Raw genomic sequence first — 144179 nt, forward strand, 5'->3', positions numbered from 1 at the left:
TTAATTCTGTTTTTTTTCTCTGAGACTTTCTCAAAACTTCCTGGTTCACTGAAGGTATCCAAGACTGTGACATCACAAATATCAGAACCCTCATTGCAATCTATACCTGATGTCATATTCTGGGAAGCCTTCAGTGACCCAAGAAGTGCCAAGAGGATTTCAGAAAAGAAGAAAACAAAATTAATAGGGCTGTCAAGCGATTAAAAAAATTAATCATGATTAATTGTGTGATTAAAAAAATCACGAGTAATCACATTGTTAAACAATAATAGAATACCATTTATTTACATAATTTTGGCTGTTTTCTACATTTTAAAATATATTGATTTCAATTACAACACAGAATACAAAGTGTGCATTGCATCCAGCATAGGCTCATGGACCTTCTAAGTGTCTTTCATTGACCCATGTATAAGGTATATCCGTGCCACCCACAGGGCTCTTCTAGATCTAGCTATTGGAATGGAGGCATGTTCCTCCACCACTACCCCTTCAGTGTTCCTCCTTTTTATTACATTACACGACCCACCTCTCTTGGATGCTCTGTAACTTGAAGTCTTTAAATCATGATTTTTGAGGACTCCAGTAACTCAGCCAGAGGTTAAGGGTCTGTTACAGGAGTGGGTGGGTGAGGTTCTGTGGACAGCAATGTGCAGGAGGTCAGACTAGATCAGTGATTCCCAACCTATTTACCATTGTGGGCTGCAGGTTGAGAACCACTGCGCCAGACACATTGGCCCGCCCAGCCCTGCGCTGCCAGCCTGTCCCTTCCCCTCGGGGGCAGATCCGTACCATGCACCGTACTGACCCCCCTGCCCAGAGACCGCCCCTGCTAACCCCACCCCCACAACCCCTATATCCAGCACAAACACCCCACCACTGTGGGGCAGGCAACCAGGACCCCATGGCTACAGGGCCAAGAGCAGAGCCCCAAGTAAAACAGCCCCCCTCCACACCCCTAGTTCCTGGGCCTATGCTGCCCTTCTCCCTCTACCCCCTCACTGCCCAGAGACCCACTCTCCCGCACACTGCCCCCCTGCTGCACTCACCTCCCCAGCTGCTGCCAAGAGCGCTCCAGCAGGGCTACCAACACCTCTCCCCCTCAGCCAGTCCCACCCCCTGCCAGGCCCAACCAGCACATTTTTTATTTTTTTTTAAGCACACAGCTGGGTCACAGCTGTGTGCTAATTGGGCCACATGCGGCCCGCGGGCTGAGAACCACTGGACTAGCTGATCATGATGGTCCCTTCTGACTTTAAAGTCTATGAGATTTGCAAGAATGACTGACCTAAGATTCCCTCCTCAGGACCAAAGGGAAGCGTGAGCTCCATAAACACACTAAGGGAGGCTGGGAAGACTTCATAGACTAGAGAAGTGAGAATTCTAATGGGCATATTTTCTCCTTAATGCTAGTAACACAACTTTCATTAACCCTTCATGGGAGTTACTCATATACACGGAGAGGTGAATATATCATTATGTTTGCTCACAAACCAGCTGTTTATCATGGCATTGTACTATAGACTCTTTACTACCATTCTAACTTAATTTGCCGCAATATACAAGAGATGCATTTAAAAAGAACTGCCATTAGTGACTACCTTAAATATATCATTACAATACTAATCGTTGACAACTCATTTTTTATTCAGGCAGCTTTAAGTGCCTTGAAACAGTTTTCGGAACAGGGACTGGATCCAGTGGAAGGGGCTATGAAGGTTGAAAATGGAACACTTGAAAAGTAAGTGTCATTTAGTCTTTTATATTTTAATGCCTGTGTGCTGTGCCACATAAAAAATGTTAATTAAAAGCTTAATTGCCCTTCTAGAACTTAGCAAAAACTGTAGTTCATTTCCTCTAGAATTCACATATAATTTGACAATTTGCTCACATAAAAAGCATTTCACTTTTAGTGCTAGTTGTAGTGTTTACTAACTAGTAATGATGCAGCCAGCCTTCTCATGCAAAGTTTTTCTTTTTAATTGTATGGCTATTATGTAATTAGCCTAACATGAGTAACTGGAAATTTTATTTTAGCGATCCATCTTGCTTTTAGTCAAACAGGTTGCAGTGCATGATGTTGCATGTAAGTAGCTTTCTGCCAATCAGTGTTTATGTATGTAATGTCAATTTTATCCTAAAGAATTTGAAAGTAAAGCAGAATTTCTTTCAGTCCTTAAGAACACTGATCTGGAATTTTAGCTCTGAGGAATATACAATAGATGTAAGTTTCATAGTGGATTTTTAAAAACCAGTACATTTTCCCAACTTTTAATGTAGCATAAGGAACAAAGTAGTCTTAAGTTACCAAATAGCAGCGTAAGAGATACACTATAAATATAAGTGGCATTTGGAATTTTCAATAGATATACTGTGCCTATTTATAAAACTGATTTAATCAGAAACATTTTCCACATGATCTCATCAGGATAGTATCTGAGCATAAATATTGTTGTTTCACTTTAAAATGTCACCTTTCATGGTGACCTTTGAATCTCATGTGCCATCTGCTAATAAACATGTCTTAAAGATGTGCAACCCTGGACCTTACCGCTCTTGTTAATGTATTAATCTTTCAGACAAGTCAAGCATCTGGGAGAGAAAGCAGACAATAAACAGACTAACTCAGGCACCATTGCTCAGGACTGCAAGGATTCAAAGGCTGTCGTCTAGGAGCTTCCCAGCACCCACGGCCGCCACTGCATCCTTATAAACCTGTCAACACGCAATAGGGTGTATGTGTACGAGGAAATGAATGACTAATACCATTATTTGAGTCTTATGTGAAGACAACACTATTCTAACACAAGAGATAGTATACATGGTACTGTTTATTCAACTGGGGGAAAATAAAATTGAGTATTTCCCTCAGAACTTGAGATCAGATCATAACTCAATTGCCCAGAGGCAGCAGAAATCTGATCATGTTACTGGAACTTAAAATAACAATTAATTAACAAAGTGTTATGAAAAAAGGTAAAGTTTTAAACTGATTAATATGAGTCAGCATTGATTCAGTCACACAATTTTTTCATAGTGTAGTTTAAGTTCAGCTTTACTCTTTTTTAAAATAAATGCTTGAATATTTTAAAATTAACCAATGACAGTGCTGTGAGAATTGTAGTTGTTGTCTTCATATATAGTCATACAGCTTATCTTTTTATGCAGCCATTATGCATTCTTCATTCTATATCTATATGTATGACTTTAAGATGCACTACTCAGAGTTGTATGCAAACAGAAGTTTAAATCATGAAAAGTCTTTGCTTAAACATGAACTGATGTTAGTAATGATCAGTCGCAACATACTCCAGGAAAAGCAGTTACCGTATTTGATTTCCCTCCCCGTTATCAATTGGAGAGGCGTCTTGCCTCCAAGGAACATTTCCCCCTTAATTCTGCTCTCTGTTGTGTGAAGCACATCTACACCCCATTCTGTGTGTTGTATCAACCCACCGTTTGCATCAACTGAGTGTTTTTAATAACTGCATTCTGATCAGGAACAGCAGATAGGATTGAAATGTTATCTAGAAAAGGGAAGAAAACAGTTGAAACAGATGTAAAGATTTTCCTTATAGAAGGAATGGTATTAGAGATTAAACTGGCAGCTGCACTCGGTACCAGAATGTTCAGATATGTGGGCAAATGCAGTAAAACCACATCAGTTCATGTGTACAATGGTGGTGTCATCTCTTCTTTATTCTTTAAAAATATTCACCTAGCAGGACTACTTGAAAAGTCACAAAAACTTACATTGAACAACTAGTACCTATGACAAGAACTGGATTAGACCATATCTTCCACCACGGGGCTGCCTCCTATGAAACTATGGTTCTACTTATATGTAACCCCAAGCTCATTTTAGACTCAAGTATATAATTTTTTTAAGAGCTTTCCATTTTTAAATCTTATGCAACAAAAACATGACGCAGCTGTCAACTGCACAACAATAGAATTACAATTACATAAGATTTCACAAGCACATAACCCACAAATCACAACCTGTCTGACTCACCTGACCTGAAAACACACAAATAGCAATATAGGGAAACAGTGCAAATTGCATATGTAACTGGGCCCCATCTCTGAAAGTCCTTTGATGCTCTATGCTCTGCAAGGTAATAAGTATCATAATACACACAAAGCTAGTTGCTGTGAAAAATTATATCCACAAAGTAGTGGCTTTATATCTGATCCTCTGCAGAATGCTCAGTCCTACTCTCATGAAGGTACTAAGGACCTTCATGCTCAGAGTTCTCAACTTCTGGGGGCTCTGCCTTCCCACCTCCCCCCAACTCCAGGTACGAGCAGTGCCTGTCTGGCTCCCAGAGCTGGGGAGGCTGAGTGCCCAGGCTCTCTGGTATCTGGGCCGTCTTTTGTCATTTTCACACAGAACCTTCTCTGAGGACAGTCAACAAACCAAAAGTTTCACATTTGACATTTCATCCTGCTTAGGGTAAAAAAAAAAATTCCCCCCCAAAACAATGTTTTCTCAGAAATGGATTCCCTTTTTTCAGCCACCTCTAATGCTGAGCACCTTAGCTCCTGTGAAAGTGTGTAACTTCCAGGAGGCATTTGGCAGGATCAGAGTCTTAAAATGGTAGAGAAATATTGAACTGTGACCAATGTCTTTTTCAAGGAGCGCATTGTCTCCATTGGCTATGGAAGTGGGCGGTTCTTCTGCACCCTTCAGCCTAGCAGCCTGCTAACCTAGGACAGGCTTAGACCAGTGGTTCTCAACCAGGGGTACACGTACCCCTGGGGGTATACACAGGTCTTCCAGGGGATACATCAACTTATCTAGATATTTACCTAGTTTTAAAACAGGCTACATAAAAAGCACTAGCGAAGTCCGTACACACTAAAATTTCATACAATGACTTGTTTATACTGCTCTATATACTATACACTGAAATGTAAGTATAATATTTATATTCCAGTTGATTTATTTTATAATTATATGGTAAAATGAGAAAGTCAGCAATTTTTCAGTACCAGTGCGCTGTGACACTTCTGTATTTTTATTTTTATGTCTAATTTTGTAAGCAAGTAGTTTTTAACTAAAGTGAAACCTGGGGGTAAGCAAGGCAAGTCAGACTCCTGAAAGGGGTACAGTAGTGGAAAGGTTGAGTGCCATTGGCTTAGATTACTGTTGACAGCGTTTCCAAATATGCTGTACATATTACAGGCCCTATTAACACCTACCTTAGAGAAACCCACAAGAGGGAGAGAGAAACCTATTTTTAAAACACTTTGCATGGTGAACTGCATGTATTTAGGGCAATATTCCTCCTGCTGAGACTGGGGAGGGACTAGCAGCAGCCATTTGGAGGGGTGGAGTGGCACAGCCTTGGATTGTGCAGGTGTTCAGAGGTCTCCAGGGAAATCGACAGATCTGGGCACATCCAAGAGCAGAGCTAGCCCCTCGACCGCAGTGCTCACTCACTTCCATGGGTTGGCTTCCTGAGGAGGAGAAGCTGATGTTGCTCAGAACAACGTCATCTCCTGATGAGAAGTGTGCCGGAATAGGAGATCTGTCCCAGGTGATAATATTGCCAACATCAGTCACTTCCCAGCTCTGCCCTCTCTAGTCCAACATAGTCTCCAAAGGGTTTCTCAATGTATTTCGCGCTGTTCGCTTGGAGGCTCAGGTGGATGAAGGAACCAATGCCAGAATTGCTTTGCTCCTCTATCTCTACTAACTTTGGAAACTATCAGGCTGAAATTTTGCTTTTTTTCATGCTCTCCATGTTATACAGCAGCATGAATAGCACAAGTGTAGATTAGAGCAGTAGATTCAAAGGTAAGTCATTCATATGCAAACAACACCATTGACTTTTGTGGCATTGCCTGGGTGTAATCAAGGAGATTGCTTGGGCATAATCCACTTCTTCTTCTTCAACGCTTAGCCAGACTGTCGGCCGTAGCAATCATTTGCCATTTGGTCCGTTCCTGCGCAACTGCGAAGGCGTGACGGCCTGAGAGTCCAACTACTCTTCACTTTACCAGTTGTATTATAAACATGTATTATATAAATGGCAGATAGCCCCTCCACTAAAACTCAGTAACAAACCAAAATCTTGCCCCTGGAGTTACACTCAGAAACAATCACAATGACACAGTCCACATCTGAAGCATCGGTGTCCTCCAAGCTCATGTTGCCCTCTTCTCTGTGTTGAATTCCAGGTGTCTCCCCCAAACTCTTTATGCAGGGTATCCAGCCTTTGCCCCAGACAAAAGGGAGCTGATAATTTCATTTCTCTGGCAGACTCCAGAAAATGCCTTCCGTTTCACAAATAAAACCCCTGAGTAGTCCAGCTAGAACATTCCGGTTGATTCTCATGAAACTCTCAATGTAAGTGCCAGTTCCTGGGCACTGTATCCTTTGGAAATTTTACTGCACTAACTTACAATGCAATCTTCCAAGTGCAATGTAATTTTAGTCTTTGTGAAACCTGTATTAACAAGAGGCCTGCTTCTACCTAGCTTCGTGCCTTGTGTGGTCATTTATACCTGTACAAAGGGAGTGTAAAATGCCACCTGGCTCAGTGGCTAGTGTTTTGTGTTTACTTTGTGCAGGTGTAAGTGACCACGCAAAGTGGAAGGCAGTTGGAGAAGCAGAACCAATGTTTCCTTAGGCTCAACATTAAACATTAAAGGATTTTTGAAGATTAATTAAACCTGATGCTGTGCTTCTTGAAAGAGCACAAGGTTGACTATTAACAACTCAGTTCCAGACTACATATGCTCAGAAAACTATCCAAGCAAAAATGGTACCTTCCTAGGCCTGCTCCCAGTGTCTAGTCAGTGTCATGACTTTATTTTTCTGACAAAAAAAGTAAGATTTCTACTATTTTTAACTCTGTTTAGTTAAAAATAGTAGAAATAGTAGGCGGAGCCAGGACAGCGCTGGGCGAGTGAGCTGGATTTGTTTCGGGGTCATGAATTGGTAACAGAATTTGTAACGATTTTACAACTGCCGAATTGTCCATTCCTGGTGATGCCCAAACCAGGAAGAACACAAACTGACGTTCACATCTCAGGTGGTGTGCACAGCTGGCAGTTACCAGTTAATCCCTCCCAGCCTGAAGGCCTGGATCCTCTTTGATGAGGCTTCTCTGGGGTGGGAGGGTCTGGGAATGGATTTCCCTGGCCATAGATCAGGGGGTAGGGAGGCTGTGGTCCCTCCTACTCACAGGCATGGAGAGCAGCATGGGGGCCTCGACATGTAAGACATTACACATGAATCCCATGGGACCAATTTACAGGACCACTTTTGAGGCATGCTAAGGCTGGTGACACAGTGCAGGTGTTCTAGTCTGTGTAGCACTGCTACATGCAACATGTTTATCAACAGCGCAGCCGTCGTTCAATAGTCCAGTATAGCAGTGCACTTTGGACGGAGTTTGACCCTTGCTACACAATTTGCCAAAGATCCTGAGACCAGTTCATCCCCACTGGGAGTTACCCCAGTCATGAATGTGACCCTAGTCTTTAAATGTGACCATTCCTGTTAGTGCACAGCTGTTCCTACTGGATCCCCAGACAGCAGCATCAAAATGCTATTCGGAAATGCTTCTCTGCAGTGATCTTAAAGAGATTTTCCTCCAACAGCCCTGATTATTCCCTCTACAAAACTGATAAATAAAAAATATTTCAGTGTTTAACGGTTTTAAAAAATGCACGATGAACATCTGAAATGCTCTGACATGTCCAGATATGTCTACTGTGCCTGAAACACTTAGGCTAAGTGGCACCACAGCAAATAATCATTTGTATTTAGCGTTTTAGATCGTACGTTCTGTGAGGCAGAGTCTGATTCAACTTTTGTTTGCAAAGTGCCTAGAACAATGCAGGTGCTAGTGCAAGCGAAATAACCACCACCACTTAACCTGCACTCAGCATGTTTCACCCATGAAGCATTTCACAAAGGGGAGCAAGCAGCCTCTTGCTATTTTACAGTTGGGGAACTTGTGGTACATTGTGAGGTAAGTGATTTGAACACGCCAAACAGTGACAGCGTTTGCCATAGACTGCTTCTTCCATGCTACCTCCTTTGGCAGAGGCACTATCATTAAGGTCATGTCAATTTTCCCATTACACGGGCTAAGGGACTAAAATTTTTATGCAGTTATGGGCCTACAAGACCTTTTAGTAATTGGGAATTGTACACAGGTTAAAATGTGCCCTAATTTTATTTTCAAGCTATTTTAAGCACCTTCTGTGGGCAGTGAACCACAATATCTCACACACACATGAGAAGTCTTTTCACGGGGAAGTTTTATGGTCGATTTTAGACCACTTATTGCCTCCAATTGCACGTATAGCCTAGCAACCAACAATCAGCAAATTCTGAGGGAAGTTTTTATGTTCACAAATGCACATTGCTCACTAGGCTCCCAAACAGACAGAGGCATTGCCTGCACTAGTGCAGAACACAGCAGTATGATGCTTGTGGGAATGGGGTAAGTGAAGAAGATTTCTGCCTAAAGGCCCTTAATGGACTGAATCCTGGAAAATGTTCTGAGCTTCCTACTTTCTCTAGATCATCCCATTCCTCTGAAGCATGAGGAAATGGGGATGAGCCACATGGGACTGATAGAGCCAACAGGGGAAATGTTTACATTTGTGTGTCTGTGGTTCCAGCATTATGGAATCCCTTTGACCTGAGGGTGACCATGAAATTAGGCCCTCTTTAAAATAGGTGTAAAAGCCCTGGCTAGCTCCGACCACCCTTGAACTCACCAGTCTTATTGAGGAGTCGCTGCTGAGTTTTATTCATGTTTGTGCTCCAACTCCCAAATGAAACCAAAAGAAAGACTAACATTCACTGCAACAAGAGTTGGATCAAGTCCTTAATCAGTATTTTTGTCTTGTAAAAAAACCTCTATTGTTTCTGATCCTAAATGCTAGGCAAATAATGTGTATTGTTGGGAATATTTGTGTGCCTTTCTCCACAAACATGCAGGGTCCCTGCCTCTTTCTGCTTTCATTTGCATTATGTAAGCAGCTTTTCATGTCTCATTTTCCCTCTACATTCACACAAAAACGTCCTTTGTAATGAAGAGGAAAATCAGTAGCTTGAATAACATATTCTGTAGTTTGTAGTTCTCTGGGGGCAGCATTTCATGATAAGTGGGAAAGGGTTGTTGTCCTTCATCAAGTCTCTTATTAAAACATAGCTAGTTTTCTCCATGGAACTGCACCTATAGTATTAGTGATCAGTTTGTATGTCTGGCAAGACTTGCACAGGAGATCTCCCTGGGAACTAGAAGAAGAGAAGGATGTCGTGTTCATCAGCTAACCTCCTACTCTGCCCCCACCAAAAACAAAGAACCCTAAACTAATGGAAGGAAGGTGTCAGTTGGAGGGGGGAAATGATGCCATCTGTATATGTCTTCCCCTCATACCATCTACTCATGGCCCATACTTGCATGGGTTCCTTCCCCTTCCTGCTTTGCAATGATTTGAGCCTGAAGTGTGCAGTTTGTGGATCAGACATGCACAATGTTTCTGTGAGATGATTTCTATTAAAACACATGCCCTGTACTGTTTTAATTTTAAAGCACACTGCTCGATGTTTTCTTTATGCAGTTAGTCATGGGTGGGTATGCGCTTTTGTACTTGGTGTTTTAACTTGGTAACAGTTTAGTACAAAGGAAATTTCAGGCATAACAATGAAAACATGTTTCTAATGTGTTCCCAATTAACTAGCCCTCAGTAATTGATTTGTAGGAAACAGAGAGTAAAGCAGTTACAAAGAGTGATTTCCAACCTAAAGCCTCCACTCTCCACTCAGTGACACTCACCGGGCCACAATCAACCATGGCATAACCAGGCACAATTCCAGTGGAGTTACAGCCATTTATTCCAGGGCCAACTTTGGCCCTTTGAGTTCAGTAGGGTTGCACTGGAATAAATTAGGGAAAAATTAGTCTGGAGAATGCAATTCATGCCCTTCCCTCCAGTGTGTTGAAGATAAACTTGTGCACTGAAAACAGATGGCCTAAGCCTGCCTGCTTAGTTTTTGCCTATTGTTTAGGTGCACCGTAATATTTTTATCATGGTGTCACCTGTTGAAATTGCTCACATGCAGCAATAATAATAAATCAATATTAAAACATAATTGGGCCTGATTCTCAGTTCTACTGAGACCCCATTACACCACCCAGCAGTGGTGTAACAGAGGATCAGGCTCGAGCATTTCGACCAGGTGGACATGCAGTCGCATTTCTCACCCACGCCTCAGGCACAGCATCTATGGCATGGCCATCGTTAGAACATGGGCACAAAGATTCACTGTGGGCTGCAGTTGGCAAACAAGGCTGTAGGCTAGGACCATTTTTATTATTATTTTAACAACTTGGCCTTAATGAGAGCTTCACAGACAGCCCCAAAACAAAACATGACTAAAGGCCAAATAAGATCCAAACGACACAGCTTTAAGTGGCGAATGAGTGAAATTCTGGCTCCACAGAACGCAATGGGAGTTTTACCATTGACCTCAATGGGGTCAGGATTTCACCCAAAGAGGCTATTGCACACCAAGCTAGAAAGGCAGCTCAGACTGAATAAGGTAAAAACTATTTGGCCTGAAGCTTTCTGATCTTATTTCATCAGGTAAGAGCATGTGTCTGATGCAATAATCTTCTTATAACAGAAAATTACCACCCCCAGGATGCAGCACAACAAACTGGTTAAAAAGGTCAAAGGCTTGGATAGAGTCACATCCTGGAGAAGTAGTTGAAACGACTTTCCCAAACACAGATGAAAAATTGTGCTTTTGAACTCAGGCCACATGGAAATCCAGGAGAAATCCAAAAGCAGCCCTGACTTCCAAACCACTTGAACACCAGCAGCCAGGGCCGGCTCTAGGTTTTTTGCCGCACCAAGCAAAGAAAATTTTGGCTGCCCCCTGTCCCAGCCCTGGGCTCCTCGCCGCACCCCCCTGCTGCCCCAGCCCTGGGCTCTCCCCACCCACCCACCCACACCCCCTGCCGCCCCAGCTCTGGGCTCCCTCATTCCCCCCCACCATTGCCCCCCCAAACACACCTCCTGCCGCCCCAGCCCTGGGCTCTCTCCCACCCTCCCCCACCTGCACCCTCCTTCTGCCGCAGCCCTGGGTCACTGGTAACTCGCTCCCACGGCAGGTCATTCAGCATGAATTTTAGATGTGCACAGAACACAGACAGGATTGGTTCCCATATGGTTACAGAACTGCAGTAAAGTGGAACAATTTTCAGCTTGTGTGACTGGAGGATATCTGGATGCATATTATAAGACTGTCCTACATAAATGAGGAAAAGTTGAGGTGCCTTTATTATTCTTTTCTTCCACTCTTTCTTTCTATGGGGAATTTGCCAATACAATATCACTGTCTTCCTTTTAAACAAACAAACAAACAAAAAGGCAATGGCTGTTGAAAATAGCAATTCCAGTCCTAATAACCACTGGGAAGCATTTCTTGCTCAATTTTATCCTACTTTTTCTACAGCAAGTTACAGTGGATCAGTATATTTGATTTGGGAGAAATGAAGTAACAGCTGCCCAAACTGAGCTTGAGCACTCCTGAATTTTGAGGTGTTCAAATCTGAAAGGCAGGTGCTGGGGGGGGGGGGGAAGGGGGCTGTGGCTCTGCGGGGGAGCACGGCAGCATATATGCAGCAGTGTGTCTGGCGCTGCGCGGAGCCAGACATGCTGGTCTGAGTGGCACGGTAAGGGGGCTGGGGGGTTGGAGAAGGGGTAGGGGGTTCCGGGGGGGGCAATCAAGGGACAGGGAGCAGGGGGGGTTGGATGGGGCGGAGGTTCGGGGGGGTAGTCAGGGGCAGGGAGAAGGGGGGGTTAGATGGGTCAGGGGCTTGGGGGGGGGGCCTTCAGGGGACAGGCAGCAGTTGGATAGGCATGGGAGTCCCGGGGATTTGTCAGGGGACAGGTAGGGGGTGGGGTCCTAGGGGGGAAGTTGGGGCGGTCTCAGGAGGGGGCAGTTGGGGACAAGGAGAAGGGAGGCTTAGATAGGGGGTGGGGTCCTGGGGGGCAGTTGGGGCAGGGGTCCCGGGAGGGGGTGATCAGGGGACAGGGTGCAGGGGGAGGTTGGATGGGTTGGGGTTTCTGTGGGGGGCAGTGAGAGGGAGTGGATGGTGGCAGGGTGGGGCTACCCTCCCTCCCTGTGGAGTGTCCTATTTTTTGAATGTTAAAATATGGTATCCCTGCCCTTCCCAGTGCAGCTCTCCATTCATAGCAGGCTGCAGCATGAGGTCTCAGCTACCTCACTCCCTCCCCCTCTTTCCTGTTGATAGTGGCCAAGGGAATGCTGGGAAATGTAGTTCTTTCCCTGCTCCAGGGCTGGCTCTATAGGCAGGAAGCTAACCAAGGAACTACAGCTCCCAGGGCCCCCTGTTGGTTCTCAGCTCCCATGCTGGATCCCTGCCGCCCCTACAAATGGGCTGCCCCAAGCATGTGCTTGCTTTGCTGGTGCCTAGAGCCGCCCCTGCCAGCAGCAGGCAGCACTATGCTGCCTCTTCCCCCAAACTAGCACCATCATTTCTGTCTTCTCTGGATTGATTTTATTTGAGCTAAGGACGCTTGCAGATCATATTTCCTTACAATAAGTGGTGTGGTTGCAGTGCCATCATTGCCATATATTATCAATGCCTCCTTTTGGAAGAGAAGGGTGCTAACCATCTTTAGACATGCAGAGGTCCATCTCCTGCCACTGCAGTGCTCTCCTTTATGGGCAAGGAGAAACAGAAAGTCATAGTTTTTAATTTCAGGTGCACCTGCACCCCAGTGATACCTTGGGAAGGTTCCAGATTTGTTCAGTGTTTCTTTGCCGTTGACATGGTGCTTGTCAAGGTCAGGACTTATCTCCCGCCAGCTTTAGAGCAGAGTAAGTCTTGGCAACTAGTCTTTCAATAACTAAGGGACACTAACTGGTCTTCAGCATTTCAAGAAGAATTCCTAGAAGATAGAAATCATTCACTGATGGACAGTGATTTATTGTCACCAATGGATTTCATATGCATCATCTTTCCAAGACCGATTTGTCATGTTGTTCAAGGTATGAGAGATTTCTTGGCAAAGTACTCTTTATACACAACTTAAGAGTATCATCAGTATGCTGAAAATTCATAGCGGTCTCTCTTTTTTTGCCCCATGGACCTGCAAGTTTGGTCTCCATCCTGTAGTAATGCTTGGAAAGTATAGCCAGCTGGGTGTGAGATACATACATCATCCTCTGCTCTAGGAAAACAGAAGCCTTGCTGCTGGATAGATAGCAGCACTTACCTTCATGACTACTAGGCTCAATTATTGTAATTCCATTTTAGCAGCAAGTAATGCAATCCACTTCAACCCATTGTCCTTAGATGCCTTCTAGATGGTTTGAAACAACTTTTATTGGAACTAGAATAGAACTGATTGCAATTATTAAGACAGGTAACGGATTTTCAGTGAGTCTTGGAGACAGCATTTTAAATGAACCATAGCTATTAGAGATGGAAAGATGCATTAGGTCTTTTACTGTACTCCCTTTGCTCTGCCCAAGATTCCTGTCTCACCACTATTTGTACTTTCATCTTTGTGCCTACTTCCAAGCTGCTCCTTCATGCCTAGAACTCCCGCTTGTTCAGGATTGTCTAAGAATTCACTTATTGTTTTGAGTGTCCATGTTCACATCTCACACCGTGTGTGCTCTACATCAGCTGCCTAGGAACTGACCGTTTGACTTTGAGTTGGCCCTGTTGATTTTTAAAACCTTGAACAGTGTAGGTCCAGGCTATACTTGATAGCTCCTTGTTATGCCTCATCCTGACAGATCGGTGGGCTCCCAGGCACCAATCTTTTAGGGAATCGTGCTGTCACATTTTAGGTCAGATGGGATTATGTCCCCACCTAACAACTACCTCAGTTCATCAATCTCTCACACACACACACACACACACACACACACACACACACACACACACACATTCACCCTGCTACAAACACTTTTTCCCATGCAAAAGATACATTTTCAGACCACTGTTAGTCCCAGGCTCATTCATACACACTTACACTTATTTGGCCCCATTTAGTCATTTATTTTGACATGACAGTTTGGATTGGTTCTGTTAGTTTGGCTGTTAGGAGCGTGAGCTTTTAGGCCGAGGGTTTCTTGTATTTGAGATTTAAGTTTCCATTTCCTTGCACAGCTCCCACAGTTCTTCATCAGAAGGGGGAATGCTTTAGAAATAAAATTAGCATCACTATTCATTACCTTATGGCCTGCACCAAGGAATAATGGATGCAACACGCACAACAATTCATAGCTGAAAGCCAAACAAATGCTAATACCAAGAACTGTCAATAACTTGGTGCCACGTGGGTCTCCCAGGTTGTGCAATTAAAGGGTAGCCTGGGTGACCAAAGCTTTAGTTTAGTGAAACTGTTAAATGAAATTAATCAGAATTTGGGTTAACTTAAAATGTGCTTTCTGTGCGTTCCTTAGCCTTTCCTTTGGTGCAATAAAAAGCTTTTTCAAGAGTAGGGTAAAGGTTGCTCCCAAAGGCTATTAACCTAGACTGTGTGTTTAGGAGGATTTCTCTGACTTCCATAATTCTGTGATATCCCTTTTAGCAGCCAAGCGAGTCAATCCCATAAATTCCTGTGGGTGGTTATTGGATGTGAGCTCTGGTATTAATTATTTATACAGCACCACGAGTGTACATGATGCTTTATAGACAAACGACGATACCCCCAAAGGGCTTGCAACCAAATGGCCCCAGTCTTACAAACACGTCCTACCCAGCATAGAATATACTATGCGCAATAGTCCCATTGAAGCCAATGGGGCTACTGACAGTCATAAGTATTCTGCTGGGTAGGAAGTGTTTGTTGGACTAGACTGTGATTTAAAGCATGACGTGATCAGGGAAAGAAACATTTGATGGTAGGGGAGGGAGGGCAAGGGTTAGAGCAATAAGATCATGGCAGCTGCTTTGGTTATAATGAAGGTGTCTAGAGGAGTTTGTGTATTTTTAGCATTTTATGTTATTTATGGTACTGTTACTAAGAGAGGAAAGTGAAACTTTACGGGCCACACGGAGGAAGTGCAGTTGAAGGAGAGACTCGAAAGAAAGAGGGCAGGGCAGGGCAGGGCTGACTACGTTGGGAAGGGGACTCCAAGCGTAAGGAAGGATGTACAAAGCGGGGCTGGCTAGTTGTGGGCATCTCTGTCCCCTGCTGTGGGACATAGGCACCGGGTTCTTCAGGGTTTTACTGAGAGTGTTTTAAACAATTTCCCTGTACATTTCCCTGCTTTTGGCAAGCCCAGAGCAAACACATGTGTGACATTTAGCTGATAGGCTCCTTAGTAAAGGAAAGGTTGCCAGTGGACTCTTGTGCAACAATTTCTGCTACAAACCAATATGTACAACTGCCAGTTTCACTCTTGCAAAACAGACAGATTCCCTTCTCCCTCCCCCACACCAGCTGAAAGTGTGGAATACAACAGAGCCTTTAAATACAGAGAAAACAATCAGCTGAGTCTAGGAGTATGAAAGGTATCAAGCATGACAGACAACGGGCTCTCTGCCCAGTAAAACAGACAGTCACAGCCATGGCACATACGGTTTGAAAAGGCAGTCTACCTGTTACAACAATATGCTTTCATGCCAGGATCTCAAAGCATTTTGAGAAACTAAACCTCAAAACACGCCTCCCCCGCTCACCCGTGAGGGAGGGAACCCATCCTACAGATGAGTAAACCGAGGCACAAATTGGATACAGGATTTATCCAAAGTCTGTCAGTGACAGCAGTCCCAGGATTCAAACCCAATAGTCCCGATGCCCCGATCCCTTCTCTAATAATCAGATCCCATTTCACTGGAAATTTACCGTTCATTCAATCAAGGATTTTGTAGAAAAATACAGCAACAGTGTAGTAGGTTGCTTACTGGGACCAAGCCAATGACTGAACGTGAATACCAAGCAAACCAGAGCGTTGTCTGTCCTGTCTGAAGAGCAGCATCTGCAAGCAGGAAGGTCTAGTGAAAATGAACTAGATGGTTGAAGGAAATCCCACCCAGGATGGCCAATTTAGGCAACTGGCAAAAGAAGTAGGCCAGCATCAGGGGAGCTTAGCAGATGCCCCTGAGCTCAGAGACCGCATGACCCAAGGTTCCGTAAGATACCAGATACCTAAATTCATTGCCGCAGCTCAGCCTTGCTGCACAGCTCTCCCCTTAGTGGGCTGGTCGGTGACCCTGACCAGCTTCCCGATTCATCATGCCCTTGAGACACCAGCTTGCCAGGTTTTAGAACAGGGTGAAGTGTAGCCCTTCTGCCAAGTGGAGTTGGTCACAACACGGGCCAGATCCAATATCCAAGGGCCCCTCTGAACAAGACAACACAGAACCAGCTCGAGCCCCCCCCCCCTCCACAGTAATCTGAGAAAATGACATAACACCTGTGGGCGCCTCTAAGAGGCAATACTTCCCCACTCACAAGCACTGAGTCTGTGTATAGCAGAGACAAACTTAATAAAAAGGGGAAAGGAACCTGATGTTAATTTGGGAAAACACCATAACCATGATTTGAACACATCTAACCATGACCAAAACTCTAGCCCCAGAGTACATTGGTCAGTGTCCTTTGCCTCCGTTTCTCACTTTGCGGTGTGACAGTCCAACAAACATACATCCCTTTAGCATGCCACTCCCCTCTCCTTCCACCACACCCCACTCACAGCTGCTGTCTTTGGTCAGACCTAGAGTTCAGAGGTGCGTTCATGTGAATTCACCTCCCATTGGGTCGGGGGGAAGAAACATCGAGCAATGCCTCAGCTGCTGCCACCACCACAACTGCCTCCCAGTTGCCACCATTCGTTCTGCATCGCTGCCTGCTGCCATTGCTGCACCATCATTCACTCTGCTGCTGTCGGCCATCGTGCCACCGTGCTGTCATCTGCTCCGTCGCCCATGGCCCTGCACCATCTCCTTCTGCTGCCACCGGCCTCTCCACTGTGACCTCTTCAAGTTGGCGTCTTGAGGTTCCACCCAGCTCTCAGTGAGTTCAGCAGCTAGAGGGGGAACCTCATTGCTAGTGCAGGCTGGGTAGTCTCTTCCACAGAAATGTTGTTCCACAGCAGGTCTAAGGCTGAGCTCTTAGACCTATTATCGGGGATTTCAGCTCTAGTGGTCACTTAACCAAACAGAAGACTCTCAATTGAGCCTAATCAGCTCCTCCTTTAAACAGTGGAGAGGAGCAGGTCAAATAGTGCCTATGACTCTTAGGCAGAGCCCACACCACCAGGTAGAAACACCACCATCTCCCCCCTGGGTTCTGGCATCCAACCCCCTGCTTAACAAGTTCAGTTCAGTTACAGGTGAGCCCCTCAATCAGGACAGGCTAAGCACAGTTCTGCTGCCCTTGACTCATACAAGCAGGATAACAACATTTCATTACCCCTGCATTCAGTACTAAAGTGATTTGTACAACACCAGCCAAAATTGAGCACTTGGGTAACACAGATCTATCTCACATCTATCACAGATCTATCTACACAGAATAGATGTGTTCATATAAATACAGTCTAATCCTGAACCCTTTTCCCCTCAGCTCATCACTAGCCATCGGGGAGAGCTCATTCAGACCTTGCTTACGTGAGGCAAGGGGTACTAGCCCTGGGGTCAGGGAGGGTTTTCAGGCAGAGGTATATATAACAAGGCAGCACTTCTCCACAGCTTGCAAATGATCCACTGCCACACCCACAGTCTCTTTGAGGCAGTTTTAGTGTCCAAACTTAAGCAAAACCAACAAAAACAGTTCCTCAGCTCACTCTAGGCTACAATCCTCAAGGGAATTTCCCCCTTTATCTCTCAGGCACACACTGGCTCCCCTTCTAGGGGACCCTGACAGGCCTGCTGCTTCTGCATCCTGGTCCCTGAACACCACTACACATGGCTTTCCCCCCCCCCTGCAGCCCCATTTCAGAACAGTTCCTCGCAGATTCTCACTGCCATGCTCTCCCAGGGGACTCTGGAAGTCCTGCTCCTTGCAGCCTCCTACCTCTCACTCACTGGGTCTCCTCCTCCTTCCCCAGCCCCAGGTGCCCTCTTTTAAAGCCTAAGCTGGGTCAGCTGATGCAGGACAGATGCACTGGTCATGTTCCCCCTTAAAAGACCAGTGTCGCTGTGTGACAGTGCAGATGGGAATGTTTATGTGCAGTAAGTCCCTTACCTCTGCAGCCCTCTTGACATGAGTCCCCCATGAATCCTGCCTCCCCTGCCATCACCAGAAAGGTGGGAAACGGGAGTTGCATGTTAAGGAGAGACACAAATCAGTGAAGGTAAGGCACAGCTGACTAGGTCAGGGAGAGGATTCTAGGTGCGGGGAAGAATGCAGAGGTCAGGGAAGCAGATGTTGGAGGTACCAAGAAGAGGGAGAGGAGCTGAGAGTGAACGTCAGGGCACAGGAAGGGAGCCAGCAACTGAGAAGCTGGGCTGGAATATTTCCAGCGCATTACATGAGGCCAGGCATATGGAAGGGTGTTGTGTCAGTTCTAGGGGAGAAGAAGGGATCAGCAGTCAGGGGCAATCAGAATACTCCCCAGGATGGGGGACGGAAGGAATCAAACAGTGAGGAAGAATATTCTTCTCTTCAGTTCCCCACAGCAACTTACTTGGCCTCAGTGCTCCAAGAGTTAAAATCCAGAGTTTTAGTTATGAAAGAAAGTAACATGGAAATCAAACTGGATGTTATTCCTCCTGCTTTCTGTTGGGCTATACTCTGCTCTCCATGACTCTGGCATACATTTGGAGTAACTCCATTGAAGTCAATGAGAAAAGAATTTGTGCTATAATGAGTAGCTGATAAATCCCAATGTGACATTCCCCTCTGGTGTTATCTGGACTGGTGATCTGCTAGGTCACTCCAATCCTTGACTCTGGGAGCCAGCCTTACCCTCCTCTGCTGTGAGAACCCCCACTCCTGGGCTGTTCACGCACAGCCTCTGGCATGTGAGCTGCTCCTTGGATTGTGCAACCGAATGACACTAGCCAATATCTCCGGTCCCAGATGCAACCCTAGGAACCTCCATCTTGCAGTGTCCAGTTATGCCCGCTGGATGCTGCAAGTTTATATGAGTTCATCAATTTAACAAAGAAATTGATATGTACCAGGCTTGTTATCCCAAGGGGAGTCTCCAACATGCTTTAAACCAAATGCACTGTTTCAGGTAGAATAAACGAACGAATTTATTAACTATGAAAGATAGATTTTAAGTCATTATAAGTCAAAACATAAGTCAGAGTCAGTCAAATGAAATAAAAGTAAAACGCATTCTAAGCTGATCTTAACATTTTCAGTGCCCTTACAAACTTAGATGCTTCTCACCACAGGCTGGCTGGTTGCTCTTCAGCTAGACTCTCCCCTTTGATCAGCGCTTCAGTCGCTTGGTGGTGGTGTCTGTAGATGTAGGTGGAAGAGAGAGAGCATGGCAAGCGTCTCTCTCTTTTATCATGTTCTTTCTTCCCTCTTGGCTTTGCCCCCTGCCTTCAGAGTCAGGTGAGCATTACCTGATCGCAGTCCCAAACTGACCAGAGAAAGGAGGGTGACTCACTCGAGAGTCTAACAGATTCTTTTATTGCTGCCTAGGCCAGTGTCCTTTGTTCCTGTGAGGCTGGGCTGGGTTTGTCCCCTACGTGCCCTGATGAGGTGTGAACTGCCTCTCTGCTCTTGGAAAGTTTTTGCCTGGTCTTATTTTAAGCCATGAGGATACATTTTCAGACTCATAACTATATGCATGAAATTATAACCTCTAACATTACTATAACATTGTTGTAACAATGCTCAGTGCATCATGAGCCTTCTGAAGACACCCGACATGACAAACTTTGCATTGGATACCACACAATCATTTTACAAGGATGAACATGGGGGTCCTGGGTGTTCCCCCAAGGTACAGAGCGTCACACCCTGTTACACCTGAAGAGTGGACTCAACGTTTACCAAAGAACCTATAACCCACCCAAGACACACCAGAATTCCCTTTTTCTAATCCATATACAATTTGTTATTTTCTTCTCTCCTAACACTGCAAAAAAAATCCTTTCAGCAATTTTCATATCATATCACATACACAGTATAAAACACACGCACACAAAGAGGTTAAAGTTGCTGAGTTACATAAATACCAAAAAGAGCACAGAAAATTAAATTAGTAAATCCTCTAGAGCCCATTTTTGCTTTTGTTGCTTTCGCTTACAAGTTTCACATTTTTAAACCTAAATTCCTGTGTGTTTTATTAAGAACATGATTTGAATTCCACATGAAAAGAACCGGTCATGTAAATAGCCAAAGCTTCCTCTCCAATAAATCATTTACATATGACAATTTAAAAATTAACAAAATTATCGGTCTGTTCTGAACTTGTTTCCCTTACTGGATGCATAGCTGTTGACATTGTAATCCTGTCTATATTGACCCCATGCATTTGACACATGAGCTTGAGTTTCTGTTGATACAGGATTCCCCCTGAATGTCAGTTACACCAACCAGCCAGGCCGTTTTCCTCCTGGATAATAACAATATGTCTCCCTTCGTAGAAAGCAGGTTTTCGGAACCAGCGTCTGATCTCATGAATGATATCATGCATTCTTGAGTTGTAACGTATTTAAACTAAAACCAAAAGTGCCAACAAAAAAGCACTCTCTCTCTGAGGCAGAGGGTTGGGAGGTGGTGCGGGGTGTGGGCTCCAGGAGGGAGTTTGGGTGTGGGACAGAGTTCCAACCTGATGCATGGAGTTGAGGTGTGGGAGGGGGTGAGGGATGCAAGCTCCTGGTGGCACTTACCTCAGGCAGCTCCCAGAAGTGGCCAGCATGTCCCTGCAGCCCCTAAGAGCATGGGCGGCCAGGAAGGCTCCGCGCACTGTCCTTGCCCACAGGCACCGCCCCCACAGGTCCCATTGTCCGCCGTTCCTGGCCAGAGCCGGATTAACGCTCCTGTGGTCCTGGGGCTATTAGATTTTGTGGGGCCCCTGTATACCACAGGCGGCTCCCGGCTGGCAGCGAAGCAGGGCTCAGGCAGGAAACGGTCAATGGGAGCTTCAGGGATGGTTCTGGGGATGGTGCCAGCGATCGGAGATGCCTACCCCCCTCGCCAGGGGCCCCAGAGACATGTCAGCAGCTGGATGCTTCTGGGAGCGGCGTGGGGCCAGGGCATGCAGGCAGCCTGCCTGAGCCCTGCTGTGCTGCTGGAATTTTTTGCGGTCGGGAGATCCCGATCGACTGGCAGAGGCTCCAGGATCGACCAGTCGATTGCTATCGACAGGTTGGTGACCACTGATTATGGATTAATTTTTGTGTGGCTTCCCTTAGCCCGAGGCCCTGGCCTGCAGTCCCTAAACCCCTCCGTTAATCCAACCCTGTTCCTGGCCAATGGGAGCTGCGGAGCTGGCGCTCGGGGCGGGGGTGGCGTGCGGCGCTTCCCTGGCTGCCCTTGTACCTAGGAGCTGCAGGGACATGTCGCTGCTTCTGGGAGCCGCGTGGAGCCAGGGCAGGCAGGGAGCTTGGCTTAGTCCCACTGCTCCATTGACTGGACTTTTAGCAGCCCAGTCAGTGGTGCTGACGGAGCCGCCAGGGTCCCTTTTTGACCGGGTGTTCCAGTCGAAAACCGGACGCCTGGCAACTCTAATACAAGCCCACCCCATTATTCCTCTTTTTACTAACTCCCATTCTGGATTCTCTTTGGCTGCATGGTTCTCGGTTGCAGAGGAAGCATGTCTTCCCACCCTCTTACTCCTGGACTTAAGAGTATTCCAACATGGCCTGTCACTGCAGTCCTCACAGCAGCATGATAAGGTCTATCACAGAGCCAAAGCCATCTTAACTTCTCTTAACATCGCCGCCAGACTGACTGTGGCTACTGAATGTCATGACATCAATCTAAAAACTATGCAGGGGAAGTACAGTTATTTAGAGCCCTGCAATGCATTTTGGTGAGGTAACCACAGGCACTGGCTTCCAACTTTACCTGGGGGGTGCTCAACTGCCTCTGCCCTCACTCCACCCCAACCCTGCCTCTTCCACCCCCACTCCGCCCCCCACTCTACCCCTCCCCCCAAGTCCCCACCCCACCCTGCCTTTTTCGCCCCTTCCCTGACTCTTCCGGCCCAATTCCTCCCCCTCCTCTGAGCACCCCCCATCCCTGCTCCTCCCCCTCCCTCCCAGCGCCTCCTGCATGTTGTGGAACAGCTGATCCGTGGAGGGCGGGAGGCACTGGGAGGGAGGGGGAGGAGTTGATCAGCAGGGCCACCAGCAGGCAGGAGGCACTGGTGGGGAGGGAGGGAGCTTGGCTGCTAGTGAGTGCTAAGCCATCGGTGCCTATGGTGGTAATGATCAGAAACAACCCCCCCCAAAATCCCCCTTTTTGTCATCATTGCACAGTGTAATCATAGCGTCATAGACTTCAATTTCTCAAAGAAACATGATACGGGTCAAATGTTGCTTTCAAACACACATATGAAGAATTCCCATTGGCTTCAAATGGGAATTATGTGAGAGTATGGGAAGGCAGAAATTGGCAATGGTAATGTCCCCATATGTTAGTGACATTAGAGACTGTAGCTATTATTTAGTATTTGTATAGCATCAGCTATATGTTAGGTGCCTCCGAGACAGGTTTGAAAACAAGGCCTGGTCCTGAAGGCCTTACAAATGAAGAGCCGGCTCTGATAGCCTAACTCCCATTGAATGAGATTTTACTCCGCAAGTAGTCCTATTGGTTTTAATGGGGCTACTTGGAGAGTAAGGCCCTACACAATGTAAGGGCAGTAGAATCTGATCTGAAATAACAATATACAAAAACAAAAACAAAAAGGCAGGGGGAGGGAAGCCATGAGATGTGGCAGGAGTGAATGGTGAAGCTCAGCCCATATCTTGTTAGTTCAATGACATGTGTGTAGACTTTTCTAAGCTCACATTTTTAAATGTGCCAAGCGAGTATTTAAGATTTGCAATCATCCATTTGTTAATACTGCCTGCGGTGAGGGGGGCAGGAGGAGCTGGCATTCAGCAGCTTTTTGGAAAAGGTGCATTTTAAGGAAGGATTTGAAGACAGAGAGGTTGAAGACACAAGGGTCTGGATCTGACAGGAGGTTCCAGGCACCTAGGGCCATGTGGGAGAATGCCCCATGAGGAGAGTAGGGGAAGGCAGGGAACCTCTTTGAGTTGACGTCTCACTCACATCCACAAGGATTAGACAAACGAACAACAAAAGACAAGAAGTCAGTGCCTTAGTGATGGCAAAGGGGTACACACCTTTTCTGATTTCCCCCCAATCCTAGGGCTGCTCCGCACAGCATCAGACCCCCCCCCCCCAACTCCAAGTTAGAGCAGCCTCTGGACTGCTCCAGTTTATGCCAGCTGGGAGGAAAAAACCCAAGGGTCTGAAAGCACAACCTGGGACTGGTCCAGCATATGGTTCCTCTGGCCACACCCCCTTCGCTGGCAGTGGGTGTTGGTGGCAGAGGAGACTCTACCCCCGGAAGGATCATTCTGCACTGGAGAAATATCCCTGTGGCTGGATAAACTGACTTTAAACCAGATTACGCCCACAGTGTAACACAAGGTGGCCACACCGCCTAGAAGTGGCCGGATGTTCTTAAAGCTTAAAAAAAACCCTAATAAATTCCCCTTCCCCCCAATCCATCTGTTTTTCGTTAGAAATGCTTTAACTTCGGCCAAATATAACTTATTTACACCTGAAGAAGTTAAATGGTCTCGTTCCCATGGATTCTCCTACAAATGCTGTCCTGGCCTGTGATTTATATAAAAGTAGCTGGTCCCTTAATTTTATCCACAATAGCTTCATTCTTACCGTATGAACCTGCTTTGTCAGTATTTGCTTTGATTTATGAAAGATTTCAAACTACCAAAATAACTATCCTTTTTCTTTTCATTAAAGCTAATCCCCACAAAGACACTTTCATCTGCTGATTAGTCATGCTCCAGCGAGCCTTGCTAACCAGAGGCTAAGTTATTGATGTGTTAAAGATGTAATCGCAGAGGTGCAAGCCTGCTGAAGAAAATGCAGTGTGGTGTTTGACAGTGTTAGGCAGTGCCTCGTTTATCCAGGCTGGGTGGCAGCGTGTTCCCATCTCCTCAGCCAGGCAAGATGCAAGAGTAGAATTCGTGTCCGATGGTGTTTCTGATAGACAGGTACACTGCATTATAGTGATGCTAGGACTGGTGGGTGGATTTTCTAAAGCACATGAAGAAGTTAAGCATAGGAGATGAGGGTTTAACCCAATGAAGTGCTTTTGAAAAATCCCACCTGACTGCCATACTTAAGGGTGCAACACAGTTTCCGTTTTAACCCACACACTTAATAACGCTCTGAAAACATTCACCTTCAGGGCTGAAGTTTTCCCAGCTTGTTATCTGACTGAAGGTGAATAGTTGTTTGGAACCCCTTGCAGCAAAACCCCTTCCACTATTTCAGTGGAACAATTCTGATCACTGTGGGACAAATCCTTCCTCACCATGATCACTGCCTCGGAATGCTTTGTAGGACACTTTACTATTAAACTCTGGTGAGCAACATGCAAACCAGCAGCAATATAGCTGAGTTGGTCATCCCATGCTTAGCCCAGAGGGCATCCAAAGTAAGGCCCCTCGAGTTCTACAATGTAGCCTCTAACTAATGGCCATCTTTGTTGATATTATGGAGGTGAGGCCTGCAGCGATTAAAAGCCCCAGCCAGGCAATTAGTGTCAAAATGGAATAGTGCATGGTTGGACCTATGCTGTCTAAAGGCAGCACCTTTGTGGTAAATATACGGTCAGCTGCAATGTAACGGGGGCCATATAAATACTTTGGATATGTCAGTAAGTATGTGGGTGAGGAAAGGATCCAGTGCACATATCCTCTCACTGTGCATGGAATGTCTCCTGGCATATAATTCTAGGGGCCAGGAGACATTCCATGCACAGCCTGCTATCTTTGCGCTGTTTAGGTGGCACAAAGGAGTGGAAACTGACCCCAAGCCCCTAGCAAGCACTACCCTTGGCATGGGAAGTCCCCAGCAGGTGTGGAGCTGGCATATCAGTATTATTTGTATTATCATAGCACTTAGGAACCCCAGTCACGGGCCAGGACCCCATTGTGCTAGGTGCTGTACAAACACAGAACAAAGAGACAGTTGCTGTCCCAAAGAGACAACAGATGGATACAGACAGATGGGCATAGCCAACTGCTACTCATCCTTCCCTGTGGCCGCCAGGGGTTAAGCCACTGTCAGTAAGGGCTGGCAGGAGGGGTGACTGGAGTGCAAGGTCCTCAGGGACCAAAGCCCCAACACTGATCAATGTACGCACCAAGCTTCTAGCTGTCCAAATTAAGAGGCGAGGATGCGTTTTAGAGATGTTGTAAAGTGGGGGGAAAGTGTAATTAATTTCGCTTAACCCTTACAGGTGCTGGTAAAGCCAGGCGTGACCCCCTTGCACTGGTGTGACTGACCCAGAGCATGTCACCGTGGCACAATTCTCACCATCAGAGAGTGGCAGAAGCTTTGAGGATCCCTGATAAAGACAACACGGCTCCAGCGTGTGGGCCTGATCCAGTTCTCATGAAAGTCAATGTGAACCTTACCATTGACTTCAGTGGTAGCTGGAGCAGGTCCTGAGAATCCCAGACACTGCATGGACACAGCCACAGTGCTTGGAAGCACTACTGTAGAGTACATTACTACTTTTTTAAAAGCAAGAGACGGTCTCTGGACTCTTCCTGCTGCAGAGAAGCTGCCTGGAATGGGGGACATATACATCAGCTGTGTAGGTGAGAGAAGGGGCCAATTCTAACTGCCTGGAAAGGGGAGAGGATGGCCATAGCTAACCCTCTACAAAGAGACACCGTCCAAGAAGGGAGTAGGTAGCCTCAAAGTGCAGCTAAAGAAGCTGGTCCATGGGTCAATGCCATTACAAGAGGGATCAGGGACCTGCCAGGAATTCATTATAGAGGATGTCAGAAAGTTTGGAGCATTCATATAAGGGTCCAAATCTTGAATGTTGATTCAAATCAAGTCTTCAGAATGACAAAGCGCCTGCAGGTCAGCCCAGCTTCTGCTTGTGCAAATTATAAAGATACAGTTACTGGTTCTATCCATTGTGTGTCTCAATGTCCCCACCCCAGCTGGTTAAAATATTTCTGATTGCCTCACAGATCAGATATGCCTGTGCTCCCGTGAGTCAGATAACTGACAGGTCACGATAAAAACATACCTTTCCTGTGCTCTCTCTCTCTTCACTGGTAACAAACTAATTGCTTTGGAATGTGACACAGGCAGGTTTTGAGTGATTTTGCACATTTAATCTGATAAATTGCTTTAAGTAATTCATCATTTCCCCAAAATGAAGAAATGAAGGAATTGCATAAATGTGGCTCTGTTCCTGAAAACCTTTGTTGAATCTAAGAAAAGCGCAAAACATAGAAATTGAACCCTTTACCTAATTCTGTAATTTTCAGAGTCTCTTTCATAGAGTCACTTAAGGTGGCTTTTAAAGCCACATTCACTGATGTGCTTATCTCCGTGCCTGAAGTGACCTCCTTAACCCAGTGTGTTGAGTTTCCATCCTCTCGTCTTAAACCCTTCCTAAAAAATCCACTTCTTCAGTAAGACTTCACCGCTAACCTATGGGAATAGACTATCATCACCACTCCCCGTTTTTATTAACAGCAGTCACCTACAACATTTTCCCTACCCTCCCGGTGTCCCATCTGATCTGCATCTTTTACATGGTTAGCACCTTTGGGCACCTTTGTATCTTCATTTGTGTCTTGAACACTGGCAGATACACTGTTAGCATTTAACAAATAATCACAGTCATTAATATTAATACTAAATGAGTTTAGATGCCAGAGTTCTTTTCCTCACAAAGTAAAATCAAGTCTTGCTGACTCAGTCTAATTTTGATTCAAACACTGATAACTGGGTATAAAGATTTTTACCTCCAAGCCAGTGGTTTGAATCCAATCTGAGGTGGAAGCAGAGCAGAACAAAAGCATTTATTTGGTTAATATTTTTGCTCACAGAATATCAGTAAACAGATCATAATTAATTCAAAAGTATTCTTTTTATTAAATTAGTCAGCAATGCTTGTTTATGCCATGCTTAGAAAACCACAATTCAAAGTATGTTGCATAGGTGTGACACATAGCCACATAGTTTTGTTATTGTTGTCTGATTGGCTGAGAATAATTTATCAGCTTTATGGAGGTAATGCTAATGGAAAGCTAGCATTAAAATTCCTCACAATTTGCTTTCCATGAACAGTTGTGCTAGTAACACTCAACCGCATGAACATTCACAGAAGTGAACACGTGGCAGACGAGAATTTGTTTAAATGCAAATTACTTTGCAAAGATTTTCTTTCCGTATTCACCAAGTACTTTTGTTTTTACTGGGCGCTTTTAAATATCATGCTCCATGATCTAACTTACCACTCTCTAGTCACAAACAAATGACATCTGGCCACTTTCAACAATAAACTTGGAAAGAGGAGATGTTTCCTGTTAGTTCTCTGTGTATCATCTGCTTGAACCTTCAAATTCCTACAATAATTGTTTTTTTAAATTGTTTTTAAAAGCCCCCAACGAATTAAATCCAGCAATTAACTAACTTTCTTTACAGCCCCTTGATGTTTCAATGAGGTATCTTCTTACTGAAACTGTATTTTACTATAGAAAGACCATCAACTTGAGCCTGGCTTGCCTCACATGATACTGAGCTACCTTGTAAAGTTCACATTTGAAGAGGTATTTGTGAGTTAGACCCTCAAAATCATGAGATTGGCTTAAAAATAATAAATCAGGTTCTTTCTCCTTTGCCTTTTGGTTTTTGGTCCTTTAAGGTTCACGGTTTCAAGCTATACTTGGCTACCATAGCTCGCGGCGGTGTATGTCTACACTGCAAAGCAAACTCCACGCCACTGACTGCTCAGAGCCCAGGTCAAGTGTCTCGGGCTCGTGGAGCTTGGGCTGGAGAGCTAGCAATAGCCACATCGACATTCCCACTCAGGCTGGAGCCTGAGCTCTGAAAGCTGGTTGGGGGCAGGTTCTTGGAGCTCGGGCCCCACCCAAGCAGAAACGAGTACACTGCTATTTTCAGCCCCACAGCCTGAGCCCCTCAAGCCTGAGTCAATTGACCCAGGTGCTGAGACTCAGTTCTGTGGGATTTGCTTTGCAGTATAGACATACCCTTACTTTGTTTGTTGAATCAAAGTTGAGGTTCCCATATAATCAAATGACTCCAGGAGCTGGGGCTGTTAGCGGGAAAAAAAATCAGATATCACAAGAGAGTGATAAAGTCACAGCAGTTGGTAACACGTGCTGCTGCTGTGGAATAAAGGAGAGACGCAGAGCAGTGCTGGTAAGAGACATTGATTGCCTACCCCCAGTCACATGACATGGCTCACTGACTCTAGTGCCTGCCTTTCAATCCTGTCCCACTCTTGAACTGCTAGGGAACATTTTTGGACTCTGCTGTTAAGTTTTCAGCACATACAAAGATCATTCATTCTTCACATTTTAAAATATGGTCATGGTGTCTGATAGCACTAAGGAATTCTGGGTAAGGTCAAGCTACTCCCTAAAACTGCCTCCCTCAGCTGCATCTCCTGGGGTATGTCTGCGCTGCAGCTGGGCGTGAGCCTCCCAGCCTGGGTAGAGGGACTCGCTCTCGCTCGGCTCGAGCTAGTGTGATAAAAATAGCAGTGTGGACGTTATGGCTCGGGCAGCAGCTCGGGCTGTCAGGCCCACTTGCCCCCCTGGGTCTGGGTGGCTAGCCTGAGTCTCTGTTGAAGTAACTGCCACACTGTTATTTTTAGCCCACTAGCTCAAGCCCTGCTAGCCTCAGTCTGCTTACCTTGGCTGGGAGGCTCACACCCAGCTGCAGGGTGGACATTCCTTCTAGCCTGTCATTTGAGTCCCTATCCTGCATTCTTTGTCTCTCCAGAACTCCCAGTGAGAGTTTGAGTGGGCAAAGAATGCAGGATAGGGCCTTAACTGTCTCAAAATGCCTTCCGTATCCGTCATTATTGCTGAGTTTGCCATGGATGAGGCCACTTTACCAGAAAGAAATATAGCTTGCAGCACTATAGCACAAGTGTCACAGGCTCTTACAGCATGCCTTAGCTTAGCACACATGCATGCAAGCAATACATGGAAAAGTAATTAGTTGCATACTATTTGGTGGTCAGTCATCTGTAGAAAAGGGATTGGCTCATTTTGGTCAGTCTGTGGCTGCCTACAAGATGGAGGAATGAAAAGCAAAGAGTGTGTCATGCAGCTGACAGCAGCAGTTATGAAATCCTGTGAGAACAGTAAACCAAACTGTATAAATGGAACAGGAACTAAAAAAATGGGTCCGGAGAGAGAGAGCAATGTTCACACACTCACTCTCTCACTCACACGTTACATGCATTCAAAAATATGACCTGGTTTAGAAGGCCACTGTGGTAGTATATTGCCCAAGGGATATAGAAAAGTTTCTGAGGTTGTGATACCATGCCCAAGGCAAAGAGAATTGTTTTAGAATAAAAATGTCCCAAATAGCAGGAGAGGAGAGGGGGCAGTACACAAGTGGGAGATTTCTTTAAGTGGATTAATGTATTAACTAAAAATAAAGATCAGGCATATTTGGAATTCTAGGATTGCTTCAGTCGTCTGGTAAGAGCACATTCAAGCTCCCCTCTTGTGTTTTACGTAGTGTTCAGGCTCCATAATTCACAGTTACCAGGTAGCCCATCTGTTTAGCTATAAGCTTTTATGTATACACTGCATGTAAATATCTTCCTATGAACAGTGCCCTACATTGGGAGTTCTCATCTGATGTGAATGAATAAACTATCTTCAGCTTTGCTAGAAGTGAATACCATTTAAAAACTTCACTAGAAGTAAAAAGAAAGGAAAAGCGTGTTTTGTCTCATTGCTGGCTGCAAGTGAAGAAGTTTTGGATGAATAAACAGCTGATCTAAGATAATTCAGTGTTATGTGGGGAGCAATAATGAAGTATCTCCCTTTCATCTTGGCCATCCAGGTAAATGAGTCTGGTTAGGCATGGGTTAAGCCCTTCTGCAGTCTCGGCCTACTCTGAAGTTTGACTCCTCCGCTCCCCTATAACAGTGACTTAGACTGCATTAGAGAAACATACCCGCTGTTGCTTGCCTCAGCTCAGGCTTTTGGATTGTTCTGCTGCACACTCAGTAATATCACTGAAATCTAGTTTTTGTATTTTCAACCTTTGATACATTGAGCTTTAACTATAGCAATCTCTTAGCACTACCCCCGCCTCCTCTCAGGAAACCAAGGTGCTTCATAACACACTCCGGGTATCAGTGGTAGTCATTCTGGAGATATCACATGAGTGTGTTACTAGGCAAATTTTGGCTTCTGTATAGAGTCATCATGGAGCCTTAGAGCCGCCGAAAGCTCTCAGTAACATAATTAGTACAGAATGCTGGGTCCCTCACAGTTCCCTAAGTTATTTCAGAATTAATGTGCTGTTGTACTAATAGCTTCAATTAGTTCTTTTATAAATGGAGGCAAACGTTTTTTTTCTTGCCAAGCAGGCCCAGGCTTAGGCACTATATGTGTTAATCCAGCACTGTGCCTGCTGTCCAAATTCACTGAAATTTTTATGTCTTCCACTAGAAAGGACTAACCCTTTGTAGAATCTTTTGGTTACATATTAGCAGAACATCACTGGATAAAGAAGATATAATAACTAGAGTCAACTCACTTGACTTCTCATTTAGTTGGGTCCATTTCGTATCTGCCCTTTAGCTTCCTTGCTCACATTTCTAAACTCAGGTTATTTTGCCCCATACTAAACTGTGGGAACAACTTTAAGTTGCTAAATAAGTAATAAAAATAAATAAATACTATAGCATGATTCTGTGTTGATTTTCCACAAAAATCTGCATAATTTCTGCAGGAAGTCTTCTATTTTATATTCGACTTGGGCTAATATTTGCACTTTAGTACCAGGTATCACTGTAAGACATAATGAGGGTCATTAAATATATTTATTATCTTATTAAACTGAACAGCCATCACTGTTGCAGCTGGCCTGAATTTTATAGGTAACCCAGCAAATCCCAAAAGTCACACAACAGGCGTCCAATGCTTTTGAGCCAATGACAGGGTAAATACCAAATTTACTAGAACTAAACAAATTGGCAAATAGAGCAGTATTACATTATTTAAAAACCTGCCATGAGGCATAGTACATAATTCTCAACTGGAAAAGGTAAGTTTACTTTGGAAGGAAATATGAGAAGCAGTTTTATGGAATGTAGCGATACTTTCAGGAACATTATTTAATTACAGACAGTCAGCAAGCATTTGGATACTTTCTAAGGGCCTGCCCATTGAAGTCAATGGAAAGAGTCTCATCAGCAAGGTCTAAGCTAGAGTTGACCATAACCACCAGGTAACAGGTTTTTAAGCACAGCTTGCCATATATACACTGCTTGCCAAGTCCTATTCAAAATTATGTTAGTTAAAACCTGTTAGCTGACACATTTTAAAACACAACCTATTGTTCCAGTCCAGACATAGTCACAGACAGACCAGTGGGCATTGGATCTGGGCCTAAATGTATATGATAACTGTATATCATCCTTCACTAGGCTACCAGGATCATGTTTCTCAGCTCAAATAACTGCTCTTTAGTCTGCTCTAAAACCATTCTGTTTCCGTTTTCCCACAGAGATTACCAAAACTAGAGTGGTTTATTGTAAGTGCCTCTCCTGTCTCATCCAGGTTCCTGTTTCCTCATCCCTGCCAGGAAAGAAATGAGCAATGATGATGAGACTCCTAGGTGATGATGTTTCTTCAGTTGCTGTTGTTCTCAACTCATTGGGCCAGATTCACTCTGTGGTGAGGTGGTAGCTGTGACCCAATGGGAGATTAACCCCAGGGAGGGCCTGGTATTGATATGGTCACCACGCTTGCTCAGGGTTTAGCTTTAATTTCCACTGGGGTTCTACAGGAGCCCCATTGCTGTGAGAATGGACTGAATCAACACATTGCTCAGTCCCTCTTTGGTGTGCTCCCTCCTTTGGAGCTGCACGAAGTAATTGCCCATCCCTCCAGGAGAGGTTGTGACCACTTTGAGCTGCAATCTCCCAACCACCTTTTCCATCACTAGGGACCCCGAGCCTGGGGTTACATCTGGGTTAAATAGCCCTTTCACCCTCTCTTTCTTTTAAAACCACGAAGTGCCTAAACCCCTCCCCCTGTCCCCAACTTGCATACAAAGGAAATAAATTATTTTCCCTTCACAATTCACTGAAACATTTCTTAAACTGATTCTCTGGGGCAACTATGAATGAGGGATTCTTTTGCAAATCTGACAGAAAAGGTTCATTTGAGATAGGAACAGTATGAGATATTTGCTTCTTTACATGGCTTTGTGTCAGTTTTGCCTTCCCACTTTCAGACGTAATCAGCTTCCACTGAATGAATCCTTATTCATTAGAAAGTTATTTTATTTTTAGAAATCTCTCTTTCTAAACATCTCCATCCAAGCAGTTGGGAAAGGGATCAGACAGGAAAGCAGAAGAACAATTTATCTAGATGATGCAACGAAACTGAGGAGTCATATTAGCCGGCTACACAGAGATAACAATGACCAAGAATGATGACCCACAAAATATTTGTCTGCCTGGTAGAAAAAAAAATCCCAGCATTGTCCCTTTTCCTTCCATTGCATCAAACTCATGAATAGCTTAACGTCATTTTCCGTAATGTCAAAGGAAACCCCCTGGTGAGGTGTTTTCACTCTCACTGTGTCTCACTCCTCTATACGAACACCCACTCTCCTGCTAGAGGTATAATGTCACAGTTTATTCAGCATTCAAGTCTCTGTCTCTCTCTCGCTCGCTCTCTTGCTCTTCTGAATCACTGGCAGCAAATTTACTAGTAAAGATTATCACATTCTTTTTACTGTAATCCTGTAGAGCGGATTGGATGTTTCCAGAGAGTGCTTATAAAGCTGGATTTGTGTGTGTGGATTTGCCAGTAAATCATCTTAAATTTGTTCACTTGGAAAATCAATGGCTGCTTTGGCTCTTTTCTTGTAAACAAGACTGCATATTTTAACTGGAATAAAACATTCAATACCTAACCCTGCACGCTTTGTGCTCACCAAACATTAACTTCAATGCACAAGCAATTCGGAAATGGGTCCCAACTAGCTTAAATACATGAAATATAAATAACCACACACATTTAAATAATGTTTCAGGGTTGACTTAGACGATCAACAGTCAGGAAATTCAGAATTCAGCATGACTCAGCCTTAATTTGGACTATTTTGCCTGCTCTCTCTCTCTCTCTCTCTTGCTCTCTGTATGGCTGCAATTTAAAGATGGTGAATGAGCTTTAACCCCAAATTTCATTTCTTTGCTCAATTTACATTAGGTCCTTCTTTTCCAACTTATCTTTTAAACTTCCTAAGCTTGTGTACTGTGTCGAGTTTTGTGGAAAATTGGAGTTCTGAGGAGAGCAACAAAAATGATCAAAGGTTTAGAAAATCTGGCCTATACGGAAAGGTTAAAAAAAACTGAATATGTTTAGTCTTGAGGAAAGACGACTGAGGGGGAAACCTGATAACAGTTTTCAAATATGTTAAGTGCTGTTATAAAGAGGATGGTGATCAATTGTTCTCTATGGCCACTGAAGGTAGGACAAGAAGTACAGTAACTCCACGCTTAACATTGTAGTTATGTTCCTGAAAAATGTGACTTTAAGCTAAACGATGTTAAGCAAATCCAATTTCCCCATAAGAATTAATGTAAATAGGGGGGGTTAGGTTCCAGGGAATTTTTTTTCACCAGACAAAAGACTATATATATATATATATATATATATATATACACACACACACACACACACACACACACAATAAGTTTTAAACAAACAATTTAATACTGTACACAGAAATGATGATTGTGAAGCTTGGTTGAGGTGGTGAAGTCAGAGAGTGGAAGTGGATGGGATATTTCCCAGGAAATGCCTTACTGCTAAATGATGAACTAGCACTCGGCTGAGCCCTCAAGGGTTAACACATTGTTGTTAATGTAGCCTCACACTCTACAATGCTGCACAAATGGAGGGAGGGGGAGACAGCACGGCAGACAGAGACAGAGACACACACCCTGTGTGTGTGTGAGAGAGAGAGAGAGAGAGATGCGCATTGCCCCTTTAAGTACGCTGACCCACTCTAAGTACATTGCCTTTTTAAGTAGATCAGCAAATTGAGACAGCAGCTGCTGCCAGCAAGCTCCCGCCGTCCTGAGCCCTGTCGTGTGTTCCCCCCCAGCCCCCCACTGTATGGAGATGGGGTAAGCGGAGGCAGGAGCAGGGAGGAGGGGGACACCCTGACATTAGCCCCCCCCTCCTCTCCTCCCCGCCCCCCCACAGCAAGCAGGAGGCTCCCAGGAGCAGCTCCAAGGCAGAGGGCAGGAGCAGCACATGGCATTGGGGGGAGGGACAGTTGAACTGCCGATTGATAGCCTGCTGGGCGGCTGCCGCACAGGGAACTTAGGGGAGTGGGGAGCTGAGGGGGGCTGCCAGTCCACCCTGGTTCCAAGTCCCCATCAACTAGCTCCAACGGGCTGCTCTTTTTGCAAGCAGTGGACAAAGCAGGCAGCTGCCAAACAACGTTATAAGGGAGCATTGCGCAACTTTAAACAAGCGTGTTCTCTCATTGATCAGCAACGTAACAATGAAACATCGTTAACCGGGATGACTTTAAGTGAGGAGTTACTGTAATGGACTTAATATGCAGCAAGGGAGATTTAGGTTAGATATTAGGAAAAACTTTCTAACTACAGTATAAGGATAGTTAAGCACTAGAATAGGTTTCCAAGGAAGGTTAAACAAGCACTTTTCAGAGATGGTCTAGATACACTTGGCCCTGCCTTAGCAAAATGGGGGCTCGACTAGAGGCCCTCTCAATGTCTCTTCCAGCCCTACATTTCTATGATTCTACAATAAATGTTGCACAGGTGCTGACTTTCCAATGTGCCAGGGGGTGCTCAACCCCCAGTTCTGCCCCAGGCCCCGCCCCCACTCCACCCCTTCTCCCAAGGCACCACCCCGCCCCGCCTCTTCCCGCCCCCACTCCACCCCTGCCCTGCCTCTTCCTGCCCCACTCCCACCCTGCTTCTTCCCGCCCTGTTCTGCCCTCTCCCCGAGCACTGCCTCCTCGCTCCTCCCCCCTCCCTCCCTGAGCCTCCTGCATGCCATGAAATAGCTGATCATGGTGGATGGCTGCGTGAGGAGGGAGGGGGAGGCGCTGATCCCTGGGGCCCACCGGCGGGCGGGAGGTGCTGGGGGGTGGGAGCACCCACCATTTTTTCCCCATGGGTGCTCCAGCCCCAGAGCACCCAAGGAGTCAGAACCTATGAAATGTTGGCTAAATACTGTGAGTATGCTGCCTGTCTATGAAAGACATCCACATCAATGAGGGAGAGTAATTGTTTAAAGCGGTCAAAGGCATTCTAACCAGAAACAATAGGATGAAATTGAGGGAAGGAAAAGCTTCCTAGCCTCACATTTGTGTACAGTGGAATAGTCTCCTGAAGGAAGCAGTGCAAGCCTCATCAATTAAGGCATTTTAAGCTAGACTGGAGGAAACACTTGAGAAAATATAGTCAGAAGCAATCTCGTATGGGTAGGGGATGGACTTGAAACCTAATGGATATTTTCCATCTTGAATTTCTATTGAACCCAGTGAAGTTTCTTCATTTGACTCAATGAAATTTCCTGAAAGGAAAAACAATGTTATTTGAGTTATGCTACATGTTTGGGTGGATCTCTTAGGCTTTAAGTTGTAACAAACTATGGCTTATAAATGTATGCAAAGATTTTAATCTTATCTGCTTTGATTCAAGAGAAAGCATTGTCCATTCACAAACATATGCTCTGATACTACAAATTACAATGCATGGGTAGCACCTGCACCTATGAGGCTACAGCTGAAGGATCTGTCCCATTGAGCTAGTTTTCTTATCCTGGCTTTCCTTTTATCTCCTAGTGGAGGCATTTTCAAAATCATAGATGCACTATTCATATACTGGCAATCAAGATACTGAGCAGGCATATGCAATGGCAGTTTCTGTGTAGTATTAGGCTACAGAATAGCTCTGAAATGATCATAGATTTAAATAAAGAGGTCAGCTAAGCTTCATATTTATCAGTGTAAAGTTCACACCAGCAAATGAGCTTTTAGTTGCTTGATGCTATATGTTTAATTTTATGACCTTATGTGAATTATCAAGCAAACTAAATGAATTACACCATTCACTGAAATGGCATGCCCCCAGACTCACAATCTAAGAGTTTCCCAGTCAATCCATCCATCCCCCACAGCCATAAATAAAATCAAGAGTGGAAGATTCCCTTCAAAGAAATTTATCTCTTTGACAGTAAAGCAGGTGGCTATGTTAATTCAAATTCTCAAGAGAACTAGTTTGGTAAGAACTGCCCTGTAATAACTAACTCCAATGATTTACAAGGGACTAAATTGCAAGATTAGGCCTTGATAATTTTTCAACTCTTGACTTCATCATTACCTTTTGGATCTGAGTCTGACATCACCAGGAATGCCTGGGATCAAATTCAAGTGAAAACATCTGGTTCCACGCCAGTTTAAAAAAGTAGAAGAAATAAGACAGACTATTTTGAAGTAGAGGACCTGTTTTCTAAGAGAGCCTATACAATTCTACTTCTCAAGCTTTGGGCCACATTTTCAAAAGTTGGCCTCTCTTTAGGGGTGCATTTTTGCCCCCACTACTATTTACAGCAATTGTATCTGCAACTTGGACATCTAAAGTTTTGATTTGTGAGTTGGATCAATGTCCAGGTGACCTAAACGGTGGACTTAAAAAGGCAGCCTGGGTTTCTGTTTCTTGTAAGAAAGAAGTACCTAAATAAAATGGAATTGCAGGGAAAGTAAACAACACTACCATATTTAAAAGGGTACACAAATAGTTCTCATTAAATTATTTGTGAGCTCTTGTAAGTAATAGCTTGTTAGCAGGAATCTGCTGTACAGATGCTCAGGCAGATATGTAATTTGCATTAATTTATTAAGCTAGTTCCTAACACCACTCCTAAAACTCTTTATGGAAGGTCATTTGCAAACCTTTACACCTAGCCCATCATACTTCCAAGTGTCCTTCTCCCTCACTTTGGCCTAACCCAGAAGACTTTATCTGGGGTAAGCATACATTTATAAAATATAAATGCAGTATGTATTATTGTATTGTGCAATTCCCACTTGTGGTAGATATCAAAATGCCTGCTGAGGGAGTCCATCAACACATTCTGAGTTCCTAGAAGGTAAGCTGTCGACAGGGTGATTTGAGTTCTCATACTCCAGTTCCACAGGATGACCACTTCTACACACAGGGGGATTGATCTTGCCCCTCCTTGTTTGTTGATGTAAAAGATGGTTGTCCTGTTGTCTGACATTATGAGGACATAAGGGGACTGGATGAATTGTAGAAAAACCTTGCAAGCTTCTGAGACTGCCTGAAGTTCCAGAAGGTTGATGTGCATCCTGGTCTCTTAGGGTATCCAAGTGCACTGTGCCATATGGCTGTCCATGTGGGCTCCCCAGTCTGAGAGAACCATCTATAATTATAATCTTTTCTGGGGAGGATGGTAGGAAGGGGATGCCCACAAACCTGAGGGGATCTTTTCAGCACATCAGGGAAGATGTTACTCTGGAAATAATTTTGACCATGGAATTCATGCTGTATTTGGTTGGTGAATACACTGTCTGGAGCCATGCCTGAAGGCAACATAGGTGGAGTCTGGCAAATGGGTAACGTAAGTACCTGAAGCCATGTGCCCCAGGAGAGAAAGGACAAGTTCTGACTGGAGCTTGAGGGTTGAGTATAACCTGATCTATCGAGTTCCTCATGTTGTGAAACCTATCCCTTGGTGGATAAGCTCTCACCGTGACTGAAACTAGGGTGGCACCTATGAAGTCTATAGTCTGCACAGGAGTGAGGACAGACTTTTTCAAGTTCACAATACTGCCTAGAGAAGAAAGTAGTTGAAGCATTGATGAGGTCGACTCATAAGCTTCCTGACGTGTCTTGGCAATGAGAAGCCACTTGTCAAGATGGGAAAATGGTGAAGCTGTTCCATCTGATATGAGCTGCTACGACCAGAAAAACCTTGGAGACAGTGTTGAAGCTGAATGGGAGCACCCTGTACTGAAAGTGGTTGGGGCCTACCATGAATCTGAGAAAATGCCTGTGGGCAGGGTGAATTTCCATCTGAAAGTAAGCATTGTTCATATCAAGAGCTGTAAATGACTTGTCTTTCTCCAGGGGTGGGATTATTGATGCCAGAGTGACCAGTTTTCAAATAAAGATGATTGACGAGATCGAGGACAGGGTCTCCCACCTCCCGTCTTCTTGAGCACTAGGAAGTAGATAGAGTAAAAATCCTTTCCTTGGTGTTGAAGAGGCATGCACTGTTTTTCTTCTCACTGCAGGAGGGATTCCACTTCCTGCCTGAAAATCCCCTCATGAGAATGGTCCAAGAAGAGGGACAGGAATGGAGGTTTTGGAGGAGGTAGGGAAATAAACTCGATTGCATAGCCAGAATGGATGATATCTAATCATAGAATCATAGAACCATAGGACTGAAAGGGACCTTGAGAGGTTTTCTAGTCCAGTCCTCTGCACTCAAGGCAGGACTAAGTATTATCTGGACCATCCCTGATAGGTCCCCACTTGTGCATTATTAGGGTACTCCAGTTGTGGAAATAGAGTGTTAAACGGCCCCTGAAGAATATGTGGGGATTGGGTAGTGGAGGCATCATAAATGGTTTGCCGCTCCCAAACTCCCATCCAAAATATTTTTTTGATGAGGGATGGGATTGAGATGGCATTGTAGATGTGGGAGATACAGGGAAATGAGACTTCTGTACTCTCTGTCTCTTAAGAGGAGGGTCAAAAGACTGCTGGTGATAAAACTCTTGAGATGCTGGTCTAAGTTTGTAAGACTGCTAGTGATACTTCCATTTTGGAGCAGGTATACATATTCCCAGGGGGTGGTGGATGGCCCTGGAGCCCTTTAAAGTATGTAAGGACTCATCCACGTTTTCAATGAAAAGATGGGTTTCATCCAAGGATAAGTCCTCCATGGTGTTTTGGCTCCCTGGCAGAATGGATGGGCTCTGTATATTTGGCATACAGGTCCCATGCTCCCCAGTATGGCATGTATGTTCATTCAGGCAGAGGTTGTGGGGGTCCCCAAAGCATGGGGTACCAACTGTCCCAAGGTAAATGTCAAAGCAGAGGTTGGTACTAGGAGACTCTGGATCTCCTGTCTGGACTAACATTTCTTGGGGGAGATGATGACTCTCAGGAGGATCAGATTCTCCCAAGTAAGAGAAGAGTGTGTCTGTATCCAATGGCAGTTCTGACAGAGGATGGAAGGGGTAGATGGAAGAGGAGATAGGCTTCTGTTAAAGGTAACATCCTCTGGTGGAGTCACAGTCTCCTTAGAGAAGGTCCCAGTGATGGGGGGAAACTGAAGCTCAGAAAGAGCAAAGATGGCCTCTGGTGTAATAAAAGTTTCTGATCTCTCTGGAGTTCCAGGGGTCCCATTCGTTTGTGCTCATGGGGTCAGAGGATGGAGGCTCCCTGTAGCCGGAGTGTGAGACAGCAACAGTACCATCAATGGTAGAAGCTCTGATCATGCCAGACTCAATAGATCATGACAGTATTAATGGAGTGAGTATCGCTGGCACAGAGTCTGGTACCAGTAGAGCCCTGGGTTTATGGACTTTAGCGTCATGGCCCTAGGAATTAAGATGTACTAAGTCTTTAAGGATTGAATGAGAAGATTTGCTTGATTTAGGCAGAGTTGTGTCGGATGTCTTCAAAGCAGACTTAGAAGAAGACCTGCTTTTATGCTTGTGCAAATGTTCTCTGCCTCCTGGATGAGACCCCGACAGGAGGTCTGTTGATATGGAGTCCCCTGCAACAGAGTCAGACTTCATGGCAGGAGGTGCACGCCATGTTGATTCAGGCTGATGTACAGGGGCTTGGAGGTGAGGGGTGGGGAGGCCTACAGCCTGGGTCTGACTGTGGCATCATGGCCTTCTCCATGAGGTGTTTTCTAAGCCATGGTTCCCTCGCCTCACAGGTATGGCTAGGGAAAGAACAGCAGGTATTTCACTTAGCTGTGCTATGCGCCTCCCTGAGACCGTACAAATAGCACTGGTGGTTGTTGCTGACCAAGAAGGAAAGGGGGCAGGACACACCATTTTTAAAGCCTAGAGTTCTGGGCATAGTCCAATACGCATAATGAGGTATGTGGGAGGAGGCGGAGGGTGGTTCCCCAAGGCGAGGAAATCTAACTAGAAAACTATTAAAAACTTACTAACTATAAAGACCTTTACACAATAAGACATGAAGGCAAACTTTGAAATAATTGCAGATCAAAGAAATCGAAGGAAAACTCTGGACAGTGGAGGCTCTGACCCAGGCCAGGCATCGGTAAGAAAGAACTGGAGAGGTGGTTAGTCCACTCTGCTCTGCCCTTTATGCCTTCCATTGAAACCACAAGGCAGGCAAGGGCACATGTGTGGACCAACAGACACTGCTTACAAGAATTCTCCAACACCAGGAGCATGGAACACATTCACAAACCCACCGTGGAATATAAATAGGGACCAGCACTTGATGAAGAATTGAAAGTTTGTCCAGTCCAAACTACTGCTAGGCCATGTAGTAATTAAGTCTAATATTTATACAATGAAATGTAAAAATTCCATCCACTTCCTGCTAATAACTTCCCAAATAACTATTGCCTGCCCAGGCTATGAGCTCCAGGTCAGTGAATGCCTGCAAGGAGCCCCATTAACTTCAATGGGGGATCTGCCTGAATGGAGCACTTTGCAGGATCAGACCCTAAGAATGTGGACTGTGTCCCAAAATCAGTTCAAACGTGCTTACTCCCTTGCATGGGTGTAACTTGTTTTGGATCCACATCTTTGTGCAATACAAGTAACAGACGATAATAGGATTTTAATTCTACATTTCAGAGGCTGGTGTGTTCAGAAGGACGCAGGAGGGATCACATTTGTGACTCATCAGCCGATGGTGACGTCAGAGACTGGCTTTTTACCTGCAAAATTCCCAAGCGTTCTCTCTGGAAAGTCTGAAGGCACCAGCTGTGGGTGTCTGGTGAGAGCTCAGGGAAGTGTGACACAGCAGAGAGAATGGTAGTGAGCTGCATCTCAGTTTTCTTTAGCTCCCGTTTTGCCTGGAATGTCATAGGCTCACGTCATTTTACATGAAGGGATTTAGAAGCCTTCCTATAAAATGTGTGTGTTAAATCAATGAAACCTGTATGACATTTTTTCCTCCTGTGGTAATTTGGCTCCTCTGTGTCAGTGTCAACTAGAGCTCTTACTCGGCTCTAGACTTACAATAAAATGAGACAATTGCTACTCTTTTGCCTCCCTGAATGGGGAAGGACAACACAGATTTTTACTGTTGAAACATTATTTAAAACACCTGCAAATGCATGCCCCCTAAAAGGAAGATATTATTTTTTTAAGATGGAGAGCAGAGAGGATGGGAGTTAGCAGAAAGTGTACTCTGTGCCTTCTGGCTGCTGTTGCATTTTTCTAATGTCAGAGACGCCTTTGTTTTAAGCCACCAAATAGCTCTGAGGACAAGCAATTCAACGTCTCCCCTCTGTAGCTGTAATTGAAATTGGGCTAGAAATTTGTGTGCCGGCCAGTCAGAAAATGCCAAAAGAATAGCCTCTCTGACTTCATTTCGCTCTTTCTGAATTGCCTGGTTTGGGCTCAGAGACGCAGAGGCAAAAAACAACTATAAACAAACAAAAATGCATAGCACCTTTTAACCCCCACCCCTCCAAATAGTTTCCATTCTTTTGTACCCAAACCAGAGCACCTATCCCCAACGAGAAATACAGCAGAGTCAGATACTGTATCTCTGGCAGGTGAGAAACTTCAGGCTTTCAAACACAAAATCCTGTCATGAAAGGTCTGGTTTACTTGGTCCTGCCTCAGTGCAGGAGGCTGGACTTGACCTCTTAAGGTCCCTTCCAGCCCTGCCTTTCTATGATTCTGTGCTGCTGGAATTATCTTCAGGGAGTGCAACTTGAGGAAGAACTCCAGGCAATGATGGAACAGGAAGTTACAGCAGCTGTAGAATCTGAGGTTAATGATTTTCCCAGTGGGGCTTTAGCTTTTGCTCTGTCTCATTCCCCCTGGCCCAGAGTGCTGTATTAATTTCGCTGCTTCCCAGCCCTCTCAGTCCCACAGGCTACTTAGTTGAAAAATTTTCAAGGCAGCAGATTTTGTTACGGGTCCCATGTGAGAAAATAATTTTAGGTCCAATTCCAAATGTTTAGTAACAAAGACTCAGCTTCCCAAGGTAGATCCCAGGAACACTGAAAGCATCTCCACATCTGACTGTTCATGCGTCAGAAGAAAAGGGAAAGGAAAAAATGCAGTTTCTGGAAAACAAGAGATTTGGGCCTCACAAGCATATGAGTTACGGATTTGCATGTGTTTTTGCCCCTTCAGTAAAAGGGGATGGTTTGGCTGACCCAACCGTTCTCATTAGATACTCCAGGTCTTCAGATGAGACTCTTCGAATTGGACTGCAAATATTTACATACCAAAAATTCAGGGGAGGGAGAAAAGCTGCTTATTAGAGCGTCTACCTCCCTAATCTAGCATAATTGTTCACTTCAACTAAAGCCATGTCTTGAGAAGAGACTTTGGGCTTGGCATTTCTGACCCCCTGGTTTGACTTTCTTAGGCAGTGACTCAAACTAGTCAGTTTAAATGAGGGCCTCTCTCTTTAAGTGAGGGTGAAATGACTTGTTCTCTTGAGAATATCGCAATCTCATCAACAGCTGTGGCTGATAAGCACTCCTCAGACTATAAATAAGGCTCCTTTATTAAAATACTTTTCAAATTATTTTTTAAAAATTACTTCCATCAGAAAGGTTACAAACATTTTATGGTCTTTAGAGGTTTCAATAAAGGTAGGCCTGTTGCCCTAACTAGTGAATTTGCTTATTTGTCTCTGTATTGATCAATTTCCTCTAGTGGGCCATGAAAGTGTTCTAGAGAGAGACCCTTTACCTAACCACTTGAACAGCCTGCACCTTCCCCCTTCTGCAGCATTCCTCATACATTCCCAGCTGTCCCTGGAACTGACCAAGTGCCTTATATTGCAAATACTAAAAGATGTATGTCAACAACAAATTAAACTTTAATATAAGATTGTGGTTATTTAACAGAGAGGATCACTTTTATAACTCTGGAAATGAAGTTCAGAGAGCAATCACTAAATTGATTTTATTTTAAGCCACAGCAAGCAGACAGAGGATGGCATTTGTCATTTGGATAGGGGATATTAGGGAGATGAGAACGTTCACAACATTTTTTAGGACCTGTTCTTGTTTGTGGTCCTTCTGTTGGCAGCCTTGGTCTCATCTGCACACTGCTTATTTCTCACATTTCCTACCACTGCTAGCATTGGTGTAGACAAGAATTTGGCAGCCACCATCACTTTAAGCATGCCAATACATAGACCTGCTCTGAGCAGTTAGGCAAGCATTGTACTTAAAAACTACAGCCATTTGCTACTGTACGTACATCTAGTGGTCTCAAGGTTGCTACCACCACCGGAGCTGAACTAGTAACAGTGGGAACTTTGGTGATTAAGGGCTAGTGTAAACATCCAATAAACTGATGAAAAAACAGCAGCTAAATGGCACAATATGTATGCTTTTGGTATGCTTTGTAAATTCACCACCAATGAAAGCTCATCATAGACTCCTTAGATAAGACCACTAGCTGTGCTGATGACTAGGCTTTAGCCAGGCCCAGGTATCACTGCTGCAAGAGTTCTTAACTGGATTAGGAAACAAAGGTTGCAGTAATCTAAAGCCCATAGACACTTGGCCAGGCACACAGTTGGTTTTAAATCAGTACGGGGCAATTTGTTTGAAAGATAATGTGAGGCTTCTAGATAGGGACACTGATTTTTAAAGAGTTTTGGGGAAATATTATAGCCTGGATTGATATTAATTGTAATTAGTACAGTCTGGGAAACAAACACCCTACTAAATTAATCCCTACTTTTGACCTGGTAGCTAGGTGCCCCATCTTATAGTTTGAAAGCTTTTTATGGCAAAGATTTATTTATTGTGTAGTGTCAGCACAAAGCAAAAAAGGAAGCACCTATCTTAAAGTACTGTAGTCTTGGGGGCTGTCTACAAGACTCTACAGTAACCACTTCTTAATCTAGGTTTAAGTAATGTTAGGGTTTAAGCAAATTCACGCACCCCCCCCTTTTTTTTTTAAAACTGGCAAAAACCAGTCATGGGCTTCTCCCTGCCCCCATCTTATAGCCAGGCTGAAGCACACCAGACTAATTGGGATTTTGTTTATTTAGCACCATGTCACTGACTCCACTGTCCCAGAAATATTGTTCATTCGAGCTTCTTTGGAAGGAAGGAGTGGCAGTCTAGTTAACTATCTGGAATTTAGAGTTCAGAGTTTTATTACAAAGTCTATTTAAATCAATCAGATTCCAACATTAAACTATTGCTTCCCCAATCTGTTGTTTTGGGCATCTTAGAGAAAGGAGTATGTTGATTTTACTTTTGTGGCAGCCAGTTCTATTTCCCATTCTTTGGGTACTTTTGTACTCAAGTAGAAGCTGAATGACTGTTCAGAGACCTATTTCATATGCAGCATTTTCTTCATGAGGGTCTGCTTTGGGAGGGAATGTATTCAAATCACTATAGACAGGCACAGGCACACTTCATGGCTCAAGTTTTAAAGGATTGCCATTTGTGCCATGACCATTGGGCTTTGTTAGTGCCACTAAGATGAGAAAATGAATAAAAGTGATATTTGGGGGAGGGGAGGAGGTTCTCAGAGAACTTCCAGACCAAATATGCAAGCAACTACACCTCTACCCCCATATAGTGCAACCCGATATAACATGAATTCGGATATAACATGGTACAGTAGTGCTCGAGGGAGCGAGGGGGCTGCACACTCTGGCGGATCAAAGCAAGTTCAATATAATGCGGTTTTACCTATAACGCGGTAAGATTTTTTGGCTCGTGAGGACAGCGTTATATCGGGGTAGAGGCAGTGGCGGATTAACAAATTTGCCGCCCCCGCCCCCCCACACGAGCTCACCTCTGCTCCCCCACGGCAAGCCTGGGAGGGAGGGGGAAGAAGGGGAGTTGCGGCACGCTTGGGGGATGGCGGCGGTGGAGCAGAGGTGAGCTGGGGTGGGGAGCGGTTACTCCCCGCACCCGTGGGCCCCAGCTCACCTCTGCTCCACCTCCTCCGAGCGCGCCGCTACTCGCTTCTCCCTCCCTGCCTCCCAGCGCTTTCATGCGGCAAGCCTGGGAGGGAGGTGGAAGGAGGGAAGCGTGGCGCGCCTGGGGGAGGAGGCGGGCCGGGGATTTGGGGAAAGGGTGCGAGCAAATTTGCCGCCCCTGCAAATTTGTTGGCCTAGGCGATAATACGCCGCTGGGTAGAGGTGTATTTAATTTCAAACTCAGGATGTTACAGCAAGAAAATGAGGGGAAAACACAAGAAGACTCTACAATCAAAAAACTTAGTTAATTCTAGAAAAGGACAGAGTCCAGCTCATTCTGTATAGGGCTGCCAGGGACTAAGGGCAGGTCTACACTAACCCCCCAATTCGAACTAAGGTACGCAACTTCAGCTACGTGAATAACGTAGCTGAAGTTCGAAGTACCTTCGTTTGAACTTACCTTGGTCCACACGCGGCAGGCAGGCTCCCCCGTTGACTCCGTGGTACTCCTCTCGCCAAGCAGGAGTACCGCAGTCGACGGCGAGCACTTCCGGGTTCGACTTATCGCGTCCAGACAAGACGCGATAAGTCAAACCCAGAAGTTCGATCGCTCGCCGCCGAACTACCGGGTAAGTGTAGACCTACCCTAAGTAAAAGCTTATTAAACCAGTTCCAATTTGAAGTCACTATCATAAAGAATAATTTTTACAATAACACAACACTTGTCTAACTTAGGAAATGAAGCAGCTTCAAGCTAGCTTCTCCCTCCTGTGTTACCAAATTTGCTCCTTTGAGAGAACTTGTATTTTCTGTAATGGTAAGTTCATCTAGATATACCAGACAGTATAGCCTTGAAAAAACAGCACTTATTTTTTAAAAAGCTGGTAGTTTATATAGGAGGATATGGTACAAAGACTAGTCTACACGCAGTGTATTAGTTTCTAAACAAACTGAAGTAGCATATAGTCAGTGCAGCACAATCCCCTCATATGCATGCTGTAACAGCAGTACTTATTGGCATTACAGTATGTTTACTGAAATAAGCTATAGACACATAAGCATCCTTTAGATTGTTACAGAATAACTGTACGCACACTAGGGGGTTACAGTGCATTGTCTATCAGTTTCTGAACAGATGGAGTTAAAGTGCTGCCAAAAACCAAAACCAAGATTGTTTAGGTTAGACAAATCATAAACACATATTTTGAGTGGCTTCTGTAACCAGTTAGTTAGTGAAAGAGTGATTTGATCGCTTTGAAACACTGTAACCAGAGGCCTAATCCTGCAGTCCTTACTGAGGCAGGACTTTCATTACCTTCATTAAAGGGTTGTACCACCAGGTTCTATAACATGCAGAAAGTTACTTCAGGAATGAGTAACTGTTCATTATTTGAACTAGGTTGATGCCAAAGGCCATGTAACTGATATCAATAAATTAGTACTGTGACATCAATAAGCCGTTCAAGGAAACATCCTGATCACGGTTTAAGTAAAAGGTGGCTCACTTTAATAAACAAACATTGGTCACTATTTAACAAGACATTCTAAAAAAGTAATCACATAATTTGTTTGATAGTAATTTACAAGTGGATGGTATACATTAAGATACAGAGGTAGAAGTTCACTTTTACAATGTTTCACTAATACACAAATTACCAAATTCAAGGCACAAAATTGTTTGTTTTACAAAAAATACTGTAAAAATGTCATTTGCTGTTCTACAAAGCAAATACAACTTTCAAAAAAAGTCTTTACACCCTTCCATATTCCACATGTAAAGTTGCATCAAGCATTATTTTCTTTTTCTTTTGCTAATAGTTGGCACAAAACCAGGACTTACATAAACAATTTGTATCTCTGCTCGAGTTGCTTTGTATTTTAGGCAAGAGCCCAGCTACAGAAATTTAATACAACTTCCTCAGAGGGTGTGGTGATGCGGGTGCAGTGGGGCTGATGGAAGGAAGAAAAAATGTAGTTTATTAGGGCAGGAGTCTGCCATCCAGAGTGATGGACAGAACACAGAGCACATTTCAGGTCAAGTGACTTGAGAGTTGGATGGTTTAACCCACAGACCGCATTTCTCAGGAAAAAGAAAATGAGATGCCCAATACAGCTTTGCTTTGAAAATATTCCAAAGACATCTATTTGCCTTTGAATTGGAGATTTACAAATTCCTTTTTAAACACAGAAGGCATGCAGTCACTACATAAAAGAATTACACCACAGGTCAGCCATGGGTCCTTTACAGCTTGGGTTAACATGTAGAAAGATGCATTCATAATCAGTCCTTGAATTAGCTAAAAAGGTCACGCGTAGGAGTAGTTTAAATTGCATGATTTTGTTTTAATACAGAGAGAAAGAAAAAGCCATTTCTGAAACACTGCATCTTCTAGTTGTAGACAGCTTTTAAACATTGGCAGTCTGAGGAAAAGATCTCACACAGTGCATCTCTACAAAAAGTAGTATAACTAGCTTTACTGTACATACAGTAACAGTCTAAAGGACAATGGTGGCAGCTACATTTTAAATTCACTTTACCTATCACATTTTCCAAGTACTCTATAGTCAGTTTATTTACAGCATGTAAAAAAAAACATTGATTTTTAAGTTCAATACACAGGTTTAAGATCAAAGAGAATGCCACAGTAAAATGTTGACATTTGCATCAGCTAGATGCAAGTGCACTTCAGAACTCAGTCGTGTAACATTTTTGATCATATTGAGCTACAAATGCCAGTCCGTACAAAACAGTGTTAAATTCCATTTTTTGCTTCATTGTTGTTTGTAGCCTGTTTTCTTTGAGCAATGAAAGGGTACATACACTTGTCTGCTCCCAAGAACCGGTACATGCACACAACTGCTTCAAAGGGCAGGATGCTGAAGAAAAGGGGAGAGGTTATAAATCTGTTATATGGCAGTGGAATGAAACTTACTGTGTACCATGATCACTTTTATGGAGACATAGTTTAGCCATTTCTGGGCTACCTAAGCGACAAAACATTTCATGTTTCTCATTTCACTAGGATATTTATGAAGAGAATAAAAATACAAGTCAGCTCAAACTACACAGATAGACTCTTTCTTGTGTCTCCTACTCCTTTCCAAGCCTTTAGCATGGAACCCCTAAACCCTCTTCGTGACCTAGCCTGTGCTGCCTCTGTCAGCTTCTTGTTTAAAAACAAAAGGTCTGCTAAAATCTAAGCCTCCCCTCGAAGCAGCATTAGCAAAATAAGACATTGTACATTTAAGAGACACAAAACTCCCAAACTGTAGAGATAAAGATGTGCAGTAACTCCATAGCTTAATCACTTGCGGTCTGTCGCAACCCATATCCTCATCTTTTGGGCCTAATTTTCCCTCCCATAGAAGGTACCCCAGAACAAGGAGGACTGAGGTTCCCCTCAGTCTTCTCCAAGGAAATTCCAATGGGGTAAGCAGGCTTTCCACACTCCTCCCTCCACTCATACATATTTGTATTACCATAGCAACCAGAAGCCCTAGTTATGCACTAGGTGCCAAGTAAGCTGTTGGAAGCTGAATGGCTGCTGGATTGGGACCAATGAGGCACACAGCAGGATCTGAGCTGTTAGAAGTCAACTCCTCCACTGCTGGAGCATTGGGAGGTAGATGTTGCTGATGCAGGTTCTGCTGCTGCTGGTAGCACTGCTTGTGCAGTAACACTGGAAGAAGGCCTTTGATCTAACTGCCGCTGCCTGGGGCGTGGATTGCCCAGAAGCTGCTGAGAGGGCCTTTGATCTCCCTGTTGGAAAGCTGGAGTGCTGAATGGGAGACAGCAGGAAGGGCCTTTGATCTGGCTGCTGATGCTGCATGGAGCACTGTCCGTGCAAGAGCACTGAGGAAGCCTCTGAAGAAGCCACTGAGCATGCTGCAGCTCCAGCCAGTTCTAAAGGAGTTGCGGATAAAGCTTCCAACTTGTTGCCAGAAGAGGCACAGACTCCCTCCCGAGAAGGGCTGACATGATGCTGAGGAACAAAAACACCTCCTGGACTCTTGGGTGTGCCTGTCCACCATGATCAGGAGCTGCTGCATTATGAATGGAGCAGAACCCTCAAATGCCTAGGTCCAAATTCCTCACAAGAAGGCAATAAGAAAGGGTTGGAAAAAATAAAATAAAATAAAATTAAAACTTTGCAAAGTTTTAAACACTCTTCCTATGTGCTGCATACTGGAGAATAAAAATCTAGGAATAGATTATCTGTAGAGCTGCCAAAAAGCAGTATGAATGGTGTGTTGCTCAAGTGGGTGGAATCCAGTCAGCGCCTATGAACAATTGGTCTGGTTCTGCCTCTGATATTGAGAGGAAACCCCAGTGCTGGAATGGCCAGCTTAGCTACAGAGAACAGATTCCCTCCACTTAAAAAAAAAAAAAAAAAAAAAAAAAAATCACTCAACTGAATGGGGAGAAAGGAAAGTTTTTGTTCCCCTGCCTTTTCAGGCTGAGTAGTAGGTTCTACTTACAGATTTCCCCCTCTCCCACAAGATCTGTGTAGATCCCAGGGAATCTGCAGGAGCCTAGGGCCTCCGCATTGACTCTGGGGCTTGGCTGCTACAGATTCTTCTGCTGGCAACGACGTCAGGACACACTCATAAAGGGGTTCTACAGTGTGGAAGATTGCTGCAGGGAAATTAGTGGAACCTCAGGCTTTTCTGGAAAAGGGAACTCATCCTGTAAGTCCCCAGATCCATGGAGTTCATGCTGTGGAAAGTGATCTTGTGAGCCAAGGGAGAGATCTGGGCATAGAACTCCAGGGAAACAGGCCTCTGACTAAGCTTTTTGGATTTAAATCTGTACATTTGTCTGAAGTGCTTAGTAGCTAGTATTTCATAAATTACCTTTTCATGAAGGTTACCATGTACATCAAGCGAGGTGTGCAAATCATAGGCTGATCAGTAAGGATAGCTCTCATAGCCTGCTTTACACAGTAGTCTGGTTTCAGAGGTGGGAGGAAAGGCTCAATTTCTTTTCTGAAAGATTTCATTTTTAAAATAGGTTGACAAAAGTAGATAGATGCCTTTTGGTAAAAATCTGTTTACTTCATTAATAATTAAAGCACAGTCTGTCTAGTTCTAGAGTGTATTAGCTCACCTGTTTAGAGTATTTAAAAACTAATTATTTAATACTCAAGTAGCAGCAACTTTGCAATGATTTTGTATTAATATTTTAGCTTCGTTTAATTATAAAGACCATCGATAATCATAGATTTAAGCTACACACAATACATATAATTTGATCACGTTGTTCTATTAAGTACCATTTTAATTCAATATTAGGAAACATTAAATTTTAGTGTCGCTGGCGTGTATGAAAGATTGCTTCAGGTAAAGACAATCTCAATATTTTGCTGGCATAGATCCCTGCCAGGACTACTGGTAGAAAATGCATGCAAGAGATTAACACCATTTACTGTGGCTAAAATAATGGATATTTGTATAGCACTACAACCCAGGATGTCAGAATGCTTTAAAAAAAATAGTAATAATAAAAGGCAAGTATCATAATTCTTACTTCAAAAACAGAAGCTAAACTCAAGGGAAGCAATTCAACTTGCCCTGGATCACACAGCAAATCTGCTATTGCCATATCGACCCATTGCCCATAATACCTTTAATCACTAGAATTTTATTGGTATTGGAATAAATGTATTTTGAGTAACATCTAACTTCAGGCATAATACATGATACAGGGAAAAAAATACAAAAGTACATTACACAACTGAAACATTTCTCTACACACTACTAGTAAGAGATTCCCCAAATCAGTAGTCAGTCACTGGACATATGCTTGACCAGCACCTACCCTGAAGTGCACGTGTCCCCATCTCACACCCATCTTTACTGCCCCCATCGCACACCCATCTTTAACACCGAAAGGAGTTACATGAATAAAGGTACTGCAGGTGTCATTTTAACTGTTTTTCCTTTCCTATTAATTTGCAATCCCAAACCTCACTGTTTTTGTGGGGGGGTTTTAAATAAAAAGTGCTCAGAATTAGAGGATTAAGACTAGAGTTCCAGTGGTGTGGAGGGCAGGAGGGAGAGAGAAAGAATATGCAGTTGGTCTACTCACCTGATTCTACATCCTCTGAACATTCCTGTGTCTACAAGGTAAGGGCAGACCAGGGTTGTTTTAATGCCATCTTTGTCAGCAGCCTTCAATTCATGGCTCAAAGATTCATGGAAACCTACAGCTCCAAATTTGCTGGCACAATAATCCTATGTAGGCAATGAATTAAGAAGAAATAAGACTGTATCACAAGGAAGAGTATAACAGATTGAATGGGCCTATCCTTTTATCCTTTCAATCAAACTTAAAGGTGATGATGTCACAAAGAGTAAATAATATTAAAAGGAAAGGCATATTTGATCTGGTTCTGTGTAGATCTATTTTCAAAGCGGCAACAAGATGAAAGATGTGCATTGAATACACAGCCATATCAGCCCAAGTGTCATGTTACGTTTAGGGCAGTTAACACAAGAACTTGAGTTAAATATCAAGGAGATGACCTTTGAAGTGTATTTAAGTGGCCTTATTCAGCAAATTATATGGATACGGCAGTTTGTTAAAAATAAAGGTTAGAACAAGAGACTAGAGACACAGTAGCTAGTAATACTACTTTTAGAGTCAAGTTCTGAGCGCGCATAGTCCTGGAGCCAAAAACTCCCTACTGTAACTCCCCACTGAACATCCTCTTGCTTAACGTTGTTTCAATCTTACGTCCCTGCTCAATTACAGAACATGCTCCATTTAAAGTTGTGCAATGCTTCGCTATAACGTCGTTTGGCTGCCTGCTTTGTCCACAGCTGGCAGCCCCGCTATCAGCTCCCCTACGCCTCCCCCCCCCGCCTCCTGCCCGCGGCAATCAGCTGGCTTGTGGCATTCGGGGGGGGGGAGGAGGAGCGAGGACTGGGCGCGCAGGCTCCCCCCTCCTTCCTGCCTGCGGCAATCAGCTGGCTTGCGGTGTTCAGGAGGCAGGTGAGGGAGGGGGAACCTGCGCGCCGTGTCCTCGCTCCTCCCCGCTCCCTCCTGCCTTCTGAACACTGCAACCCAGCTGATTGCCGCGGGTAGGAGGCAGGGGGGAGGAGCAAGGACGCGGTGTGCGGAGTAAAGGGGGGGGGAGAAGAGGCGGGTTAAGGGTGCGGGCTGGGGGAAGGGGTGGCGTGGGCGGGCCAAGGGTTGAGCCCCCCGCCCCTGGTGCTTGTAGAGTAGGGGAAGCTGCCACTGCTGCTGCGCAATGTGCTTCTCCTAGCCTACAGCACCTTCAGCCTCCTTGTCTGCCTCATTGTCTCCAGTGCCAGTGGGTTGTGCCTGTGTGGGGTAAAGTGGGGGCACCTCCCAACTATAGTATTGTACTGTATGGCAAAAAAAAAAAATAATTTCCCTGGAACCTAACCCCCGCATTTACATTCATTCTTATGGGGAAATTGGATTCGCTTAACATCGTTTCACTTAAAGTCGCATTTTTCAGGAACATAACTACAACGTTAAGTGAGAGTTACTGTAATTTTAACCCTGGATTTAAACACGTCACTTAAGTTGCTATGGAGTCTTGGGTAAGTTACTTAAGTTTTGCCTCAGTTTCTCAACTGTAAAATGGATATAGCTTTCCTATCTCAGAGGTGTTGTGTGGATTGAAGTCCAAGAGTTACCTAGTACACAGCTGCAATTCTAAAATTTCTATTAGGATCATCCAGTAGAGAGATACTTGAGTGCTGATCAGTTCAAGCAAGCATACTCTCTAGGCCATATGGGTCCACTGGAAACACTAAGACAGGGTCCTATAATCTACAAAGTCTTGAGAGCGATTCTAATTTAAGTTTTATTCAGTGGTGCAAGTAGAAATCATTTCTTACTGGTACGCTGCACTCATGGGAGGGACACGTGACTTCCCCGTGACTCCTCCCTGCCCCCGTGCGCTCCCCATCCCCACGATCCACATCCACCCCACGTTACCTTGGGGGGGGGGGGGGAAAGAGGAATTTCTGTCCTCCTCCCACTGCGCCGGAGACTTCTGCAGTACAGACCTCCAGGCAGGAGGACTCAGGAGACGCAGCTGCGTGGAAAGCTGGGGGCGGGCTCCTCCTGTGTCTTTCCGGTACTCTGTATCAGCTATAAATATCTTACTGGTACAGCATACTGGACTGTACCACCGTACTTGCACCACTGGTTTTATTTCTATTCAGGGACTTCTACAATTCACAGGTATTAACCGGGCCAGCCCTAGAAAAGCTTGTACAACACTCGAGTATTGCCAGTGTTTTGCCAGCAACATGGATGAATTTTCAGTGACTATAACTATTTGCAATGGATTGTAATGGCACAGGTGTAGCTCATGCTTGTTGCTTTCCAGTCCCTTGGCTCCCAACACAACTGCAGTACACCGAAGACTTATTGCCTATTCTGATGCACCAACAAGTTATGCAAAAAGGCCAAGATTCAGAATTGACTAGTGGTTTTGGGTGCCCAATCGGACACAACTTAAAGGGGTCCGATTCCAGGTCGGTGCTCAGCACTTTCTGAAATATTAGGTTCCTTTAAGATGTCTCAGAGTAGACACCCAAAAAAGTCACTTGTCACTTCTGAAAATCTTGGCCTAAAAGCTTCAAGAGTAGCGTGAAGACACTTGCACTTAACTCTCATCCACATTCACAGGGTAGTGTTGTACCCAACAAGCATATATGTTGTGATAACGCACAAACTAGTGGCCACCCAACTATGATGTTTTAGAACATTGCATTTGCTGATTGATAATGCACTGCATTGACAGTGGTTGCTGCATACAGTCACTCTAAGGCTACGTCTACACTACCCACCTGAATCGGCGGGTAGAAATCGATCTCTCGGGGATCAAATTATCACGTCTCGTCGGGACGCGACATTCGATCCCCGAATCGGCGCTTGTACTCCACCAGGGTAGGTAGGAGTAAGTGCCGTCGACGGGGGAGCCGCGGAGGTCGATTTGCCGCCGTCCTCACAGCGTATCTTAAATCGACACCCCCCCCCGTAGTGAGGACGTAGCCTTAGGATGGTACTCCGGAGATATGTGAAAATTGCGTATAGGCTCACAGTGAACGAGTTCACTCCTACTAGTTCTTTCAATTTGCTAGTTAAATAAAGCCCCCCACCTCCCCAAACTAAGATATTAAAGAATTGTTCTTGGTTTCTGAATGCATTTGGTAAAATTGAAGTGGGCAAAAATCAATGTAATATTTTCATTGGATGAAAGTTAGGTTTGGCAGAATTCAGTGTTTACTGTTTTGATAATTTCAATGGATAATATTGAGGTTTGCTTTAAAGCATTTTTTGTGAGTCTCATTGATTTAAATTTTCACAGTTGCAGGAAATTGGATGGCAGCAGTCAGACAAATTATATAATGACAGTAGATGTTGAGCTTCAAAAAAGTTAAAGCTTTATAACTTAAAACAAATTGTCAACATCACATGTCAAAATACAAAATGTAAATATCCTTTAAATACACTAATAATTTCTCAAGCAGCATTTTTCTTACTTTGCCTATTTGTAAATTTTGGTAAATATCGATGGAGATACCTTTTCATCCCTTTGTGTGTGTACAGTGAAATTGACATTTACTGACAAAAATCTAATATTTCCAAACCTACTTATGCTACATTGTTGACAACAGGAGAAGGCATTTATCATTTGTGATAAAGCAACATATAATCTTTACTACACAGTTAAACAAACCTCCACTCCTGCAGTACTGAACAGTCCCAGGGAACTTGCAACTGTCACAATGTGTCCATGATTCATCTCCAGCATCTTGGGAAGGAATGCTTTAGTGGTCTATAACATGAAAGAAAGAGTGCACACAAGTCTATTACTGTAAAAATAAAGCATTAGTCATTCTAAACCTCAATTCCAGTTCAGTATCAGATGCAAGATGATTACACACGATTTTGAACTTCTGAGTTTTTCCAAAATTAATGCCAACAGAAAAACTATACTACATTCTTCACATCAGACTAAGGGACATAGAGGATTATAGCCTGAGAAATCCTAAGGTTAAAGGATCAGTTCAACTCAGACATGTTTATTTTTCTATAAGAGACTAGTTACCCAGAAAAAAAAGAAAAAAAAAAAAAGAGATGGTTTGACCCTAAATGGAAGTCAATTTTATAAAAAGGAAAGGAAAGTGTTTAATTACACCATAGCTGTGTTAAGACTAGTGAAAGTTACCAATTGAAGTTGCCTGTTGGCCAGGTGTTTTGTAAGTTGGGAGGTTCTTGTGATTTTTATCTGATTTACTCATTATCTTCTTGAGCATTTTACAAGAGCAGAAAACCTGGCCTCCAGTATTTTGGTTATATTACCTTCCACATATAAACTAAACTACCTATCTGTTAATCTCAACTACTCATCTCATGGTTATTGGCTAATATATTATATAATCTAATGATATATCATTAATTATAACAATGCTTATAGACATCTCTATGTTTTTATTGTAAGACTTAAGAGTTTCAAAATTCAGTAGTAAAACTTCACTTAAAACTAGAAGCTTTGCAGGTTTGATTTTTGCCCACTTCAATTTTACCAAAGGTTATTGCACTTATGCTATTCACTCTTAGAATATTAAGAGATCTGATTTAACATGATAAGTCAAGGGATTCAGACTCTGGGCTGAATCTCCTATTATGCCCAAAAGCTAATGTAAACCCTGTACATGCTAAAAGACTTAACTACCCAATAACTATATTGCAAGTAGTCACACATTTCTAATCTGAAAAGAAAGAAGAATCAAAATGTAAAGTCTCACTGATAAAGCAATTTAATTGCTTGGGATTAAATAGCAAGATGTCCAACAGCAGTTACAAAAACACCCAAAACAGATTACTGATACAATATTTTAATAAAATTGCTCTTACAGTCATGATTTACATTAGGTTCTAACACAATAGCCATGATCAAAGTGTTCTTAAACTACAGCAACCTCAGGTAGTTTAGTAAGGACAGAGGAAGTTATTACTTTTAGAAGCACATTTCTGGTTAATAACCAGGTCCAATGAAAATCATACCAACAATTCTTGATCTCAACACCAACTACCTCTAGCAGGGCCATTACTCTAATCAAGTCAATACCACTGAAGACTGTTTCAAAATTGCTTTAGTCTTCCCCAAAAACAAAACTTCCAGCATAAAACTTAGATCCAGGCTCAAAGCACGTAAGAGCCCCAGTAAGTATTTGCTACTTAATTGATGTCAGCTGCATACTTTATTTAAGTATAAAGCTACAGCTGGATCCATCTAATTCCATTCTTACGCTGTCTGCATTTTCTAATCAGATGTCAGGACAGTTTTGCTTCAACAATTTTCACATGTTCTTGTACTACATTTTTGCCTGCAGGTGTTAAATGACTAATCCAAACCCAACTCCACACAAAAGAACGTTTTCAGTGGACAGCTGGCAAGTGATAGAAGATTACACAGCCCCGACTCTTGCCTCTTCTGTTGATTACTATACATCTTTTAGGTTCTGTTTCAGCCATATAATTAATTCCCCCCCCCCCCAGAAAGTCTGAAGTGAGCTCCCTCTTGTTTATTCCTCCCGTCATGGCAGGCCACGGTAAACCTCTTATGGAGTTTGAAACAAGAGTTCAGTTCACTTGCCAGACTAATCTGTGCCAGGCACACAGAGTTCCAACTTCTCTTCCCGTGCTGCATGGCAACAGAACCACTTGTTCTAGGGCAGCCTGGTCTGAAGTGTAAACAGGCTTCACCCTGAGGGTACAATTGTTTCAGTGTGGGTTCCAGCCTCTCACACTACTACGTTATCAGAAGAGGTGTCCTATAAATCATTCTCTTACAGTGTTGAAGTGGATGGGAATTGGGAGAAACACACCAGAGATTTGAAACCATCTATATTGTATCAACTGACTAGAGGCCCATTACAATGGGCTGAAAGCAGAGCCATAGCTACATGTTGCTGTTGCTTCCTCCACAAAGCTCTATTTGTGTGTATCAATCCTGAGCTGAAAGTTTTCAGCTCAAGGAAGGCCCAAGATTACAATAAAAACAGAGACACAAAGTGGGTGAGGTAATATCTTCCATGGGACCAACTTCTGCTACAACTACACTGCATACAATAAAACAGATGCAATTTTTAATAATTTTAATTTTTAATATATGGAGATATCCTATCTCCTAGAACTGGAAGGGACCTCGAAAGGTCATTGAGTCCAGCCCCCTGCCTTCGCTAGCAGGACCAAGTACTGATTTTGCCCCAGATCCCTAAATGGCCCCCTCAAGGACTGAACTCACAACCCTGGGTTTAGCAGGCCAATGCTCAAACCTCTGAGCTATCCCTCCCCCAATAGTTGAGCTAATAGAGTTCAGAGTCATCTAAACAGTTGGCTTAGGTAGTTTGTATGTTTTGAGTTGTCATATGCTGTCATATCCCTGTTGTACATTTTAACTGGTGAAGTGTCCCCTTTTAAAAGATGAGCCCAATAGCTTGTGTGGATAGTGATAACTGCTACTGTTTGGCTACAAGCATCCTATGTAGACTTCTCATTTCCATTAAATCTTCCTCTTAAGTTGTTTCAGAGGGCAGAATTTACCACTGCTGCAAGCTGGGTTTATTCCTTCCAAAAACCTGCAGATGCCTTTTGATCTCTGCACCGAGGCTCAGTGCTTCCACAAATCCTAGTCTCCACTCCCTTCCTTATGAGAGTCATGCTCCCATATGGTCCCCACCGAGAGCTGCCCCAAACCCCTTATGGAGACTTTCATAAATAACCAACCTTCCACACAAACGGACTTTACTAAAATAAGACAGGAGATCTACATTACACACTTCACCTCTCTACAAAGGAAAAAGGACCATAAGCTGTCTAAAATCCTACCTGCCACATGGGGCCACAACAGTGGTACCCCTACCTCACCCAGCAATATCGTCAATGTATCCTGCCACACACTCAACCTGGCAGAAGAGTCTGTCCTATCTTGGGGACTCTCTTTTTGCCCCACCACCCCCACAAACATGATCCAGTTCTGCGGTGATCTGGAAGCCTACTTTCGCCATCTCCGACTCAAAGAATACTTTCAAGATAACACTGAACAGTGCACTGATACACAGATACCCCCCCACCCCCAACAGCACAAGAAGAAGAACTCCTCCTGAGGGTCGAAATGACAGTCTGGACCTATACATAGAATGCTTCCGCCAACGTGCACAGGCAGAAATACTGGAAAAACACATCGCTTACCTCATAACCTAAGTCGTGCAGAACGCAATGCCATCCACAGCCTCAGAAACAACCCTGACATTATAATCAAAGAGGCTCATAAAGGAGGTGCTGTTGTCATCATGAACAGGTCTGACTACCAAAAGGAGGCTGCCAGACAACTCTCCAATAACAAATTCTACAGGCCACTTTCCTCAGATCCCACTGAGGAATTTACTAAGAAATTGCACCATCTACTCAGGACACTCCCTACACTAACACAGGAACAAATCAACATAACCTTAGAGCCCCGACCGGGGTTATTCGATCTACTACCCACAATCCACAAACCTGGAAATCCTGGACGCCTCATCATCTCTGGAATTGGCACTCTCACTGAAGGACTGTCCGGATATGTTGACTCTCTACTCAGACCCTACACCATCGGCACTCCCAGCTATCTCCGTGACACCACTGATTTCCTGAGAAAACTACAATACATTGGTGATCTTCCAGAAAACACCATCCTAGCCACCATGGATGTAGAGGCTCTCTACACAAACATCCCACACACAGATGGAATACAAGCTGTCAGGAACAGTATCCCTGATGATGCCACAGCACAACTGGTTGCTGAGCTCTGTGACTTTATCCTCACGCACAATCATTTCAAATTTGGTGACAATATGTACCTCCAGACCAGTGGCACCGCTATGGGCACCCACATGGCCCCACAATATGCCAACATTTTTATGTTGGATCTGGAACAACGCTTCCTCAGCTCTCGTCCACTCGCGCCCCTTCTCTACCTACGCTACATTGAGGACATCATCATCTGGATCCCTGGGAAGGAGACTCTGGAAGAATTCCACCACGATTTTAATAGCTTCCACCCCACCATCAACCTCAGCCTGGACCAATCTACATGAGAGGTCCACTTCCTGACACCACTGTGCAAATAAGTGACGGTCACATTAACACCACCCTATATCGAAAACCCACTGACCACTATGCCTACCTTCATGCCTCCAGCTTCCATTCTGGACACACCACATGATCCATCGTCTACAGCCAAGTGCTGAGGTACAACCGCATTTGCTCCAACCCCTCAGACAGAGACCAACACCTATAAGATCTTCACCAAGCATTCTCAAAACTACGATACCCACACAAGGAAATAAGGAAAAATCAACAGAGCCAGACGTATACCCAGAAGCCTCCTGCTGCAAGACAAGCCCAAGAAAGAAACCAACGGAACTCCACTGGCCATCACCTACAGTCCTCAGCTAAAACCTTTCCAACGCATCATCAGTGATCTACAACCTCCCTGGACACACAATAGCAGATTTAAAGGTAGCCATCCTGCAGCAAAAAAACTTCAGGACCAGACTCCAAAGAGAAACTGCTGAACTTCAGTTCATTTGCAAATTTGACACCATCAGCTCAGGATTAAACAAAGACTGTGAATGGCTAGCCAACTACAAAAGCAGTTTCTCCTCCCTTGGTGTTCACACCTCAACTGCTAGAAGAGGGCCTCATCCTCCCTGATTGAACTAACCTCGTTATCTCTAGACTGATTCTTGCCTGCATATTTATACCTGCCTCTGGTAATTTCCACTACATGCGTCTGACAAAGTGGGTATTCACCCACGAAAGCTTATGCTCCAATACGTCTGTTAGTCTATAAGGTGCCACAGGACTCTTTGTTGCTTTTTACAGATCCAGACTAACACGGCTACCCCTCGGATACTAGAATCAGTGTGTTTGTCACAGGATAGGCTCTTACAGGCCTACCCATTGGTCCTTCCAGCCTCTCCTCTCTACAGGAAAAAAATCGCCAAATGAAGTTATTCCCTCCGGGGCCATGAATAGTCCCCAAATAAGAAAGACCTTACTGGCCCAATCTACATCTGTGATCAGTGCAGCCTCCTCCATGCTCTGGTCCCCAGTTTCCTATTCCTGTTGGTTATCTAAAGCAGGTAGGCCTGGTTTCCAGCTGAGCTTAACCTCACCGATCCTTAGTCTTTTCCTGCCTAGTCCCTGAATCCTAAATGCAGCATAAGGGACTGAACGTTATGTGCCTCTTGGGTGGCCCTGCTGCCTGAAGTTGGGAGACGTAGATGGACAGTATAGCCCACACCAGTCTTCAAAAGTGGTACATGCGAGCTCTCCACAAAATATTAAGCTACAGGAGACTCGCAGTACAGCCAACCTAAAGCATTCAAGTCATGAGTCAAGTCCTGCAAAAAACTCATGAGATTATTAAAATCACATGACTTGAGCCAAACAGATCTCAGGCTTAATTGCATTCTGCTTTTCTGAGCTTCCCCCGCCCCTACTTTTTCCCTTTGCAGCCAGGATGGGTAGAAATGTAGCTTTAAAAAATAAATACCATTCTTTTATATTCATGTGACTCAGAGCTGGTGCTCTTAATAAAAACCACACCAAATATGAGACTTGCCAACACTAAATATGAATCCACTGATGATCACAGAACAGTGGGTGGAATGAAGTTAAGCATGCTATGGTGGGTCAGAGCAGGCATGCTGCGATAGTGATTACGAAAAATAAACTTTAGTTAAGATTTCTGTCAGTCAGTCTATTTGTTCTAAACTACCATGTTTATACAGAGAGATAGAAAGAATCTAAGACAACTTTCTAGATTGTAGAATAGTTCACCAAGGAAGCTAATGAAAGACCCACTTGAAATGCAATGGATGATGAACAACCCAGCACTAGCAGGGGGATTGACTAAACAACTCTTTTCCCAACTCTAATTTTTATGGATTCTTTAAATCAATTCCTTGCACTCCAAGCAGCTTCCTCATAGCTTCTGAATACATCACTGAAAGAGCGTGAATGATCCCTACAAGCTAAAAATCAATGCTTGTTTCCTGTGCACACAGCTTTAATGACTTATTAGACAAATGTGTGAAACTGAACAAGCATTTACATGTCATTTCATAGCTTTAGTAATCTGTTCTCAATCTTTTGGTTTACGGCAAATTAACTTCTAACAGTCTAGCACTTCTTCCCTCCCCTTCCCCAAATTCTTTAGTTCCATTCTTGGTGCTCTTAATGAAACAAAACTCAAAAGATTGTGCAACACAAAGAGCAGTGCAGCTGCAGTGTCAAAACAAATTAGTCTAACGTACAACAAATCAGAATATGAAGAAATACCATGTTTGGGAAAGTCTGATTTTTTAATTAAGTTTTGGATTAATTATGTTTTAAAGTAGTAAGTTAAGCATCACAAAATGTTAGCATCCATTGTCCTGAACTTGCATACAGCTAAGTGCAAAGGGCTCATGAAAGTGGGACTAAGTCAATGTCACACCATGTACACAAAATTGTCTTGATTTCATCAAAAAGGAGCAAGAAAGCCTGTACCAGCTCAGCAAATATAAATTTAGGAAAGGGGCTTTACAATACAGTGGAAGTTTTCATAACTTCTGACTCTTCTTTCTAGTGCCTAACAGCCCCTTTGCACCATTCTGGCAGCACAAAGGAGCTGGTTAAACTGGCTTTACAGCTATGCAGGAATTCCCCCTATGTTGGGGAATCTGAGTGACACAATAGTTCCATACTACTACCCTCCTTACAGCCCCCTCATATAAGGGGAATGGTTAGAGGAAAGGAGCATGATTATGCTTTTTACTCTAGGGTCTTGTCTACACAGGGAAGTTTACTGGCATTACTATAGCTGTGTAATCATATTGCTATAGTTCTATCAGTATAGTAATGTCAGTAAATTTACCCATGGGGACAAGCCCTACCTATTCTCAGCTGTCAGAATAGCCCATTGGACAGCAGTGTAAATTAAAGTAGACACGGAGTGACTCCGTCTTCAGCTGGAGCCCTTTCCTTTGATTCAAAGTCCTGTGTTAAGCACAGCTCAGCCAGACCAGAAAATTGAAAGTAGTCTAATAAGACAGGTCTGATTTAGAAATTTCCACCAAGCCTGCAGCCATAGGGAAACTCACCTCAGTAAGGACCAGATGATAGGTTAGCTACTCATGTTCAAATGCCACATGGTGCAGCGTAAAAGCTGCTTCTTGTAGATTGAACTCTGGAATGAGTAACCAAAGATCCTGGAGGAATGGGGCACATCAGAGGTTTTAGCCTCCTCAGGCAGAACAGGAAACCATCACCTTAACTCCCTTTACAAACAACCATCTCTAGACATACTTCCTATGCATAACCATTCAACAGAACTACTACATGCCCCAACTCCCCGCACAGCTGTCCATGGAGGGTGGAGAGAGACAATGCATCTTTAGCCTAGCAGCTGTAGTACCCAATTGATGAGGCACAGCCTGCAGAGGCAGATTCTCTTGAACCAGCTCTGTATTACACATTCGATTATGGAATAAACGGACTATGTGAAAAAGACAAGAATCAGTGGGCTTGTCATTGGAAACATGGAAATGTTTTCAACTATGATGTTACAGCGTGATTTGTTCAAAAAGACAGCTTCTTTAGATATATTTTGTAATTTCAATCTAACTTCGTTTACTGGACTACAATTTCAGAGCCATCCCAACAACAGTTGAGAACACACAGGAAGTTATCTGTAGAACCCTATTATAGTTATTTATTCATAGCAAGCAAACTATATCTCAGAATTGCAGCTTGACTGAAATACATTGATAGAAGTCAAGGCTTTATTTTTTTTTAAATCTTTTTACCTAACAGATTCCAATCCAAACTGACCAAATGAAAGTTTAATGTATGGAGAGCTATGAAAACATAGTAACATTTTCAAATAACTGATCAACACATCTTTTTGAATATGCAGAAGACAATATTTTTAATTAGTAGCAAGACATTTACAGAGGGGTTTAAATTTTAGGATAAGAGTGGCAACTGTGCTAAAGCTGAGGTGTGTGTGCAGTAATAAGATCTGTGTGAGTTGGAGAGTGCACGACAGAGCAAGAGTTGGGGGGAGATAATGTGGCACCATCAGCAGTAAGCAGAGCTAGGAAAGTAGAACAGAAGGTCAGCCAAATTGCACAGTAGCGTGAAAAGAAACCTGGTACATAGTGTTGAAACAGACAGTTTTAGAGTCTGTTTCCCCCTCCCCCACATACAAATCTTTATACCCACACCAGCTTTTCCATCACATAAGTTATTGTCTGCGACATTTCGCCACAGTCACAGCATGGGGATGCCAAGCTGGTACAAAGTTGCTGCAACCCTTGTCTAGCCAGAGAGTAGCCTGTTGAGCTTGGTCCAGGATCTATGATCACGTGTGGACAAGGAGGCAGGTACAGCAATGGATTCCTGGATTTGCTTAGTGTGTTAGACTCTTTCCAACTGATGCTTCCTTTTGGGAAGAATAATTTTCAGCTCCCTGGCAGCACTGTCCGTGCACGATAGACCAGTGGCTTCATCCAAGACTCAATTTACAAGTAGTGCAGACACCTGCCTGGAACTGTTGATCAGAGAGACTTCACCACAAAAAACTTGTGTGACCATTTTAAGGGGTTGAGGAAATTAAACGGTTTCTCGGTTTATTCTATTGTGATGATCATCTTAGATTCTAAGCCTGATAAAAATCTTTTAATTCTGCACCACAATTTGGAATGGATAGTTTTGTTGATCTGAAATAGTTAATTTATACCGTTCTCTGATTTACATATAGATTGTTTCCGCTCTCAGGGATCTGGATGCATCAGAAGATTCATGTGATTTTTCCTCAAGCCAGACCTTTATGAAAATAGGCATCTATTTTAAAATATGAAAGGAAGCTATTCTAGAAATCTCCCTCATTTGTGTCTGAAACAGGCACAATGTGCCTATTCACAACAGAAAAGCTAGACTTTCCAATGTTTTATTTCAAAAGAAGTCCCCTAGTTATTTAGCTCCTAGCAGGCAGTGCAACCTTCAATTTCTCACTAAAGCTTCATTTGCCCTTCACATAAAAAACCCACTGTTTAGAAACCATGGGGATTCGTTTAATATTGAACTGCAACAGTAGTTAATACTTAACATACATGCACAGTAATATTGTTACAGTTGCCTTGCAACCAGAAGCTCATGAAAGAGCAAGATGGACTTAAAAAGAAGTCTATAATGATGACACAACAAGCAAGCAAAACCACCCTTCCCCCTCCCCACCCCCAATATTAAACATGCTTGCTGATGAGGTGAAAATAGAGAAAGTTTGTCCAGGCTCAGAAGCTGGAGGTAACAAAGTAAAGGTCAGTAGATGGAAAACAAAAGAATTTGCGGTAGCATAGAAAATATTGGTCTTAGACTATGCTTTTATTTATAATTTAAGACAAAATATATGAATCGTTTCCCTCCAACTCTGCATGAAATTTTGTTTTTAAGTTACTTGTTTTAACATTTACAGTTCTAAGAAGTTAACCATTATTTCACATACACTGGGTTAACATTTCTTTCCTTCTCACTGCCCCCAAAATGGATATAATCAATATGGGTTACAGCATTTGCTCAGAACGTGACTGACACTACTGAACTGAGATACAAGTGTCAAAGTTATGTCTCTCCCAGATTAAATCCATATGAAACAGATTTCTGACAAACTACTATTAAAAAAAATCTGCAGCATACCATCTATAGGTACTATCTTTAGTTATAAATAGGCCTAAATACACCACTCTTAAATACTAAAGATAGCTAATGTGATCATGTAATGATCAATTACAAAAATTCCTCTAGATTTTGAGTTCTTTTGAGTATAATTGATATTCATGACCATTTCTACTGCTGCAGTGCTTTTCTTGTGTTCAGTAAGCGAACATGCAATATATCAGAAGCAAACTGAAACTGAATTAAGTAGTTTTCTTAATCAAAACTTATTCCCACAAAGCTCTTTACAATGGGGAGACAACAGAGATAAGATAAGTAGTTCTATTCAAATCATAGATAACTGGTGGTATTAGTTTGCTACAAGCATTAGTCAATTTTCCATTCTTTACCTACTATAAGAGTAATTATGTCATGTCTATGACAGCTGAACACAGTCTGGCTAAATTAAATCTCTTCTTATGCCTGGTCTACACTAGGCGTTTATGTCGAATTTAGCGCCGTTAAATCGAATTAACCCTGCACCCGTCCACACCACGAGGCTATTTAGTTCGACATAGAGGGCTCTTAAATTCGACTTCTGTACTCCTCCCCAACGAGGGGAGTACCGCTAAATTCGACATGGCCATATCGAATTAGGCTTGGTGTGGATGGAAATCGACGGTAATAGCTCCGGGAGCTATCCCACAGTGCACCACTCTGTTGACGCTCTGGACAGCAGTCCGAGCTCGGATGCTCTGACCAGCCACACAGGAAAAGCCCCGGGAAAATTTGAATTCCTTTTCCTGTCTGGGCAGTTTGAATCTCATTTCCTGTTTGGACAGTGTGGCGAGCTCAGCAGCACTGGCAACGATGCAGAGCTCTCCAGCAGAGATGGCCGTGCAATCCCAGAATAGAAAGAGGGCCCCAGCATGGACTGATCGGGAAGTCTTGGATTTCATCGCTGTGTGGGGCGATGAGTCCGTGCTTTCCGAGCTGCGCTCCAAAAGACGGAACGCAAAGATCTATGAGAAGATCTCTAAAGCCATGGCAGAGAGAGGATACAGCCGGGATGCAACGCAGTGCCGCATGAAAATCAAGGAGCTGAGACAAGGCTACCAGAAGACCAAAGAGGCAAACGGACGATCCGGATCCCAGCCCCACACATCCCGTTTCTACGAGGCACTGCATTCCATCCTAGGTGCGGCCGCCACCACTACCCCACCACTGACCGTGGACTCTGAGGATGGGATATTGTCCACGGCCGGTTCCTCGGACATGTTAGCGGATGGGGAAGATGAGGAAGGAGATGAGGAGGACGAGGCAGTCGACAGCGCTTACCAAGCTGATTTCCCCGACAGCCAGGAGCTCTTCATCACCCTTACAGAGATCCCCTACCAACCCTCCCCAGCATGTAACCCGGACACAGATTCAGGGGAAGGATCAAGCGGTAAGTGCTTTAAACATATAAACCTTTATTTTTTACAAAACTGGAATATTAAGACTAAGAACAATGTGTGATTCATGATTTCTTCCCCCTGGGCGCTTAAGTAATCAGTAACAACAATTTAAAAAAAAATCAGTGTCCGGTTGTGCATGATTCTACTGCCCAAGCTGCTCCACTCTTTAGTCCCTGCTACTGCAGCTATATTAGAATCCTGTCTATATGTCTGGGGATAGAGCAGTAATCCTCCACGGACATCTCCACAAAGCTCTCCTGCAGGTAATGGGAAAGCCTGTTCATCAGGTTCCTGGGGAGAGCGGCCTTACTGGGTCCTCCGAAGTACGAGACGTTCCCGCGCCAGGAGACAAGCAAGTACTCCGGTATCATTGCCTTGCATAGCATGGCGGCATAGGGCCCCGGTCTCTGCAGGCTTTCTCGAAGCATCCGTTGCTTCTCGGTGTTCGGGATCCTCATGAGAGTTATGTTGCTCATGATGACCTGCTTTGAATTAGGTAGGGGACTGTTAGTATTGGGACTGCTTGCAACAAGTTCCTTTACAGAACTGTGACCGCTGGTTTACAGCCACGCGGTGGGGGCGGGAAAGGGGCAGCATACAGGGATCTTTCCCTGGGACATCCGCGAGGGGGTGGGACAGGGCCAGAGTTCCTGCTTGGCCGATTGCTGGCAGCAGAGACTGGCAGTGCTTTCAATGTGAAAGGAGGCCAGTGGTACTCCTAAAGTTTTAAGCAGCCACAAGTCTACGGCTTACCATGTTTGCCTGCTACAGAGATTACCGTGTCCTGCCCCGCTTCCCAGATCGGCAGTGCAAAAGCCCAGGCACTGAAGGCGAGGTCCGAAAATTTGACCTTGTCCTGAGTGCGCATGTGATAGGTGTGGTTCATGGTCTTGTTCACAGTGAAAGACTATGTTCTGGGTTCACAACTACATTTATCTTTCGGAGGAATTCACTGCCTTTTCCTCATTCCCACAGCCACATCTGCAACTGTCTCCCAACCCAGCCTGGCATCACACTCCCAGAGGCTAGCGCACATTAGGCAGAGGAAGAAGACGACGCGAGAGGACATGTTCTCAGAACTAATGGGTTGCTCCCGAGCCCAGGCAGCACAGCAGAACCAGTGGAGGGAGAATTTGTCCCAAATGCACCGGACACACATGGAACGTGAGGAGAGGTGGCGGCAGGAAGACCAGCAGGCGACTCAAACGCTGCTTGGACTTCTGAGGGAGCAAACGGACACGCTCCGGCGCCTTGTTGATGTTCTGCAGGAACGGAGGCAGGAGGACAGAGCCCCGCTGCAGTCTATCAGTAACCGCACTCCCCCGCCACCAAGTCCCATACCCTCCTCGCCCAAAGTCCAAAGAAGGAGGGGCGGCAGAGTCCGTGAAAACTCTCACTCCACCCCTGCAGACTGCTCAAGCACCAGAAGGCTGTCATTCCCCAAAATTTGAAAAGTCCTTTCCTGCCCGCCTCACCCAAGCCCCCGTCCAACTTTCACCCCCCAGTTTCCTGTCTGGTTGTTAATAAAAAAATACGTTTCTGTTCATTACTATTTCAGTCAGGTTCTTTTGAGGGAGAGTCTGTCTGAAGGGGGGGGGAAGGGGCTTGGTAATTGGACAGGACAGTCACCTTTAGCAGGGTACAGAGGCGGGGGCAGGTCCAGCAGCAGGGCACATACACAGTGCAGTGACTAGTTACCCTGGTCAGTCTGGGAGGTGGTTTTCATGTTCTGTGGGGGGTGGGGTGGGGGGGTTGGTTGCTCTGTGACTTTGTGGCGGGGGAGGGCAGTTACAGATCTTATGCAGCGGTCCTTGTCCTGGATCACAGAGCCACGCAGCAGGGGATCTGTAACCCTCCTCCCCCTGCCATGAAGTCACATAGCCCCCACATACACGCAGTCCCGCTCAGGAGGGCTGGCAGGCTCCGTTGAAACAACCAGTCCGCCCCTGCGAATCCTGTCATTCCTGGAGTTTAGAAGGATCATTTGCATCAGTACACTACACCCGCTCCCCACCACAGTCTGCGTCCCAGGTTTCAAACATTCCCGCGAAAACAGTACTAAAGACAACGGTGTTCAATAACAAAATAAAACTGATTTTATTTTTTTGGAAGGGGGTGGAGGGAGTCTGTAACTGGAGAGGATAGTCATCCTTAACTGGGTAAAGAAACGGGGGCAGGTTCAGCTTCTCTGTACAGAAACTTAAAAGTCACTGGTTACCCTGCTCACTGTGGAACCTAGCTTTCAAAGCCTCCCGGATGCACAGCGCGTCCCGCTGGGCTCTTCTAATCGCCCGGCTGTCTGGCTGGGCGTAATCAGATGCCAGGCTATTTGCCTCAACCTCCCACCCCGCCATAAAGGTCTCCCCCTTGCTCTCACACAGATTGTGGAGCACACAGCAAGCAGCTATAACAATGGGGATATTGGTTTCGCTGAGATCACAGCGAGTCAGTAAGCTTCTCCATCTCCCCTTGAGACATCCAAAAGCACACTCCACCACCATTCTGCACTTGCTCAGCCGGTAGTTGAACAGTTCTTTTTCAGTGTCCAGGGCGCCAGTGTAGGGCTTCATGAGCCAGGGCATTAGCGGGTAGGCTGGGTCCCCAAGGATCACTGTAGGCATCTCCACATCCCCAAGAGTTATTTTGTGGTCCGGGAAGTAAATACCTTCCTGCAGCTGTCTAAACAGACCAGAGTTCCTGAAGATGTGAGCGTCATGAACCTTGCCCGGCCATCCGACGTTGATGTTTGTAAAACGTCCCCGATGGTCCACCAGTGCTTGCAGCACCATTGAAAAGTAGCCCTTTCTGTTAATGTACTGGCTGGCCTGGTGCTCCGGTCCCAGGATAGGGATGTGAGTTCCATCTATAGCCCCACCGCAGTTTGGGAATCCCATCGCGGCGAAGCCATCTATGATGACCTCCACGTTTCCCAGGGTCACTACCTTTGAGAGCAGTACCTTAACGATTGCGTTGGCTACTTGCATCACAACAACCCCCACGGTAGATTTGCCCACGCCAAAGTGGTTCGCGACAGACCGGTAGCTGTCCGGCGTTGCAAGCTTCCAGAGGGCTATGGCCACTCGCTTCTGAACAGTCAGCGCTGCTCGCATCCGGGTGTCATTGCGCTTCAGGGCAGGGGACAGCAACTCACAAAGTTCAAGGAAAGTCCCCTTCCGCATGCGAAAGTTTCGCAGCCACTGGGATTCGTCCCAGACCTGCAGCACTATGCGGGCCCACCAGTCCATGCTTGTTTCCCGTGCCCAGAATCGCCGTTCCACAACATCCACATGACCCATTGTCACCGTGATGTCCTCGGAGCTGGGTCCCGTGCTTTCTGACAGGCCTGTGCTACTCTCAGACTTCAGGCCCTCACCGCGGTGCCGTAGCCTCCTCGCCTGGTTTATCTGCATCTGCCTCTGGAAAAGGTGGATGATAACCTGCGAGGCGTTGAGAACGGCCACAACTGCAGCGATGGTCGCAGCGGGATCCATGCTCGCAGTGCTGTGGCGTCCGCGCTGTCACTGACCCGAAAAGTGCGCGAACTGATTTCCCGCCGGCGCTTTCAGGGAGGGAGGGAGGGCGGTAGTGACAGACGGATGACGACAATTACCCAAAAGCACCCTTGACCCTTTTTTTTTTCCCCAGAAGGCATTGGGGGCTCGACCCAGAATTCCAATGGGCAGCGGGGACTGCGGGAACTGTGGGATAGCTGCCCACAGTGCACCGCTTCCAATGTCGACGCTTTCCCCGTTAGTGTGGACTCACAAAGTCGAATTACTGTCCTTAGTGTGGACACACACGTTCGAATTTGCAATATCGATTCCACATATTCGATTTAAGTGAAATCGAAATACCCTTATATACTGTATTAGAAGGCTTACTTGAGGCGGGGTGGTTTTAGAGGAAAGGATGGAAAATTAGAAGTGTTTAGACAGAGAAAAATGTAAGGATGCGTGTGTTATTGTGGGCTCATTCATGTAGTTACGTAAGTGCCCTTACATTATCTAAAGAGCTCAGTTTCTTGTGATCTTGTGTAACTCAAGGCATGTATGCGACACAGTGGAAAGCAGCTCTCTCTTTTTGGTAAAGTGCAGGTAAATACTCAGACTGAAACTAATGGTTACTTGAATAAAATATGACTAGGCCATTTTCTGTTCCATACATGATTACATTTTTTTCTACTTTGAGCGGAGACTATAATTGACTCCAGAAGTTTCTTTCCTTCTGGAGATTCTTTTCAGATGCGGGTGCGGGGGAGTATCATCTCAGGTTTATGTGGGGTTGATGTATTCAGATTCCCATTTGTCTTAGATCACCCTTTTCTACTTTTCCTTTATTCACTTTTATTTTCTTCCTCTCTAGAAGACAATTCCCCTGGGTTTACACACAAATACCACAGGAAAACATAGTAGTGAATTTCCTCCTCTTAATAAAACCCAGTTTTTCCTCTAACATTTCACACACACACACACACACACACACACACACAAAACAGAGAGACCATCACCTTCGGCCCTTTCTGGGGGTATGGAGAGACGATCGGGAGAACCAGATGAGCGTCTCATTATATTATACTAGCAAGGGGAAAGTTACAACTTTTATCTTGTTGGCATGCAGCCTCCTCCATTTCTTTGCTCATAAGCTGGTACATCCCTGTTTCTCCTGACAAAAGAATGGCAAATGCATTTTTTATATAGATATATAAATATAAAAAGGGGGGGGGGGCTTTTTCTGGGTTCGGAGTGTGGGTGGACTGGCCAGGGATCTTTTACTAGCGATGGTCTTAATATTTCTGGGAGTGGTGACACTGGAAGATGACAATTTGCTGACAATTCTAGAATGAAGAAAGCACCTGTTCCAGGTAAACACCCATCCATCTATGCCCTGGAGATCCTTTGTCACCAGGTGACTGAGGTGAAGATTAAAGCCTGCAGAGGTTTAATAAGCTACAAAAGAAGGTATGGGAAGTTAGCTCCGTCTAAAACCCTGGCAGATCATTTGGAGCTGCTCCTGCATGAAAAGTTCTCCTGCATCACTGGACTAAAACTCAGGCAAACATCAACAGCCTGCTGAACTAGGATGTAGCAACACAGAACAACCAGAGACATGCCCTTCTAACTCCCCACTTTCCACCTCTGGCAGCTGGACTCACAGACCAGCTTTGGACTTCAGGAATTTGATTCTTTAACCTGCATTCAGATGCCTCCAGTGAATACCATCCGCTGCCAGCTTCTTGAATAGGTACTTGTGCATCTCCCTAAATTTTGGGTCTTATTCTCCCAGGTCTTACCAACCTCACAACAATGGCCCACTAGCCACTTGTTGTCAGCATTCAGCCAACTGGCAGCTTACTGGGAGAATAATTTCTTAGCATCTTTGTTCAATTGCTATGGAACCACAATAGTAATAATGTAGCAGGCCGTGTGCTAGGTGTACATTATGTACACCAGGTTGGTGTACATAAATTTTGTAGGATGACTTGTGGTGCAGAAGTAGCAAGTACGTAGAGGGGAAGAAAATAGAGGTCAGAGAATTATGAGAAGACTCTGAAGGACTATTGGCACCAGTGTTTATTAGCCTGCATCGACACTCCAAAAACAAAAAAAAGGGGGAAATTACCCCCACAGATTAAAGCTGAATCTGGCCTCAGACCTATACCCATGCCAGACAAATCGGGTTTAAAATACCATCAAGCCTGGGTTGAAGATTGTTGTGTGCACATGGGAGAGGGATTAGGGACAATATCCACATTACAGCGTAGGCTAACTCTGCAGCGTAAACATACCCTTGGTCTACAGAGGGTCATAGTAGCCTGCACTGCCATGAAGTGAAGATTGCTTATGTAACTCTAAAACTGTAAAGAGCAAACAATCAGATTACATTTGTCATTGCATTGCCCATTAACAGTCTGCAGTTTGGTATGCACATTCTAGTCAATGTATCAGCCTCCAGAATAGGTGTTACAGTTTACTGAAAAACAATTTGTAGTTTAAAAAAGGGGATACCTCTGTTTACGTCTAGCACATCAGCTCAACTGCCAAGCGTATTAGCCAGTACAATTTCTTGCTATGATTGGATTTAAAAGCAGAGAGAAGAATCATGGATTTAACTAGGACTCATTACATAAATTATTTGTATTTACTTGTTCTGTTTGGACACCCACAGGATTTCAAAGACACCCATTCATCCTCAGCACTACTGAACGAATAGTTTATAACTTGTGTGTTTCAATGTATTATCTAGCTAGTATTAGATTCAGATACATCTACACACTGCAACGGGTAGCATGCTTCCCAGTTCAAGTAGACAGACACTCTAGCTCTGTTCAAGCTAGCATGCTAAAGATAGCAATGTAGCCGGTAAGGGGAGGGGTAGCATGGGCAGCGCCTCAGGCTAGCCACCCAAGTATGTACCCAGGGGTCTTGGGTGGGTTTGTACTTGAGTATATTTCACAACTCAAGTAGATATGTACTAGGTCTCCTCCAGCTAGTGCGCTAAAAATAGCAGCATGGCCAGGGTAACATGTGGAGTGGCTCAGGCTAGGTGTCGGAGTACAAATCTACCCAGACCTCCTGGGTACAGAAGCTGCCACCTGTGTTACCCCGAGCAACACGACTATTTTTAGCGCGCTAGGTCAAGTAGAGGAACAGGCGTCTACTCAAGCCATGAAGCATGCTCCCAGCTGCAGTGGAGACATACCTTTAAAGCCATATTCCACTCATCATACAGTTGTCAAATGAGCAGAAAGGGCTAAACACATGTGGCCTAGATTACAGAGTTCTACCCCAGTTGTAACACCACAAGTACATGAAGATAAATCCTCTAATTGCCACAACAGCTATTACTACTACCACCATGTTTCACCTAGATACATTTGCCAGAGAGGAAGACAGAACATATATTGATTGAAGTGTCAAACTCAGTTCTTGAAGAGTTTCCACAGGCTCAGTACTGTCCTGAGTTAATGGGTACTCTCCCTCTCTTTCATAAAAATTAGGTTCAAGTCCTGGCTGAAATCAAGTGACTAAATATACTATTGTTTATAGATAATCTAGAGGCCAGGGCTTCAATTAGCAAAAGTACTGAAAAGCTGCACTGAAAAGTTGTGTGAGGAAGCTATTAGTCTCTCACCCTCATTAATACATATTTGTAGCAAGTATCCAAACCAGTCTGGGGTGCAAAATACTTTTATTTATCTATCACCAAATACTGGAAAGTCTTGACAAAAATTAAGCAGTTTCCAATTACTATTATGACTCTTCAATTTACGTATTCCCTTAACTATTCTGAAAGGAATTTTATGTGGGTGTTTTATTCTGTTAGATAAGAGTGAGTTCAGAAAGCTCTGTTCAGCAAATAAGAATGCAGACTAACTTTTAAATGCAGATTTTTTCCTAGACAGAACTTGCCATAAAGGTTAGTCATCTTGTCAAACATTTGGCATAACTTTTTATTTTACTCTGCATGATATTCTGACAGCTTTGTTCTTCATTAAAAATGTGAGGGTTTTTTAAAAAGAATTTATGGAAACTTATTCCTTAATATTAGAGTGAATGAAGCCTTTGAACTATGTGTTACGTAACAGATTATCTACTTCTTAAAAATGCACAATCTTCAACAGGAGGGATATGCCTATTGCCAGGAGAATGTTTATCTTTTTACATAAGCATTTAATCAATAATAAAAAAGGAAATACAGGAGATTTTACAGTTGAGTGAAGGTTTGATAACAGTAACATGTGTTTGACTATGAAATAACTAAAGACTGCTGGTAGTTCCAACTTACTGTAGAGTAATCCTCATTGAATTATAACTAACATTTTTATACATAAAGTTTACTGGAGATTTTAGAAAAAAAATGGATAATGCATTTTCAGAGATTCACTAACTGGCTGTACCAAGAGTATGGCCTTGGCTACACCCACGCTTCACAGCGCTGCAGGTACTCCACCTCCACGAGGGGATTAGCTAACAGCGCTGGGAGCGCGGCTGCACTGTTTACGCTTTACAGCGCTGTAACTTGCTGCGCTCAGGGGTGTGTTTTTTCACGCCCCTGAGCGAGAAAGTTGCAGCGCTGTAAAGCACCAGTGTAGCCATAGCCTAACTTACACAATCAACTGTTCTTCAAGAGTTTTCTTTAGTGATTTAAAGAAAGGGAAATGGACAATTCTATCTTTAGGCTCTCTGAGGACCAGCTAGGCTATGCTAGTGCCCCACATGCTACAATACAACTACTACCTGGTCTTCAATTTCTCAGCAGCATCACTGCAACTTAGTTCTACATACTTTTTTTTGGGGGGGGGGGCGGGAGAGAAGGGGGCAGCAGGAGAGCCACATCCACACATCATATGGCTTTCAACAGCAAGAGCTATAAGAGAGCCTGAGAACCTACAACTTCTATCAGCTTCAATAACAGCTCTGAGTACTTAGTACATTTGGCAGGTCTGGACATCATTCGACATGTTGTCTGCGATTTTGCATTACTGGTCTCTTGCAACAACTTTAGCAGTTTTTTAAAATTTAGATTATTGGGAAGTGGTGGCAGATTGCAATGGCTAGGAAGGGTTTAGGACTATTAAGCTCTTTAGATCATTTAGACGCATTTAATAGAACTCTTGAGCATGTGGTTAACTTTAAGCATATTCTTAAAAGGTAAGCACATGCTTCAGTGCTTTCCCAAGTCAGGGACATGGGCAGCATATTTGAGAAGTTGTCACAAAAATTTAAATAAACAGCAAATGGAAGAAAAAAAACCCAAATGCTCATTCACAAACCAATTTAGGTGTAGAATTTAACAGCCAAACAAACTTGAATTTTCAAAGGATCGTGTTAAAATAGTCACCTTTCCACTACACATTTGTTCCTGTATTCTTGAAAATTTCCTCAGCCTATTAGTGCCTTCCATTTCCAGTTGTGACAGTTCACTGGTGTTGAGTCTCAATCTGATTAACACTATGAACTACTGGTAAGGTGCCAATTCTCTCACTCGCTGAAAAAGTGTAATTATTTACATGGGCAAAACATTCATGAAGGAATTTGTTGCAATGTTGTGAGTTAAGAACCCATCCACTTGTTTTATAAAATGTTTAATATTTTCTTCAATGTACGCATTTTCCCCAATTTCAGAAAGGCTTCAACAATCTAAGTATATTTACAAAGATGTACAATCTACATATATGTAACTACACTTTGAAAGACCTTATGCAGACTAAAATGTTGACGCTCAGAGGAAAAGCTTACGGTATCAAGTGCCAATTTAACTTCTGTTTATGTCAGCCATTATCTTCCATGGGAGATGGATTGAGACTCAAAAGCTTGGTTCTGCAATTAAGTAGCAAGCATTTTTTAGAAGTGGGAGGAAGGAGAGGAGATCAGTTATCTGGACAGGCTGCTGTAGGGAAAGGAGTACAAAACAGATAATCATACAAATAGAATGTATTTTTGCACCACGTTGGAGACAAAGGGCAAAGTTTAGGCCTCAGTTACACCCATATCTTGTAAGTGGTACAATAAGATGCAGAATTTGACCCACTGTGCCCAATCTCTCCATTTTTAAAAAAAGGGGTAAGAGGACTAGTCAAAAGAAGTTTAATTAAACTCTTCTGACACTACCCCCATCCCATACACACAAAAATCTTGCTATCCCTAAATTGCAAAGTCAAGATATGCAATATCAAAGGCTGTGTCTGGGATTATAGTCAGTCAAAGGACAACCATAACAGCTGCTTAAATTTGCATATTGAGCTTGGCATTAGAGCCTCAAGTATTCTAGAGGATGTAAATGCAGAATTAGCCAAATTGCTTCTCAAAAGGCAGGACACATGCCATTTTACATGTAGTAGCCATATTATCAGCCTGAAGAATGCATTAGAGAAGAATGCTCACTTAGGAAGACTGTCTTTATTAAGTTATCTGGAAGAGAAGGTCAACAGCATATTAATGAAATCTGCAAGCTATACCAATTTTAGAACTTGGAAGGACGTGATATAACCTGACTTAAGCAAAGCTTTTGATATGGTCTCCCACAGTATTCTTGCCAGCAAATTCGAAAAGTATGGATGGGATGAATGGACTATAAGGTGAATAGAAAGCTGGCTAGATTGTCGGGCTCAATAGGGAGTGATCAATGGCTCGATGTCTAGCTGGCAGCCGGTATCAAGCAGAGTGCCCCAGGGATCTGTCCTGGGGCCAGTTTTGTTCATCATCTTCATTAATGATCTGGATGATGGGATGGCTTGCACCCTCAGCAAGTTTGCCGATGACACTAGGCTTGTGAGAGAGGCAGATACACTGGAGGGTAGGGATAGGGTCCAGAGTGACCTAGACAAATTGGAGGATTGGGCTAAAAGAAATCTAATGAGGTTCAACAAGGACAAGTGCAGAGTCCTGCACTTAGCACAGAAGAATCCTATGCTCTGCTACAGGCTGGGAACTGACTGGCTAAGCGGCAGTTCTGCAGAAAAGGAGCTGGGGATTATAGTGGATGAGAAGCTGGATATGAGTCAGTGTGCCCTTATTGCCAAGAAGGCTAACGGCATATTGGGCTGTATTAGTAGGAGCATTGCCAGTAGATTGAGGTAAGTGATTATTCCCCTCTATTCAGCACTGGTGAGGCCACATCTGGAGTACTGTGTCCAGTTTTGGGCCCCCCACTACAGAAAGGATGTGGACAAATTGGAGAGAGTCCAGCAGAGGGCAACAAAAATGATTAGTGGCCTGGGGCACATGACTTATGAAGAGAAGCTGGGGTAACTGGGCTTATTTAGTCTGCAGAAGAGTGAGGGGGGATTTGATAGCAGCCTTCAACTACTTGAAGGGGGGTTCCAAAGAGGATGGAGCTCGCTGTTCTCAGTGGTGGCAGATGACAGAACAAGAAAGAATGGTCTCAAGCTGCAGTGGGGGAGGTCTAGGTTGGATATTAGGAAAAACTATTTCACTAGGAGGGTTGTGAAGCACTGGAATGGGTTACCTAGGGAAGTGATGGAATCTCCATCCTTAGAGGTTTTTAAGGCCCGGCTTGACAAAGCCCTGGCTGGGATGATTTAGTTGGGGTTGGTCCTGCTTTAAGCAGGGGGTTGGACTAGATGACCTCCTGAGGTCTCTTCCAACCCTAATCTTCTATGATTCTAAGGAGACATGGAGAGACTGGAGAAGAAAAAAAAATTGAGGCATGTGTCATTGATTCCCATGTAAAAGGACCTAGAAAGGTTAAAAATTTGCAAGTCACCACAAAGTGATTCACTTGAAAAATGCAAGTGAAGACAATGGAAGAAAGTTGTTCTAAACACAATATTGAATGGAATAGAGAAACCTGGAAAGCAATAATGCCCTAAGGACTCAAACTGGATTGTCTAAATCTGCAGGGCTAAAAATGCAAGTGATTGGGCAGGTGAACACAGCCTCCATATTCCTTGAATTTGTTTAACAGAAGTAACTGGAGGGGCTGGAGAGACTGGATTATAAAAGAAAGAGCTAAACTACACCTCTACCCCGATATAACGCGACCCGATATAACACGGGTTTGCATACAACGCGGTAAAGCTCTGACATGCTGCTCTGAGCAGCGTGTTAAGAGTGCCGGGCCTGGCCAGGGTGGAGGGGTTGGATAAGGGGGAGAGGGTCTCAGGGGCGGTCAGGGGCTCCCCCCCAGGGTCTAGGAGGCAGGAGCTGTGGGAGGGGGGGCAATTTGGGGGGCCCCGCAGTCCCAGAATGGCCCAGGGGATTAGCAGGGGGCCGGGAGCAGTCCGCTCCGCTTCCCTCACCCCGGCCCCAGCCGTGTCGCTCGGGGGAGGGGGCTTGGGGGAAGGGATCCCCCCTGCACTCACTGGCAGTGGAGCAGCCCAGCCCCAGCCCACTCCACTCCACCACCTCCCAGCTGCAGTGCTCTGCTACCCGCCGCAGGTACGTGCGGAACCTTTCCCCAACCCACCCCCAGCGACAAGGCTGGGGCTGCATCCCTCCACTTCCCGTTCCTGCCGCCGGTGAGTGCGGAGGGCGTCCTTTCCCCAACCTTCCGCACTCACCGGCGGCGGGAAGCGGAGCGCCGTGGCTGGGAGGTGGCGGAGTGGAGCGGGCTGGGGCCGCGTTGCTCCGCTTCCCGCCGCCGGTGAGTACGGGGGGCATCCTTTCCCCAACCTCCCCGCACTCACCGGCGGCGGGAAGCGAAGGGCCACGGCTGGGAGGTGGCAGAGTGGAGCGGGCTGGGGCCACGTTGCTCCGCTTCCCGCCGCTGCCGGTGAGTGCCTGTCGGGGGCGGGGTGTGTGGATAGGGGTCGGAGCAGTCAGGGGGGTTGGGTAGGGGGTGGTCAGGGAACAAGGAACGGGGGGGCCAAAGCAAGTTCGATATAACGCGGTCTCACCTATAACACGGTGAGATTTTTTGTCTCCCGAGGACAGCGTTATATCGGGGTAGAGGTGTACATGGTGTGGCTAAAGCACGTTAAAAAGAGAGCAAACACTGATGTGCAGAATTTTTGGTATCATGTGAGGCATAATCCTAGTCACATCGTAATTGATCTAATTTTACTCAAAGCACATGAACAGGCCACTCTTGTTTTAGAGAGGTGTGCTGTGATCATTTGCTTATAATCAAGCAATAATCTGATATCGCAAGTATTTGAAAATAAAACCAGATGTGTTGTGGAGTGTATTTTTAAGTTACCAAGAATCAAGACATTAAACAGCATTGATACAGTCAGCCAACAGCAGCTGGATTTTGCTCACGTGAGATTTCACACCTCAATGATGTTGCATAGTATAAGAGTATACAAGCCCCAAAACATGGTAAATATGTTTAGTCATACACTTAATGATCAAATCTATTTTCATATGTAGTTTCAACTTGATGAATCTAATTAAGTACTGCTAATTCAAAGTAGAAAGAATGACAATGAAGGGAAGTCTTCTCCCTTTTCCCTTACCAACACCCTTCTACAGTGGGAGATGGCATTTCACCTCTGAATGAAGCAGATAAAAAGATTCTACTTAAGAAGAAGAAGAATTAAGTTAGGGGACCATTTTAAAGTGGAAAGTAGATATCAGCAAGTCCGTGAATGTGTAAACATGGTTTCATGAGAACCAATCAGGTAGCTGCTTGATGAGCACTCTCCACTGCCACAAAGACAACCCAGTTTTGTTGTCTAATCCTCTGCCACCTGTGGACGAAAATCTTCTGTTCCAAACTTTCATTAGGACACAATGTATTCCCCAGCCACATGAAAGCCATGTATTCTATCTTTGTAACCAGGTGTTTCCCTAAAGCAGACTAACACTTTAGTAGTTAGGTTTCAGAGTGGTAGCCTTGTTAGTCTGTATCAGCAAAAAGAACGAGGAGTACTTGTGGCACCTTAGAGACTAACAAATTTATTTGGACAAACTTTCGTGGGCTAAAACCCACTTCATAGTTCTTTTTGCATATATTGTTAGCGAGGATGAGGCACCTCACTGGGAAAGACCACAGTAATTATGTCTAAGGTTCTCCTGCTTCCCCAAATTCTCAACTCCCCAAATCCTATAATTTCTCTGATGCCTTTGCTCAGATATTGTTTATTTTGTTGATTTGTTGATTTTGTTGATTTAAATTCCCTCTGATCATTCATCCAGGACCAGTGCTTAAGAAGAGATTACAAATCCCAAAAACATTCATATGATTTGCTAAAGTGTTTGTGGCCTTGACAGGTCATGGGAGACCTGAAAGTCTGACTCCTACAGTCTTACTTCCTTATGACAAACTCCAGTTCCAATTCCAGCTTTATTTTAGCAGCTGGTAGAGCCACCAGCCACTAAAATTAGATAAATAAATAAATTTGTTAGTCTTCAAGGTGCCACAAGAACTCCTCGTTGTTTTTGCTGATACAGACTAACACGGCTACCCCTCTGAAACCTAAAATTAGATTAATACTCTATTCCTAAGGTTCTCAGAATGGCATGTCACAGACCACATCTTAACAGATATAGGCTTCAGGAATACCTCCCCTTTGATATGGGGTTGTTAACTAGTCTGAGACACTTGCAATTGTTTACATGGAATATTAGAAAAGCAGTACATACTCTATGCATTTTTGCCATCTTCATATAATTTAACAGCTAGAGACAAGGGTAAACCAAATAATCAACCAGCTGTCCATAGACCACAACCCAGTACTTAGAGACCACCAATAGTTCCTAGGCCAGTTTGAGAATCATTGCTGTCTTCCACGTCAATAGGCCAGACTTCAAACTTCTTCCAATTTGTGTAGGACATTGGAGTCTAGCTCTTGTGGTTTGAAATAGCAGTTGCTGAAGTCATGTCATAATTGAAGTGGGGGAAGCAAGATATTAATCTGAATGGCAGTTTCATATTTGTCATAACTCACTGGAGCTACAATCAAATGTTTTACACCACGAGAAAGCTAAAATGTTACTAGCCCTGCTGATTCACAAGATATTGAACCTTAAAGTTTACAGTGGCCATCCAATTGCCAGTACTGTTTTGCCCCAGTGCAGGACTAAGTATAGCAAGTCCAGACCAATGCAATTTTCAGCCTCTGATATAAGAGCAACAGTGCTGTGTCTGCATTAAAAAAAAGGATTAATCACTGCAAAGCAGGATCAGTGCAAAGGCCCTAGTACACATGGGAAAGCTTGTGACCAGGAGGTTTGGTGGTAACATGTTCAAAGGCTGTTTTCAAAACACTTATTAACTGCCTTGATAGAAGCATTCCTAACTAAAGACAGAAGCAAACTACTGTGGATCATTTTGTTTACAGTATACAACTACAAGTTTGTTATCACAGAGGTCTGATGATACTAGACAACAGAAAACCACAACTGAACAGACAGCATCAATGGACTTCAGGGAGTAGTGTTCTGCAACATCTGTACCACAGCTAGAGTTGAGTAGTGGATAACAGTTCTGGAATTCAATTGTGCATGCTTGAGTTTGCATAGTCTGTATATAAGGCAACATTTAGAAGGGCTTTTTCATAGAACTAAGACTTTTTTGCACTCAACATGGTTAGCTATGCTTGCTGACTGTTCTCAAGGGAAATGATATATGGTCTGAAAAGTCATGTGTGTCTTGACTGTGTCAAGAACACTGCCACACACACTCTCTTCTATAACCTTGGATTAAGCATATAAATAGGCACTGAGGGTTTTTAAAATTTGTTTATTTTTAAAGAACCACACAGAAGGACCTTCAGCTCCACGAAGACAGATTATTGCTGGGGGCCTGTGGTCTAGAAGTATTCAAAAAGGACTAATGCAAGATAAATAGACATCCTGTGTACTGTTTCTAGTGGATGTCTGTCTGTTAAGGCCTGCAAATTTATATGGTGACAATTTAATTGTCCTCAGCACAAGACTACACAAGATTCATACAGAGTGCAAAATAACACAGTTGAAAGAAAAAAGCTTTACTACAAGACAGCTCTATTGGCTACTCAAGCTCCAGAAATAAATGTCCAGCAATCTAAAGAAAAAAATGTTTTCATTAAGACCTATTTTCCATCTTTGAAGAATGTTGTTTTCCAAACTACATTTCCTGAAGATGAAAAGATAGAAGCTTAATTAATTTCCCTATTTGAAAGTGTTTTCTTGAGAGTCACAAATGCCTAACGGTACTTACAGACTCTCTAATCCTCCCATTGCTATGGCTAAGGTCAGGTCTACACTAAAAAGGTAGGTCGACCCAGCTACAACTCTCAGGCGTGTGAAAAATCTGCACACGTACACACACACACCCTCCCCCAGTGAGCGATGCTGTTAAGACGATCCAACCCCCAGTGTAGGCAGGGCTAGATTCATGGAAGAATTCTGCTGTTGACCTAGCAACCGACTCTCGGAGAGGTAGATTAACCACAGTAACAGGAGAGCACCTCCCGTCAGCATAGGTAGTGTCTACACTGAAGCACTACAGCGCGACAACTGCAGCTGTGCCACTGCAGTGTTTATAATGAAGATGGAGCCTGAGAATCTTGCTGGGGCTTCACTAGAGATGTTGCCAAGTAGCACAATACAAACTGTGTGTAGGTAAGACCTGTGGACCAAAGAATGACAGAGAATGGGACTCAGTGCTGTCACCTGTTGGTGAAGTAGGAGAAGAGCAGCCAACAGCTGCTTAATTGCTACAGATGGCCATGAGCTCTACAGGCAAGGAAGCTCTCTGCCAGGATCTGTTGGAGAGCAAGGAGAGTTGACTGAACGGGCAGGGCCTTATTCGCATTTGAGTTATGTGAAGGTTTGGGGCATTTTGATAAATGTTAAGTTTTGCATTTGGGGGCAGTTAAATGCAATTGACCTTGCTGGGAAATAACACAGCTGTCCAACGTGCTGGGTAAGGAAACTTGGACTAAGCTACAGGAAGAGGGGAAAAAAAACAAAACAAAACAAAAAGACTCCTGCTTGTTATCTGTCAACTGTCCTAGATCCCTCCCTAACAGCTAAGCTGAGACTATTGGCTAGTGCAAAGTGATGGCAGCTTCGAGGGAATAGAGGCAGATTGGTAACACCAGACAATGCAGAGCATTAGGGGCAGCAGCTGCAAGATGACCAGCAGTGCAGACTGCCAGAAGCAGCAGCAGCTTTTCCAAGGCAATGGACAGCTCAGAAGGGATGGAGAGCACAGAGCAGCAGAACAGCTAGGTAGCTTGGGCTGAAGTCAGAGAGAAGGCAGCAGCCTACCCAATGGACTCTGGCACAGACCTCCCTATCCAACAATTAAAGCTGAAATCATTCCAGCTGAGTTAGGTAATAAAGCCCCCAGAGAAGCCAAGGCAGCACTGACCTGCTAGAATCCTTGGACTTCTCCAACCCAGGACAATTAACTGAGTGGGGAGGATGGAAGTGGTCAGAACACATTAGCCATTTACAACGGCCAAAGGAGGACTGAGGTTGGGATTACTGTTAAGACCAATTCTTTCTGTTGTCTCTCCCTCCTCCCCACACACACACACACACACACACACACCAAAGTTCTCTTTGCTGTAACCTCTGCACTCAGTGCTTGTGAGCGGGGAAGAACTGCCCACTAGGGGCACCTAGGATAGTGTATATAGATTCCCAGGTTTCTGGGTGGAGGTTTAAGCTGGTGTTAGTTAAGCATTTAAGGAAATCCCAGTCTAGAAAACTCAACCCAGCCCTTTTTGCTGCCATCAGCACCTGGCAGAAGGGTATGTATGTCCTGTATGACTGTAGTTTGCAGAATTCCAAGACTATACCCAATAAAAGGACCAGAAAGAACATAGGAACACTTGCAAATACGTAATCCTTTCAACTATCTTTGCTGGAATCCAGATTTCCTTTTGAGAGATTGGGTTAATGACAAGACAAACAGATTTGAAAGAGCACCAGTTTGTCAAAGTCAGAGTTCCCCTAAGCCAATGGCTCACTGAGCTGATGCAGTTAAGGGACGCCAGTTTCATAACCACTGGTACATAAGGGAGCAATGTGGCCAGCATCACGTTCAACTGCCTTTAGCTGCCCTAACCCAATGGATCAAGTACTCCTTTTGCAGCAGGGTAAACTGGTGGTGGCTGTTCAGCGTGAGATTGAGAGAGACTCAAACCCATGACCTTCAGGATTTTAGCCTAGCACCTGAACCACTCAGCCACCACAATTCACTATAGTTAGCAGTAACCCAATTTACCATAGTTAGCAGTAACCCAATTTACCTGGCCATCACTCAGATACTGTAGTAGGATACTATAGTAGCGGACACTATAGAAAATCTTAAGATAGTAATCACTGAGGGCAAAGACGACCAATAATTAAGTAAGTTACTAAACAGTACTGTTGGCAAAGCAGTTATATACTTATTACCAAGGGCAGACACAACTGAACCATGGAACATGTTGAATGTACTCATTTTGGTCACTCACATAGTCCTCTCCACCCAACATGAAGGTTGCAGCCTCAAGAAGTTGTCACATTGTTATGGATCCCTCCAATGAACTATTCAGATGGCATTTCCATGAGAAGGAGAGTTTCTATAAGCCTGTTGATGTTCTTTGGGCCTATTTAGATTATTATAGTTTGCTTTTTCATGACAGGGCAAGATGTTTGCATAGGACACAGGGGATACTTTTCCTATTGTAACAGGTGCATTCCAAACTAACATCTACTGCAGGGGTAGGCAACCTATGGCATGCGTGATGAAGGCGGCATGCGAGCTGATTTTCAGTGGCACTCACAGCCCGGGTCCTGGCCACCGGTCTGGGGCGCTCTGCATTTTAATTTAATTTTAAATTAAGCTTCTTAAACATTTTAAAAACCTTATTTAGTTTACATACAACAATAGTTTAGTTATATATATTCTAGACTTCTAGAAAGAGACCTTCTAAAAAACGTTAAAATGTATTACTGGCACGCGAAACCTTAAATTAGAGTGAATAAATGAAGACTCGGCACACCACTTCTGAAAGGTTGCCAACCCCGATCTACTGTATTGCAGAGAAACATTTTTTGTGTTGTTATAGAAGCACTAATATATTTAGCAAAGTCAAGAACCAAGACAACTGTTCGCTCAGTACCCCAACATCATGTAAGCAGTCTAGCAAGTTAGGACATGTCTGGGGACAGGGTCTTTTGCCCAGATGTCAACTCCTTAATCAATTGACTCTCAGGTGCTGGAAAGGGGAGAAAAGTCAATTGTGATGGAAGCCAGGTTGGATCATACTTATTCCCTCACACATTTGGGACAGAACTTGACTTGGTTCACTGTTAAAAGCAGGCAAGTACTGCAAGTACTTTTAAGTAAGCATCCCTTTTGCAGTCTTGTACTTCTGAGGACAAAGTTAGTTATTAGGAGCTGTAGACTACCTATATTTACCATTTTGAACACAAGTGGAACAGCTATTTAGCATCTTAACTGATTAGCATATGCATTTAAAGTTAAACATACATAGTCAAAATACTAAAGAAAATCTAAAATAGAGTTATCTGCCATAAATCACTATGCACACAGCCCTCAAAACATTAAGCCAGGAATATTTGCGGACCTGCATATTTAAATATATGTGCACGTTATTTATACAGAGCAAATAGATACATTTATATAAAGGTCATTTAAAATATGGCACATTTGTACATGACTATTTCAATGAGAAAAATTTAGCTTAGGTCTCAGTTAGAAGAAAAAAGCAAGCTCTATAGCTAAAATATGGACTTTACTGAACAGTACTAAAAGTTTCTGAAGTTTGAACAAGACAAGATTGACAGGAACTACAAGACACACCTGCATCACAAGCCTTTGGAAAGTATTATAGGTAGAGCAACTGCATGAGTATGCATTAGATTTATTAAACACTACATTATGCAGTTTGTACTGGCTGGCTTTTAATTTCCTGAACAAAACATTTAACATTATAGGCTTTAGGTATTTCACAGAGAAGAATTCCCTGCTTAGGAAGGAGATAACTAATGAGAACTTTTCAGACAGTAGGTTATCTTACCTACTTACTATATCAATACAAATATGTCTGTCAAAGATTTAGGCGCCAATTCCACAAAGACTTATATACATGCTTACACACAGAGTACTCATAGCACATAGTTAAACATGTGTGAAAAAGTCTTTCCAAAGTAGGACCCTGTATAAAAATTCTGGAGAATACTCCAGAACTGGAGTTAAATGCTTTTGCTTCCCCCTTTTGGTTAGTCAAAGAGAAAGCTGATCTTCCTGTGATGGGCAAGATGCTATTCCTTTAGAGGAGGTAAGTTTAAGCTGAAAGTTTTGGAAAATTCATACATGGCAGAAAAACAGCAGAATTACTACCAGACTGATCTACCTCAGATTTGGATCTTAAAGATCTGTGCCACAGATATTTTAGTCTTCAGATTCTAGTATTTTGCTATATTAGAGCATTTGTTCAAGAGTTTTCATTCTAGCAACAAGACCTAAAAAAGCTCCTAGTAGACACCAAATGTCTACTGATGTGGAAATAGCATAATCTTAATCATATATGTACTGGAAAAAAGTCTCAAAAGAATCTGAAAGACTGTTCCAAGATGGATAATATGGGATAATATTTAACCAAAGCTATACCACAAATAAGAACGATTCCTATTTAGTGCAATGTGTTTTGTTGTTTATAAAGTCCCTCATTGCTTAGGCACTTGGGTGCCTCATCGAGTATTGGTCTTTATTGTAAAATAAATAACCAAGTAATAGGAATGATCCAGTCATCAGTTAAAGAGGGCTAACCAAACAGGTAAGTCTTGCATTGTGACCTGAAGTTTATCAAACCGAAGTTCTGGCCAATCATCACTGGGAGAGAAAAAGTCGGGTGGGGAATTTAAGAGTAAATTCCTGGAACTGAACAACAGGGATGACTAAGTAAATCATAACTACTGTAGGAGACATTACATTAACATGCTGAAGTTTTATACACCTGTGGGCTACAAGTGCAAGCTTTGTTTATACAGCAGCATACTTAGTGCCCCTTAATGATTTTCAATATCAGAAGCATTCTCATTATCTGAAAACTGAATTACATGTATTCAGTACACATTGATAATTTTATTCAGTAAAGATTGCAATAGTTAGATACAGTGGTGACACATGATATATAAAACTCCCATAGAAAGTACTATGCAAATCATGCAGGTCAGTAAAATGAATGGTATCTTTTGGTTGAGGCATGCCACCAAATCTTTAGGCATTGCCATTCTGTGACATGGTACAGCCTAGCTGGCTCACAACAAAAGATATATGACATGCTTTTCACTCCCCACATGCTGGAAAAATTAAACAGCCTTCTCATTTTGTATTAGCAGCTACCATTTGTTCAATTTACTTGCAGTTTGCAGCAAAAAAAAAAAAAAAAAAAAAAAAAAAAGTGTGCCCATTTCACTAATTTCAGAAGAATAATGCCAAAGTCATATTTTTCAGTTATTCATACACAGGTGCACTGAAATGTCAGAGTGTTGTTTGAGGAAGTGGGAAGAATTTTCCTTTTATAATATTGTGTCAATATTTTTAAGTCACATGACAAGGAATGTGTCTTATTGTAATCCACTCATGGGTTTTTGGGACTAAACACCCTCCAAGGACAGTCATATGTCTACACAAACGCTCTGGAGTACTAGGTTTTGCAGCTGTACCAGCAATTTAGCTGACATGGAAAAGTCTGACTTCACACATCTAGACACATTGTCCTAGTTTAAGTCAGCATTAACTTGCACTAAAAAAAAAAATCTGGCTCCAGATCTGGCTGTTTCAGATGGTACCTTATGAGTTAGTTTAAAAAACAAAAACAAAAAGAGTCCACCCACTTTTGGTCAAACCAGCCATTTGTGTGACCTGGAGAGGGAGAAGAACAGCTCTGCCAACACCAAAAACTGCCAAGCATCCCCTCACCCCACTTCCCCCAAAAAGCTAAAAATGTAGGACACAGGCTGGTCTCTTGATCTAGAAAAGGAGTATATACAAGCAGGTCCTCAGTTAAACAAAGAGGGACAGCTCCTTAACATTTTTAGTGAATCCAAGTTCAGGAGACCCCCACCACTGATCTTTAGCCTTTAGGCCAATACAATTTTAAACAAGCATTCCAATACAAAAAGTTTGACTCATTCAGAGTTTGGAAGAAGTTTCCTTTTAAATGGAAAAATATCACAAAAATAGCTTCTTAAGTCTAACTTGGTTTTCCCATAGCTGTTAGGAACTCAGCAAATATAAAATGGGTGCCTTAAAACAAGTTCTCTGAAACAATGCTGTAAATAAGTGTCTTGATTTACATGCCTGAGGGAAGAACAGCTGGAGAATCTAGGATCCTCCCATATTTTAATGTACAGTGATGTCGTAACTGAGTTTCCAAGAAGTCTAAATTCTGTATTTAAACCACATTTTAAAAGCACAACAAGAACTCTCATTAAAGCTAGCGGACATCCCTGCTTTTGTAAGCATCAGTTGGACTTACTGCATTTTATCAGTGGACTGTACAGCGTTTTTGGCTTTTGTCAGAGTTCACAAGATACTTTTAAACTTTTCAAGTTTCCTTTAAATGCATATTTTCAGAGTTAAGTCTCCAAACACAGTATCTGATGTGCATTGAAGTTTAAATACGCTTTATAGACAAGTTCTACAATACTTGGGAAAAAGAGATTGCTCTGCTATTAAGTGTTTCGCAGTGTTGATTTGAAGGGGCTCCTTTAGGGTTATGAAACAGCATTTAACTTCTATGTTAAAAAGTTACAGTAAAGAGGCATGTGAAGTTTCTTTACACCATGTATTTCACAAGATTTTAATATTACACATGCAGGAATAATCTATCAGGCATCTGCTGAAGTAGATTTCAGATTGCTTAATTCTTTGACTGTTTTGGAAGTAAATTTCATAACCTTATTTGAGGGACCAAAGGACAATTATAATGTTGTGGACTTAGTCTGACAGCTAATGCAGGCCCAGTGTGTATCATACCCTGCTTTAACATTATAGTTTTATATAAATCTGTTGAAATGAGTACAAAAAATAAGAACAAAATTCAATGAGAATTTAGCATTCTTCAGTTACTAAAACAATATCACACAAGAATCCATGTAGCTCTATTTTACTACTAATGGTTTACTCTGGAGAATGAGTTATAATTACAAATATGCAAGATTTCTGATAAAGACTTTCAAGCTTGGTTTTCCTTTGAGGTTCTTTTCTCCTCCCTGCCAAGTCTTCAAAAGTTAGTTTGCCTTACAGCCAACTTTAGCTACATCTCAGACAGGGCTTTTAAGAAATATTTAAGTATCTTTTGAGAAATCGGTGAATCAATACTATAGCATCAAGTATTATCTTAAAGCTGCTAAAATGCCAGTACAAGGCTACAAAAAGTATTAATTGAAAGCAGCAGAGAAGATTATTCAGAAGTTGTTCCTACAGAAAATGTTATACTGAAAGTCATGTAAAACATTGATTTTACAATTAAATGGTTGATACAAAAATGATTTTTCTCCCCTTGCCACTCTCCAACCCTACTGGGTAATAATCCAAAAGAGTGGTAGATTGTATGTATAAGTGCAAATTCATATACAAAACTAAGTGATAGAACACCCTTCCCCAAATAAACTGAACAAAAGTGAAGCACAAACAAATGTATAGTTACCCAGAAGTGTGCATGGCAGTTAACCATCATGGTCCTTTCAATAAGCTCATCAGGACACTCTAGGAGATGGTGCCCAGAGACCACACCAGCATTGTTAACCAGGACTGAGACCTCTCCAACCTCTTGGCGGACCCTCTCAGCTGTCAAGTAGACATTCTCTCTCTTGCTCACATCACAGGTATATGTATAAACCTGCAAGTTGCAGGGAGGCAGCACCTCTTCTTCACCATCTCCAGCTGCTAGGGAATCCAGAATAGAAAGGTTACATTCTCAATTAGATCTCAACATTCAGGTAAAAAGTCACAAAGAAGAAAGAGTAAACACTCATCCATTACACTTTAAGAGTTCTATTTACTTTGGCATCATCACAGTAAACAAACCCTATATTTACTGTTCCTGCCCGAAAAAGGTAAATTTGAGGCTCTAGGTTTACTTGCAGCCGTCTGAATCAAAGGTTATACTGATGAAAATGGTCTGTGCTCTTCCACTTATGAATCTCTCTTTCTAGCAAGGGATACAAGCACACAAACCCCACTCCTTCCTGGGTGGTCAGATATGAGTGATTGTGGGTGGGGGATGAAATCCTTGTTTACAGCTGGGTTTGTAGGACAATGCCAAATCCAACCTGGTTTAAGTCACAAACCATTCCCCTGGTCACCATCAGGCAGTATGGTCAGGAAATAGTCACAAGAACTAAAGAATCCCAGAAATATCCCCTCTGGATGTTCAGCTCTAACTACCATTTTTCCTTTCCTGGCAGGAGGACCACCACTGTGATAATGCAGGTGATTTTCTTGTAAGCACATCATTTAGCTACCCTTCCTGAAGCAGGTGAAAGATAGTTTTATGGGAAGTTAGGACACAGTTGTACAAAAATAATAGCATGGCAATACTAGAGCCCTGCAGAAGCCATCTCCAGATATGCCCCGCCACGAAATACTGCCCACACGTTATAAACTGGGTACTTTCTCCTCACCAGGGGTGCTGGAACAATTTTTATAACGTGGGTGCTGAGAGCCATTGAACCAAACTGTAAACCCCTGTATATGATGGAAACCACTTCAAGCCAGGGGCTGTGGCAGCATACCCAGCACCCCTAGTTCCAGCACCTATGCTCCACATCCCTTGCTGAGCACCATCAGGTCTAGTGCCATGCTTCTGCCCCCCAAAAGACAGGCTAGCAGGTAAGGCAGGACCACTTCCTCATGGGAGACTAACCCAGTAAGAGTCCGCTATCCCAGAGCCACACTGTCCCGGAGCTCAGGCCGTGGGCTCTTATTGTAGTCTCTACATTTACTGGGGGAGGGGAAAAAAGGAAGGGGAGGCGTGATGTATTAGAGCTATGTTTTATGTTACGATCACAAAATACATCAGCATGTAGACCCAGGGGCACAGTATGTCACTGCCTGAGGTGGGCAGCGCAGTTACCTTGGTGGGCAGCGGCAGCAGCCTCCTCGGAGATCTCACGGTAGATGTGGCGCACCATGCCTGCCGTCTCCTCGTTGCTCTGGGTGTTGATGTCCCACAGCACCAGCAGCGCTCGGCGCCGGGCAAACTCCAGGGCGAAGAGGCGGCCCAGGCCGCTGCCTGCCCCAGTGATGAGGCATACCTGCCCCGCCACACTCTTCTCCTTGGGCCTCACCAGCCACTTGGCCGCAGCCAGCACGAACGCCCAGAGCACTTTGAAAGTGACTACGAAAAACTCCAGAAGGATGTTCATGCTTGCAGCGCTGTCCCCCAGGGGCTCAGCTACAGTCCCTGCTGCCTACCGCGGGAAGGGGCGTCTCCGGTGCCCTGGTACAGGGGAGCCCGCCTGCTGTGCTCCAAAGGGTCCCGCAGCCCCTCTCCAGAGAGCAAAGAACACCCCCCCCCCGAGAAAATCCGCGCGGAGCCCAATGAACTTAAGGGACACCAGCAACCGTGGCACAGTTCGCTCAGCCTACAGAGCAAAGGGCCGTGCAAAGCTTCCCTTGGCAGCCAGAGGAGGAAAGGAGGCGAAAAGCAGCGTAGGGACCCACTACCCCCAACACTAAGCACTGCCCGGGCTCCTGAGCTCCGCACTGCCTGCAGGCACCTGGGGCTGCTACTGCCTGGGAACCGCGGCGCTTGCTGCCTCCTCTGGCTAATCGGGAGCCGCTGCGCCTGCAGCGCTGGCTACAGGGCTGAGGACAGGGATCCTGCGCTACCAGATCTCCTTCCCCCAGGGCGGCAGCTCCTCGCCGAACGCCAGCCAGCAAGTTCAGCCACCCAATCGAGCCGCCCTAAGTTTGCCGACAGCCGGGGCTAGCTCCCCCCTCGCTGCTGCTAGCACTGGCTGAGGAGAAGCTATCACTAGCGCAGGGCGAGGGGCCACCTCCACCGCTCAGCCAGGGAACGAAGCGCCGGGTTTCCCTTTCCTTCGCCCCTGCCTAGCTCCCTCCTCCGGCGCTCCGCACCCCGCCACTGGTTGGAAGGGAGCATCTCCACGCTCCGCGCGCTATATACCCACGGCTGGGAAACCGGTCCCCTCCCCCACCCCATTCCCAGGCCCTCCCCCAGCCCAGCCCCTCTGCATTCCCAGATCTTCCCCCAGCCCATTTCCGCCTCCACCGGCCAGCCCACCCGCCAGCACAACCCCACCCCTTCCTCACCGCCAGGTCTCCTGGTGCCCCGCCAGCCGCTCTCCGTGCGCTCCCCACCCCATCTCCTCCCACACCGGGCCCGGCCCCCACCGCAGTCACGGGGAGTCGGTGGGATCCGCCCATGCACGCCAGGCCCCGCCCCCGCGAGCCCAGACCCAGCAACAACTCCCTCCCCAGTGGGGCCACCACTACCTCCCCGCGGCCAGCCCAGAGCCGCTCTCCGCCGCTGCCTGAGACACACGCGGCGCCTCGCACAGCGATACGTGCCCAAGCCCCAGCCACTCACATCCCCCACCCCCCCCGCCGCTCAGCGGGACTTTCGGTCCCACTTTCTGTCAGGCGACACCGGACGCATCTCTCCATGGCAGGGACCTCGCGGTTGGGTTAGAAACGCGAGTCCTGACTGTCCTCCAAATCTTCTAGCTAGAGGAGGGAACTGGAACGGACTACATGTCCCAGAATGCAAAGCGGCCCCCTTAGCCTACAGGTCCCAGGGTGTAATGCGCCATCTTGAGTCCGGCGACTTTCAGGGACTGCATGTCCCAGCATGCAATACGGCTACAGCCTTCCAACACGTCCTGGAGCCGTGGCCAAGGTGGAATTTGGTATGCTGGGACTTGTAGTCACCACCAGCCACATTGCTTCTCGGGCGAGCCCACTGTTTGAGGGTGATGTGTAAGCTGACGTACGAACCAGTTTGCAGTGTTCGACAGAGAAAAAAGTTCAGCATATTATTGTTAGTCAAATTCTAGCTATAGGACGATAGTTATTCTAATATAACAATTTAATTGAACATTTGCTTGTGAATATATTTTTAATTCTCCTTTTATTTACTGTAGTTTTAATAAGATTCATGAGTGTAAGGTGCTGTACTAATATAAATTAGTACTATCATTTGTTTTTACATCTATAATACTAACATAGCTGCTGTTCAAATGCCAATGTATTATTATTAATTCAACATTTTACAATAAAAGTAGCTAACATCTAGCAAAACAAACAAAACAGATCAATTAAATTAATAGATAGTAACACTGTTGATTATTCTGGGACAAACTGCTTAACCCTTACTCCCACTGAATGGTACCTCACTACACATACAGTTCCATTGTTTTCAATAGGACTAGGGTGACCAGACAGCAAGTGTGAAAAATGGGGGTGGGGGGTAATAGGAACCTATATAAGAAAAAGAACCCAAAATCGGAACTGTCCCTATAAAATCGGGACATCTGGTCACCCTAAATAGGACTGCTCTGCATGTGTGTAACTCTACTCCATACGCAGTTCCACTGAAATCAATGAGAAAACTGGAGTAAAGTTTCATCCCTATGTAAGCATTTGCAGGATTGGGGCCCTAGAGCACAGTGAGTGGACATCTGTAAAAATACTTGGATGAACAGACTATTTTAGTCAAGTGGATTGAACTCCATTGAAGTTCATCTGTTTATGGCAGTGATGCCTTAAATGACTTTTCAAATTGCACAATGAATCAGCTGGCTGCAGAGATGGAAATGGAACCTTAGAAACTGGGGGCCTAATGCTGCAAAGACTTAAAGTCACATTGAAGTCCGTGAGACAATTCACACAAATGAAGTTAAACTCGTGCATAAGTGTTTGCGAGACTGGGTCTTTGCCCAATTTCCAGTCCCTTTTTGTCACCATTAGGTCTGAGACCCAAAATAAAATTAACAAGATTATCCATTTAATGCATGATTAAAACTAGTTAGGGCCACAAATAAACAAAACATTATTAGATTATAACAATAATAAGCAAGTTTCTTTCTGTATCAACTTTTTTAGATTTTTAACCACTTTCATGACCTAAACTGTGTTGATGTATGTGTCGTGTACAGAACACATTGTCCATATTTGGCAAATAATAAAAATAAATAATAACCCTGCCTGATCCCATTAAAGTCAATACTAATACTCAGGCTCAGGATTTAGCCTCATAAAACAACTCTTGGAGCTGAAGGGAATCAGTCACCATGGAAATGAACTATTTAATGTAATAACAACAGTGTTCTGGGCCTGAACACTGTGGGGACTGTGGATTGCGCCCAACTCAGCATGCTGAAGCTGTAGCCAAGCTGGAGGGGCTTTAGTAATGTTCTAAGAGGAAAGTGTTTATAGCCTTTACCTCCTGGTCTGTAAAAGCTTACTGTGTGTTTCAATGAGCCATCTAACCTTCGCTTTGCGCCCCTACATTCCCATCCAGCTCTGAGCCCCTTCAATTTAGCCACCGTACAGCTCAGGCACTCACTTATAGTCACCTCCCTATTCCTAAATTGTATTCAGGCACCGCGTTAGACAGCAAAACCCAGGGCTTTTGCCGTTGGCCCCTTCCCGGACCCGATTCTTTAAGTGTGTGATGCGCATGCGCGCGCTCTCTTTTCCGGTGGGGATCATGGCGGGCGTAGAGTAAGTGCAACTTCTTCCCCGGGAAAATCCGCTTCCATCCGCGGCGTGGCAGCCTCTACCCCCCGCCGGCTCCCCGAGCCCGACCGCCGGGGCTCTGCCTCCCCGCTGCCGCTCGTATCGACCCACCTCAGGCCCTCCCCGGCGGCCCAGAGCTGTGTGTGGCCGGGGCGGCCTGGGCTTGGGGCGGCAGGGGGGTTGGTTCTCCTCGCCTGGTGTGCCAGGACTTGATGGAGAGTCTCTTGGGTGCGGCGGCCTGACTGCGTAGGGCCCTTGTGCTTGAGGAGGAAGGGTCTTCGGGAGCGGGGCTGGGGTTGCTGGGGGAGAGATGTCGCGGTTCAGGAGCCGTCATGATGGGATGCGCCAACAGCGTATACAGTCTCCCCGCGCCGTGTCCCATAGGCAGGATCCCCTGCAACACAGCAGTCACTCCTCTCCTGTCTTGCTGTGTTAATGTGCTGTATGAAGTATTATTTAGAGCTAGATGCTGCCTTTATATGCATGAAGCTAGTGGGAGTTGTGCCCATGTATCCAAGGGCACTATTTAGCTCTAAATGAATGATGCATTACAAACTGTGATGTTACTCTTCTAACACGACAAGTGACTTCCTAGAAGGTCTTTCAGACAAACTCCCACAAAACTTAATGAAGTTGAATTACAAGCCTTAGTGATAATGACCTTAGACTTCCTTCATAATGAAGTATCAAATTTAATTGGTATTCAAGCTATAGCCAGGGATCGCTACAGCCACCATTGCAGCTGTTTGTCAGTCTTGGACTGTCCCTGTACTGACTTGTATTCAGAGCTAGATGTAAGATCCATTTTTTGAGAGAATTTGCCTCAATTTTAAGCTAGAGTGATGTTTTTTAAGTAGAATGAAAAAACAAAACTTTTTAGACTCCCAAATGGTGTCTAAAAGGAAGGTGTTGGATGATAGTCTTTCAAATTGCTTGTTGCTTTTAATTTGTAAGTATTCAGATAAGTGGTTGCTTTATAAATACCTAGAAGTAGCAATAAAAGGCAGTTAGCTATTTAGCTGCTACAGCAATGCAAGTTTCCTTATCTGTGGATGAAAGAGGCTATAAGTACATATTATAATACTATACAGGAGTTCAGGCCTGAGTAAGACCCTAAACAATTGAAGATACAGGGAGGCAGAATGTAATTATAAACTGTTCAGGACACTGAGGCCTGCATTTTCGGTTCCATGTGTGATTTATGTATATCAAAGCTGCTTATAATAATTCTTAGTGAAGCTAAATTTGCAGATACACCTTTCATTATTTGTCATGTGAAAGTGATCTATAAATAGACCCTCAAGTCTTTTTTTTTTTATAATTTAGAGGAAAGAAGGTGCCATCTGTTCCAGAAAGCCTTTTAAAAAAGCGAAAGGCTTTTGCTGATATAAAGGCCAAGCGTCTGAAGAGGCTAGTGGTTCAAAAGAAGGTAAATATTTTAATAAACTTACTTGTTTGAATTGTTTAATTATACAGTGAAGGCAATTCTAATATATAGAGATGGAAATAGAATTTAGTAGATCTTAAATCTGATATATAGACAGCTATTTTGTTAATCACGGACATTTTGCAGGGTATTTTACTACGCACTACCCTTCAGAAAGAACAGTAATTTTTGGGAGAGTAATCTTAGAGGCAGTATTAGGATTTGAAGTTCAGAGTTTAATGTTCGTTGGTATATGGCAGGAAGATAGCCTATTCAGTAAGAAATTGCGTATTGGTGCACGATGACGTAGCTGTTAAAGGCCTTTAGAAACTTTGTCCAAAATGTCACTAATATTACTCTAAATACCAGGTGAGGGAAACAAACTGGTCTGCTTGTCTTAACTATGTCCAAAGTGTGGCAATAAATAATGGTTGTATGCACAGGAGATGCTACAGTACTTTAAAGCTGAGGTTGATTTTTTTCTGCTTTTATATGTTAAGATGGTGTTATTATCTATTGTACACATTTTGTAAAGCTTATTGATCACTTGGAATGATATTATTGAGCTGTTGTAGGTTAATATACTTATGAACATAGTGTACTTTTGGATGACATTTTATCCCTAATTTCAGCTTCGTAAAGCTCAAAGAAAACTCATCTATGCAAGAGCTCAGGCCTATCACAAGGAGTACAGGCAAATGTATAGACGTGAGATTCGTATGGCCCGAATGGCACGCAAAGCTGGCAATTACTATGTACCTGCTGAACCAAAATTGGCCTTTGTGATCAGGATCAGAGGGTAAGATATTTACCATTTTGGACTATGGTTAAAATTCATGGGGAATAGATTCATTTTGTTAAGATGTGTGGGGGAAATTTGGCCTTACCATATTTGATAGAGCAGCACTATAGAGTACTTAAAAGTTCATCTCATTTGTAATAAAAGCCTTCCACTAGTAGGTCCAGGTAGGTTGACAGTACTAGCAGAGGACTCATTCAGTCAGTCTAGTTCCAACCACAAACCCACCAACATATTCGGAACAAAGCCCATGTTTTGACATTGTCAGTACAGGTCTGTCGCATCTTACGCACATTTAACATGCGCGATTTCAACTTTACGCAGTCGGCAAAAACCAAACGAAAAAAGAGAAAAGCAACAGTTTTAATACTATACCTGTAGTGCGGGCGATTTCGCCCGCCATTGAACTCAATGGGGTTTTGGCTATACGCGGTTTTTGCTTTATGCGCTAACCGCGGAACGGAATCCCCGTGTAAGATGAGACAGACCTGTAAAGAGGCAAACTAGCAACTGTGCATGGAGAGTGAATTATCCTCATTTACATTTAATCTTGGAGTGATGATAAAAGAGCAGGTTTGTCTATCAATTCAAATAGTTTTCCATGCTTGTTCTTCTATTATATACCTGCAACATTGCAAAAATTAGTATTTGTTACTTTTACAATGTAAACTGGATAATATGAATAAGTCTGCAGACCATTATTAATGAGGCACCATAGAAATCTCTCCCTCCACATGTTTCCGAACAGCTTGTTTAAAGGTGTACTAGGAGAGAGAAATCAACTAGTGATCCAGGAAAAAGGCTGTTTAAAGAAGGGTGTACCTGGTTCTCATTGAAGTTGAACTATATCCCTGGTTGTTTTCTGGTGGGGGCACTGAATTGTGAATCAAGAGTATCACCTTTCTGCTTTGCTTTTGCTCAAGAGTAGGTCAGACTGAGCCCTTGTTAGCTTGTTGAAGAGAGACTCTAGATTAAAAGTAGTAGATCTGCTTTGAATGAAAGTTTCAGAGTATAAAATAGAGATGGTAAAACATAATACAGTTCACTGCAATTGTTACTTTGAATCATTGGTAAGCATATAGCTGATTACTGAATCAAAGCCACATAGCCATGTAGATCAAATTATTTGAATATTACTACAGACAAATGTCAATCTAAGCATATCACTTCTGCACTTTGCAGTATCAATGGAGTTAGCCCAAAGGTCCGTAAGGTATTGCAGCTCCTTCGCCTGCGTCAGATTTTCAATGGCACATTTGTAAAACTCAACAAGGCTTCAATTAACATGCTGCGGATTGTTGAACCCTACATTGCATGGGGGTAAGTGAAGTTTTCAATTTAACTTTATCAAGTGAATTTGAAAAGTAAAATACAGGATGTATTGCTCAACACTGAAACAAGAAGCAAAAAAAGTAAACACAAGACCTGGTCTGACTCTCAATCATGAATTCCCATTGGTGCAACATGAAGTGTTTTGCATCCATTGTGTTGCACTGGGTTGTTACCCTTGGCATGCTAAGTTCCCTCTAAGCTGCGTGGCCACACAGCTGCCTATTGAGCATCGCGCTGGCGCTCAGGTCTGCAGCAGCGAGAGATACCTCTTCCCAAATCCCGGACCTGCTGTGGCACCCAGCCCCGGACCTGCCACAATGGTGGAACAGGCGCCCTGACCCAGCCCAACCGGGACCTTCCCCGGCCTGGCCCTGAACCTGCCGCAGCTGGGGGAAAGGCACCTCTCCCACCCAGTCCAGGTGCTGCTGCGGGGAGAGAGAGATGGGGGGGGGGGGAAGTCCTCTCTCCCCAGGTAGCCCCACTGCACCCCAAACCCCTCAGCCCCACCCCAGAGCCCTCACCCCCCCACATTGCACCCCAACCCTCTGTCCCAGCCCTGAGCCCCCTCCACACTCCAAACCCCTTGGTTCCACCCCGCCACATGAATTTTGATATATGCACCAATATGGAGGTGATGTGTGGCACATCACCTCCATATTGGTGCACATAACAAAACTCATTCCGCACATGGGTGGGAAAAATTAGAGGAAACACTGTTGGTATGTGCATTGTCCTCATACTAAGCTCGAATAATTTAATATAAAACTTCATTTTTTGGCATTATTGAATGAGAATCCCAATCACTTCTATCTCACTTCGATATTTCAGTTACCCCAATCTGAAATCTGTGCATGAACTGATCTACAAGCGTGGTTACGGCAAGATCAACAGGCAGCGCATTGCTCTGACTGACAATTCTCTGATTCAACGGTGTCTTGGTAAATACAACTTAATTTTTTAGCAATGACTTTGGTTTAAGATTATCTGATTTAGCTAAAAATATGAGCTTAAAAATTCTGAACACTACCTCTATCACTAAAAATAGGTTTTACTATGACAATAAATCACTATCTTGGCAACTTGATGCAAAGCAGGAATGAAAGTATTAGCTTTTCCTATTAGAAATCAAAACTTTCAAAAATGTAAAGGTAAATTAACTAACTTTTATAATTTGACTAGGGTATTGAACAATAAACCTTGTCTCAGCTTGATTTGCATTGATTTCTAATGGAAAAACTGATAGGTCAAGCAGGAGCCTTTTAAGAATGAAAATATCAGCAAGAAATCATTACCACTAAGAGTGGAAATACTGAAACAATGGCAGGTATTTCTGAACTGTTTTGAAATCTTTTACTAAGTAAATATGCAGTAATCAATATCTTATATCTAATCAGATTTTAAGATTTAACATTGTGGTGCAGGAAGTTAATTTCCACATTCCATGTTACTGAATGTTGGTGAAACCTCACCCTCCCCATTCATCTGGAATTAACGGCAAAATAGTTTGTCTATTCACAATTCAAATTGTTCTTGTTTGTTTTTCCATTATATACCTGGGTCACTAAAAATAGCAGTATATGTTCTACTTTTATAATTTGCTGAGATCTGAAAGTCCATTATTCTTTACATTACAATTCTAAGAATTGGGTTTTCACAACACGAAACACTCAATTGCTGCGTTGTATTACCAGATGCTCTTGGAAAATCTGAACTCTTGATGTTTGAAGACTGCATTAAATACAGAAATGCCATTGGAGCATTGTTCGCTAAATCCTTGCAACAGTTAATGTGAGATTTAAAAAAAAGATGAATTTAAGTTACGTGCAAGTGTGTAATCAGTGTTGATTTAACTTATTTTTTTTCTTAAAAGACCACTATGAAACAACGTTCACCAAAATTCCATTAGATTATCATGGTTTTCTTTTCCCTATCATTGCTGGTTAGTATTATTATATAAACAAGCTTTCTGTAGTGTTTTTCTGTCTTTTTTTCATCTGTAAGGGGGAAGCAAACCATTTGTTTCTAATTAGCAATAGTAACAGCCTTGAGGGGAAAAATAGTACACAACTTGTTTTGAAAGATTAAAGCAGAGCATGCTGATTTGTGGAATTGACTTAATCTCAAGCAAACAACTTGAGATAGCATTGGTTACTAGTGAACATAACACTTGAGACAACTTTTGAATTGTGGATAGTGTTTTGTAGGTAATCATGCCACAGGCCTTGGGTTTTAGTCTGATGGTCCTGTATAATTACTGTTTCCTGGATTTCAGAGAAATATGGCATCATCTGCATGGAAGATGTGGTCCATGAGATCTATACTGTTGGTAAGAACTTCAAAGTGGTGAACAACTTTCTATGGCCCTTCAAGTTATCTTCTCCTCGAGGTGGAATGAAAAAGAAAACTATCCACTTTGTGGAAGGTGGAGATGCTGGCAACAGGGAAGATCAGATTAACAGGCTCATAAGGAGAATGAACTAATGGTAAGACACTTAATGTCACAGGGAAAATGTACCTTAAAATTAGCACCTCCTTAATTTTACATTAAATATGCAGTAAAGGATGTGGTCCAGTGGATATGGAAGGCAAAGTTGCCTGATTTTAAGGGGGGTATGTAGTGGATGTATATTATCTGTTTGGATCAGACTGTTAGAGTGTGAAGCCTTATTGAACTAGTTTGTCCAATATCTGATCATTAATTTATTTTTAATGTTAAAATCTTCTCAAAGGTTATAAAAAACACATGTACAGAAATTGTTTGGATCTTCATCATAGTTGCTATGTATTTTTCCCCAACAACTTACTACTAACTTGCTAAACAAATAATTTACATATTTAGCCATGCTTGGGATTTGTAATGGAAATGTTGAATGCCCTTACTGGCATTAAAGGATCAAAAGTAATAGTCATTCCCAGAAAGCTCCTTACTTTTGCTGTTAGCCATCAATTAACTTCATCTGGCCACAAGAGCTCTTTCTTGTAACCACTAATCTAGGTACAAGTGATCTCTTTGAATTTGGCTCTTAGCCTTGCAGAGTCAGATGTGCTTATAGAAATGGCAGGGGACAGTATGGACTATAAAAGCACTTCTAAACTTTTAATTGAGTGTGTGTATTAACAGGACATCTCTGTTCCCTATGTTGGCCAAAGTAATACTCTATTTCAGAAAAACAGGCAAAAGGAAACCATAAAGCAAAAAGTTAGTATGGATTATTGAAGTGGCCAGAGGGCTTGAGGACTACCAAATTCCTAGTCTAGAGGCTGATAAGAAAAAGGTCGGCCCACCAATGTGCTCCATGGACAATGCTACGGTGCATTTTATTAACCCACGTATGTTGGGATTTCTAATGGTGCTATTCATGGACCGTGCTTGGCACTAGAGCTCATCAGGAACTTTGACAATGTTTTTGTTGGAACATACCAGTTTGGCAAAACTGAACTGTTTAGTGGGAAAGGATCTGTTTTGACAAGTTTTCAGCTCAGATTTTTAAAAATTTCAAAATTGTCAAAACATTTCATTATGACATCTGAATTGAAAAATTCTGGGCTTCTGGTTCAAAATGACTGTTTTGAAATGTAAAAAACAAATTCAAAATTACTGAAACTTTCAATTGACCTAAACTGGAATCTTCTTGGATTTGGGGTTTGTGAAAATTTGAGATTGACTTTGTCCTCATTTGGAATGGGAAATTGTTCAGAATAATTTTTGTGGGATGGGAAAACAGTTTCCACTTGGCTGTACTTGGGACCTCTTTCATATCAGCCTTTAGTGACAGTCTGATACCTATGCTCTGGGGAGAATTCTGACCACTACACATACACAGAACTCACGTCCTCCACAGATTTTTGTTCCTCTGCAGAATATAGGTTGCAGGGCCCCAGGGGGACAGGGGCAGATGTGCCTGACTGAATGGGAGAGGCTAGAGGTCAGCCAGGGTCTGCATAGGGGAGGCTCCCTACTTCTCCCATCCACACCCAACAACCCACCAGGTTCACTCCCAGGCTCCTTCCCAGCAATTGCTTCCCTGTCCCTCAGTTCCTCGGTTACCCCTGACTCCCTCCCCGAAGTTTTTGTGCTGCTTGTGAGGGGTGCTGGAAATAGATTCCTTACTAGGCATATTATTTGTCAAAAAACATTTCCTGGATCTTTTTTTTTTTGGTCTGTATTGTTACAGACATACTTGCTGACAAGTATTTTGAAATAAATTACTAAAATAATTGAAACTGGCATGATTATATTGTTATTTTAACAAATAAAATATGCAGAATTTTAAAATATTGTGGGCAGAAAAGATTGCATCATTCAGTCTGCCCTTCCTGCTGTGAGCATAAGAAGGGTTCTGCTACTTCAACGCACATTCCCCCCTTCATTTTCAGAGTTCTCTGTCCTCTGGCACATTCTTCAGTTCCAGTAACTTCTGTTGCTGTTTGTAGCTTTCCTAAGCAGCAGCAGACTGAAATTGACTTGGTTCTTGTTAGCTACCTGTTGCCCACAGGGTTCTGAATAGCAGCTAGTCGTATCAGTTTTCTTCTGTTGCCTGACTAAAGTCTGAATGGTAGCTGCAGAGATGCACTGGAGCTATGATCAGAGTTTTGTGCTGCATTGACAGAGCAGAATAGACTGGATACAAAGACTTATTGGGCCATTTTAGCAATATGGTGTCACAAAGCACTGCTTTAAAGAAGAACAAAGGAAATATGTACTCCCATGCCTTTAGAGAAATTATGCATTAGTAAGGCTACGATTTAGTCATAGTTAGGAACCAAATTCATGGTCCATTTTGGTCAATTTCACATCAGAGGATTTTAAAAATAGTAAGTTTCATGATTTCAGCTATTTAAATCTGAAATTTCACAGTGATTTAATTGTAGGAGTCCTGACCCAAAAAGGAATTGTGGGGGAGGTCGCAAGGTTATTGTAGGGGGGGTGTTGCTGTGTGTTACCCTTACTTCTGCACCGCTGATGCTGCCTTCAAAGCTTGGTGGCTGCTGGCCAGGAGCCCAGTTCTGAAGGCAGAGCCACCACCAGCAGCAGTGCTTAAGTGAGGATGGCATGGTATGGTATTGCCACCCTTACTTCTGTGCTGCTGACTGCAGAGCTGGGCCCTTAGTCAGCAGCCCTCACCCTCCAGCCGCCCAGCTCTGAAGGCAGCAGGACAGAAGTAAAGGGTGGCATGGTATGGCATTGCCACCCTTACTTCTGTGCTGCTGCTGGTGGGTTGCTGCCTTCAGAGCTGGGTGCCTGACAAATAGCTGCCGTTCTCTGGCCTCCCAGCAATGAAGGCAGCGCAGAAGTAAGGGTGGCAATACTGCAACCTCCCTAAAATAACCTTGTGACCCCCCCCTGCAACTTCCTTTTGGAAGGACCCCCAATTTGAGAAACACTGGTCTCCCCCCATGAAATCTGTATAGTACAAGGTAAAAGCACACAACATACCAAATTTCATGGGGGGAGACCAGATTTCACGGTCCGTGACGCGTTTTTCATGGCTGAATTTGGTAGGGCCCTAGTTATGGGTATTTTTAGTAAAAGTGATGAACAGGTCATGGGCAATAAACAAAAATTCACCACCTATGACCTGTTCATGACTTATACTGTAAATATCCCTGACTAAATCTGGGTGTGGGGGGGGGGGTGAGAAAAATCACAGAATTCTTGACTTCCGCGACAGACACGGAGCCCTATTCATGCCCTTTTTAAAAACCCAAGCACCTAAATTAGATTAAACAAGTGCTCAACATTACTCAGTTTACTATACTACACTACAAAATAGCAAGCCTTCAGATTACTTACTCATTAGAGATTATGAACACCTAAATGCTTTTCTGTGCCCTTAGAGGAGAGAAGGCCTTAATTTTTTAAAGGTGAATTTTTATGGCTGTGAAGATACCTTCCCAATGTCAACAATTCAAATAAAGTAATTGAAACAATGTTTCAATTGACCCAAACCGATTTTTGGTTTGTTTTGTTCTTTCCATTAGTCACTTGGGGTTGACTGGAGATGGGGAGTGTTTTCCTCCATGTTGTGAATGGGCTGCCTTCTCTGAAACTACCTGCTCATAGCAGTACAGGGGGTTTGTGATGAGCTCTGAAATTGGCCTTACCACTTGCTGGTTGTCTATGTGCTTTAAGTTCTATGGATCAGAAGTGCTGTAAGAGCTTGTTCTGTAGCTGGCTAGTCACATGGTGCTGGTTTCTCGCTCCACCTGCTAAATTGCAAGTAGGCAGTTTAAAATGTTAAATATTTCCTAAGTAAGCAATTAGTATTCCCAGGAATAGATGATTCTCTGGTGGGGAGAAGGGAAGTGGACCATTCTTTGAAATCTTTGGGAGCTCTTCTGAATAAGACTTGGAGGTTGGGCTAAAATCATTATATTGCTGTTATGCTAGTCTAGGGATCACAATTAAGTTTTGTAGAATTTTTTTTATTTGGTTATGATGGGGTAACTTTCTGGGTGGTTAATAGCATAAGTAAAATAGTGCTTTTAACATCTTTCCTGGAAATTTAACAAATGTGATGAAAAAACACTTCTAAAATTAGTAATAAATCTTCAATCATTCAAAATTGAGCAAAACTGCCTTTGTTAGATGTCCGCAAACTGGATGGCAGTTCCCTCTTGTGTAAATAAATTGCTGTTTTTTCCAACTGTATCCCAACAGCTTTAAGACCACACATTGCTCTATAGCAGGGGTTCTCAAACTGGGGGTCGGGACCCCTCAGGGGGTCACGAGGTTATTACATGGGGGGTTGTGAGCTGTCAGCCTCCACCTTAAACCCTGCTTTGCCTCCAGCATTTATAATGCTGTTAAATCTATAAAAAAGTTTTTAATTTATAAGGGGGGGGTCGCACTCAGAGGCTTGCTGTGTAAAAGGGGGGGGGTCATCAGTACAAAAGTTTGAGAACCACTGCTCTATAGCCTATATCAGTATGCAGTCTGCACTCCTTCCATCAATGAGCTTTGCTTTTAAGTTTACCCAGCATGATGGAACATCTTTGTGGCCTCAGCTTCCAGGAGCTTTGTGTGGGAAGGAAGTTTAAGCTCTACTTTTTCCTTTCTTCCCCTGAATGTGGTTAAGCTGCCTCTGTGCTCACATATACAGATGGCTCAAGTTCAGTGAAATGGTGCTTGTCATGATTTTGATTGGTGTTCCACCTCAATAGCATTCCTTGTCACTAGCTGGGTTCGGTTTCAGTCCATTCTATACTAGTACTACAGGTCAATACAAACTGCTGTGTCACTTCCATTTCCTTTTAATCACACTTCCTTGTTCTTATGCCCTTGCCATGTTATATTTGGGCTGCAGGTATCAGCGAAGCAGAAAATCCTGCAGAAAATCCCAGTTACTTTACTACTATCTACTGAAGTTGTTTACACATTCTCTTTAAATATATGAACAATGATTAACTCTTTGGAAAGACTATTCAATTTTCTCATTCATTACAAAACTTTGTGAGGGGGCAGAGAATTGTCTGCTAGTAATGTAGTGAAAACTAGCTCCCTAGCTTAATAAGGAATAGTGTTCATCTAAGCTAATGCCCATGTAAGCAAATGTCTTCTAAAGGGTTGTATGCCTGAAGGTGAATGTTCATTTCAATGTTACGTACCTGTGAGGGTATGATTATTCTGCTCTGCCCCTTTGTCTACATTAGGGAGATTTACTAAATATTTCCTACGGTTTCCAGCATTGTCTCACCTTGAGCAGTGTTTGTGTGGGGAGGCCCAATGCAGCTGAGTGCTTAACACAAAGCTGAAAGGAGTGCCTTTAAGCCTTTGCTTAAAATTCCCTTGTATAGACACAGGACTCATAATATTAACATAGGTGGAGCTGGATTGAAGTGCATTTTTACATGTTGAGCATCAACATTAACAGCAGGGACTATGACTTGATTGTGTTCTGCCTTAAATACTAGCTTTCCTCTTCATTCAAGGTAGACTTGCTTCTTTCTTTTGTCACATTAATGTTCTTATATTAGGAGACATAACATGTTCTAAAGCTACAGTTGGAAGACAGTGCTTTATTGCAAATAAAGGAACTTAGGTATTGAGGTTGGAACTATTTGACTTGCATAGGATTCTAGTAAAGTCATATTAAATAGTTAGCACCTAAGGGTCTTTTCTGTGTGGTTGAAAATATATATAAAGTCACATCAGTTGTGATAAACTGATAGTTCTACATGATGGTAATATAGAAATTAAGAAAGTCAAATAATATTGTTAATGTTAATTTGTCTTCTCTTTCAGGTGCCCAGCAGTGGACTTTCCTACTCTGATCTGTTAATAAAAAAATATTCTGTGCATAACAGTCTCAAGTCATTTTGCCTGGGGATTTTTCTGTAGTACTCCTGTGTAGTCACGTTGTCTAAAAGTGGGCTTTAATAGGGTACTCCCAAAGCTTCATAATTAAGATTCAGTAGTAGAGAAGTATAAAATACTACTTCCTTTTTATTTTACTTCACACTTATTCTTCCTCTCCTCAAATATGAAGTACCTTCAGGGTAAGCCCTCCCACCCTCTTCTGAATTTCAACTGTAGCAGAGGAGGTATAGAGTGGCTTTTTGGGGGGGGGGGAGGATGATGGGTAAGCGTCTTGTTTCTATTCACTGATTAAGGCCCTAGGAGGGCTGCAGAATCCAGGCTCAGTTTGCTGCAACATACATCTGGCAAACCAGTAACTTTCCACCACCCTTTTCCCAGATTCCATTCTGCACTTTTTTTTTTTTTTCCCCAAAGGGACACTATTAAGGGCCCAAAAGCAAGCTATTCCGCTGGTTAGGAAAGATAGAAAATGTGGCAAAAGACCACCTTGGCTTAACCACGAGATCTTGCATGATCTAAAAAATAAAAAGGAGTCATACAAAAAATGGAAACTAGGACAGATTACAAAGGATGAATATAGGCAAACAACACAGGAATGCAGGGTCAAGATTAGAAAGGCAAAGGCACAAAATGAGCTCAAACTAGCTACGGGAATAAAGGGGAACAAGAAGACTTTTATCAATACATTAGAAGCAAGAGGAAGACCAAGGACAGGGTAGGCCCACTGCTTAGTGAAGAGGGAGAAACAGTAACAGGAAACTTGGAAATGGCACAGATGCTTAATGATTTCTTTGTTTCAGTCTTCACCGAGAAGTCTGAAGGAATGCCTAACAGTGAATGCTAATGGGAAGGGGGTAGGTTTAGCAGATAAAATAAAAAAAGTTAAAAATCACTTAGAAAAGTTAGATGCCTGCAAGTCACCAGGGCCTGATGAAATGCATCTTAGAATACTCAAGGAGCTAATAGAGGAGGTATCTGAGCCTCTAGCTATTATCTTTGGAAAATCATGGGAGACGGGAGAGATTCCAGAAGACTGGAAAAGGGCAAATATAGTGCCCATCTATAAAAAGGGAAATAAAAACAACCCAGGAAACTACAGACCAGTTAGTTTAACTTCTGTGCCAGGGAAGATAATGGAGCAAGTAATTAAGGAAATCATCTGCAAACACTTGGAAGGTGGTAAGGTGATAGGGAACAGCCAGCATGGATTTGTAAAGAACAAATCATGTCAAACCAATCTGATAGCTTTCTTTGATAGGATAACGAGTCTTGTGGATAAGGGAGAAGCTGTGGATGTGGTATACCTAGACTTTAGTAAGGCATTTGATACGGTCTCGCATGATATTCTTATCGACAAACTAGGCAAATACAATTTAGATGGGGCTACTGTAAGGTGGGTGCATAACTGGCTGGATAACCGTACTCAGAGAGTTGTTATTAATGGTTCCCAATCCTGCTGGAAAGGCATAACGAGTGGGGTTCCGCAGGGGTCTGTTTTGGGACCGGTTCTGTTCAATATCTTCATTAACGACTTAGATATTGGCATAGAAAGTACGCTTATTAAGTTTGCGGATGATACCAAACTGGGAGGGATTGCAACTGCTTTGGAGGACAGGGTCATAATTCAAAATGATCTGGACAAATTGGAGAAATGGTCTGAGTTAATCAGGATGAAGTTTAACAAAGACAAATGCAAAGTGCTCCACTTAGGAAGAAAAAATCAGTTTCACACATACAGAATGGGAAGAGACTGTCTAGGAAGGAGTACGGCAGAAAGGGATCTAGGGGTTATAGTGGACCACAAGCTAAATATGAGTCAACAGTGTGATGCTGTTGCAAAAAAAGCAAACATGATTCTGGGATGTATTAACAGGTGTGTTGTGAGCAAGACACGAGAAGTCATTCTTCCGCTCTACTCTGCTCTGGTTAGGCAGCTGGAGTATTGTGTCCAGTTCTGGGCACCGCATTTCAAGAAAGATGTGGAGAAATTGGAAAGGGTCCAGAGAAGAGCAACAAGAATGATTAAAGGTCTTGAGAACATGACCTATGAAGGAAGGCTGAAAGAATTGGGTTTGTTTAGTTTGGAAAAGAGAAGACTGAGAGGGGACATGATAGCAGTTTTCAGGTATCTAAAAGGGTGTCATAAGGAGGAGGGAGAAAACTTGTTCACCTTAGCCTCTGAGGATAGAACAAGAAGCAATGGGCTTAAACTGCAGCAAGGGAGGTCTAGGTTGGACATTAGGAAAAAGTTCCTAACTGTCAGGGTGGTTAAACACTGGAATAAATTGCCTAGGGAGGTTATGGAATCTCCATCTCTGGAGATATTTAAGAGTAGGTTAGATAAATGTCTATCAGGGATGGTCTAGACAGTATTTGGTCCTTCCATGCGGGCAGGGGACTGGACTCTATGACCTCTCGAGGTCCCTTCCAGTCCTAGAATCTATGAATCTATGCCAGTTGGGCAAGACTCTGCAGACTTGCTAAGGGGCACAGAAGAGTCCAGGCTCCTTAGGTCTGCAACAACAAAAAAATTAAGGTTCTCAGCACCCCACCACCCTTAAACAAGTTTAGACTAAGACACATGAAAGTTTTCAGTGCATTGAGAAACTAATTTTCTATTAAAACATGTTTGTCAACCAGCTCTGCTACTGACAGCGTCAGTTACACATGAGAGCTGAAATAAAGGGGCACAAATGGGTTAGTTGTCAGTATACTTCTCAAACTTGCTGTGGCCTAAAGATAGGATGTAATGTGACCAACATCCAAAATGAAGGACAAATTATTCATCCAGGAAACTTCATAGTGTGGGATTAATTCCTTTTGGGTAAATACCCCTTTATATAACCTCAGTTTCATGATTCTTCTGATGTAATTTTCAACAATAAGATACCAGATTTGTATTCCTGTCTCTGCTGTTGAACCATGACTGTGGCAAGAAACCATTCAGAGTCATTTTACTCATCTGTGTAATGGGTTAAATATCTACAGTTGTGAAAGTCTCAGCTAATAGCACAAATATATGGAAGTGCATATTTTTATATTTATATAACAATGGAATTGTAATATCAAATAGCTACATAATTTGTCTTTAAGAAAATTACTGTTCTTCCATGGCTAGAGACATGAACAGCCCCACAGACAAGAGATTTCCAGTGTTTCAATGGCTGCCTTCAAAAATGGCATGATAGACGTGTTATGGAAGCCCCTTATGGTTCCATAGTTATGGTCTTATTTAATTTTGCACTTAGAACACAGATTCAGCCATGTTATGTGTGAGGCATACAGAGTATTCTCCCCGTAATTACAGTGTTTCTGCTATACATGAGTTTTCTGCAAATTTACAATTATTTATCTTTAACAAACTTATGTTAAAATGGATCCTTTAAGAAAGTTGCACTTAGTGTCAAACATTTGCTTTCTCTCCAGTGATTATTATCATGAATAATTCACATGCTTCAAACTTCTATGGTTAAAACTCACTGAGCTCTTGCACATGTACTAAATTTGAAGAACTTAGGATTCATGGTCATTTTTCCCATTCTTTAAAACTAACAGGTTCTTCAGGTGGTTGCAAATAATGTTCAACTACAGAGAATCCCACAAAAACTGCCCTCTTTCAAAAATCACTGCTTTCTCCAGGGGACTGAAGTCATAACTGGCCCTGTTATGTGTCCTACTGTTCCAATAGGATTGAGGCCACAGGCTGCTTTTAATTATAGCTGCTGACTTTATAATGGAAACAATGGGTGGTGGCCATTGTGAAATAGGACACCCTAACTTAAGTTTGCACATACCACAAAGATTGTGGTAAATAACAGGACAGGTCACTGATGCAGAGTGATCTGAATCACTTCGTAAGCTGGGAGTGATGGAACTACCTTTCAGTCTGGCTAACTAAAATATGCATCTCAGAATAAAACATGCAGGTCATGCTTGCAGGATGGGGGTCCCTATCCTGGTAAGAAGTGACTAGAAAAAAGCTTCAGGGTCATGGAGGATAATCAGCTAAGCTCCCAGGACAATGGTGCGGCCAAAAGGGCTAATGTGATGCTTGGATGTATAAATGGAACTCTGGAGTAGAAGTAGACAGGTTACATCTGTAATCAGCACTGGTGCAACTGCTGCTGGAATACTGTATCCAGTGCTGGTGGCCACAATTCAAGAAGGATGCTGATAATTAGAGGGTTCAGAGAAGACCTAGGAGAATGTTTAAAGGATTAGAAAACATGCCTTATAGACTCAAGAGCTCAATCCATTTATATTAAAGAGAAAGTTAAGGAGTGACTTGATCAATCTATAAGTATCTACATAGGAGGCAGAAATTTGATAAGAGGGTTCTTCCATCTAGAAGACAAAGGTACAACACAAGATCCAATGGTTGGATGTTGAAGCTAGCCAAATTGAAATTAGAAATAAGGCATAAATTTGAACCAGCAAGGGTGATTAACACTTTGAACAACTTGCCACGGGCTGTTGTGATTCTTCACTGGAAAATTTAAAACCAAGATTGGCTGTTTTCTAAAGGCTATGCTCTAGTTCAGGGGTTCTCAACCTTTTTCTTTCAAAGCTCCCTGCCCCAATATGCTATAGAAACTCCATGGCCCAGCAGGGGGGGGGGGGGGGAATGGACTCTAGGCTTCAGCCCAGGGGGCGGGCTTCTTCCCCTTGGGGCTGAGGGTCCAACTCAGGAGCCACATGGGATGCCTGGGCTCAGGGCTCCTACTTGCCCTGTTTGGCAGACCCTCTGAAACAGCTCGTGGACCCCTGGTTGATAACTGCTGCTTTAGTTCAAACAGGAATTAATTCAGGGAAGTCCTATGGCCTATGTTATACGGAAGGTCAGACTAGGTTATTTCAGCAGTCTCTTCTGGCTTTATAATCTATGACGGGGTGGCCAAGCTGAGCCTGAGAGGAGCCAGAATTTACCAATGTACATTGCCAAAGAGCCCCAGTAATACGTCAGCAGCCCCATGTCAGCTCCACCCCCCTGCTCCCAGCACCTCCCGCCCACTGGCAGCCCTGCTGATCAGCACCTCCCAGTCAGCTGTTTTGCAGCATGCAGGAGGGGGTGGGGGGAGGGAGAGGAGTGAGGGCACAACAGGCTCAGGGTAGGGGGTGGGAAGGGGCGGAGTGGGGGCAGGGCCTGTGGCACCCCCTCCCCCCAGCCCAGTGGAAAGTTGGTGCCTGTAGCTCCAGCCCTGCAGTTGGTGCCTATACAAGGAGCCGCATATTAACCTCTGAAGAGCTGCATGTGGCTCCGGAGCCACAGGTGGGCCACCCTGATCTATGAAATCTAAAAGTAGCTATGGCCTCAGGCCTATTGAGGACATTAGGATATGGTAGCCATTTTGAAAGAGGGCAATCCTTGGCTTGAGTTTTCTGAAGATTTTTATGCACCAGCCTTTACAGACAGATGTCTTTAATTTTAAAGTAAAAAATTAACCTTGATCCCAAATATTTCTTTTCATAAGTTACCCATTGTGCCTGTTTAACTGGCCAGCATGATGTGGCTGCTTTTGTGCTCATTCACAGTGGGGAATTTCACAGGAGACTTTGTACTGCATCTCTTAGAGGGGCAGCACAGAACTCGCAGCCCCAGGTGGTTAAGCCACATTTTCACCCTCCTGATTCTGGGATACTGGAGACCAGAGAGACCTTTGGTGTAACTGATCTTAAATTAGAGAGCAGAGCACATCTAATTTACAGCAGCCTCCCTGGGCAGAATCTCCACCACCAGGTCTTAGCCCCTCCCCTGGAACCTTCCCACAGCAAGGATTGCTAGGGGCCTGTGGGAATAAAGCCTTAAAGCTATATACCATAGTGCTTATGCCAGGGGAATTCTCCCCCAGCGGGGAGAGATGGGGCTTTTAGGGCCACTTTGCAACATCCCAGCCAGGGATGCTGGAACAATTTTTATAGTGGGGGTGCTGAGAGCCATTGAACCAAATTGTAAGCCCTGTATATAATAGAAACCATTTCAAGTCAGGAGGTGCTGCAGCACCACCAGCATCCCTAGTTCCAGCACCTATGATCCCAGCCCTTTAATGTAACATAAAAAGGCAGGGGAGGGGGGGAGTATCTTATTCACTGTGTTTATCTGCCAAGAAATACCCACCTTTTGAAGAGAAAAAATAAAAGATAGGTAACATATGGGACAGATTCTAACGATACAAATATTGAAACTAGTAAATTTACATCAGAGGGTCCCTAAGATATAAAAACTAGAAATAGTTATAAAACCAGTGATTCAATACAGGAGGGGAAACAAAATGCCAGAGGATTCAGAACAAATATTTCAGGTTTAGTTCTCTAACAATGGAGAGATTCAAGGGTAGAGCATTCATAATAGTGCTTTCTCTGATGACATAAACTAATCACAGAAAGCAAAGTCCTGCATGCCCCTCACTTGTGCTCTTCCTTTTGTCTCTCTATCCCCACTCAAGTTATTCTTGTTTGGCTTATATAAATTGTAAACCAGCAATAAACCCTGATTAGTGAATACATACATTAGGTCAACCTTTTTTGCTGATCTTAATTTTACAATCTCTATTTGTGTATTTAGACCTTTTACCTGTAATTTTTTCTAGCACCGCATAACCTTTTCTTGACATCTAGCATTGCAGAACAGTTTTGGCAAGGTAGCAGAACATATACTAAGGTGCAATGCTTGATTTTTCTCTCCTTTATATAGGGCAGGGGTCGGCAACCTTTCAGAAGTGGTGTGCCAAGTCTTCATTTATTCACTCTAATTTAAGGTTTTGCGTGCCAGTAATACATTTTAACATTTTTAGAAGGTCTCTTTCTAGAAGTCTAGAATATATAACTAAACTATTGTTGTATGTAAAGTAAATAAGGGTTTTAAAATGTTTAAGAAGCTTCATTTAAAATTAAATTAAAATGCAGAGCCCCCCTGGACTGGTGGCCGGGACCCAGGATGTGAGTGCCACTGAAAATCAGCTCGTGTGCCACCTTTGGCACACGTGCCATAGGTTGCCTACCCCTGATATACGGTAATTCCCTGACAAACTTGTCCTCTTGGAGAGGACTGTGCAGTCAAACCAATGGAGAGTTTGAGGAGCATGAACAGTAGATATTTCTTTAATCCTAATGGCCAGAGGGCACATTAGAAAATGTTGGCCACATATTTAGAGAAACTGGTTAGAAGGTAGTTAATGAGTAGACTCCCGGACCAGAAGATCTATTGATGCAGGCTAACAGGCACAGCTTGTATTTATAAAGCTACATATTTATTTCCCTCTTTGTGGCTTTGTCTATGCATTTACCCTGGTGTTAATCAGCAAATGTGAGTTCTCTCACCAGCACACCTTTTTGCCATAGATTTATGTTTGGGGCATGATTACTTTTGCTAATTAAAAGTCAGGGGCCTTATTGTTCATGAGATTTCCCTTGGGCTGTGGCTGTTTCATGTTCTATGAACATGACCATCAGTTCCCTCATAGATCAGTCAGTCTAGATTATTAATTTGTATTGCACTAGTATGCAGAGGCCCCATTGTTGAGGATGCTGTACAAAAACATTGGAAAATACAGTCCTTATGCTGAGGAGATTATAATCCTTATAAAAGGGAAGGGAATGATGGGAAAGGGGTACAACTTGGAATCCAATGACATCCTACTGTGATGGTGAGGCCAAAAGGGCTAATGTGAATCTTGGATGCATCAACAAGGGAATCTCAAGTAAGAGTAGAAAGGTTATTTTAACCTCTGTATTTGACACTGGTGCAACCATGGCTAGAACACTGGTTCTAGTGTCCACAATTCAAGAAGGAAGTTGATAAATTGAAGAGAGTTCAGAGAATAGCCACAAGAATGAACAAGAATGATTAAATGATTGGAAAAATGCCTTTTAGTGATAGACTCAAGGAGCTTAATCTATTTATCTTAACAAAAGGAAGAGTTAAGCAGTGACTTGATTACAATCTATAAGTACCTTCATGGGGAACAAATATTTAATAATGGACTCTTCAGTCTAACAGACAAAGGTATAACATGATCCAATGGCTGGAAGTTGAAGCTAGACAATACAGACTGGAAATGAGGTGTAAATTTTTAACAGTGAGGATAATTAACCTCTGGAATAATTTATCAACTGTCATGCATTCTTCATCACTGGCAATTTTTGAATCAAGATTGGATGTTTTTCTGAAAGATCTGCATAGGAATTATTTTGGAAAAGTCCTATGGCCTGTGTCATACAGGAGACCAGACTAGGTGATCAATGGTCCCTTCTGGCCTTGACATGTATGAATCTATAAAATGAAAGCGAGCCTGACAATGCCATGTCATAGATTCATTGATTCCAAGGCTGGGAGGGATCATTGTGATAATAGAGTCTGACTTCCTGCATACCACTTTGGAATCAATGAATCTATGACATGGCATTGTCAGGCACATGTCATGTTATTTTAATTTTAAAAAATTAAACTGACTAATCCATGCCAAATTCCCACTTTTTGTTGCTAAATTCAAATTTAACCACCACATCAGTGTTCCTTGCTTGTTATTTTATGCCTTTTTCTATTATTGAGTAACACATACTATATGTTACTATTGTTTAGAATGAAATGATTCTACCCAAGTTTTATCCCCTGTGACAAAGTTCCTCCTCTATCTTGGTGGGTCCTGCGCTTATTGGCAGATTTTCTTGCCTCAGATTTACCATGTGGGTTGGGGAACAGCCCAGAGACCTTCCCCTCTGGAAGAACCCACAGTCCAGGTCAATTGGGAGCTTTGGGGGGAACCCAGGCCCGCCCTCTACTCCAGGTTCCAGCCCAGGGCCCTGTGGACTGCAGCTGTCTATAGTGCCTCCTGTAACAGCTGCATGACAGCTACAACTCCCTGGGCTACTTCCCCATGGCCTCCTCCAAACACCTTCCTTAGTCTCACCACAGGACCTTCCTCCTGGTGTCTGATAACGGTTGTGCTCCTCAGTCCTCCAGCAGCACACCCTCTCACTCAGCTCCTTGCACCTCTTGCTCCCAGCTCCTCACACTCGCACCACAAACTGAAGTGAGCTCCTTTTTAAAACCCAGGTGCTCTGATTAGCCTGTCTTAATTGATTCTAGCAGCTTCTTCTTAATTGGCTCCAGGTGTCCTAATTAGCCTGCCTGCCTTAACTGGTTCTAGCAGGTTCCTGATTACTCTAGTGCAGCCCCTGATCTGGTCACTCAGGGAACAGAAAACTACTCATCCAGTGACCAGTATATTTGCCTTCTACCAGACTCCTGTACCCCACTGGTCTGGGTCTGTCACACCCCCCATTCTATTCTTAGGCCCTACTTCTGCGTAGTCTCACTGACGTCAGTGGGGCTACTCCTGGGTGTAACATTAAGCACATGCATAAATGTTTTCAGGATTGTGAACCTAGTTTCCTACCATTTAGGCTGTACCCACATTTAACTTTTGTCAGTGTGAAAAATGTCTCAGTTTACTAACATTCCACAATTTTGTGACCAGTTCAACATCTCTTCTTTTTTTCTAACGAGGGGGAAAAAATCCCCATCCTTAATTTTTTCCATTAGGTTCTTGAGGATCTGGTGTCTTCATTCTACTGCAATGTGTTGCTGCAACATCTTGGAGAACAATTAGTGAGGTAAGAAAAAATTGTTTTTCGTGATCTTGCTTCTGCCGGTACAGATTAATGTGTCTGACTCACAGTGATCAAACCCAGGGAGGGCAGAAGTAACTACAGAAAAGCCCATGCATTCCTGAGGAAAAGGAGGATTTGTGTTTCCACAGCTAGGAATCAGGATAGTGAAGGAGATCCTTTTCTCTGAGATCTTCTTCCACCTTGGATTGCCAGGGGCTCCTAGTACAGTAAGCTGAATGGAAAGCCACTTATCTTCTTTAGGAGGCTGAAGTATCTGCCAGGATTCGAACCTATGAGTGAGACCATTAACCCATCCCCTCAGAGATTCTAGCATTATACATAGCTTATGGATGTTTTAAAAACTTCAGCATAATCGTTAGAGATGCCAAGATTTATGATGCAAGATTTAAGAATAGGAGGCATTTCATTGGATAAAGTTGCTGCAATAATAAAATATAGGCCTACAGAAATATCCTAGTAACATCTTTATAATAAGCTACATATTGAAATATGTTACAAAAGCAGTAATGGCTCTTAATATTTAGTAACCGTTCTCCCGAAAGGAATAAGTTGGCAAAAATTTTCTGCCCAAACTAAAAACCAGCAATATCAGAAATATGTGCTTGATTGTCAAATTATACTGGGGGCTGCATCCATAATGGAAAAATTAAAGAATCATAGCAGCCTAAAAAGTACAGGCTGTTACACAGAATACAGTTCTCCAGTTGGAGTCTTCACTAAGTGAAAGATCTTGACTACCAATGCAGCAGAATTCCCAGAATGAATTTACCTCTTTATCTGCTGGAGAGTACCTTTACATAGCTGGTATGAATAAGACCAGATACCAAGATATAACCTTTGCTATTCAATGATAGAAATACCTTCTTAACATAATTTGGGTCATTTTTCAAGGACAGAACTATGTGGAGGTAGGGAAAGATTGTAGCTAATCTCTAGATGGAGCCATAGGGCATCAATCTACAATGTGAGCTCTACAGAGAAGGAAATGGCATATACCTTAGATCTGCTTTCACAGAGGCTTACAACTGAGGAAAGACACGTTCACTGCAGTTTTAAGCTACATGTAAAGATCTATCTGATTTCTTATCTGATTTATAGATTTTAATGCCAGAAGGAACTATAGTAATCATGTGGTCTAACCCAACTGTATAACAGACCATATGATTTCAAAATTGGACATAAAATCTCTTAGAATTAGTGGAACTGATTATTGCCATTCACATACGTCCTTTTTTGCTCCTATGTTTCTTTGTCTCCAATGTGTCTGCTTTGCCAGCTACTTAGCTTGCCTGTTGTCTTAGGAAAAATATGGTTTCTCACCTATTTTATGTTCCAAATGCTCAGAAATTATCTATGAAAACTGAAAAATTGTCATTGCTACCAAAATTTAAGTTATTCAAACTTTTAAACAGATTCAGAACTAAACTTAGAACATTTGTTTCTTTTTTCATTAAAGGAACAGCACAGTCTAAAATATGACTTATGAGTAAAATAACCCTAAACTATTATAAAAACTTTCATTTTTTCAAAAACTTCAAACATATGTTTTCATAGTCTAGATCACAGCGTAACACAGAAATTGTCTAATGGATCACTTTCCTTTACATTCTTCTTCACATGACATGCCTGCCACAACTACAGCTATTGCTTTTTGTAGAAAAGTAATATTAAGAAAGGGTTTCTATGTTTTTAGCTCTCTTTAGATGTGATTTAGCACATGGATACAAAGAGAGCCAGAATCATGTGACCACATGACTCTTCCCTAGTTTGGGAAAACCAAAGCAGCTACCTTCAGTGCCTCTGGAGCTGGGAGGTGAACATTAGAACCAAGTTTCTATAACTTTTATAATACATTAGCCATGGTAATGGACCTTTATGATGTTTCAGTGATGTGTTACTCAGGCATCGATGGTCAGCATATATTAATGTATGTTCTCAGAGTGAATGAGGCAGATTCAGTTAGGTTTTGTAAGTAGAGGGATATGGGTAGATTTGGCATTCTAGCTCATACAAAAAATGGATAGTCTTGTGGTTAAGGCACTAGACTAGATCTCGGGAAATCTCGGTTTGTTCCTGGCTCTGCCACAGATTTCCTGTGCGTCCGTGGGTCTCAGTTCCCAGTCTGTGACTTAGGTACACTTCCCTTGTTCACAGGGATGGTATGAGGAAAGATACATGGGAGGTGCTGAGATATGAGTGAAATGGAGGCTCTGTACGGACACTGGGATAGATTGTGAAATGGTGAGTGGAGCAGGATGCTGCTCTGCATCCTATGATGAGGGCAAAATATGACCTGTGGAGCAGAGGAAGATGGTTGACTGTGGGGAGGATCCGATCTCCAACCTGTGGTAAAGAGAACTTTGATTTCAATAGTTATATCAGAGATGAATGTAGCTTATTGTCTTTAGCTTATCTCATTGAGGGTGCATCTGTATATATTTCACAGAAAAAAGGCAGAAGTAAGGTTACCTGTGCAACTTTAATTCAGCCCCCTTGTGGATATGTATTATAGTACAGTCTTTAATTACATGATCTCATGCTATTTTTTTCACAGGACCCCTTGCCTCATTCAGGGCACATGATGGATGGTGCTCACTTAATGAGGAGCTATTCGATATTTTGTTTTATCCTTCCTTGTTCAATGGATGGGCCCAAGCCTTATTTACTGCATGGTGTTCTGAAAACTATTATTAATTTCCTCATGGGCTTTTCTCTGGCATTCATCACTACAGTAGGGTGTCTCACAAACACTAATTTTTCTTCACAACATACCTGTGAAGAGTGGGGGTGGTATTATCCCCATTTTATGGATGGGGAGCTGAGTCACAGAAAGATGACGGTCAAGAGTAAGATTAAGTCTGACATTCCCTAACTTTTGAATGCTTGACTTTACATCCTTAATAATGTTCTTTTAACATTGTTTGTGTCTAATTTCCTAGATTAAAAAAAAAGCAAATTGAAAAAAGAACTGGAATTCCATCGTGTAACTTATTGACACCCACATGGGGTCAGCAGCAGGATTGGAACTGTTATATCCACCACACAGCTCCAGTGGCAGAGTAACTGATAGCAGTAGAAGGTTGTCATCCTGTATGTGAACCAGCAGCAGTAAAGGGGGATGAACACTTTGCCAGTGGGTTTCAGACATATTTGATGACAGCAGAGGAATGAAAGGTGAGACTCAGGAATCTAGGATTTCATTCCAGGCTCTGATGTGGAGTGTGCTCTTGTGATCACAGACTTCTGCCCCATCCCCTCCAACCTGTCCCAGCCCTGTCCCTTACCCTTCCATGCCTTCTGATCCCAATCTTGTTTATCTCACCTAGCCTGTCACAGTCTCCAGTCCTGAGGCTTCTCATCTCAGTCCCAGTCTCCTGGCCCAGTACATCCTAGTCTCCCTCACCAGACTAGAGCTGAATAAATTTACTGATTTTTCAGTTCACTGGCCAAACTGAAAAATAAAACAAAGCTTGGTTCATTTAGAATCAAAACTGATTTTTGTTTCTTTTTCTCACTGAAACACAAAAAACAAAACACTTTCATTCCATTTGAATCAAAGATGTTAATTCAAATAAACATTTCTAATTTTTTTTTCTTTTTTTTTTCTGGCTGAAACTATTTGCCAAATTTGACCCACATTCGCAAATAATGTGATTAGCCTGAAAAATACATTTTTTGACAAATTTACTATTTGCTGAAAAAAACTGCCCAGTTCTACACCAGGCTTCCCATCTCTATCTCCCCCCCATGAAGTCCCAGTCTCCTTGTCCAGACAGTCCCACTTCCTACCATTCTCAGCTCCTCATCTGATCTCTCTCCCCACCCTGGCATCCAGTTGCTGCCCTATTCTCGCTGGGTCCCAGTCCCAGTTCTTCTCCTTGTCCAATCTGTTTCCCCATCTCCCCATGCACACAGGCTCCTTGCCCCAATCTCGTTGCCCAGCCAGTGCCAGTTCTCCCATCACAACCCAGCTCCTTCTCATATGTCTCCCCTCCCCGTCCCACTAGTTGTTAGTCCTAGTCTCCTCCCCTACCCCTGTAGGTCCTCATCCAAATTCAGTCTCCCATCCCCACATTTCCCTCTCCAACTCCTAGTCACCCTTCTTCCCCCACACCCAACAACATACCAGCCACCAGTCCCAGTCACCACTCTCCCACCTTCAAGGCCCTTGGTCCTTCTGCATTTGAATCAGGCAGCTTCCTCCTTCATGTTACTTGGGCCTACCATGGGGGCACTAAGAGAACAGGAGAGACAGGCTCCTGCTCTCAGTTCACATACTTGGATCCAGACTCAGCATGGCCCAGAGCTGCAATTGCAGGGAAAGCTCTGCTCAGTACCAGGCTAGTGCATGCTAGACTCTTTAGGGAATTCAATTGCTAACATCTGAAGTGTCTACTGAGCATGTGCAAACTGCAGTTTTTCAAAGTCTTGTAACTTGGTCAAAGTTGGGCAGATTACAGGGATGGCACAAAGGCTACCCTCCCAGCCAAAGTTCAAGCTTCTGTTCCCAAGCAAGGGTGTGGCAGAATTTATCAAAGAAAAGATTGCCAGAATTTTTTAACCTGGGCAAACATTTTTGTCTACCATCGTTCTTGGAAATGGCTGGACTGTTTTGGCTGAAATTAAAAATAAAATAAAATAGAATCAGTCGGAGGTAGACACATGGCATAGAAAACAGGAGCCCAAACAGCTGATGTTCAGCAAAGTTGTTGTAAGCACCTGAAAACAGGATCTAATGGGAAATGATGAGCAACTTTAATAATAGGCTGTGCTACCAGTCCATCCTGTAATGTTCTATTGCAATTCCAGGTTTCCTCCCAAAGGTACAGCCATTCCTGTTCAATTTCTCCCCTCTCCCTGCAAACTTCCCTCCAACTTTTATAGAAGATCATTGTCACGCTGACTGGAGTGGCTCACAACTGTGACTGCCTACCTCAAGGCAAACTGTCAGAAAACAGGGAAGACACCCCCAAATTGGTGGTGTGTTCTATAATTAGATTTCACCAAGCCAGTAACAAATGTGAACTCCTGGATCATTATATCAGTCTTACCATAGTAGAGTCACAGACAGTCCCCTTAGACTCTCCAGTCTATCTTACCACACTAACAAACTGAACTTTGTGATAAAAGGTCACTTAACCAAAAATCACATCACATCAGGTTGCTCCCTGTCCCAAGAGACCAGTCACTTATCCTGGATCAATTGGCACTCTAGATTACACTACCTACATGGGCTTTTCCTTTGATGATGGAGAGCGAGGAATGCAGTTTGAGTCTTTGACCTCCGATCACCACACACAATGTCCACTTGCTTTGAAATTAGCACTTTTCTGTTAAGGTTCTTCATTTGCATTCCACAAGGCTTCTTTCTCATTTGATGACTTGTTTGATGGGTTATTTAGCTACAGGGATATGCACAGTGTAGATGTTTGCTACTACATTATAGCAGGGTACAGATATATGAAAACAATGCAAGTAACATCCAATTCATTTTCATGAAGTTTAAACAACTATACTCTTACACATTTAACAATCACTTTGATCTATACTAATACACAATGAATTGGCCTGGCTATGAATTGGCCTGGAATTATTACACACTGAATAATTTGTAAGCATTCAGTGAGGTCTGGGGCTTTGGCATGAGCTTTCACCTGGTCTGCCAGTGTCATAATCACTACCACATGAGCGCTCATTCTGGGATCAGCATCAAATGGAGAATTTAACTGGGGTGCAGTATACATGTCAAACCATAAAGCAGGTGCTTTGAGGTAAGCTCAGAGGGGAAAGAAACCTCCCTTGTAGCAGAAGGGCAAAAATTCCCTTGATCTTGCTAAATACATATACCATGAAAGCTAGCCTTTGGAGGTTTTAGACAGGTGATGTGAAGCATTACCACAAGGATAACTGACTTTATGGCTGATAAGTGACCAAGGGTTCATTGTGAAATCCTTTAATAATCCTTTAATGTTGTAGCTCTTTCAGGTGGTGGGAGGGATAATGAACCAAACATTGGATTATTAACTCACTCAGAGGGAATATGAGCTGGATTTATGTTGGTTACTTTTACTCAACACAAGCTGCATTGTAGCGATAGTGATCTGGCTCAGCACAGAGAGACAGACAATGTTTTGGCTGAATAGGCAAGCTACCACATGTAGCATTACAACCCAATATTTTTGAATCCAAATTCCTTTAAACACTAAGATATCACAATGCTGTGGAATCTGTTGGCTTCTAAGAGCAGACCAACCTCTCCTGTGGGTTACAGCAGGAATATTAGCTGTAGAGAGAGGTTTGTCTTGGGATGCAAGTAGAAACAGAAAATGAGCCATCTCTCACTGGTTACCCAGCACATGTTCATGGATAACTTAATATTTGTGAAGAAAGCTATTCAGTAGCAGGAAGCCAGGTAGTATCATATACACGTTGTATACAGTAGGTTGCAGATCAGGCTCTTGTACCAGATATGGACTGGCTACAGAGCTTCCTTCCCAGAGAGATGCACAGAGATGTGTTCATTATAAGATCCTCTAATGCAGTGGTTCTCAACCTTTCCAGACTACTGCACCCCTTTCAAGAGGCTGATTTGTCTTGCATACCCCAAGTTTCACCTAACTTAAAAACTACTTGCTTACAAAATCGCACATAAAAATACAGAAGTGTCACAGCACACTGGTACTGAACAATTGCTTATTTTCTCATTTTGACTATATAATTATAAAATAAATCAACTGGAAGATAAATGTTGTACTTACATTTCAGTGTATAGTATATAGATCAGTATAAACAAGTCATTGTCTATATGAAATTTTAGTTTGTACTGACTTCACTAGTGCTTTTTATGTAGCCTGTTGTAAAACTAGGCAAATATCTAAATGAGTTGATGTACCCCCCTGGAAGACCTCTGAGTACCCCCGGGATATATGTATACCTGATTGAGAATCACTGCTCTGTACTGCGAGGTACAGCTGCAGTTAGCTTAAATGAGGTATATTATGCACAACACCTCCTAGCAGCTGAACAGTATAATACAGTTTAGCATTCCAGTCAGAGGAGCAGTGGTAAAGACATCTGCAGCCAGACAGAACCAGCTTCTGGGATGATACTGCATTTCTTATTTTATTAAAGGTCTCTGTTCAGAGTTGAAAGAAAGGAATCCATTCTTTACTATAGTCACGTGACAGTACTAGGTGCCTGTGATGGGTGCAAAAGAAACCTTGGGAATGGAGGTTGTTCATAACTCTGAAATGTTTGTAACTCTGAACAAAACATTATGGTTCTTTCAAAAGTTTACAGCTGAACATTGATTGAATGCAGCTTTGAAACTTTACTATGTGGAAGAAAAATGCTGCTTTTAACCATCTTAATTTAAATGAAACAAGCACAGAAATAGTTTCCTTGTCAATTTTTTAAAAACGTTCTCTTCATTTTTTTTAGTAGTTTAACGTTTAACACAGTACTGGACTGTATTTCTTTTTTTTTTGGGTCTCTGCTGCTGTCTGATTGCGTACATCCATTTCCAAATGAGGAGTGTGGTTTAACTGGTCTGTTCATAACTCTGGTGTTCATAACTCTGAGGTTCTACTGTAGTAAAATGAGTAGATGACCTGGGTTCAGGCCTGTGTATTCCATAACGGAAGAGTTACTTTACTGGCATCAGTGAACAGTCAGCTCTTCATGCAAGATTTCATCTCCCTCCTCTGACACTGGTGGGACAGGGAGGAGGAGGAAGCAGGGCACCCACATTTCACATTCTGGGAAGTGCGCAAGAGGATGGTCCAGTTTCCTCCCAACAAACAAACAACTGCTGGATCCCACTCTGCTGTTTGCACCACATTGAGATTTCTCACCACCTCATCAACAGATCCCCCACTGGAGTCAGGTGAAGTCCCTTGAATCACTTGGTGTTTCCTTTTTATTTTTTTCTAAATTTCTTTATTACTTTATATAGAAAAGCTTCAGCATATGATAGTAAAATCACTGGACTTGTGTGACTCCTATGGGCACAGCATCTCTGACGGTTAGACAACAGCAGAATAGGAGAACACCACTTTTGTGTGGATGTGACAGTAAAGGGTTAACTTTCCATTGCCTTTATCAAGGATAAGGTCTACAAGATAATAGCCGAGTAGTTTTAGCTGCTTCTGTGGGCCCCTAACAGCTCAGTTTCAGTGGCCATTAGGTCTATGCAATCTGGCACCTCCATATATTTGTAGAAGAATGTCAAATTCATTGACTAACATGTCTAGCTTACACTCAGCCTTCCTCAGCATGAATTTCGTACCTTTTTAATACCAGGACTCATTATGCAGAGGCTGCAACTCCCATTGCTTTGATGTACTTCAGCAGCTCTGAAGGAGTGCTTCCAGCCTACCACAACAATGATTTAAGAGGCCTCTTAGAAATCTTACCACAATAAGCAGGAGTGCAGTACTAGCATCTCCGTTTTATTACAGCTGGAGTTCAGTCACTGAAAAAAGGTAAACAGAAACACTATTGAATTACCTGACCTGAAACTTGTCAGCTCATACATGAAATTCAGCACCTACTTCTTAAGTCTATCCCGGCGATCACAGATCCATAATCTTAGTGATGCCTGCCAGGTGGTCCTCCCACGCACTGTATTACAGTGCTAAAGCAGCTCCTGCCCACATGCATGAACAGCTTGTCAAGAATATGCTTCATCCAGCTGTTGGGCACTAGAAATGTACCCAGCAGGTGGAAAGGTGACAGATGAACCAATTAGCTAAAGAATATTGATGGCAAGAACAGGGCAAGGCTGACAGCAGAAGGCAGGTAGCAGGGAAAGAGAAGGAAAAGCAGTTAGACAACAGGAAAGGGAAAAAGGGATGAGAAGAGGGAAAAGGAAGTAAATATGGAAAAAGTAGAGAGAAAAGAAAGAGACATCCCAACATAAGCAGCCATTTCTTGGCAGTCACTGAGACAGCCTGATGAAAAATTAAAATAAATTTGAAATTTCAAAATTTTAAAGTTGTTTCTGTTTTGCAGGGTTCAAAACAGACCAATTTTTCATTTACATTTCAATTAAATGTTTGTGAAAGTTAGTGGATACATAAACATTTCAATAACAGTTCATTGAAATGATTATTAAAATTGTGAAAAATGGAAGTCCGTTATTTGCAAAAATGTTAGGTTTTTGGGGGGGAAAAAGGGCCATTTTTTATCAAAGAAAACTTCAATCTGCTTTAGTCACTGAGAGAGAAAGCTACCTAAAAAAGAGCTGATCCCATATCAAGAAGTGGTAGGAAAAATAAGGCAGGCCCAATTTATCGGACATAACACTGAAAAAAATTATGGGAAATAGAAGACTGAGTTTCCAAGGGATAGAAGGCTTCTAGGGAAGAAGGCAAAGAAACCAGGGAAGGGTCCCAGCTCAGACATTCCCTCATAGACTTGGGAGTGAAAAGCTTCATATTTATTTTCTTGGTATCTCTTTCTCCTTGTATACACTTGCCTTATCATTTATTTGGATGAAATGCCAATCCCTACTATAGGGCTATATGGATGGACCTGCTGATGATTATGTACTTTTCAACCTCTTACCCATTTCTTTTCCATCTAAATGCCAAGTTTCCTGTTACTTACTCAGGAATAATCCAAAAAGGGGATGATGGCATAGATTCAGGAAAACCAATAGCAGTATTTCACTTATTCAGATTTGTACACATCTCAGTACCAAATATTTAAAACGTGTTTTATAAAGCAATTTCTGTCTACCTGGGCTTTTGCACTGATCAACATCAATGACAGGGAAAACAATATTTTTGCCTTTTAATTTATATTAATATATTGTTCATGTTTAGCTCTATACTGACTATGTTTAGCTAAAACTAAAGTTACATGACACCGCACTTATGGAAGTACCAAGAACCAATGCTGTGTTCTTTAAACAAAAGAATCAGTGAAAGAGCTCTGAGCATATTGCAACACAGTTACATTAAAATAATTAAATCTGCTGTTGGAACCTTAAATATTTATTTTAAGGCTGACCCTAATTCTAGCTTTCACAGACTCAAGACTGGTTACCAAATAAGGCAGCAAATGGCTCATTTCCTTTGACATAAACCATTTATTTCAATATTATTAAACAGGCACTCGCCAACCAACCAAAAACTTGACATATTGGCGCCAGCTGTTTCACTCCACAGCTTTCTGGATACAAGCAAAAAAATCAAAATAGGAAATATCTTTTATTATTTTTACAGCACCTGTTACCGTAGCAGCAGAGCAATTACTTACAGTCACAAAATGAACAATTTTAATTTACACAAAACCACCCAACTTGGTGGCATTAAAAACATAATCCTTTTGTAATAACCAAATTCAAACGCAAATAAACCAGACAAAAGCTAAGTCAAACAAAAATATCTGACACCATGCTGTGAAAGCTTCCTAGGCTCCAGCGGACTTCCAAAGAGGAAGGAATTCCTAGGGCCCTTAGCTGGGAAATCCCTGCTGCTGGGCTTGGAACCTTTAGCCCTCAGGAATGAACAGCAATTGCTTCTCAGCTAGGGAGGGAGATAGGCCAAGAAAGCGACTCCCAGCTAACCAGGTCCCACACCATTCAGGGCTTTTAAGGATAGTTTACAGATACAATTCAATTACCAAGTCAGTGCAAAGTCAGTGCAAAGAGTTGAGCCTTCAATAGGGGGCACTCTGCCAAATGCCAGAGACCAAAACACCACGGGGAAGAGAGCCCACTCCTTGGGAAGGATAAACTATTTGAAAGGATTCACTTTTCCGACCAGATGACAAGGCCTCAGGGCAGGGAAATCCCTCTTCGGCTGCTTTAGAGCTGATCAAAAGTTTGCTGCAAACATTTTTTCAAAATTTTCTCATGAAGAAATGTTTTTCATCCTGATTAGAGAGTGCTTGACATTTTGAAAATCTGCTGATAGTTTGCAAATGTTTGTCTGCATTTTTCTGTTGGAAAAGCAAGCTGTAGTCAGGGAAACCCAGGGCTTCTGGTGCCCTTCTGCTTGGTTAGATGGCTACAACTTAGGAACTGTCTGTCTGAACCAGCACTGGCCAGCCTGCTAAGAAGTATCAGCAGGCAAACAGGGCATCGTTTATGTCTCTATGCTCTATAACGCTTGTATAGCACTTGAGTTACAACTGGGACAGTCGTGAGCTGTTCTGCTTCCCATATGGGCCCCTAACTGGAGGGGAGTGAGTCTCTCTTTACCACCATCCAATACAGTGGTATTGGGCAGTTTTCCCTTTTACATTGACTTGGTGGAGAATACTTATCCTCTCAGGTGCCAGGATTGCTGTATCATATGAAAAAAAATCCAGAACTGGATGAAATTTCAAGGAGCCACTGCCGGGTAGGACACAAGAAGTCCATGTAGCTGTATTCCCTGGTTCAAAGAGCTTTGGTGTAGACTTCAAAATTCCTGGATAGGTGCCTGAACTTTGGCTGTCTGGAGACAGATAGGTACAGAAGGCAAACTTCCTAGACTGTACAAAAGGGGTCAGTGAAACCTTGGCCAAATTTACTACAAGTATTAGGAACTAGTACAAGTCTAATGGCCAGTAGGAGGCACTTAAATGAGATCTCTGTAAGTGTTCTGGAAAAACAGCAACCCTCTGCCAAACGGGAGAGCCCAACAATGGAGGTTCAAGTGGCCTCCTGTAAGTCTATAGAAACCATAGCTCCCTGAGGAGATGGTCAGGATGACCAAGCAGGTAACTTCTTTTTGAACCTCTGGAATGATAAGGGGGAAGGAACAAAAGAGTTTAGCTCTTTCAGCCAGAAGCTAGATGGTTCCTATCTCCAAAATGATTTCAGTGAAAATAGAGAACATAAATTTATTGCTTCAAGTGAAGTGACATCATAGGCCTTATGTCAAGAGGTATTGCACCATATGGCTGCATCTAAAGTGCTTTCTGAACCAAATCTTCAAGGGAATAAATTCAGAACCTAAAATACCATTATCAGGAAGACCTAAACTGACGGAGGATGTGTGCTCTTGACTGTGGGGCAGAGAAGTATCTAACAGGCTTATTTTTAGTTCAGTTGGTGGCGTCTTGGAATTGGATGTCAACATCCAGTTTAACTACGAGGGGGCCTTCACCGTTAAGGAGGAGGCAGGAAGGAATGAGAGAGAGAAGCCCATCTCTTCCAACTTTAAGGCCCTTTGAGCATTAAGTGAATGTAGCTAGTGAAAGCCCGTGGTCCACTGAGACTTCCTCTTCCACCTCTCAAGCCATGACTGTGTGGAAGCTGAAGATTTTATTAATTGGGTCTGCTACGGGGTTCAGCAGCTTTGCACTGAAAACAGATTTGAGCAGGTTGAGTTGCATTGGATTGCCACAAGAGAAACAGTTTTCTCTGGCTACTCACATTTTACATTCACTAGATGGAGGAAAAACTAAGCAACAGAATAATTTAGGAAGATGTGTGGCACCTCAGTACTTATAATGCACACTCTGCTGCAAAAGTTTCTTCTAGACAGTCTAATCTCACTTTTTTCAGAGTCTAGGCGAGTGCAAAACAATCCTGTAATTCCACTGCGTGCTTATGAATATTCAAAGAGTGACATAAGTAAAAACTCATCATGTTAGACTGACTGTACCCACTTGGAAGAGTCACTATTGTTTGAAACAAAGCCTTCTGAAAGTGCCTTTATCCTGCTATATATGAGGTGATTCTTAAAGGGAATATAAAGCACAGGCTTTTTAGATTATAAAACTGAGTGTGTTTAACCAGTCAGTTCCCTTTATTGGCATAACATTCCTAAACCTCTAATTTTGACTGTCATCCCTAAATTTATTCCATTGTAGCTGAAAAAGGGAAGGGAGAGAGAGAAGCATAGTAAGGGAAGACCACTGCTTTAAATGGGAAGTTATATACAGCTGCATCCTTCTCTAGGAGGATTTCATAAGTTCATTACCCACTATCTGAAACTTGTTTTCATAAAAATAAGAGGGTGCTTCATTCACATGGCCAGCCGTGGATTATCTATGCATTTATATTGTTATGGGTTGGGATAAACCTCATTGAAACTAGGGGATGTATCCATTGCCCTTCATGTTAGAAGCATGAAGCTCCTTTTTGGAATCAGGTAGTTGAAACAATAGGGACCCCCCAACCAAAACACAGTGACATGTCACCACCTACAACAAAAGCATATGTGAAGCAGCTCAGGAATGTGGACTATGTGGGTGGAGGAGCTTTGCTGGATATTGTTTTAGTAGAGGTGTGTGAGAGTGAGTAGCAGGAAAGACACCGCAGAAACCACAGACAAAGAAACGGAGCAGAAAGCCAAGGATACAGCCAAAACAAGCCTGACCTTGAGGAAAGCCTGGGGAGAGCTTTTGGGTGAAAAGTGCTCACTGAAAGAGACTTGGAACTGTGAGCAAAAAAACTGTCTCCTGTTTGAGTCTGCCTTTGTTCAGAGAAATAGGACTTTGTACAAACAGGATTGCACCAAAGAAATAACTGACTGTCATCATGAAAACAACTTGCAAGACCCTACATTTTGGCTAACTGCTCAGGTCAAAAAAGGGGTAACAATATCATGTTCCTCATCATGATATCAGAGCATAAATTATGATCAGCTTAGCTTCACATATCTGCACTATTCACTGCATCGACTCCTGCTTCTTGATGATTTCAAGTTGAAGTACCATATAAAGCACACGGGGTACCCTAGTGGCGGTGGCGGCAAAGGCACAGATAACTGTAGCAAGTAAAGGATAACTACTGTGCTGGATTGGATCACTAGTTTACCAACTGCACTTTCTTTCCTTTGGAAATGTCCAACATCCAGCGCTTCAGAGAAAGCAAAAGACTTGATTTTCCCTACATTACAATGTGTAACTGTAAATATTTTTAATCGTAACTTTACCCACTCGCTTTAAAAATGCAGCTGCAATGTTTACTCTAGGCCCTCCTGCAGCAGTACCTTCCACAGGTTGACTAAATGATATAATTGTTTCCTTTTAGTTTACTTTAAAAGTTGCCTATCATTCATTTTATCAAGTACCCCTTCCTCATGCATTATGTTGAGACAGCATGAAAAACAGACTGACTAGTTTCCTATTGCCATTCCTAATCTCTAAATATCTACATCCTTTGACTCTTCTGTACAGGCTATACAATACTGATTGATGCTCCGCTCCATACCCCCATAAATCCCTCATAGTTCTATCCATTTTCACTACTGCTTCTCCGAATCTTTCTAATGGTGCGCTTATCAGCTACACTTTCATACACAGTAATGGCCTGAATTTGAGTTGTTGAGCATCTACAGCTCCCATTGATTTCAGAGATCATGAAAAATCAAGCCATGTGATTTTCTTTTTTAAAAGACTTCCATCTGCATGTGACACATGACATGTTACAAATCTACTCTTAGGCACTTGGCATATGAAGAGTCAATTACCATATTATTTACCACCTACTTAATAAGCTAAAATTTTGGGTTAATTTTAGGAGTGTTTGCAAACAGGGCCGGCTCAAGGCACCAGCTTGGCAAGCAGGTGCTTGGGGCGGCCACTCCAGAGAGGGGCGGCAGATCCAGCTATTCGGCGGCAATTCGACGGACGGTCACTCACTCCTGCTCGGAGCGAAGGACCTTCCGCCGAATTGCCGCCGCAGATCGCGATCGCGGCTTTTTTTTTTTTTTTTTTGGTTGGCTGCTTGGGGCGGCCAAAACCCTGGAGCCGGCCCTGTTTGCAAAGGTTAGGTGGCTTTTATAGGAAAACTCCAAAGTCATTTCACAGGGTGGAATTAACTAATTTTCTGAAATTTCACAATCAGAGTTGGCAAACGGGCGTTTTCTACCAAATTTTCAGCCTCTTTTCTGTTTAACAGAAGGAGGGGGGAGAGAGGAGGAGAGACACTTTTTTGTCAAAGGAAAAACAAAATGCCAAGATGTTCTAGATCAGTCCCATAGGTTCAACTAGGTTTCCAGTGCCCATTTTCCAGCTGTCTTCCACCCTATTCAGGGCTAGCAGAAATACCATGAAGAAAAAAGCTTTACACCTGAAAGATTGTTGAGTTTTTGATTAAGCTGCCTCATGTTCGTTTTAGTGCCTACACCCTATAAACAGATTGCATAGAATGTTCCTTAGCAAATCTTCTCTGAAACTGCAGGTACAGCCCAAATAAACTGGCAATAAGATTTGCTTGACAGTCTCTTCAAATACAATATTATTTGACATCACCAATAGGCAAACATTTAAGGTCTGTATTCAGTTTCCAAGCAGCTCTAATATGATGCTACCATAACTAAACATTCAGAACAGAAAAAGGATTAGTTTATTCTCATTGCATTGTTGCATGTACATTTTCCTATGTGAAATATCTCAATGAATTGCATATATATATATTTATTACAAGTCATTTCTGTAGTAGGGAAAATACCATACAAGATCCAGAGCAGGCAGCATTTCAGTGGTCAGGGAAGTTTATTTTAAATCTGTATAGACTTACTTGATTAGCATGCCCTAAGATTCTTTGAGTTGAATGATGCTATATAAAATATAAGATATAGTGTTTACCGATAGGAGAATGATATTCCAGTTGTTCTAATATTTGCTATCCCTTGCTTTTGTTAGATTTGGACAAAATAACTGAGAAAATATCAAGTTACAAACCAGGAAGGGGAAACATCACCACTTTTACAATGTGATGACTGATGTCACTCAAACACTACAAATCATTTTTCTCTTTGTACTCTAAAACAGGTACTGCAAGTGTGAGTTCCTGGAAGAGAACCAGGGATTATCAAATTTCTAGTTGTACACAATACTTGAAGTATTGCTTCACCAGCTTTTATTACTGGATTTTAAAGAACATTAGACATTGCTTGTGCACTACTCTTTGCCTAGCAGGAAGTTTTTCTAATTGCTTGCAGAAAATTAGCGGCATATTTTTAAAATAATATTGGCCTAAAGTAGTTTGTGGCTGTTAAGGATTTCATTTCCTTTAAGCAGCAATAATCCATGTGGAGGAGACAATTGAGCTTTCTAGCTGCAGTTCCTAGGAATTCTTCCATCATGAATGCAGAATTTGCTCATTCTATTCGGAAGCGGTTTTGGGTTTCTATCATAGGGGATCCCGAGGAAACAACCCCTGGACAGTACAGCTCTTACAGGAGCCATGTTTCCAGGGACTTCCCTACTTTTACTCCTCCAAAAGATACCTTGCCCTCTGATGGTATGAAGCAATCACAAATTAATATATAGACAAAATGTATGTTGGTTTCCCCAGAATGTTTGGGATGGGAGAAGGAGAAAATCCAGGGAAACCTCTCTCTCCTCTTGCCTATCTCCCACAATTCTGAAGGCAGTCCCCCAGAGGAGCTACCATAGGTTTGGGCAGGAGGAGGGAACTGAATCTCCTCAGAGCCAGATCAGTAGAGGCAAGTTTTATGAAAGGGAGGAAGATCTGGCCCCAAAGTTTATTGATGATATACAAATAGTGGATTTTATATGGGAGTAACTATGCCACCCAGTGGAAATTTTTCTCATTCTAAATATGCTCATTATTAATTGAACAGTAATTGCATATATTAAACTGCAAAATGAGATAAGATCATTAAAAATATATACAATTACCCTTTTATCTAGTACAGAAGTAAATTTATTAAAGATTAAATGTACGATAGTTTCCACCATAGAAGTCTATTTTTCATGTGTACACGTAGCTGGTTTTTAGTGGCAGAGTTAATACAATCAAAGGTCTGCTTCTCATTTAAAGATTAATATTTCAAGTCTACATTATACAAACTGTAATCCATATCTTTAAGACTCAAGTTATGACTTTTTAATGAAAGCACTGCACGCTGCTCTGTATAAATATACAAAATATTTATTAAATATATCACAAGATTTGGTATTTACAGTTTATTTACATTAAACAGGTTTTCAGGTAAATCATTATTTAGCATCATACTGTATTTAAAAGCAAAGTTTTTGTATTTCAGTGGGCAAAACAATCTAAGCTCACAAAATAGTGTACACAAGAGCTTGTTTCTTGCCCATCAGCTTGTCCATGTTTCTTCTTTCTTGCCCCTTTTCAATTTTTTGTTTTTCTCTTGACGTATAGTTTCACACTGAAATGATTTTATTTCAGAGAGTCTCTCTATGTATTCAGGTGGAGCTCCAGCAAAAGGATCTGTGAAATGGTGATGACCTAAGGGGGGGGGGGAAAACCCACTGATTCTACCATACTAAATCAGGTAGGTCTTAAGTACCTTTAATAAGAAATATGTCTTCAGCAGAGTTACTTGAAAGGTTGGTTTGTATTTAATGAATCACTAGTCTAACCCTAAAATTTGGCATTCCACTTTCAACTTAAAACCTCAACATGGGGATATAGGATTCTAGAAAACAAGTCTTGACAGTATATGTATTTTTAAATGGTGAACATCTCAACAGTCAACTCCATATTGAAAGGGGCAGTGGACAAGCACAAGTTGCTAAAAACATGTATGATACTAACATTTTAAACTAATATTTTTGGCAAATTATTAAAAAACAGATCTCTGTCTGGTTTTCAGTCCCACTATTATTCATTTTCTCCTACTTCTTTTCACATCGCTTTTTAGCTCATCTACCTACACATGCAGAAATATTTTTACATAAGGGGCTTTTAATAACAAAGGTATGCATTGCATCTGGAGACATTTTTATTTCAGTATCATTACAAATATTAAACTATCACACAGGATACTGTTGACAGATTAATTTGCTACCTACTAACCCTTCCAAGCAGTATAAATACAATTGTGGTTTGGAACCAAACTAACCTAAAAACAGTACTTGCTAGATCGATATTTCAGCATAACAAAGTTTAAGTGGCTAATATGGTCAAGTGAGTTTAGAAGTAGCACTTTTCAGAGATAGTCTTCTAATGAAAAAGTTACAACACAGATGTTTCATGTACTTGTTGGTAGTTATTTTCCTCCTCAAATGTAGTGACACTGGAGGTCAGTGGGTTCATTCAAGTAATCTTTTCTCTGATCTCATCATACTGTTTAGAGACCAGTATTCTACTCGTAGAGCACAAGATTAGCAACCAGTAACTTCAGTTCTAATCCCAGCTCTGACAGTCACAGCCTCTGTCTCAGTTTCCCCATGTGCAAAATGTGGATAGTGGGAAGATTCTGTGAAGTCTACAGCTACAAAACACTTCATAAAGCCCTCTGAGTGCCAAGTATCCTCTGTTATAGTAATCATTTTGTGCATTATTTAAATTTCTTCCAATCACAGCCATGAAAAAGTGAAATGTCATTGTCTCACAAATGACCTGAGTATATGTGTTGTCTCACATTACTCTTTCCATACAGACAACTATTCATGAAACTGAACTGAAAAATGGAAATTCTGAGCCAAAAAAAAAAAAAAAATCAAATCAACAGAAAAACCAAGAAACATCTAGTCATGTGACTCTTCTGTCATCTTAGAACAGGAATAATTCCTAATAGTTGATGACAGTATACTCAAAATAAGTGTTTTACAATTATCCAACCCAGCTTTTCTCATTTTTAACTGCCTGCAAAAAGTGTTATTTCTTCATACACTTCACTGTAAACATTATCCCTTCAATAAATATATGTAATCGCTAGAACTTCAAGAAGTTTTATCACAGAGGAAACAGTTTTCAAAAGAACAACAAGGAGTCCGGTGGCACCTTAAAGACTAATAGAGTTATTTGGGCATAAGCTTTTGTGGGCAACCCCCCCCGAAGAAGTGGGTTTTTTTAATCAATGAAAGCTTATGCCCAAATAAATCTTTTAATCTTTAAGGTGCCATTGGACTCCTCATTGTTTTTGTGGATACAGACTAATATGGCACAAGACAACTAAAGCATTGACAAGTTAGAGCTTGTCTACAGCAACAGTGAGTTTGTGACAAGCTGGGGATGTAATCCTCTTTCAAAGAGGACTAGATCAAAGCTCATTAACAAACTGTTAATGCATGTCAGCAGAATCCACAAAGTATGTAGCAGGCTAGGGTGGGGTAGATTCACACCTCAGTTGCCACAAACTAACTGTCCATGTAAACAAGCCCTTAGAGTTACCCCTTCTACAACTCCTCAGTTCTAATAGAATCTGACAAGAGCTGAACACTAAAATCGTACACGTATTATACATTTCTTACCAAACTTGTATCTGGGTCCCGCTGGAAGTGAACATATGCTGGAAATGTGGTTATTCTTCTTGGATCTATGGATGTCACAGTTAAAAGTCTTGGAATTAATATATCTGAATAAAAAACACCCACTTTATAGAGAGCACAAATAAAAAAATGGTTAGATTTATTCACTGTATGTATGTATGTATGGAAAGTCATTAGTGTCTTTCCTAATGATGTTCCCAAAGATCCAAGGGAGTTGAGAAAGACTGTTTTGTTGATGAGAGGTTGAAAGGATTCTTGAATTCTATAATTATTTTATATTTCCATAGCCCTTTCCATCCAATTGCCTAAAAGCACTTTACAAATATTAATTCCTTAATACTGATATGCCTATTATCCTCATGCTGATGGGTAAATTGAGGCACGGAAATTATGCTTTGTGGCATAGGGCAAGTTTATCAGCGGTAGAGCTGGGAATGGAACCCAGATCTGCTATTTCCTAGCCCGGTACTCTATCTATAGACAAGTTAGGGCTTGTTAGGGATTGTGGGTACTCTGATAGTCTCTGCCTCTGAGCCTTTCAAACTACCCACAATCAGCAAAATTTGAAAGGCTCAGAGGCAGAGACTATCAAATCAATTGCTACAACTATAGACAATAAAGAACAGCAAAGAAAAAAACCTCCTAAATCTCATTGAATGGAATGGGAAGGATTTACCACCTATTCTGGCTCTTTTCTGCAGACAGTACTTTTGGGTCAAGAGGTGGTAGGTCAAACCAGTCCATCTCCAAAAGTAACTATAAAGAACATTTTTTGTTAGATATATAAAAATAGATGTTTTCTTTATGCCACCAGGGATTCCCCCTACACCACAGGAGTTTGCAGCTGTTCTCTTAGGACAGCCCTTCATCCCCTTTATACTACCAGAATGGCACAAAGGGATTGAGCAGAGGGCTAGGATATATCCCTTGACATTTAGGTCTAGTGAATATGAAACCATCCTAATCTGGTACTTAACTGTACATGTTCCATCTAATTTTAAAGTAGTAACCACATTTGTAGCCTTTTTAACTTTTTCCCATTCTGGAATTTTATTTCACCAGACTATAATGGCCTCTATGTTACTAATTACAATAAGTAAAATGTTGAACACAAAGATGATAGAGCATCCAGTTTTCTGCCCAATGTTTTTCAAACAAGTCACTAGAAAGTAACACAAGTGCATATATACTAACCTTTTTGCCTGAGGAGCACAGAACAGTCTGATCTTTTCCACCAACATCCCTCCTCCCTCTAGCTACCTTTTGTACAGATTCCTTTCCATATATGACTCTCTCCAGTGCTCTGCCATTTCAGGCCTTGGAGGATTTGCTGGTATAGACACACCAATAGAACTATACTGGCAACTCTCCAAGTGGAGACGCAGCTTACACAAGCAAAAAAGTTCTTTTCGCAGTAATGCTTAAACCACTGTCCTTCTGTTTCTCTTTTCCCCGATTCCCCCTTTCCTGTAGATATGCCATATCATGTGTTTCTTTTCATAAGGGAACTGGGGTTACATTTCCCCCACCTCCACTAAAAATTCCTTACCTCAAAGCTCCTATCTCTCCACCTCCATCATGAATGGCTGGCATCTTCAGTGGACTTGGGTTCCAAGAATCTAGTCCTCTCTTCTGCAGATCCACCACAGTTATGTCTCCCCTGCAGAAGGAAGTAGTCGTCTTTCAAAAAGTGACTAAGAAGGGCAGGATTTCTATTTCAATTGGTATTGCGAGAAAGGCTCTGCTGGTAATATTGATTTTCATCAGTTATTTCCCCATCACTCCCAGCCTTACAATGTTTCCCAAATGGGGGATGCATCCTTTTGTGGGGGCAGGTGAAGAACTAGCCAAACCTCTCAATTATTCTCCAGAATCTTCATTTAAACAAACCAGACAGTTTTGAGGTATGAACTGTCACATTTATTTCAATGGGTGCTAACTTAGAGCCCAGTGACATAAGCAGGTAAGAAAGGCAAGGAAGTATATTATGAAGATCTATATCATGGGAAGGCCTGTAACAACATACTGTTGAGCTGAAGGGGTGCACAGCTGATTTTATTTTCCTGAAGGGGGTCTCAACTTCTGAAGGTTTGGGAAACACTGCACTAACCATAAGTAGCCTAAAGACTGAATGTTCCTGGTAAAACTATAGCACATGCTTTAAAAATGTAGGAAGGGAACAGGAGTAAGTATGTGGGAAGCTTAAATAACCTAGAGTTTATCTACAAAAGGAAAAGCCTTGGAATAGCTAGTGTGGAACCACTGGTGCAAGTAAAATCCATTTCTTACCAGTACGGGGGGTGGGGGCACAAACTAAGCGGGGGACACATGACCTCCCCATGTGACTCCTCCCCATCCTATCCCCAGCCCAGGGCCCCCACGCTCTCCCAGTCCCCTCCCCATGATCCATCCCATGTTACCAGAGCGGGGGTGTTCTGTCCTCCTCCTGCTGCGCTGGAGACTTCAGGAAAGGAGCAGAACATGGAGCCGCTGGTCAGCCCCACCAGTCTCCTCTACTGCCCCCAGCCCCACTCCCCGCCCTTCCACAGCCCTGCGTCTCCGTCCTCCGGCTCTATCTGTACAGCAGCAGCCCTGCCAGAGGACAGGGCTGGATGGGCAGGGCTGGGGGTGGTACAGCTGCCGGAGGAGCTTCCAGCATTCTGCTCCTTTCCCTGCTGTCCCTCCTAGCGGGGAAAGGAGCAAAAGTCCCAGCCCCAACCCCTGCCTTTCCACGGAGCTGTGTCTCTGTCCTCATACTACAGCAGCAGCCCTGCTGGAGAACAGGGCTGGGGGGGCGGGGCTGGGGGTTCTGCACCTTTCCCCGCTGGGAGGGGAAGCAGGGAAAAGAGCAGAATGCCGGCAGCTCCTCCGGCAGCTGTACCGCCCCCAGCCCCACCCTCCCAGCCCTGTCCTCTGGTGGGGCTGCTGCTATACAGATGGAGCCGGAGGAGAGGCAGTTCCGTGGAAGGGCAGGGGGCGGGGCTGGGGGTGGTACAGCCACACCAGGGGAGGCATGGGGTCACCGGCTCCTGCTGTGTCTTGCCGGTATGCCGTACCGGTTATACATATCTTGCTGGTATGGCATACCGGAGCGTACCGGCCTACTTGCACTGCTGTGTGGAACTGACATTGAAAATGGATTAAGTTAAAGCACAAAAAGGCACTCTTAGTGCAGAATAAGTGTGTCCATACAGGGAGCTAGTGCAGAAGAGGCCGTTGTACTTTAAATTCATATACTAGCTAATTCATGCTAACTTTCCTGAGAATTCCCTGTCTAGACAAGCCTATAGATTTGGTTTTGAGGAGCATCCAACATGTGGGAAAATGAGTAAATTTTTTTTGTTGAGGGGGTGGAACTAGGAAAGAAGGAACTGGCAGTATCTAAGGTATGTCTACAATGCAGCTGAAAGGTATAATTCCCAGCTTGGATAAAGGTACACACGCTAGCTCAGTTCAAGATGGGATGCTAAAAATAGCATTGTGGCCACGATAACGTGGATGGTGGCATCGGTTAGTCACCTGAGAACATACCTAGAATCTTGGACAGGATTGTATTCTGGTGGCTAGCACAAATTGTGAAGCCACACAGCTATTTTTAGGCTATAGTCCTCAGTCAGAGCTAGTGTGCATATGTCTACCCTCACTGGAAATTACACCTCTCAGCTTCAGTGCAGACATACCCTAAGAGATATTAAGTCAGTGCCAACAGTGGTATATATATGAGAACTTATTTTTGCCCTTATTATGAAGTATATAGGGCCTGAATAACAGAGTTAATCAAAGACAGAATATCTGTCTAACATAAACTTTCTCAAGAAGTAATATTTCTGTCAAGGGTGGGAAGAACTGGGATACAGAAAAGAAGAAAAAACAAAACACTTTCTGTAGTAGGTTCTCCACAGGCCACAGGAATGAATATCCCATTAAGGACAACAATGTGTAAAAGCAGAAGAGGACAGTGAAGGGAATGCGGTGTGGAGGTTAGAATACAGGATTGCAAGTCAGGAGTCAACTCTGCCATGGACTTGTGTCTCCTGGGTCAAGTCTCTTCACTGCTCTTCCTTAATTTCCCGACCTATAGGAAGGGGATATTATTTATTTACTTCACATGAGCCTGCTTGCTTAAGGTTTTAAAGCACTTTGAGATCCTCTCATAAAGATGGTATAGAAAAGTAATGTATTTATTAAAGTAAGATGGGAAAATCTGTGAGGGGGAGAGCTCATATATAAGTTAGTTCTGGGGACACTTCAGTTATCTGATCTAAAATGTAATTTATATTTCTAAGATGTAAAAGCAGCTCTGTCCAGACAATGGTCATCCCTGAGTGGGACTTTCCATAGTGATTTCAGATTGAAGCCTGCCCACATGAGAGGATTGGACCATGCTGGATGTATCCAAGTAGAAGGACCATCTAATTAGTCCCCAAGCTATGAAGGTGGTCCTTCAGGAAGAGTAAGTCAGAACTGCTTCATCAAGGTCAAGACTACAGAAGAGAGTGTGCTCTTTTGATCCACCAACAATCTGAAGTTAAGTGCCCTTCCTATTCCCCTTGGGCAGACCACCCAGGGTAACAGGAGGAGAAGACTCATGTTGTTGGCTATGCCAGTCTGACCAGCCTACTACTATCCAAGACCCCCTCAGTGGCGCCAAGAGCTCAGACCAAGCTACTACATTGCCTGGTTCTAGTAACTGCAGCAACTGAGATCCCGAGACCACAAAGCAAAGTTCCAATTCTTTTTTTAGGTTTTGTCTTAAGGGAGGGATGCCTCCTTATTCTATTAGGGTATGAATGTGTCAGATCTGAAACCTGAAAGGCAAACCCCAAGTCTGTCATCTAAATTGGTGATGTCTCTGTCATACAGAGCTGCTATTTGAGCCTGATTCAGTAATCAACTCTGTTCTGTGGTATTTGTGTGAAGTGGGAAAGGAGTAAGAGAGTAGAATAATAGCTATCATAGCAACAGAAAGTTTTAAGGAGGAAGCAGAGTAGCACTGAAGTTGTGGACAAAGAAATTTGGTCTCTGTACGTCCTTAAAACTAGATGAGTGCAGTTTACCGCTCCGTGTAATCTCCCCAGGAGCGTAGCCACGGGTGGGCCTGGGTGGGCTGTGGCCAACCCACTTAGCATCCAGGCCCACCCCCCATCCCTAGCTCTGCTCTGGCCCCAGCGCTTGCCCTTCTCCACTCCGCCTGCCCGGCGCTCCTGCAAGGGAGCGGGGTTGGGGCGCAGGGGCTTGTCCCACTCTGTCTGCCTGGCGCTCCAACCAGGGAGCAGGGTCAGGGTGTGGGGCCTTGCTCCACTCTGCCCACCTGGTGCTCCTGCCAGGGCTGGGCGGGTGGGGCAGGGCAAGCCCCCGCACCCTGACACTGTGCCCTGGCTGGAGCTCCAGGCAGGCGGGCGGAGCAGGGCAACCCCCCGCGTCCAGACCCTGCTCCCAGGCTGGAGTGCTGGTGGGGCATGTGGAGTGGAGCAAGTTCCCACGCTCCCACCCCGCTCCATAGCAGGAGCATTGGTCAGGCCGAATAGGTGGGGGTGCGGGAGTGCCCATTTTTCCTGGGCCCTGGGTTGGCCCAGTGGCTAATCCACCACCGGGAGGAGGACGAGTGAGCGGGCGGCCGGCATCAGTAGAGGAGATCTTAAAAAAAGGTAGGCCTGCCGCCTGGTGGAGCCGGGCCCAGCGTGGGGCGGTGGGACCTGGAAGAGAGCCAAGAGCTGTGCGTGCTGAAGAGCAGCATCTCCTCCCGGAGCTGGGTGCGTGCCCAGGGCCCCGAGGTACCCGTGGCCAGGGGGTCCATCCATCGCCCCAGGGCCGGCTCTACCATTTTTGCCGCCCCAAGAAAAAAAAAAAAAAAAAAAGCCGCCTGAACTGCCGAAGCCGCCCCAAGAATGGACGGAATGCCACTCCTTAGCATGTGCCGCCCCAGGCATGTGCTTCCTCCACTGGAGCCGGCCCTGCATCACCCCCTGCAAGGCTGGCCCACATTCCTCCTGTCCTGCTCCTCCCTTCCCCCCCATAATTGCCTGCCCACCCGAAGTCAGGGCCCACCCAAATATCCCATGCTGGCTACCCCACTGAATCTCCCTCAGTCATTATCCAAACTCAAAACCAACAGTCACATCCTACATTTGGTTGACGATTGATTTCACAGTCAAGACAGGATCCCTCACTGGAGTTGTTAGATTAAAGGACAACAACTACCTCCTTCAGTCTATTGATTAAATAAAAGCAATTTTTCCTTGGGTCAACCTCATGATATAATTTGATTACCTGCTTATTAATTTGATGATTTGATAAATGATAATCTAAACTATTTAGAGAGAGAAGGTGGATGAAGTAATATCTTTTATTGGACTAACTTCTGTTGGTGAGAGAGACAAGCTTTCAAGCCACACAGAGCTCTTTTCTCTCACCAACAGAAGTTGGTTCAATAAAATATATTACCTCACCCACCTTGTTTCTCTAATATCCTGAGACTGACACAGCTATAACTACACTAAATATCTAAACTAATGTCACTGTTAACTCATTGATCTACTGATTTAATCTCAATTGTGATCTTAATTGATTATTGTATTGTTTCATTCTTAGTTTACTAAAGTTATAGTAGTTTTAGCCTTATCGATATATTTGTTTAATCTAAATATGTGCTTGCTTATACTTTTTAGTAAAATCCATAAAAAGTACATAGACCTGGTTCTTTCAAATTGAAACATGGGTCCAGAATCACAAGGAATAGGGTAAAATTAGTTATATTATCTGAGAGCCACTTGGCTCTCTTCCTAAATTAAAATGTTTGTCCCTCACAAGCAATATTGCACTATAAACTGAAAGTCTAAGAATTCAAATTCTGGAATATTGCCAGGGCAGAGAGAATGTACTGCTAGAGCAAAATGATTTTGTTTGGTGCTATGGAAAATAGGACACAAGTTTTACTTATTAGTATGCATTAATTAATTTGTGCTTGAAAGCTGGAGCAATTAGTCTCCAGCACACCCAGAAGAAGCCCCTAATCCAGTATCTCAATCACAGAAATAAGAGGTCACAAAATTTCATATTGGACGAATGGAGACAAGGTGGGTGAGGTAATATCTTTTATTGGACCAACTTCTGTGGGTGAGAGAAGCTTTTGAGCTTACACAGAGCTCTTCTTCAGGTCTGTGTAAACTCGAAAGCTTGTCTCTCTCGCCAACAGAAGTTGGTCCAATAAAAAATATTACCTCACCCACCTTGTCTCTCTAATATCCTGGGACCAACACAGCTACAACAACACTGCATACATATTGGAAAAAGGCAGTTAAAAAGGAGAAACTGTTTAAGAACCATATTACTAAGATCGCTTTGCATATTCAGTAACTTAAAATCTTTCCTTAACTCTTCAGGGAATGGTGATACATAATAATTTAAAATGGAGACTTACCTGTTTTTGCAAAACTCGTATCCTAAGTACTGTGATGAGGTCTGTGGAAGTATGCATGAAGTTGGCACAAAATTATGCTCATCTTCACTATAAGAGGTAAAAACAATTAGAACAAGATTTAAACAGATAACGGAAGTCTGTACTAAAATGATAATCCATTGTATAACATGCTTCACTGAATACCATCCCAGAACAAAGATCATTAACATTGTGAGATGACATGTGTCTGAAATAAGAATCCTTTAAGTAGTGTTTTTGATTATAAAATCATAGGAGAATTATGACTAAATTCCAGCTACAGTCTGTTAGGAGAGACAGTCCAACAAAAATTTCAATAATGGGTGAATTTCTGGCAAACTGTTTTAAGGAGTAAGAATGAATGTATGAAAGGCCATTCTTTTTAGTGAGTACAGATTATATTACTTTGTAATTAATTATTGTTTGCTTTATCATTATCAAGAACAATGATTCAGAAAAGATTCACTGGCATGAGCAAGTTGTAACAAAAATATGAAGTGCAATACGTGCTAATGATAGCAGAATATTACATATACTGTACTTAGCTGAAAACAGCATATTTTTAGGGACTTAGTGTGTTGAAAACTAAGTGCCACATGCTATTTTTGCCATTGTTTACCCATCATATTTATTTATGTCCAGAAATGACTCCAGATAGACAGCTTATCCGCACATAGCAGCAGTTTGTAAACCATACTGAAGACCATAATAAAAAAGTCCCAGACAAAACTACTTTGTGGATAGCACTGGTGTAATTACAAGGAGGGGACTTGTCCCCCTCACATCTTTTATATGGGGAGGGACCAAGGGATGGGAGACAGGGAAGGGAGTGAAGAGAAACATATTTGTTGAGAAAAGTTACTCCCCTGTTTATATACGTAAGTTCGGTGGATACCTGTGTGGGAAGCACGGAGTTCCAACTGAAGCAAACAGATATCAATTATTAGATACAAAGAGGAGCACAGACAATAGCTTCTTAGTAAGAACACTGTGAGACAAAGCAAAATGCTGAGAAGGAAGCTTGAAATATCGGAAAATTAACTTCAAGGTAATAATCCTCATAGTTTTGCTTCTACAATGACTATTGAACATCTGGTCACTGCTAACACAATAGATGTTCTCTATATCTAAAAGGCACTCCTGATGCCTGTAGGAGGTATGGACTAACTTACTATCTTGACTAACACACAAATTAGTTCTAGAGGGCTAGACCCAAGATATAAGAATAGAATTATTTCAGAAATGTGTCTAGAAAGGTACTTTCTATAAGAACAGTAAGAGATCTACATATTTCCAGATGTGGATCCTCTTTTTCCAATCAAAAGGATTAACTTCTTTTCTGTTGACAAA

At 43.2% G+C, this 144179-nt stretch overlaps 2 protein-coding genes across 2 annotated transcripts; one reads left to right on the forward strand and one right to left on the reverse strand.

Moving 5' to 3' along the window:
- Positions 1-46897: 46897 nt before the first annotated feature.
- Positions 46898-91389, reverse strand: RDH10 (retinol dehydrogenase 10). The gene is made up of 6 exons (XM_065398800.1): positions 91098-91389; positions 89670-89905; positions 55129-55227; positions 51492-51637; positions 50258-50389; positions 46898-48280 (listed from the first exon to the last, which is right to left on the reverse strand). Exons 1-6 carry the CDS (start codon positions 91387-91389, stop codon positions 48157-48159), a joined length of 1029 nt encoding a protein of 342 aa, XP_065254872.1. The 3' UTR covers positions 46898-48156.
- A 3265-nt stretch (positions 91390-94654) lies between these two features.
- Positions 94655-106584, forward strand: RPL7 (ribosomal protein L7). Its single transcript, XM_065398138.1, has 7 exons — positions 94655-94711; positions 96053-96155; positions 96785-96951; positions 98134-98271; positions 99112-99221; positions 100556-100766; positions 106529-106584. The coding sequence occupies exons 1-6, from the start codon at positions 94662-94664 to the stop codon at positions 100762-100764; spliced, it is 777 nt and encodes a 258-aa protein (XP_065254210.1). The 5' UTR covers positions 94655-94661; the 3' UTR covers positions 100765-100766; positions 106529-106584.
- Positions 106585-144179: the final 37595 nt, after the last annotated feature.

The sequence above is a fragment of the Emys orbicularis genome, chromosome 2, assembly GCF_028017835.1.
Source record: "Emys orbicularis isolate rEmyOrb1 chromosome 2, rEmyOrb1.hap1, whole genome shotgun sequence".
Lineage (NCBI taxonomy): Eukaryota > Metazoa > Chordata > Testudines > Emydidae > Emys > Emys orbicularis.

Bases quoted from the DNA above. Each gene is read 5' to 3' on its own strand.
- RDH10 (XM_065398800.1), bottom strand. From the start codon at position 91,389: ATGAACATCCTTCTGGAGTTTTTCGTAGTCACTTTCAAAGTGCTCTGG. The intron at 89,906-91,097 runs GTAACTGCGCTG...ATTCCCTAGCAG, and splicing joins TGCTGCCGCTGCCCACCAAG to CTGGAGATGGTGAAGAAGAG. The intron at 51,638-55,128 runs GTTTGTTTAACT...TTGCCTACATAG, and splicing joins TCAGTACTGCAGGAGTGGAG to GATTATTGTGCCAGCAAATT.
- RPL7 (XM_065398138.1), top strand. From the start codon at position 94,662: ATGCGCATGCGCGCGCTCTCTTTTCCGGTGGGGATCATGGCGGGCGTA. The intron at 96,156-96,784 runs GTAAATATTTTA...CCCTAATTTCAG, and splicing joins GGCTAGTGGTTCAAAAGAAG to CTTCGTAAAGCTCAAAGAAA. The intron at 96,952-98,133 runs GTAAGATATTTA...TGCACTTTGCAG, and splicing joins TTTGTGATCAGGATCAGAGG to TATCAATGGAGTTAGCCCAA.